At 45.1% G+C, this 144,179-nt stretch overlaps 2 protein-coding genes across 3 annotated transcripts; one reads left to right on the top strand and one right to left on the bottom strand.

The window, feature by feature from the left end:
* The first annotated feature begins 9,657 nt into the window (after positions 1-9,657).
* On the top strand, positions 9,658-35,242 carry CGA (glycoprotein hormones, alpha polypeptide). 2 transcript variants are annotated; one of them, XM_075923156.2, is made up of 4 exons: positions 9,658-9,835; positions 27,024-27,130; positions 30,376-30,560; positions 32,901-35,242. In XM_075923156.2, exons 1-4 carry the CDS (start codon positions 9,825-9,827, stop codon positions 32,976-32,978), a joined length of 381 nt encoding a protein of 126 aa, XP_075779271.1. In that variant the 5' UTR covers positions 9,658-9,824; the 3' UTR covers positions 32,979-35,242. The 2 variants fall into 2 exon arrangements, with proteins under 2 accessions (XP_075779271.1, XP_089633038.1); XM_089776912.1 differs by lacking the exon at positions 9,658-9,835 and adding an exon at positions 13,178-13,302.
* Positions 35,243-75,387: 40,145 nt separating this feature from the next.
* On the bottom strand, positions 75,388-131,238 carry HTR1E (5-hydroxytryptamine receptor 1E). Its single transcript, XM_006133328.5, has 2 exons — positions 130,810-131,238; positions 75,388-76,866 (listed from the first exon to the last, which is right to left on the bottom strand). The coding sequence occupies exon 2, from the start codon at positions 76,664-76,666 to the stop codon at positions 75,572-75,574; it is 1,095 nt and encodes a 364-aa protein (XP_006133390.2). The 5' UTR covers positions 76,667-76,866; positions 130,810-131,238; the 3' UTR covers positions 75,388-75,571.
* Positions 131,239-144,179: the final 12,941 nt, after the last annotated feature.

Raw genomic sequence — 144,179 nt, 5'->3', positions numbered from 1 at the left:
CTGGTCTCTCTTTCCCTCCCTGTTTCTTTGCAGGACCTGATAGAACTACAGCAAGCTACTCCCCCTGCGGAGAAGAACCTTTGGGAGAAAGCAGGCTGCTCCTTATCCCCAGCTGGGATAATGGGTGCACCTGATGGCTGCCCAGTCGCCCCAAAAATCTCTCACACGGCAGCTTGCTCAGGTGTCTCATCAAATGACACACATGAGCAAAAGGGGGGTGGCCTCACAAATCCCAAAACAATGGTACGCCCCAGGCGTGCACCTAGAAGCTGTCAAGAATATCTAATTCATGTGTGATTTGTAAGCAGTTTAATGTTGCAGGAGGCCCACAGGCTAGCAGCCACACAGAAAGAAGATATCTAGACATAAAATGACGGTTAGGAGAGCTTGCACCTGCAGGTAAAGGAAGCCCTCCCAGCACCTACTGATGTGCCGTGCCACAACATCCAACCAGGCGACTACGTGTTCGTGAAGGAACATAGCAGAAAGAATTCCCTGACAGCCCGGTGGAAAGGACCATTCCAAGTGCTGTTCATCACCCACACAGCAGTAAAGGTGAAGGAGCGCCGCTCGTGGATCCACGCAAGTCATGTATGCCGAACTGCAGATCCAACAGAGCTGATTGACCCCGTCACTCAGGACCCCTTCCTGGAGGAATCACCTGAGGACGAGGTTCAGCGGACCGAGGCGGCAGACTCTCAAACCAGACTGTTACCAAACCAGCCTCCACCAGGAGCTTCGAGGTACAACCTGAGAGGTAGGACTGTGCCAGCAAAGACCTACAGGTGAGCCTGGCGCCCCATAGCAAGGGGAATCCATTCCAGTACTGAGTGAACTAAGAGACTACGAAATCTCGAAGAGTGCCTGCAGAGGCAAGCCAAACAATACTAACTGATTAAGTTTAGTTAAAAGACTGCTTTGCTAGTTGCTAGATAATTACTATATTATTATTATCCTTTCTACTTTAGAGACTTAAGATACTATAAGATGGGGATTGTTTTCCTTCTTTTAGTAGTCAGAATAGCCTTAGTATATAACTTTCCTCACCCTTATTGGGAAGCCCTGCAAAAGGTTGTGTCCCTCACCAATACCAGTGACTGTTGGATATGTGAACAGCTTATAAAAGGCTCTGAAGGCCTTTTACCATTACAGTTTATCCCAACTCCTGCCTCCCTGTGGACCAGACCCCTAAAATTCAGATCTACTGGTAGTCAGTACTCTACAGGAGAGCGGGAGTGGGTAGATGCCCAGAATGATAACACTGTGCCAGAAGTACATAGTCATGGGGGGGAACCGGCAGATTTGGCATAAAAAGCTGATTGCCTCAGGGATTCCCCTTACTCAAGCATTACATCCATCAGGGAATGCTTCCCTTATGTTTCCCTTATGTTTTAAAAGCAATATTGGCACTGGTAAAGATCTGGGGGTGAATGGGCAGTGGATCATTTACCCAACTGATAAAGAAAACCTCCTTCTAAGATAAGAATTCATCCCAGCAAAAGAAGAATACCTAAGAATGTCTAGAATAACTTTGAGTAATACTCCAATAGGAGTATTAAAGGGGGGAATTGTGGGGAAAATCCAATAACTCCAATTGTGTCTAAAGGGGGGACTGTGCAGAAATCAAAACTCTCTAAAGAAAACTGTTGTAAGGGTTAAAAGTTTTCCAGGCCTCTCTCCCTGTAACAGAGAGAATCAAATTAACTCTAATCAAAGACCCTTACAATGCCTATCTCAAATTCATGGATACTCCTAGTCTGTCACAATTTGTCATGTAAACCCTTATCTTTGTCACAGTTTGCCTTGTAGACTCCTCCACTCAAGTTCTCATGTGGCTTTGTGTACTGTAAAAACTTACTTCTAGCACTCCTGGGGTGAACAGAAGTCTCAGAGTACTTCTGCTGAGACTTTGATATGTTAAAGAAGAACAATCCACAACTGAACTGTCTAAGCATTCTGTATAAAGGATACCTGAATCTGTCTGTCAGGGCTGCTGCTTCACTCTTGGAAGTGACAGCCTGCATGCATGCATCATAAAGTTTTCTCTTCTAAGTTTCTTTCCTGCCTCACTGATTTGACCTCCGGCCTCGAACCCTTCTGGGGGCTCTGTACCCCAGAGGAGCGAGATTTCCCCCTCAATGACACCCACATGTTGTTGCCTTCCTGGCCTGAGATGACACTGGCGACAGGTCCACTGGGGCAGCTCAGGGGTCCTGGCTCATCTGGGCGGTGATGATGGCCTCCTCTGGCTCCTGGCTCTCCTCTTCTTCCTCCTCGATACCCTGGTCAGGGCCCTCTGCCCCAGGGCTGACGACCACCTGGGGGGCATGAACCATCCCTCCCCCTAGGATGTGGTCCAGGGCGTTGAAATAGGGGCAGGTGTGTGGGTCTGCCTCTGGTTGGGAGCTGCCCTCTGTGGCTCTGGCATATGCTTGCCGAAGCTCCTTTATTTTCATCCGCAACTGCTCCTGGGTGCGGATGTGGCCTTTGCTGGCCATGATGGCAGCTATCCTACCATAGACGGCCGTGATGATCTCTGCCCTGGACCAGGAAGGCGCACGCCTTTTCCTGCTGCTGGCAGGCTCCTGAGAGCTGGCGGACTGGTCCTGGGGAGCGGTGGAGGGCTGGCTGCTGGTGGCTTGCTGGCTCATGTTTTGGGGCCACTGGGTCAGGGCAATGACTGCTGGCTCTGGGCTGGCAGGCTTGGAGCTGGCACAGGCACTATGGCCAGACTCTACCCCTTTAAGGGCTCTGGGGAGGGTGGGAGGGAGAGGAATTTTCCTGGTTGTGCCTAGAGTGGCCACCAGGACACCCTGGAAAGGGCTGGAGGCCCCCTATTTTGATATAAGTGTCTACAGAGCACTTATTTCGAAATAGCAATTTCGAAATTGGTGCTATTCCAGTGGAATTTCGAAATAAGCCCTCTGCTTTATTTAATTTCGATTTTATTTAGAAATAGCGGTTTGGCTGTGTAGTCACTAGGAAAGTTATTTCGAAATAATGGTTGTTATTTCGAAATAACTTTGCTGTGTAGACATACCCAAAACGAATTGCAAATTAAGGACCCAATTCTCCAATATAGCTCAGCTGTGTTGCTGTTCTCTGAAAGATGATTTGTCTTTTTTTCTTCCATGCACCTGTGGGATGATCAGGAAGAATCTGGACCTATATTAGTTAACAAAACAGTAACATATATAACAGACTCAAATTACGATTGTCTATTGCAGAAAGATTTAGTGAAGAATAGGATTCTATCTTTCTCACCATTATGCTTAAAGGCTTAAATGGTCAGGCAGCCTATAAACTGTTGGGCTGTCTCACAAGCCCAGGAAAGTGCAAATGCCAAGCCTGAATCTATTTCAGGCCTCTGAATCATGGCACAATTTATTATTCAAACATACAAAAACTTGTGAGTTAACAGAAAACAAAGTGATTCCCAGAGCAAAGCAGGCTGAAATCCCCAGAGATATTTTCCTTTCATTCTTATAGTTCTGGAAATAAGATAAGTTCTTTCAATCTTTTCACCTCTGAGTCATGTGACTCTTAGCCCTTTCTTGGTGGTTTCACCCATTGCACAGCAATGTCTATAAACAGGTAATCTAGATGGGAAATTAGGTGCAATAGCAATTTTTTTCCTGTTAAGGGTCTTAGCTCTAGTTTCCCAATAAAATAAAATAAATCTATCTCAGGCATTTATAGTCTGCTTAAATTTTTCACATAGTTTACTTTGTATATATTCTTAAGAAAAGCTGCATAATGTTGGTGGCAGAGACTGGTAGCTGTCTTGCATCCCAGAGGTGACTGTATTTTAGTGATGTGTGAAATCAATCCTGTAACTACAGCTTTTGTAACACTTTGTGATCTTTCCTGATGAAATGTGATTGTGTATGTATAACATTTTTATATCAGAAACATTCTTTTTGGAGATGGATAACTTTGGCATACCATACTGTCCAATCAGGAATTAATCATCACAAACTAGTTCACTTTTTTAGTGATTCCTCACTAATCAGAAATGGAATACTTTGAACATCTAGGGTGTGTCTAAACTACATGCCTCCGTCGACGGAGGCATGTAGATTAGACAGATTGGCAGAGGGAAATGAAACCCAGTATGCCTCGTGAAACCAGGTTTACCTGTGCCGATCAAGAAAGGCTTCTTTGTTGGCGCAGCGCGTCCAGACTGCCCCGATCTGCCGACAAACAGCTGATCGGCAGAGCGGGGCAGCCATTTAAATTTAAATGAAGCCGCGATTATTTTAATCGCGGCTTCATTTCCCTCTGCCGATCTGTCTAATCTACATGCCTCCGTCGACGGAGGCATGTAGTTTAGACACACCCCTATAGTACTTCTCATCCATGGATATCAACATAAAGTACTTTGCAATTATTAATAACAATAATTAAATTAAGCCTCAACATACCCTTGTGTGGTAGTAGGGAATATAAAATGATCACTGACATTCATTGATCAGAAAAGATGATTATTATCATAGTGGCTGACCTTCTGCATAACAGAGGCTATAAAACCTCCCCCAGTAATTTCTGCTTTGAGACTGTAGCTTCTGTTTGAGCTACAGCCTATCATTTAAAAAGAGAGCCAGACCTCACCCACATCTGGGAGGGTATGTCTACACTTGCACCCTCTTTCAATAGAGGGATGCAAATGTAGACATACAAAATTGTAAATGAAGCTGGGATTTAAATAGCCCGCGCTTAATTTGCATGTTCACGTTATGGCACTATTTTGAAATAGCAGATGCTGTTAAGATGTGGTTATTTCGAGAGAAAACCCTTCTCTCGAAATAACTGGTAAACCTCATTGTATGAGGAATAAGGGTTATTTTGAGAGAAGGATTTTCTCTTGAAATAACCGCATCTTAACAGCGTCTGTTATTTCAAAATATAGCTATTTCGAAATAGTGCCATAATGCAACTATGCAAATGAAGCATGGAATATTTAAATCCCAGCTTCATTTACAATTTTGAATGTCTGCATTTGTATCCCTCTATTGAAAGAGGGTGCAAGTGTAGACATACCCAGAGAGAACAGGGCAACTGCTGAAGGGTACGTCTAAACTACATGTCTCTGTCGGCATAGGCATGTAGATTTGGTTTTTTGGCAAAGGCAAATGAAGCCGCAATTTAAATGATTGCGGCTTCATTTACATTTACATGGCTGCCGCGCTGAGCCGACAAACAGCTGATCAGCTGTTTGTCGGCTCGCGCGCTAGTCTGGACGTTCCCCCTATCGACATCAAAGCCCTTTGTCGGCAGCCCCGGTAAACCTCATTCCACGAGGAATAATGGGGCTGCCGATAAAGGGCTTTGATGTTGGCAGGGGAACGTCCAGACTAGCGCGCGAGCCGACAAACAGCTGATCAGCTGTTTGTCGGCTCAGCGCGGCAGCCATGTAAATGTACATGAAGCCGCGATCATTTAAATCGCCGCTTCATTTGCCTTTGCCTATGTGTCTAATCTACATGCCTCTGCCGACAGAGGCATGTAGTCTAGACACAGCCTAAGAGTGCACAATGATGGGCTGTCAGAGGGAATAACATGGAAAAGAATGTTGTGTTAGATTGTAAACTCTTTGGGGGGCAGGGACTCTTTAATTATTCTGTGCTTACACAGAAACTAGTGCAGACAGGTCCTGGCCAATGACTGGGGCTGTTAAGTGCTACTGTGATACAATTAACGTTTCAGTTGAATGTCCAGAGGGAGATCTGACACAGATGCTTTTCCAGATGATGGTGGGAAGGGTAAGTCCAGTCGTAACAACAACATTTTATTAAAATAACAAATATGCTATTTTCATCAGTATACATTTTGTGATTCCTAGTGACTGTCTTGTGTGCTCCTCTACTATCGTTAACAGAGGTTGCTTATGTCACAGTTTAGGTGCTTTAGTACATTTTCCATTTTCATCTGCTAAAACTAGAAATTCAGTTATATGAAATCTAAAAATGATTCACAGCAGAAAGCTCTGCTAAAACAAGAACGGATAAATATATAAAAACTGCATTTTAAAGTTATTGACATTTTAGACAGGAAACAGTTTGTTTAATTGTATCAACAGTTCTGTCTTTCTCTGAGTATGTAATAGAGTTGCTAATAACGTTATCTACAAAAACTGGACATCTTTGCATTATTGATCAGATTTCTGTTTTAATTGAACTGGAAGTAGAAATGAATATAAATACCTTGTGTTGTACAGTGTGCATGATTATTTATCAGATGTAAAGTAAAAAATTAAAGAAAGATGTTCACACTTGATGCATGTCTTTTCTATTAGACTGTTTTGTTTTACAAATATTACAACATGGTTTCAGTGGGCATAGGATGGGCCTAAGGAGATTGTCTCAGCGAAATATTAAGCAGTTGAATTAGACTGCTGAGGGATTTGGGCTTATTTAGTCTGCAGAAGAGAAGAGCGAGGGGGATTTGATAGCCGACTTCAACTTCCTGAAGAGAGGTTCCAAAGAGGATGGAGAAAGGCTGTTCTCAGTAGTGACAGATGGCAGAACAAGGAGCAATGGTCTCAAGTTACAGTGGGGGAGGTCTAGATTGAATATTAAGAAAAACTATTTCACTAAGAGGGTGGTGAAGCACTGGAATGGTTTACCTAGGGAGGTGGTGGAATCTCCATCCACAGAGGTCTTGAAGTCTTGGCTTGACAAAGCCCTGTCTGGGATAATTTAGTTGGGGTTGGTCCTGCTTTGGGCAGGGGGCTGGACTCGATGACCTCCTGAGGTCTCTTCCATGAATAAAGCTGGGAAATACCATATGCTTTTTTTGTAAAATATTTAATCCAAATATGGATTATTTATCCATTTTATAATGCTCCCTATTGCTGTTTTCCATTTTTTCATGTACTGTTGTTTTGCATGTGCTCATTGAATCACTGTTGACCTCTTTGTGAAGCAAATAAAAAGTGATACATTTTTATGCTGGGTCTTCCTTCGTTTAACAGCTGAAAACAACTGCAATAGTGAAGATAAAACCTGAAAAAAAGTGGAGAGGGCTCAGAAAATAATCCCTGTTTTTGAACCATTTTATAATATATCTTTGTTTTCTACATTAGATGTCTGCTTCCTCCTTGTGAATTCACTGAAGGACATTTCTTTCCTCTCTCCCAAAGAAGCCCATCTGATTTTACATCTACAACACAGAAGAATTCTCAGCTCCTTTCCTCTCTATGACTCACATCTTTCTCCCTTTGTTCCTGGGACTCTCCAGTAGGGTTGCCAGGTGTCCGGTTTTGAATTGGACAGTCCGGTATTTGAGGGTTCTGTCCAGGGAAAAAATTAAGAAAATACCAGACACTTAAAATGTCCGGTATTTTCTAATTAGGTAAGTTTTATTATTATTAGGAGTATCTACCAGCGAGGCAGTACGCAACTACACAAGGGGAGTCCGGGGCCGGGTGCAGAAGCAAGGGAATCCCTGGGGCCGGACTCGCTCATGATTCGCTGAGACCGTGAACAGGACAGGTAGCGCCCCGGGATCTGCTTGCACCCAGATCAGTCCTGCTCCCCGTTGGCTCATTCTCTCCTCCTGCTCCCCCTCCTGGCCAGCCCCGCTCCCCCCAGCCCCTTCCTGGCCAGCCCTGCTTCCCATCAGCCAGTCCCCCCTCCCCGATCTCCCCCGGCCAGCCCCGCTGTCCTCGACCAGCCCTGCTTCCTGCTGGCCGGTCTCCCACCCATCTCCCCCAGCCAGCCCTGCTGCCCCTGAACCTCCCCCAGCTTTGCTTCCTGCGAGCCTATTCCCCTCTCCCCCCCCCCCCCACACACATCCTCCCGGCCATTCCTGCTCCTCTCCTGGCCGGTGTGTTCCCCCCACCTGACCCCCAATCTAAGATCAAGTGTGTCCAGTATTTTTTTTGAAGCCACCTGGTAACCCTATTCTCCAGTATACCATGGGCTAACCTCAGCCCATTTTACAGGACCTTTTACTGATACTGGGCTTCATCACTTCTGATAGTCTGGCTACATCAGTCCACTGCATTTGGGAGGTTCTATGGTCATAACACTGAGGAATGCATTGTGCCCCACATAAGAAACAAATGGGGTGAGAATCAAAATCCTGCTACCAGAGTTATTGAATCCTGCAGCAGAATCTGCAAAGTGGTGGGACGTATGTGAGGTTATAGGAGAAGCAAAACATGTAAGAAGCAGCCAAAAGGTATATTGTGAGATCACAAGGAAGGAAAGAGAGGCTGGTTTTAAGGTTGTGAAAGAATAGCACAACTTTTCTCACTATACAAACACGAAAGGTTTAATTTTAGCTGAATTTGGAAAAAGTTAAAAATGGAGGTGATTTTTATTCTACAAGAATCACTTAAATCCATTCTAAAGTCAAATATTTCAAGAACTGCATCAGTGAAGAATACTTGTCCTTATCATTTCCTTGGTCTTTGCTCTGTAGGAGAATGATGGTGGTCAGACAGTTATAGTCCAGCAGGGTTTTAAAAGGTTGTTTTGTTTTATTTTGTTTTTTTAAACAGAAGAATTTAATTGTCTGGAGAATGGAGATTTAGGGCCCTTGTAAGTTGCATACCTTGCTTATAATATCTGAGAGGTGTCCTAGATTTCTGCTGAGCAACAAAGAAGAAAGATGCCTCCATCCAGCTGCGAGGTGAGGGAAGGGAAAGGATCAGGCAGCAGTCCCTCTCCACAAGCAGTAATACACAGTCGGGAGACAGATACACGCTCTGGTTCACATCCACAAGAAAACTTAGACACTTAAGTCCTCATTTTAGACTCCTCTTTAATCCAGAAAACTCCCATTTGGCTGCTGCCAACACAGTAAGCACCTGTGTTCACATGGTACCTAAATTTCTGCTGTAAAAATTTTCTAGATGCCTAAGTTTCTGCATCTGGGCATGTATACAAGTATCTGCACATTATCTTATACCTAAGTCCCAACATGATCTACAAACAGGGGTGTGAGTGGGGGGCGGGAGGGGTCAGAGATAGCAGCTGGCAGGTGTAGGGAGGAAGAATAGTACCTCTTTCCTAAACAAAGCCAAATAGAAGGTGATACAAGGGAGAAGCCCCTTCAAAAGAACAAGAAGCCATGGTATGTCCTAGAAGGTATGTCCTAGGAGGGAAAGAAAACAGTAAGCTTCACCACATTGGAAAATGACTGCTCACATGCTGATCCTCTCTAGCCTCCTGCAGACACAGACCCTTTGACAGCCTGATTCTGCAGTGTAGCAGGGAATAAATTGCAAGGCTCTGACCAATCAGTGCTATGCAAAATAATGTCAAAGAGCACAAACATATACAATATACCTTAAACCCATTCAAAATATTGTACTGTTATTAAATTCCTCTATAAAATGGTGTGGAAGGAGAAAGCCTCTGGTGAATGTCTCGCTAGGTAAGATCCCCACTGGGGAAAGGCTTCTGGGGAATGCCTTTGTAGCAAAAAGCAGAAATGCTCCTGGAGGAAATACTTCAAAGGGCTATTTTTTTTTCCCTTATCCACACACACACACACAGGCTTTTATCTCTCCCTGAGCTCCTAGAGAAAGGCTTTTATAACTGCAAGCAGAGTTCAAACAGCCCACAGGTGAACAAAGCCTCTGCTATTAGTCTCTCAATTAGGCCCAACAATAGCCCTTATAAAATTGGAGTCAGCTGTTCTCTGCTTTGTAGGTGGCTACTCATAGCAGGGAAGAATTGTGTCTGGCTGATCTCTCTCCTCCTTGATCCTGACCAGTTCCTGGCTGGCTGAGAGTGGGTGGAGGTGCTATGGTCCTTCACCCCTTCCTCCCTGTCCTCTAGAAACTCATCTGTTGTCATAAAGGAACAGAGCTTATGCCTGCAAGGTAAAGTTTAAATATTTTGTCACTCCAGTGATCTGTATATGAACTATGTATCAGGAAAATGGAACAATTGGAGTGGACTCTAGTGAGAATTCAAACAGGCACAGAGCAGGGAAGAAATATCTGGGCCAAGGCTGGAAGTGTAATATCTACAACAGGGGTGGGCAGTAATGTTTGATGGGGAGGATCACTTCAAGATTTTGGTAGGTGGTCAAAGGCGGCACTTTTCTATGGAGGAGGTACATGGTCTGGGATGGAGCTTGGATGCAGAAGGGAGGTTGGGGTAAGGGACTAGGGTGCAGGAGAGGGTGCTGGATTTGAGAGGGAGTTTGGATGAAGGAGGGGGTTGTGACCTGGGGCAGAGGATTTGGGTGCAGGGTCCAGGATGGGAAATGGCTGCAGGAGAGGATTCTGGCCTGGGGGAGGGGTGTAGGATGGTGTGCAGGGTCTAGGATGCACTTGTGACCTGGGGAAGAGGGGGCACAGAGGGTGTGAGTGGTAACCTGGGGTAGGCAGTTGCAGTGTGGGAAGGGGTGGAATGGCAGAGTCAGGCTCTGCCCAGGAGGCACTTACCTAGGTGACACCCGGTCAGCTGTGCTGCAGGACCAGAGGCAGGTTTCATGCCTGCCAGAAGCCCCAGGTTGCTCAAAATGGCTGGCTGTTTCATGGAGGTCTCTGCTCTGGGCATTGCAGGAGAGGGGGCTTTGCATGCTGTCCATGTCCCCGGCACAATTTCTCAGCTCCTATTTGTAAGTTTCCCCTCCCCCACACTGAAGTGGTATGGGGATGCTCCCTGCCTGAGGGAAGGCCTGTGGGCCAGATCCAGCTGCTTGGTGAGCTGGATTTAACCTGCTGGCTGCCTCTTGCCCTCTGATCTACACTGTCAGTTGTAACTTAATGAGAGACCAAATCTAATTAATTAAGACTGTAGAATCATAGGAATTTAAAGGTCCCACAATTGCGGGCAGCTGCAAAACAATCAGCTGGGGGAGGCTAGCCCCTAGCCAGCTCCACCCTGCTACTCTTTCCCCCCTCTGCCCCGCCCCAGCTCTAAGTGGGCGACATGTGGCTCTTCCTTCCGGCGCCCCTAGCTCTTGGTAGGTGGACCAGTTGTGCATGGAGTGGCCACTGAGAGCAGGGTACTGGGATGGTGTGTGCCCCTCCACCTAGCGCAGGGTGGGTAGGCAGTATGTGCCTTCCTTGGCCTTGAGCAAAGGGCAGCTGGCCCCACAGCCTCTCCTAACAGAGGGCAGGCAGCCCCAGCACCTCCAGGCCCCCCTCTCTCCAAGTGCTCGGTGGCACAGCCCCAGTGCCTGGGGACCCCAAGTGTAGGATGGCTCTAGCTACTCCAAGTCCTGACTGCTATAGCTCCTGCCCCAGCCCCAGCAGACTTCCCTAGGGAGGAGTAGCCTTCTTGGGCTGAGACCAAGGGGAAAGGGCAAGCAGGAGATGACTCGGGGAGGAGCATGGACAGGCCATGCTGTGGCACAGCCTTCCCCAGACTATATGACGTGTCACCCTTGCCAGCAATTCTTTCCCTTTCTTCCCCTCAGAATATGGCTCCTTTCTGCTCATAAATGGCAAAAATCCCCAAAGCATATTTGATAGTAAAATAGGGTACAAATGCTCACATATCTTTCTATCTAGATACTTATATGACCTCTATCATAGTACTACCTGTCTGCAACAAAAACTTAGTAGAGAACCTATGTCTGCAATTAGTGAGAATCTTATTACATAATTACAATTTGCACTGTGTAATAAATTAAACAAAAGAGTCACATTTTCAAAAGGATGAGTCAAATTCTGCTCTCACTTTCAATGATGTAAGAGAGCAGATTTGGTCAAGCATGTTTCAGTTGGAGATCTGGGTTTGCTGAACAAAAAATCCTTATTAAAAGTAAGAGCTTTTTTGCCTTTTTTTATACCAGTGTAATTCTGTTGACTTCAAAAGAATTATTGCTAATTCATTCTAGTGAAAGGAGAATCAAGCCCAAGGCATCTTTGTTTCTTTGTGGAGTGGCAGTAGATTTTACAGTGAATTCGTCAATTAAAAAAAAACATATCCAGTCTTATTTACCAGATGATACACCAAAGTATACAGTGTACATGAAGGTCAAAAAATGAATACATCAGACAATGTGTTCTCCTGACTATGGAAATAGTTGTCTGTCTGTTGAAAAGCTTTACTCAGACTCAAGGGAGATGCCCAATAGAGCTTCTGGTTGATTACTATGCAGTCACGGTATCAAGTCATCACAGAGAATAGGCTGAGTCACACATATGCTATAACCTTTCCAGTTGTCATTACTTTTGCTTTAAATTACACACTATTATATTTCTATCTTTTATGGGAATTTTAAAACTGTTTTCTTACCATAGGTTTCAAATGTCAAATTAGTAGGGTTTTTTGTTATTATAAAGAGATATGGAAAGAGGGGCAGGGAATGAATATAATGGAAACAGACATATGCAATTCAAGAGATTTAAAATTTTAAGAATCAAATTTTAGAGGTAGGGTACAATTTTCAAAAGTGCCTAAGTGATTTAGGATCCTAAGTCTCATTTTTTTTAAGAGTCTCAGGCACTGAGATCTAGATTTGTAAAGGTATTTAGTCTGTAAAAATGCATTCATCCATGCATTCATTCTATGATCTTCAACCTGTCACAAATACTTTCCAACTCCCTGATTCGGTCCAACAACCAGTGTTTCTATGATCTAAGTTATAGTTGTTAAGTGATTTTAGGATGACAACGGTTTGCTCCTGCTAACAGAGTTTTTTTGCCCCGTTTTTTCTGCACAATCTGTTTTAATTTTTTCTCCAGCTCCTGACTCTTTTGGAAAAGTACTAATTACTTCCTCAAAATCTAAATATCAGGCAACAATTCCTTATGCTCGGCATTTAATTCAGAGCCTTACTATTTTATTTTGTATAGGTGGTCTTGTGTGGGTTTTTTTTTACATTTTACTATTTTCTAGTAAAATAAGATCACAAATATGGAAATATTTTATGCTCTTTTAAAATAATTCCTTGAAAAGTTCATAAAGCTGTAGGAAATCTCAGCTAATCTTCTGTTTTTTAAAGAGAACTGAAAACTGCAGCAAATTGCAAAAGGTAGGATATAAAAATCCCCAAGAAAAAACATGGTGAACTGAGCATTGGGCCTGCAAGCTGACCTTCCTTACATTGTGTAATGAAAAAAAAAGTCATCTGTGAGAGTGGGTTTGAGATAAGATCACAATGATGTAATGGTAATTACATCAAGTAACGTTCAGTCATTAGGCAGAATGCACAGTTGATCCTATGGCTTATATGTAGGCGGGAGACTACTATAAAAGAAAGGTTAAATTTGTCTTATCACAGTGATAGAAAGGTACATATAAGCTTCAGCGACACCACACATAAACTAAAACCATCTTTCAGATTCTGCATCAACTACTCAGTCTGCACTGGACACACTGAAATAAGGTAATATTTTTTCCATTACTATGAACAAGGAAAAGTTGTTATATTTTTCTAGACATTCGCTTTTAACTCACAGTTCTCATAGGTGACAATTAACCTGAAAACATTGGGTCAGGTCCTTTAGTGTTGCACCAATACAAATGAGAAGAGAACTTGGTCCCAGGACTTTATTCAGCTCTTGCATCTGAACTCCTGTACGTTATCAGGAAAAGAAATGGTGAGCTATTGTTTTGGGAGAATTGAAAGGTAAAATAATTAGTTTTGGGAGAGGAGATGGTGGGTGTTTAAACTAGCAGCTTACAGTGCTACTGAATTCAGCCAATGTAAACTGATGGTTGCATTTTTTTTCTTTTCTTGTCTGCCATTTTAAGCATCATTGATGGGGGAGAGAAAAGGGTGTGGGTTGAAGGAGCATAATGCCACAGCAATTGCCCCTAACTGCACACGGGGTAACAGACTGGGGTGTCTACATCCCAGCTCAATGGGAGAACCACTGCTGGAGTCCCAGGCTGGGAGGAGAGACCCCAGCACCTCCCATAGCCCCCTGTCCCATGTAGGGCAGCAGGTGGGAGGGGGCTGCTGCACTAGAGGCCTGGGATTCGCTGGCTGGTAATGGCTACTAACTTCCTTTAATGCTCTGTTAAGTGGTTTTGGATCAATGAATGATAGACTCATTCCATTCCAGTGAGTAGAAGGCTAGGCAGCCAGCCCTAAGGAAAGGAGTGGCCGGACATCCCAAGCCTGGTGCCAGGGCAGGGAGTAACCCAGAGAACACAGAGGGAGGTACCGTTCACCCCTTGGGGCTCCCAGCAGCCCTGCTCCCTTGGAAAGCCCCAGTATCTGGGTTACGCCCCCTCTTCCTATTACTGCCTCATTTGGGACTCCCATCCCAGTCTGCAGTGCCAGGTCTCCATCTGGGGCTCCCCCATTGGGCTGGGAGGCAGGCACCACAGCCTGTTACTCCTATACAGGGGTTGGCTCCCCTACCACAAGGCTGCCAACTCTGCTGTCTGGGGCATGGATGGGAGGGGAGGCAGAGGCTGCTGGATCTTTGCTCAGAACCAACAATACACACAGTACAAATGTTTATAGAGCTGTGGCTGCCACTGCTGTAGTATCTCCTCTTGCTGTTGATCACAGTACTCTGTGCCCACCTTTGCACACTGTATGCTACAATGTTTTCAACTGAGCATTTACGCCTGACCAGCTGATATACTCCGTGGATCATTTCAAGCATGTTTCCCACATGTGACACGTCTCCTGATGTCAGCTCTTAAATCTGATGGGATTAGTGCTTGGTTCCCTTTAAGCAAAATCCCCTCTTGTGTACACAGCTTGTCCCTGTGGCACTTGTTTCTTTCAATCTGGCCAATCTTGGAATCATAGAATCATAGAGTTGGAAGAGACCTCAGAAGGCCATCAGGTCCAGCCCCCTGCCCAAGACAGGACCAATCCCAACTAAATCAACCCAGCCAGGGCTTTGCCAAGCCGAGACTTAAACACCTCTAGGGATGGAGACTCCACTACTTCCCTAGGTAACCCATTCCAGTGCTTCATCATCCTCCTAGTGAAATAGATTTTCCTAATATCCAACCTGGACCTCTCCCACCACAACTTGAGACCATTGCTCCTTGTTCTGCCATCTGTCACTACTGAGAATAGCCTCTCCCCATCCTCTTTGGAACCTCCCTTCAGGAAGTTGAAGGCGTCTATCAAATCCCCCCTCATTCTTCTCTTCTGCAGACTAAATAGACCCAACTCCCTCAGCCTCTCCTCATAGGCCATATGCTCCAAACCCCTAATCATTTTGGTTGCTCTTCAAATGCATCCACATCCTTCCTGTAATTGGGGGCCCAGAACTGAACACAATACTCCAGATGTGGCCTCACCAGAGCCGAGTAAAGAGGAATAATCACATCTCTGGATCTGCTGGCAATGCTCCTCTTAATGCAACCTAATATGCCATTAGCCTTCTTGGCTACAAGGGCACACTGTTGACTCATGTCCAGCTTCTCATCCACTGTAACCACCAGGTCCTTTTTTACAGAACTGCTACTTAGACAGTTGGTCCCCAACCTGTAACAATGCTTGGGATTCTTCCATCCCAAGTGCAACACTCTACACTTGTCCTTGTGGCCCAATCCTCATCAGATTTCTTGTGGCCCAATCCTCCAATTTGATAGTTTTATTGCTGGTATTATCCTATCTGGTGCTTTGTTGGGCTGCCTGGAGTTTTCCATCAGAGAAGTGCTGGTATTGTAGCTAGACAATTTCCTATTCCACAAAACCATCTGTATTGTACTTTTGAAGGTATGGTCTGCTCAATGTGTCTGCCACCCATTGGAACTTCCCTGGACAATACCTTATTCTCGCCTCATAACAGTGGAGTCTCAATAGCATGTGTTGTAGTCGCTTGGGTACACTCAGCAATGGCTTCTTTATGATGCTGTCTAATGGCTTGTAATTAGACGGCATGTCCAGCTGGTGCCCAAAAGGAAACTGATAGAATCATTCCATTCCAAGAGAGCACAGCCATTAGCTTCTTTGCTGTCTGAGCATATCCCATTTCTGGGTCTGACAGGGCTCCGGTAGCAAATTCTATGCAAAGCGAGGAGCCCATCAGTGCTGTTCCTACATCTCCATCTGAGGTCTCACATGGTAATGCTACCTGTTCTACAGGCTTGTAGTACTTAGGGCCAGTGCCTTGATTATGATTTTTAGTACTCTTCCAAATGCCTGTTCTTGGGTCTCTGACTCATCCCGTGCTCTGTAATTGTGTGTTAACTGGGACAAAGGATCGCAGGGTGCATAGAATCTAGAAAGACAGTCGGCTATCCCTGTAAATCAGTGGATTTCCTTCCCATCTTTTGGTATGGGTATTTGTTTAGTATCTCTCACTTCCCATGTACCACAGAAATCAGCATATATCTGATGTAGTAGACTCCAGTTCTCCTTAGCTTCAGCTTGTCTGCATTCAGCTTAATTTCCTGCTACTGGCACCTGAACAGGAGTAGTTGCAGTTCAGTATCATGGTCCTGGAGTGGTTCTTCCCTGACCTCTCTGAATGTCTTGTGCTGCCTTGACACCTGTGAAATCCTCTGGTCTCTGGTTCAGTTTACACCTCTGAGTTGGGTGGACACCAACAGGCATTTGTAGCCAGTGGTACCTAACAAAAGGTGTGGCCCAGGTTGAAAGGTGGCTCATGTAGTTCAGTATGCCAGAGCCTATTCTTTGCACTAGTAAAACTGAGTAGTACTTCTTCATTGGCTGGTGATGGGTACTGATTTCCTCTGGGTCAATGCAGATCCTCAGTGTACCTGAACGGTCTATCACTATTGCTAAGCTGCTGACCCGTCCTGAACTTGTTTCAACAGGTGTAACTGGTTCCTGGCAGACTTGCCATTTTATTCTTCAATGAGCCCATCAAGGCTAATACAGGATCCATCAAAGCCAATATAAATCTACCTTTTATTAGTCTCATGGCCTGTATTGACAAGTCTATGTCTAATGTCAGCTTACCCTCTAGGTGTCCATCTCTAGGGGTGTGTCTAGACTACATGCCTCCTTCGACGGAGGCATGTAGATTAGCCAGATCGGAAGAGGGAAATGAAGCCGCGATTAAAATAATCGCGGCTTCATTTAAATTTAAATGGCTGCCCCGATCTGCCGATCAGCTGTTTGTCGGCAGATCGGGGGAGTCTGGACGCGATGCCCCGACAAAGAAGCCTTTCTTCATCGACACAGGTAAGCCTCGTGAAACCAGGTTTACCTGTGTCGATGAAGAAAGGCTTCTTTGTCGGGGCATCGCGTCCAGACTCCCCCAATCTGCCGACAAACAGCTGATCGGCAGATCGGGGCAGCCATTTAAATTTAAATGAAGCCGCGATTATTTTAATCGCGGCTTCATTTCCCTCTTCCGATCTGGCTAATCTACATGCCTCCGTCGAAGGAGGCATGTAGTCTAGACACACCCTAGGTGACCATGTAAAAGAATCAGTGAGAGACAAAAAGGTATTTTTTAAGAAGTGGAAGTCCAATCCTAGTGAGATAAATAGAAAGGAACATAAACACTGTCAAATCAAGTGTAAAAATGTAATAAGAAAAGCAAAGCAAGATTTTGAGGAACAGCTAGCCAAAAACTCAAAAAGAAATAACAAAATGTTTTTTAAGTACATTAGAAGCAAGAAGCCTGCTAAAAAAACCTGTGGGTCCCCTAGACGATGGAGCTATAAAAGGAGCAATCAAGGACGATAAAGCCATTGTGGAGAAACTAAATTATTTCTTTGCTTCAGTCTTCACGGCTGAGGACGTTAGGGAGATTCCCAAATCTGCACCGTCCTTTGTAGGTGATGAATCTGAGAAACTGTCCCAGATTGAAGTGTCATTAGAGGAGGTTTTGGAACAAATAGAAAAACTTAATGTTAACAAATCTCCGGGACCGGATGGCATTCATCCAAGGGTTCTAAAAGAACTCAAATGGGAAATTGCTGAACTATTATCCGTGGTTTGTAACCTATCCTTTAAATCGGCTTCCATACCTAATGACTGGAAGGTAGCCAACGTGACACCAATATTTAAAAAGGGCTCTAGAGGCGATCCTGGCAATTACAGACCAGTAAGCCTAACTTCAGTACTGGGCAAATTAGTCGAAACAATAGTAAAGAATAAAATTGTGAGGCATGTAGAAGAACATAATTTGTTGGACAAAAGTCAGCATGGTTTCTGTAAAGGAAAATCATGTTTTACTAATCTATTAGAGTTCTTTGAAGGGGTTAACAAACATGCGGACAAGGGGGATCCAGTAGATATAGTATACTTGGATTTTCAGAAAGCCTTTGACAAGGTCCCTCACCAAGGGCTCTTGTGTAAATTACATGGCCATGGGATAAGAGGGAAGGTCCTTTCTTGGATTGAGAACTGGTTAAAAGACAGGAAACAAAAGGTAGGAATAAATGGTAAATGTTCAGAATGGAGAGGGGTAACTAGTGGTGTCCCCCAAGGGTCAGTCCTGGGACCAATCCTTTTCAACTTATTCATAAATGATCTGGAGAAAGGGGTAAGCAGTGAGGTGGTAAAGTTTGCGGATGATACCAAACTGTTTAGGATAGTCAAGACAGAAGCAGACTGTGAGGGACTCCAAAAAGATCTCCCCAAACTGAGTGATTGGGCAACAAAATGGCAAATGAAATTTAATGTAGATAAGTGTAAAGTAATGCACATTGGGAAAAATAACCCCAACTATACATACAGTATGATGGGGGCTAATTTGGCTATGACAAATCAGGAAAGAGATCTTGGAGTTATCGTGGATAGTTCTCTGAAAACTTCCACAGAGTGTGCAGCGGTGGTCAAAAAGGCAAATAGGATGCTAGGAATTATTAAGAAAGGGATAGAAAATAAGACACAGAATATCTTACTGCCCCTATATAAAACTATGGTACGCCCACATCTTGAATACTGTATACAGATGTGGTCTTTTCACCTCAAAAAAGATATTTTGGCATTGGAAAGGGTTCAGAAAAGGGCAACTAAAATGATTAGGGGTTTGGAACGGTTCCCATATGAAGAGAGGTTAAAGTGACTGGGACTTTTCAGTTTAGAAAAGAGGTGACTAAGGGGGGGGATATGATAAAGGTATATAAAATCATGAGTTGTGTGGAGAGGGCCAATAAAGAAAAGTTATTTATTAGTTCCCATAATAGAAGAACTAAAGGACACCAAATGAAATTAATGGGTAGCAGGTTTAAAACTAATACAAGAAAGTTCTTCTTCACACTGCATGTAGTCAACCTGTGGAACTCCTTGCCAGAGGAGGCTGTGAATGCTAGGACTATAAGGGTACGTCTAAACTACATGCCTCCGTCGACGGAGGCATGTAGATTTGTGTATTTGAAAAAAGGAAATGAAGCCGCGATTAAAATAATCGCGGCTTCATTTAAATTTACATGGATGCTGCGCTGAGCCAACAAACAGCTGATCAGCTGTTTGTCGGCTCCGGGCACTAGTCTGGATGCTCCCCTGTCGAAATGAAAGCCTTTTATCGACATCCCCTGTAAACCTCATCCTACGAGGCATAAGGGGGATGTCGACAAAAGGCTTTCAGGTCGGCTCGCGCGCTACTCTGGACGTTCCCCCTGTCGACATCAAAGCCCTTTGTCGGCAGCTCCGGTAAACCTCATTCCACAAGGAATAACAGGGCTGCCGACAAAGGGCTTTGATGTCGGCAGGGGAACGTCCAGACTAGCACGCGAGCCGACAAACAGCTGATCAGCTGTTTGTCGGCTCAGCACAGCAGCCATGTAAATTTAAATGAAGCCGCGATTATTTTAATCGCGGCTTCATTTCCTTTTTTCAAATACACAAATCTACATGCCTCCGTCGACGGAGGCATGTAGTTTAGACGTACCCGATTATTTAAATCGCGGCTTCATTTCCCTTTGCCTATCTGTCTAATCTACATGCCTCCATTGATGGAGGTATGTAGTCTAGACACACCGTAACAGAGTTTAAAGAGAAGTTAGATAATTTCATGGAGGTTAGGTCCATAAAAGGCTAATAGCCAGGGGATAGAAATGGTGTCCCTGGCCTCTGTTTGTCAGAGGCTGAAGAAGGATGGCAGGAGACAAATCGCTTGATCATTGTCTTCGGTCCACCCTCTCTGGGGCACCTGGTGCTCGCCACTGTCGGCAGACAGGATACTGGGCTAGATGGACCTTTGGTCTGACCCAGTACTGCTGTTCTTATGTTTTTAACTCCTTGAAGTATGTTCTTATGCTCTGTTAGAATGTTAGATGGGTGACTGGTCTCCTTCCTCTGTCATGATGAGGATATTCTGGTGTTGAACTGTGATCAGATTCACAGTTTGCACCGTCCTGCTGCCCAGCCACGGATGCTACTCCTGAATGTCAATTACTATAAACTGCTAACGATAATGTCTCTTGTTTCATGGGCTTTTCTTATTGACAGCCTGCATTTGCTTCTGGCCTCAGAATGCTTTTATTGTAGGCCGACAGTTGCCACCATGTTTCACGTACCACATGCTGGTTAATAACATGAGAGGATTCCACATTTCTGGGTTTGTATTAAGAATACTATTTACAGAAATGCTGCATCTGTGTCTAGCATTCTAGCCCTGTGCACAGACTGGAGGCAACAGCCCCCAGAAACCAAACTTTCCCTTCCTGCGACCTGTATTTCTTCCAAATTCCAGGCCAGTTTCTACATCTCTCACCTCTGGTACACCACTTTTTCCAGAGCTTCCAAGAGGTCTTCAAGAAGCAGCCTTACAGTTGCTTTGGCCATACCTGGGCTCGGAAGAATCCTTACCCAGGCAGATACGGAACATAAAGCCATTTTACGATACTCTGACCCAGGGGAGCTGACAGCCTTGCCAGGCCCCCAGGCAAGGGGTGGGTCTGGCTCTGCACCTCCCAGAAGGGTCAGGGTCTCGGGCAGAAGGAGTGGGTCTGGGAGCAGCCAGCCTTCAGTGCCACCTGGACTGCAGCATGCATCCCTCCCCCTCAGTGCAGCCTGGAGCATGAGGCTTGGGCTGTAGTGGTGAGTTAAAGGGCCAGAATCACCAGGCCCCAAACAGGCCCATACACAGTAATTTCTGGGAGGAGTGTGTGTGCTTGTTTTTTGGTAAATGTGGACTGCAATATTTTTAAATATAAAGCAGTTCAAAACAGTCATGCAATGAGTGTGCATAAGAGAGGTTAATGAAAAATTTGAATGGAAACAGTGATTGGTAAAATGATTTTGTTATAATACAACTAAAAATGTATATAGTAATAAAGGTTTTATACAAATTACCTTCTGGGGTCTTACTGTGATATTGTAAGTGAAAAACAATATTCCAAAATATTCCAGTCTTCATCTTCAGACTTTTTCAGTTAAGACTCTATATAGGCTAGTAGTAGTGAAATAGATTTTAGGTAACAGCAAACTTTTCTTCATGACACTAAGTTCACAGCAGTGTCTAAGACAGAGCTACTCAACACGCAGCCCGTGGTGCGGTTTGGGTTTTCGAAGGGCTCAACATGCGGCCTGCGGGTGGGATCCTTTGAACATGGCCTCCACTGGGAACATGCTCCACCAGGGCGAGGCGTCTCTCAGGTGGGGTGAGCATTGAAAGACACAAGCGAAAGGGCTGGCTGGAACAGACGGGTACAGGGTGTTGGTGTTTCTAGCCCCCAGAGAGGAGGTGCCGGGAACACCGGGGCATTGTGGGAAGTGCTGGCTGTGTGGCTTTGTGGGCAGAGCCTGAGAGGTGCTTACTAGCTCACACCAACCACGTTTGGGTCCAATGCCACGGCTTAAGGCTTAATCTTCGTATTCATGCCTGTCAGTGTGAAAGAAACTATTTGCATATATTTGCATGTATATGCAACCACACTTAAGTTGCAGCCCTCAGCATGTGCTGTGAGTATCATTGAGGCCCCTGGAGCTTCCATAGTGGAGTAGCCCTGGTCTAAGACATGTTCATCGTTAGTTTCCGTCTTTAAGAAGAGTTTGAAGCTCCAGTCTTCTAGGGAACTTTCGAGCAAAGATATCCACCACTTCATCCAAGTCCACTTTGGCTGCATAGTGGATGTGCATGAGTGCAAGATTTGACCATCACTTTTGTGTCATGCAGGCACACATGTAAGTGTGCAGTCTCTGAAGAGCACTTACGCTGTGTTCGCATTCACAACTCGTGATAAGAATAGTACAGCATATCTTCAAGAGTGTAAATATGACATCACATTTCTTGATGGCTTTTGCAGCTGTATCTGGTGTTTCACTTTCTGGCTTGCTGCTATATTTGACTTTCTACGGAAATATTTCTTCATGAATTAGGACTGGTGCTGGAAGGTCATCTCTGGAAGCCTCTATTTCTTCATCAATGGTTTGCAAGTTATTTCCACATAACAGAAATGGTATTAAACCTAAAAGATGGCTTCAGACACAGACTTGATAATATGTCTGTTTTGAGTTATGTTTTTTTGTTTTATATGATCGTAATGGTTATGGATGCTTTATTCTGGCTTCATTATAGACTGTTTTTGGTGTTCTACAGCACTCATAGAACTGTTGTGGTATTTTGTTTGATGATGATTGTTAGGGGCCTCAGAAGGGGGGGCCTGCCTCCCCCAACGCTAGCCTCACCAGCTGCCCTTGGGAGGCATTTTTGAGTAGCTGAGAATGAATTAACAACTTGGATTATCTCTTCTTTCGTCATTGTGGCATTCAAAATAGTACCGATATCATCAACAAAAAGTCTGTCTTCATCACTCTTTCCATCTCTAGTAGATGGCTTTCTTCATCTGCATGACATTCACTGACTTCAAATCCTGATTCTACATGCCCCGATTGCTGACAGACTATAGCTGATTCTCGAGTTTCATCTGTATTCCTATCTGTCTCAGCAACAGCCTTCCTAGGCTTTACAGGAGCATCTATCTTCATGCAAGGTTTGGCTGCGGCCTTTTGTTTTCTTTCCTGCTGCTCTTTTTTCCCCATAGCGATATTTAAATCTGTTTTGAGTATGATGGAAACCACATCAAGCCGGGATAGGAGGGTGCCGGGACAGGAGGGAACTGCACTAACTACAGTTACAGGCAGAGCAAGAAACAGGAAATCACCAGCCATCCCACCCCACCCCCTTCCCCTAAAGCGTGAGCCAGGCTGGGCTTTGGCACGGGGAGGGGAGTTTCCAAAGCATTGCTAAAGGGCAGTGGCCTCCCCACCTAGCTCGGCAGCCCCAGCCCCACTCTCTGCCCAGCCTCTTCCCCAGTTTACAGCGGGGATCTTACCAAAGAGTAGGACAGGGGGAGCCCCTGTGCCTAGAGCTCTGGTCCGGTGGTGGTGGCTGCGCACTGTAGCCTGCAGCTTCCTTCACCTCAGCTGCACGTAGTGGCCTATGCGTTGTGCTGTTCGCACATGGCCCGGCAGCACCCCACCTAGGGGACCTCCAAGGGACTGGACCCTCCCTCACTGGCTGGCGTAGGGGAGGGGCTGACACCAGACTCTCCTGTCATGCCTGCTGGGGGGACCATGGAAAGGTGCATTTGCACCCCCCTTACATACAGGCCTGCCCACCTCCCCACCCCTGTTGGCGAGTCTGCTCTGACCCTTTTAAACAGAGCTAGAGCAGCATGACGATCTCATCCTACCACTTTTCTGATGCTGATCTCATAAAACTGGCTTTTATGTGTTTTTCTGCATGATTTTGATAACTGTTTCTGATATACTTTAATTTCTCATTTGTTTTTATGTCTTTGACCATTTTCTCTTCAAAGTTCACTTCACTCTGCTAATTTGTGTGTTGCACATTGTCTGTTTAATTTTTGTTCCTTTCTGGAGCCTTTATTAGATTAATTACCTGCCATCTACCCCTATTCTTTCCCCCTCCCCTTCTGCTATTAGGGTTGTGCGTGCCTTCTGTGAGTATCATGGGATGCTTATGTTACCTGCATGAGAAGTCCAAGGGTTTTAACATCTTCATTTTTGGCTGTAGTGTTATTTTGATTGCCTCTATATTTTTAGAAGACTCCTTTAGTTAAAATTGAGTGTCCCAGTGCTAGTTTTTGGTGTGATCCCTTTCTCAAGGACCATTATCATTTTGTTGATAAAGTTTAAGTACAAAAAGTTAATTGATTTAGAATATGTTTTTTTTTCACTGCCTATGCACAGTAAAGTTTTCTCTTTGAAAATGAATGTATGTACAGTATTTAGCTCATTGGACTCTGCTCCTGCAGCTGGGTTTTTTAGCTCAGACTTCTGTGCCAGAGCTTAGCCTAAAAACATCAGTGGGGCTCTGTGCAGCTGCAAGGGTCTGTTCTAGAGGATCCAGTTGCAGGATCAGACCTTAGTGTGAATACACAACAGTGGAATAATTTGGATGCAAGAGTCACCAAGAACCCCCTGATAGGGGTGTCTACACTAACAATAAGGAATCCATTGTTATAAGCTATTGGGTGTGTCAAGTGTAAAAAGACTTGAAATAAAATCCTTAAACTGAGACATGGTCGGCCCCTGTAAGACCAAAAGAGCACTCCCTTTATCTGATCAGATTGCTTTAGATGTAGAATCTAATACTTAGCTTTCCTTTATAGAATACTTTTCTCCATGGATTCCATTATCTCAGCACAGGATATAAATAACTTCAATTCACTTTGAAAGAAAGGGTCAAGATCTGTCCATTCTAGGACAGTTATTTTAAAATGGGTAATTACCACTGTAGCTTGTTTTCTGAAATAGAGTGGAACAAAAGGAAAGGTAGCAGGGCTGAATGGGCACATTTTGGTTGACTGTGCAGCAAGGAAGTTTGGGCCCTGAGATGAAAGTGTGCAGACATCATACCAAAGACACTAGCTATGCTCAGAGATGGCCAACTGATTTACAATAGCTGAAATGTTCCCTGTTGTAGATTCTATATGTATTGTGCAGACAAACACAAGACTTTAACACTTACCTTGAATCCACCTCACATTTGAAGAAGTGTGTGAGACCCCTTCAGGTCAGATGGCCCTCACTCTGAGACTGGGCTCTGCAAGAGAAAGTCACTTTGAATTTTGTGGAAGGAAAAGGACCATGGTCCAGCTAGTTCATCATTATTTCCAGCCGTGACCCAGGGCAGATGCTTCAGAAGAAAAAACAAGAATTCCCAAAGTACTTGCCAAAGAGTTTCCTGCTCAATGAAAGCTTTAAATAACCTAAACAAACCACAGGCTAGATAAGCAAAGCATTTGGGATGAGATTCTGTGCTATGCACATGAGAGAGCTCACAGTCTAGGATACTGTGCAATTGATTTCAGCCTATCTCAGGGAAGCCACATTTGGAGCACCCTCTTGTGGCTTTCTACACTGGTGGAGAAAACTGATATAAGATACACAATTCCGGCTACAGCAATTGCGGAGATGGAGTCAACATACCTTACATTGATTTTCTGAGGCAGCCCTACAGCAGGAAGTCAACAGGAGAAATGTGCCCATAACTTCCTCGCGACTGTGAAGAGTACCACGATCATCAGGGGTGCTGTCAGCATTCAATTTAGCAAGTCTTTATTAGACCTGCTAAATCAAATGCCAGAAGATTGACCACCACAGCATCAATCTTCACAGCAGTGAGGACAAGCCCTCAGTATCTGTCCATCAGAGTCCCCAGAAATAGTCCAAGCAGCCTTTCTGAGTATAAGTAGCCCTTGGGAAGCACCAGACAAACCCTCTGCACATAAAGCATAACTCAAGACCTATTACCAGTACTTTTTTTGTGATGGTACTGCCTGGAGTGGCGGACTGTCACCTATTTTTCCAGCCCACAGAAAGGGAATGGGATTTCCCCTGCGTGTACCGGCACCTGTTTTCCTGGGGTGGCTTGGCTCCTGATGGAAGCCTGCTTGGGACGTGCAGTGTTTATTTTTTCCGGCTCCCATCACAGTTTTTTTTTTTTTTTGCTCAACAAGTTTGCCCCAGAGTACCGGCACCTTTTTTCTTATCAAAAAAGAACTGCCTATAACCATAGTCCAGACAATCCATCAAGTAGATGTGGAGGCCCAGCATCACTCGCCACACCTCACCTCCAGCTGTCAGCCACCTTTGGCCCTCCAGCTTTAACTCTCCAGCTTTGAGAGCAAGGAGGCATCTCCCTCTGCTCCTGTCTGCCTTCAGCCCTTTCCAGGCTTTTCCATGGCTCTCTGGGTCCAGCAAGTCAGCAGGATAGCCCCTCCCCTGGCTTCCTAGCCCTCTTCTGCCTTCTGGCACTGACTTTGGCTCAGGCTAGTTCCTCCACTGGCTTCCAGGGACGGCCTGCAGAGAGCTTTCTGCTCTCAGCAGCTTCCCCGGAGATCTCTTTCAGCTTCCTGACTGACTTTCCGCAGGGCTCCCCTGAATCTTTTTTTAACCCTCCAGTGCTGCCTCACCCTCTTAGGTGGCCAAACTGACAACATCTAGCCTAAAGGAGCCAAACCTGCTTCATGAGCAGCCACCCTGTGTCAATGGCTTTAAACTACCTTTTCATCCTTCCAAAGCTGGGCAGCTCTGGCAGCTGGAAAAGCCATTGGTATAACATGGATAGCCCTGGGGACTGTCTGATTAATGGCAGCACCTCTCTGCTGCACTCCCTGGAATCTCTGTGGACTGCACCGTTCCATGATCCCTGGCCTGATACCCTTCTGCTCTCAGCCTTGCCCCCTGGGGGCCACTTCTGCCTGGGCATGTGGTGCTCAGGATGCAGCGGCCTTCTGTGGGTGCCTGCATCAGGGGAAATCACTCCCAAATAGACATGCGGTTTTGAGGGTCCCTTATATTGCTCTGCCCCCCAAAGGCTCAGAGTATGGCTGGGGACCAAACCCTTAGCCTGACATTTAATGTGCTAATTATGCAATTATTTTAATTGAAAATCATCTCAAGATTCCTTCTCCTGGTCAGACAACAGGTGTTTGCTTCTGTGTGTTCCCCAAATCTGTTGCTTGTTTCTGAAACTGCTATAAAGATTTACCAATTATAGCTTTTATAGTGTATGTTTATGCTGACACCCAGAAAATGTATTAAAGATACAAAGAGAGAAACGATTATTTCGAAGATGATGATGATGATATAAGGTTGTAAAATGAACACCAGTACCATACATCTGCAGTTTCTAATCATAATTCTAAACACTCTCTGTATCTGATGGTGTATCTGAAGGTGACAGGAATGCAAGAGTGTCAGATGAAGCCTTTGTTTTTGTCTGTTCTTTGCAGAAGAATCATGGATTACTATGGGAAGTACGCAGCAGTCACTGTAGTCATGTTGTCCGTATTTCTGCATATTCTTCATTCTTTTCCAGATGGCGAGTTCCTCATGCAGGGTGAGTTTCCTTTAACATTCAGAAATAACAATACAAACTTAAGATGTGTATCAATAAAAACAATTCAATTTCCACTTGCTGGATACTGTGGTCATAAATCTTATCTAGCAGGTACATTTCTTGGCATGCTAGACTATACTATGAACATGAAATGAAAATATAATGCTTTAGTGATATGTAACATATTCATTAAGTGCCACTAGGTACATTTCATCTAACTCTAAGACATCTCTTATTACATTGTTTAGCTCAGAGTTTGACAAATGGAAAATTCCCTTTGTTCAGTTGCAACTTGGGCCTAGTCTGGACTGAAAAGTTACATTGGCATAGCCACAAGGGTCAAGGATGTGGAAAAAATCCCCACTCCTAACCAAGGAAGCTGTATCAACATAACCCTCAGTTTAGACACAGCTATATTGATGGGAGAGGGCATCCATCAGCATAGCTAACTTTGTTCACTCAAGTGTGTGCCTAAATTCCTATGGAGTTATGATAGCACATACAATCTCTGTCATACATACATACCCTCCATCACGTTTTTCATTTTGAGAAGCCAACCAGTCTGTCCATCCTACACGTAAGATTTTTGCCCGTTTCATCTACAGTCTACTGACTAACCCTTCTCTACTAGGGCAATTTCTATCATTCCAAACTTCTAAGAAGCTTCAAGCGGTTATTATTAAAAACACCCCATATGCCAGCCTCCCATAACCAGGGCTCGACAAATCACTGAATCTACTCACCCATGGTGAGTAGATTTCAGCCGGTCGCCCCGTTTTCCTTTTTCTTCCCCAGACATGGGATTTTTCCCAAACGTGGGATTTTTTTCCCAAATGACATTGCCCTCAGGCACTGGTGGATAATATTAATTCCTGAACTAGAGCAAGTTGAAAATCTATTTGGGACCCTTCAGGGCTACAAATGGCAGCTTTATAACACGAGAAATGGAAGAGCTACGGCCTTTCATGATAACACACAGCATATGTGTCTACCCCTAGTAGATCTTGGAATAGTGGATTTTAAAGTCATTAGATTTTATAGAAAAACTATCTTAGTTTCAGAGGTATTTTAAATTTCTCATTTTTTCCCTCCCCCCCTGGAGTCCTGTGCAATTGATCTCATGCTAACACACCAGGGGTGACATCCTTACCTCTGCTCTGGCCCTTATGCTGTGTAAAATGGCAGATACCTTGTAAAAAGGCTCTAGGAGCCTCTAGAAGAGTCCTGGCATAGGCATTGAAGAAGACAGCAATAAGGCTGTCTCCCAGGGCTCGCTCCCAAACCCTGGTGTAAAGGCCATGTTTCGGGGGAGGGCTGTCATCTACATTGCCCACTAAGCCCAGATCTGCAGTACCAGGGCTTATGGACTCGGTGTTTCCAAGCTCATGCTTGAGTGCCCACACTGCATTGTAGACCTGCATTTACTGTTGCTGTACTTGAGTCTCACAACTGTGCTAACATATCCAAACTGCACTGGACAGCCCTTCTGACTCAGGTCTGTGGCTTGAGGTGCATCAACACTGCAGAATAATAGGGATTTAATCTGAGTCCCAGTCCTCCTTCCCTCAACCTTCCTCTAGCAGGGTCCCTGGATTTGGGTCCTGAGTGCTTGCTGACCTGAGTCAGACTGATTTGTGTGTGAATGAAGAGGGATGTTGGCTCAATCCTGAGTCAGAGCCCAGGCTCAGTGTGCAGGGTGGACATAACCAATGTCGGAGGGATGTGTCAAGGGCCAGGCCACAGCATGCAGCTCAGTGCTGTGGAGATCCCAGGCAGTGCTGCAGTTCATGAGGAGACAGCTGGAACTGAAATGGACTCACCTGGGCTACTCCCTGAGTAGTGAGCTCTGTACTGCTGTTTTTTGATACGTGTGCAGCATGGAATCTGGCCTCTGGCCTTTATGTGGGAGGATTATAAAAATAAGACCCAATAAAAAATGTAAAACTCTCTTCAACATTTGTAAAATATTTGTTTCTGTACAATATGGGGCACATGTATGCCCTGATTCATCAAGGTCTAAATTCAGAACAACACTTATATATAAGATCAATTTTAAGCACATTCAAGACCCATTAACCTCAGTGTGGGATGACCATATTACTCATGACTGGCAAGGAGGATTATGCCAAATGAGACCCCATTTCAGCAGCAAACTTTTGGCACATAATTGAGTTAATCCCTGCTCAAGAAAGCACTTTACCATATGCTTGAATTTAAACACATACTCCTGTTAATAAAGATTATGGGTGCCTGAATTTTTGGGTGCCCAACCCAATATGTTTAAAGGGGCTTGACTTTTAAAAAGTGAGGAGCATCTGCCCTCTGAAAATCAGGTTCTTTTAAGGTAGGGCTACTTAACATGCGGCCCACAGGCCACACACGGCCCGTGGACCGTTGTTTTGCAGCCCATGGGTGAGCACTAAAACAAAAAAGTAGTCAATATAACGGTCTTCTGTTGATAGGCATTTTAGTAGTTAAATTCCTGGATTGTCATTGCTCATTAAAAGTGCTGCCATATGGGTGCAAATCAGGTAAATATTGCATTTTATTAATATCAGCAGAACTGACTTAAATGGAGCCTGTGTGTTGTGTAGCCTTGCCTTAATCTTTGTATTCATGCGCGTCAGTGTGAAAGAAGCTATTTGCATATATTTGCATATATATTTGCATGTGTGTGCAACCACACTTAAGTTGCGGCCCTCGGCATGTGCTGTGGCCCTTGAGGCTTCCAAAGTTGAGTAGCCCTGCTTTACGGAGTCCCTTTTGAAAATTTTGGCTACAGTGATGCAATTTAAAAACTATTCTTCATCGCCTTAGACAATTTAATTGCTTAACACAGGGAATGTCTAAAGAATATTGCAGATACTGTGATAATACTCCTTACTTATCTAAAGCCACTACCAAGCATTTAGAAAGGACAACTGAATATACTTACTTACCTACAACCCGCCCGCAAAGAAAAATAACTAGAAACATGGAAAGGAAACAATAAATGTTTAAGGCTGGAAAGATGCCATGAAGATAGCCTTGCAAGTGGTGAGTATTCCAGAGCTCCAAACCCCCAACAGAGAAAATCCATTTTTCTGTTAAATGATAACTGGCGATGACCAGCGATGTCACCCAAGTTGTACTTTTTTTTGTATCTGTTAGTGCAAATGAGAATCTAACTTCAAATTGGCTATGCTGAATTGGGAAACATTTCAGTGGATTGTTTACTGTCTCTGTTACTTATGTATTTGTGATAGGTTGTCCAGAATGCAAGCTAGGGGAGAACAGGTTCTTCTCAAAGCCGGGAGCCCCCATTTACCAGTGCACAGGATGTTGTTTCTCCAGGGCGTATCCCACTCCCATGAGATCAAAGAAGACAATGCTGGTTCCAAAAAACATTACATCAGAGGCAACATGCTGTGTAGCAAAAGCCTTTACAAAGGTGAGGACAAAACTGAAACCTGTTTGAACTTGCTTCGTGATACGGCATAAATCAATGAACAGAATAGAACATGTTCCTGCCCAAGGGCATTTAGCCACCATTTTGAGTGGGAAAAAAAATCCTAGATGCTTACATTCTGAGCAACTGATTTCTATTCTTTTAAAGAAATTAATATGTTTAATATGAGATAAACATTGAGGGCTGGTGTGAATAAATCAGTGGAGCTCCAGTGATTTATATAGTACTGCAATGATTTCTATAGTAGTCTTCCCCCATGGTGTTATTTTTTTTGGTAATTCCCCTTGACATTCAGTCTCTCCCTAAATATCACAGAACTGGTGTTTGATTCTGTTTGGTGTCATTTCCTTGCCTATTCTCTTCATTGGCAGGAATCCTTGTGAGCAGCAAGAGACTGCCCAAGACAATGTTAAGGGAGAAGAAAAACAGTACCAGTTTACCTTCAATGAAGCCCATTTTTCCGAACACCCCTGTGTGACATAGTGGGGGTGCCTTGCTAGGGCTGTGGTGACCTCTGCTGTCTGGTCATTATGCAAAGGGGGCTCCAAACCGGTCTGACCAGCTACCCCCCATTGGGAGAAACAAAGGAAGGTGGAATGCCGCCCCTGGCTGGGGGGCAGGGCTGAAGGAGAGGTAGTTTAGTTTCTGTCTGGGAGCATGGAGGAAGCAGCCTCAGCAACAGGCTGGGGGGTTTGGAAGCCGAGACCCCCTTCCCCATATCAAGGGGGGCTGAGGCATCCTAGGCCTGCTCTGTAACCTGATGACATCTGTGCTGTGCTGTATCCTGGAGAAGCAATAAACCACCTCTATTCTACTGGCTGGCAGAGTCTGTTCGTGCCATTTCGGGGGTGCAGGAGGTGGGGGACCCCCAACGCGCCGTCACACCCTGTTTATTTGTAACCCATTTCCATATCACCCAAGGGTGTGGACATGTGTAAGGCACCAATCCAGTGAGTCCACAATGGCTGGATATTGGCCATGGAGGTGTAGTGCCCCTGGTTGAGATCCACTGCTTTAGCTCACCCAGATCACACAAGCTCCCAATCAGCCAATATACTTTGGCCAACATATTTTTAAATTATTAGTTGTTCTGAATGTCTCCACATTAGGGGGGTGAAGGGGAGGGGCCTTCAGATACTGAAAAGGGGCCTGATTGTTCGGAGAGTGGATGCTTGACAGTTTCTGAAACACGGGCCTGTCTAAGATGTCTCAAGTTAGGCATTCAGAATCACTTTTGAAAACCTTGCCTCCAGGCTTGTTGGCCCTGAGCTTTAGAAAACCAGGGATATACTATGCAGGGTTCAGGTACCATTTCACTACTTATATCCAAGCCCACTAACAGGAATTCCAGTCCCCAGGACAACATGTCACAGGCCCCCTATTCCTCTCCCTTTCACAGAGCCACAAGCCACTCCCCTCTCATCCCGAGTGTTGCCCCTGAATCAGAAGTCCCTCGGTTGGTCGCAGCTCCATCCCCCACCTGCCTGGAGGTGCCTCTCCCACCTTTCTTCCCCTCTCTGCTCCTACACCACTGCCAGCCTGCTCTTCCCTCCGTGGTCCCCTGTCCAGTTGGTTCCTTCCCCTCTCTGCCCCCTGCAGCCTCTCCCAGCCAAGCTCTGCCTCCCCCAGCTCCTTCCCTCTTTGACTCCTAGGCAGCACCAGCCCAGCTGTGTCCCACAGTGGTCCTGTTCTCCCCCGCCTCCACTCACTGCCTTTTCCCAGCCATCCCTGCCTATCTCTGTCCCCACCTTTTGCCTCCTCAGCCAGATTCCTCCATCCCCTTCAGCCTTCGCTCCTTATAGTCCTGTGCCCAGCTCAGCTCCCTCCTTCTCTTCCCAGCCTGGCTCCTCCCCACTAACAGGAATTCCCAGCCCAGCTCTCCCCTGCCTGCTCCCTCACATGGTTACAAAGTAGCAGCGATCGGTGCTGCAGCCAGACCCACTCCTTCCCTTGGCTCTGCCTGCCCAGTGCAGCTGGGGGCTGCTGTCCTGACTCACCCCTGGCCGCCCAGGGCCCCTCCTGCCCCAGCACTGTCCAACAGGGTGCACCACTGGCCTGGCAGAACTGCTCAGCAGGTGGGTGCTGGGACTCAGAAGCATGGCTGTGTCTACCAGCTGCTGCTACTGTGGTGGCACGCAGAGGACCCTGGGCTCCTTTAAATCACTCAGGCCCCTGTGCAATTGCTTCCTTTGCTCCCCCTTGCCTGCAAAGATATTTGTACAGTATCTAGTTGATTAAAAAGGGCCTCAGAGTGCTTTGCATGAATAACTTTTTTTTTTAGCCATGTAGCTAATTGTAATTTTTTGTGTTTCTTTCCAAAAGATTACTCTGAAGGACAACGTGAAGATAGAGAACCACACAGACTGTCACTGCAGTACCTGCTATTATCATAAATCTTAAAACCTGTCCCATCGGTAGTCACCAAGGATGGCAATGAATGAAGTTGTTTGGTTTTCAGCTTTTATTGCACCGCTGTTTAAATTATTAGGTTTTCTGATCAGGGCATTTTAGTTCATGATCTGATGATATGTTCGTCTTATTATCTCCACTTTACTTCATCACGTATTTAACTGAGTTTAATTATTTCCATTAGGAGTGAAATATAGCACTTTGCATGACAAAAAACCAACTTGATCCATTTTTAAGTAAAGTGTGAATTAAATATCAATGTTTTCTTCAGGCAAAAGACAACATAATGGTTTAAAACTAAAAACATTTTTGCAGGGGTTAAAATCTCCAGGACTTTGTGAGGGGCAGATGCGAAGAGGAAGGGAATACACTTTTCTCATTTTGCTTAGCTCTGTATTTTTTTTTAAATGTGCAAAGTGTCTATTCTTCTGTTTTCCCTCCTTTCCCTTTCACAACTTACACTGTGGGCTAGGAAGCTCAAACATATAGGCTATGTCTACACTGCACCTCTCTTGCACAAAAGCCTATGCAAATGAAGTGTGGTTTAGCATATTGCTGCTCTTAATTTGCATAATTAATTAGGGGCCTTTTTGCACAAGAGCCTTTTGCGCAAAAAGGAGCTGTGAAAAAATGAGGAAGAACGGCTCTTGCGGAAGATGGGGTTTTTGTGGGAAAAGGAGCTGTCTACACAGTACCTTTTTGCGCAAAAGGCTCTTGTGCAAAAACGGCCCCTAATTAATTATGCAAATGAAGCACAGCAATATGCTAATCCATGCTTCATTTGCACAGGCTTTTGCGCAAGAGAGGTGCAGTGTAGACGTAGCCATAGGAAGTCACACAGAACCCCTATGTAACAGTCTTTTTCTATCTCATCTTTCCTCCCCCCGTCCCATTTGAACTGGTCCTTCTCAGACATGTTATATTGGATGTAAAATCAGATGCTGCTAAGGTACAATTCACTCAGGATGCATTCATATGTGGAGCAGTACGGAGAACAGGGAGAGGTACAAACAGACTATCCACATAAAGGGAGCCTCAGAATTCTGTGTACCGCTGAAGTGGAGTGTTTATAAGCTCCAGAAGCAATGCATGAACCCTACATGGGCAAGCACATGAGAGGAGTGATGATTGGCTAGGATGGAGCATGGAACTTGTGCCTGTGCAAATCCATTGATCCTAAAATGCTATGTAGGATTAGCTGGATGGGGAGTCACTCCTCCAGCATACAGGCTGGGGTAATGAGTAGGGAGGAATTGCTTTACAGCTCTGTGGCTTGCCTGCAGTTGGCGGGATAAATGAGATCCATCTCTCCCAGTCCTTGCTTATTTCCCACACAAAGCCCAAACACTTTGTGTAAGCACCTCACGCTGGCTCTGAGCCCTTTATGCCATAAATAAGGGCCGAGGTGGGGGGGTCAAGGTGTCTCATTTTTCCAATACAGGAGCCCTCTGGTCAGCAGGGCTGATAGCCTCACTGAGCCCCTGGGCAAAGTGTGTGTGGGGGAGGGTGCCCTGCTCCTCGCCTCCAGAAGGGGCTTGCCTTGGGCAGAAAGGGCAGGGCTAGGAGTAGGCAGCCCTCAGTGCTGCCCGGAGCATGCCATGCGGTACTCCAGAAGCAATTTAAAGGGCAGGGGGCTCAGCGGAAGTGACCAGGAGCTCCAAGTCTTTTTGTATCACTGGGCCCTGGGGCACTTACCCACTTTGCCCTCTGCTCCCATTGGTGGGCGTGCCGCTGGTGCAGACACAGCAGAAGACACGCGTAAGGCGCCTTCTGAGAACTCCTTCACCAGCTCCGGCATAAGATGGGCTGGTGAGGATGAGAGGGCCATGTTGGGAGAATAACTGCAATGGAGATTGTGGCCAGTGCTTCACTTCACCCTGCAGCCCCAAGAGACTGTTGTAATACAAAAGCCCCCCAGAACCATCTGAATTATGCCAGGGACTCTGGAACAGCTCAGGATTTGGCAGGCAGCTCAAGTCTCACACCTGAGTTGTGTGAGACTCGGGTATGTGAATCCTGTCTCACACACACATGAAATCTCAGAGTGGACCCTGGGACTGGGAGCAGGAACCCAGCTGCTAGGGTTGCAGTGCCATTTCAATTTGGCCTGGCTGCCCTTCTGTCATGTCAGCTCTGCTTACTTCCTCGCCATTGGTGGGAGCGTGCCATGGCTCTGCCCGCTGCTGGGAGAGGTGGTGAGGTAGGCCTGGTCAGAACCTGATTGGCATTCAGCTCCCAAGCAATCAAGCTAAGAGGTATTGTAGAACTTTCAAGAAACAATGTGAATAAACTTTCTTATTTAAATATAATATTAAATATGAACAATATCTAAAAACAATAAAACATTTAACAATACACAATGCGGTCTTTACCCCCATGTCATGACATATTTTATATCAGCCTTTTAGATCTGGAGAGGTTTTTTTTAATAATAGATAAATAAATAATAGCACTTACTCATTGATTTAGAACACGTGTTCAGTCATTAAATAATTAAATTTAGCAATCTAATTCTCTGGTTTGAAATGTTCAGATTCCTTGATACCACAGACTCACATTCTAGAAGGGAGAATAAGTGGAAGTCCAGCTAGTTGATTGTATGTGAGTTTTTTGGCAGAGACATTTAAAATTAGAGGTTCTGGCTACTTTGTGTAGACACTAATGCTTTTGTTCTAGAGTCTCCAGATTTCCCTTTCATCTACCATTGGTGCTTGGGGCACTAGAGTTGGTAGGCCATTTTGAGTCTTTTTTTATAGGTGTTTTGAAGTGTTATAAAATATATCCCATGGCATTTCCTGAAACCCCAGTGAGGAGCACAATCAATCATTAGGCTCATTGCTCAGGACATTGTAGAAGTACATGTGGATGCTGTTGTGCTAACATAAATGGAATATATAGGCTAAACATATTAACATAACCCAGCCATTGTACAACATTAAACCATTTTAAGCAAGGTCCAGAGAACTCAACCTGCTTAGCAACATAGCAAACACACATTCAAAATCCTTTTAACATTTTGTTAATGATGCAGAAAAGAAAGAAAATAGTTAAAACATTTGAATGTAAAAAATTACATAAGATCTTCCCTTGTTGCCTTTCCCTTTCATTGTAGAGAGTGTTAGAAGGACCCCAGCCTCTCTTTGCCAGTCTGTTAGATGGCATCAAAGCTAATATCTGTCCTTTTTGGAGAAAAGAGACGCCACTAGCTGAGATAGGCTGGAGATCTCATGGCTGCTGTTAAAGTCCAGTCTTAGAAGAAAAAGCCCCCTGGTTTGACTTAGGCCATCTCTTAGCCCATGTTTACACAACAGGTAAGATCGAAGCAGCCACAGTCAGTCTTCTGGGGTTTGAAATACACTAATTTCAGGTGCTGGATTTCACAGAATTGAAATGGAGAGCATGTCAGGAGCTACCCTCTGAAGTTTCGCCTGCTTGCTTAGCTTTTATCTTCTTACACTGTTGTTCTGCCAGCCTCATTTTCTTGCTTGTGTCTACCTAGTTCTGTGCTGTCCACAAGAAAGGACTGGCTGAAAGGCAAATAGTAACTTTTATTTACCTTTTCTAAATAAATTTTAGAATTCTAGCGAGAAGTTTTCATAATTATCATTTAATAACCACAAAAATATTGAGAAACAGCAGTACATGAGAATGAAACCAATGCTTTAAACTTGGCCTTCCTGGAATAACATGGCCCTTCGTGTAGCTCTGGAATTACCATTTTAATTCTCTCTCACCATCCAAACTTCCATTCCTTCAGGGCTTTAGAAGCGAGTGTTCTCACAAAGCCTGAGGGTTAAAGATTAATCACAACTTCATGCATTATGAGGTTGCAGATGTTGTACAAACATTATCCTAGCTATCACAGTTTTTGAGACTATGGTTACTAAAATCAGATAAGAATCGAAGAGAAAGTAAAACAATACAAAATCAGAATAATTATGACTTCAAATCTGATATCTCATGAACCATGAGAAACAATTGCTATCTGCTACTGGAAGGTTAATGGATTTAACCCTATTAGAGGATAAGCAGTTTCCAACCCATTTGGGATATGAATAAGGTCACACACTGGGAAACACTCATGATTTATATATAAGGATAATCTCTGCTGGATTGTTAGTGGAAATAAGTTTCAGAGAGGTACTTAGTCTGTTTCAGCAAAAACAAGGAGGAGTCCTGTGAATACAAATGGACACAAATCAGATATCAAGAATGGTAACATACAAAAACCAGTGGGAGAGCAGTTTAACTTCCCGGGACACACAGTAACAGACTTGAAAGTTGCCATACATGAGCAAAAAGCTTAAAAAAAACCCCCAAACTGGAAAGTGAAACTGCCGAGCTGGAATTCATATGAAAACTTGACAGAATGGGTCTGACTAGGGACTGGGAATGGCTAACTCATTACAAAAAGTAACTTTCCCTTTAAGATATCCTCATCTTCTTATCAGCATTGTAAGTGGGCCACATCTACCCTGATAGAATTAGCTTCATTAGCACAATGTAACATTCCCATCTCTTGAATGTGTTCATAAATCTCTGCTGACTCCACTTCCTGCATCTGATGAAGTGAGCTGTAGCCCATGAAAGCGTATTTCCTAATAAATGTGTTAGTCTTTAAGGTGTCATAGGACTGCTCATTGTTTTAAGTAGAAATAGAAAATAAAGGAGGGAAATGTAGAAACATAACACTGAAAAGGGCCTCTGGGCCACCAAGTCCAAGACCCTTCTCTTTCAGGCAATCCAATCCTAGAAATTCATTGATAAATTGATCAAGCTCCTTCTTAAAACTAGTTAGATTGGTTCACTACTTCTGTTGGAAGGCTGGTCCAGAACTTCATTTCTAGAAGCCATAATTTCCTTACATATAAGATGGCTCAGCTGGAGACTAAATCAGTGATGTATTATCCAAAGATAACAGAGAACTTCACCAAATCAGGACAAAGACTAATCTCTTGTTTGCACAAATAGCCCAGGAAGATTTTCTCTACCTGTGGAGCAGGATATATGAATATGGAGGGTAAAACTGGGTCATCGTGAGCACGGCTTATAACTAGAGATAAAGTAGCCAGGCCAATACTCAGAAATGCTGAAGACCAAGCATGGTCACATCCTGCAGAGATAAATAATGTTATTTTAGATTATTAGTGACCTATATAAATCCAAAAGATCACAGTCCTAAAATCAATAACCCATTATCAATTATCAGCATCTATCCCCAGTGCATAAATAAAGGGGTGCCAATCTCATGATTTTTTATGAGCTTGACTCACAGTTTTTGAACATGTGGGTCTGGCAATATTTCCTTATCTTGCTATCCAATTTCCCAGTTAAATGATGACATTAAAATAGTGACAAGTCTCAGAGGCGTAGCTGTGTTAGTCTGTATCTGCAAAAACAATGAGGAGTCCTATGGCACATTAAAGACTAACAAATGTATTTGGGCATCAGCTTCTCAAGGTAAAAACCCATTGATAAAGTGGGTTTTTACCCATGATATCCTTCCTCCTTCCCATTGTTTTAAAATAATGGTAAGGAGGAAGGATATACTGGTTCCAGGAATTATTATTCCTATTATTCATTATTATTCACTATGACCAGTCATGGCTTTTCTACAGCTGTGGCTTTAAGAAAACCATCCTGCATTGCTCTGGGAAACAAGGTAACCATATGCAACAGCCTCACTCAATGATAAAAGTACCTTTGATTGTGTCACCAAAAGTTTCCTTGTGGAAATATTGCTTCACTCATGGTTTGGATATAATTTCAGGCAATGAATAAGCACATTGCATTATGAGGCAAAAGTGACAGTTAAACCATTTCATTAGGGTCTGTAGAATTTCCTCTTTTTTTGAGGTGCTCTCTATAGTTGTTCCTGATTGCTATTCTGATCTGCAGTTTCCCGAGTCCCTCAGACATTTTTCTATAAAACACTCGGTTAATAGATGACTTCTGGGTGGGAACGAGAGAAGTAAATGTCTCTGTGTATACATGATACCGTATCTTATGTATTAAGCCCAACAGAATTGCTTCAGCTAGTGCTTTTAGGACATGTGTTTTGGTCAGAGGGTAAGTTACTGAGTGAAACAACAAAAGAGAAGTTGAACACACTCCAGAAATGGACTTAGGTAAATGTAACTATATGGCAATTGGGTTCAGTCCAAAGAAATATCAAACAATCCCCTCAAATGAAAAATGTTTCCCTCCATTAATGTAGTTTTTAAAAGCATATGCATCCTGTAGGCTGAATACTGTGCTTGTTCCAGGGCAGAGCTGTCCCAACACCTTCGAACAAAAAATCTGCACTTGACTACCATCTGCCTGAGTCAGGATGTCAGGTGAAAGACTGTATATAGTCTAAGGATCTGAGCCCTTAGACAGGTTGGTGCTTTGCTTTGCCTAGGGGATCAGGGCCTCCAAGGCTGCTAACTCCCTTTTAGGTCAATCTTTGCAGAGATGCAGCAGCAAGGAGGTGTGACGTCCCTCTGGGCATGAATGGGAGGGATGGCCAAGACCTCCCGCATACCTTTCAAATAAGGGGCAACAATAGGACTCTTTTGATCTTCTCAAATCTGTTTAAGTTATCAGATGAAGGGACTTGAGGTCTCGACATGCCAACCAGCTGCTCTACTAGAACCCAATCCAGCAGCACAAAGCTGCCCTAAAGCTGGTGAAGCCAGTCCCTAAAGCAGTGTTTCTCAAACTGGGGGTCATGAGCAACTTAGAGGGGGGTCGCAAGACAGTCCGTTTTTTTGGGACAGTCCAGTAAAAAAAATTGAGAAAGGCCGGACATGTGCCATGTCCAGTATTTTCTAGTTTTCCGGCTGGGCGCCAGATGGAAGCCTGGCAGGGGCAGGGGGAGTGGCTGGGAGGCAGGGTGTGATCAGTGCTGAGAGCCTCTGGTTTCATGTGACACCTTGGGGAGGAGGGGAAGCCCTGTACATGCTCTTGAGCGCTGTTCCAGTGCGTGATGGAGCCGCAGCTGAACTCACTCGCGCTTCGCCGGGACTGTGCGTGGGACGGGCAGTGCCCTGGGAGCTACACATGCCCGGGTCAGTCCCGTTCCCTGCCAGCTGATTCATGCTCCCCCCAACCCCGTCCGGTTCTCCCCCACTTCTCCTCTCAATGTCCCCTGGCCAGCCCCGCTGCACCCAACCCCCCCACCCGCCAGCCCTGCTTCCTGCCGGCCAGTTCCCCCGCCAGATCTCCCCTGGCCATCCCCGCTGCCCCTGACTCCCTCGCTTACTGCCAGCTGGTTCCCCTGCCCGATCTCCCCCGGCCAGCCCCGCTGCCCCCGACTCTCCTCCCCCCGCCAGTCCTGCTTACCGCCGGCCGGTTCCCCCACCTGATCTCCCCCAGCCAGCCCTGCTGCCCCCAATTCCCCCTTTACTCATGGCGCAGTGAGGGTGGGAGGGGGGTCACACAAATTCAGTTAGAATTTTAGGGGGTCGCGGTATTACAAAGTTTGAGAACCCCTGCCCTAAAGGTTCTTTCTGCCTAGAGGAACTCTTAGATGGTTAGAGCTGTGATAGTGCCCCTACAACTACCCTGACCACATGAAGCATTGGTGGCCTGAAGAAGTGGTCATGGACTAGTCAAACATATGTGCTTTAGCTGAAAACTTCTTTTCTTGGAGTAGTGAGGTCACAAAATGATGGCATTGGGTCTCTGTTCTATGCAGTTTTGAAGGTTGACCAAGCCTGTCAATCATTGGCAGGGGAGCTTCTTCTGCAGCCTAGAAATCTCTAACCATGTGGCTGTATGTTGGGGCGAGCCTCCTCCTCCAGTAGACAGAGATTGTGATGGTAGCCCTGCATAGCAGCACAGGTGTAGGGGAATCCTGGCCCTTCCACTTCGTCAGGTTCCAACCCAGGACCCTGCTGGGCATTGTAAAGCAGGAGTCCATTACCTGAGGCATAATTCCTTCTCTGCTTTCGCCTCCCTCCAGAGATGTGGAGGGCTGGTTACAACAGCATAAGCCACTCAGGCTGTGTGAGGTAAGCTAGATGGTAAGTAGGTCAGAAGACCTATCCCCCTTCTCTCCTTGCTCATTTGCTCCAGAGAGGCAGTAAGTGAATGAGGCAGCATTTTTTATACTGAGTATAAGGGCTAATAGCTTTCACAGGATTTTTCACATGTGCTTAGTCCAAGTTACAAGACCACATACACAGCCCCAGATAAGGCCAGGAAAGAGAATGTAGAGAGAGTTATTAATTTCCCCCCATTTAATTTTTCATTTCATTTGAATTAGAATAATTGTAATTGTACATTCATTTGTCATTTTGCTTATTTTTATGCTAACCCTTTCATAGCTTCTTTATCATGCAAATACCCTCCCATGGGAGGCTTCCAGTAATAACAACAGTAACACAGCAATTCTTCAAAGCCACCAAACAAATGAAAGCCCCAAATATTAAACTTTCGTCTTGAAAAGACATAAAGGCAGAGCAGTTTCCTGGAAGTCTGAGGAAGGAGTTACAGATGACAGGGGTTCAGAGTCAAAAGGCTGGACCCAGCAGACTCAACCGGCTGGAATTTAACATGTAAAAGAACTGGAGAATGGTCTGACTATTAGTGACATTTGTAGCTGTGCAGGCAAAGATAATGATAAGAGTAAATATATATCATGCATCAGGGAGTAAGTGGCTTTGGGGGCATTAGAAATGATTTTTTTCCATCTTCTGCTGCTCAGCATGAATGGCTGTGCATGATATTTTTTTTCCTCACATTTCCTTGAAACATCAGGTAGTAGTCACCACTCTCTTTAGACACTAGACTAGATGGCTCTAGGGCCGAATCCAGTGTGACAATTCCTATTTTTCTGTCATTACTGAATTTTCCCGAACATAAAGGAAAAGCTAGTTTCTGCTTGAAGAGCTTGTCAGCTAAAAAACCAGACAAACGGAAGGGGAAAGAGGTACAACCAAGAAGTAAAGTAGTCAGGGTAGCAAACTGGGCTTGTGGGGTAATGTAATGCTTTATTAAAACATCTTTTAAAAATATATCAATTTCCCTCCAACTTTGCGATAATCAGCTTGTTGGTTTCTTCTAAGGGAGAGGCGACACAGTCGGCGGGGCCGCTCTTAGGGTTTCCAGGTGTCTGGTTTTGAACCGGACAGTCCAGTATTTGAGCTTTCTGTTCAGGAAACAAATTGAGAAAATATAAATGTCCGGTATTTTCTAAATAAGAGGTAAGGTAGATTGTCATGTAATGTCAAGTGTATCCGGTATGTTTGTTGAAACCATCTGTCAACTCTCGCTGCTCGCAGGCCCCCTGGCTCCATATCAGGGCTTGTAGAGGGTCTAAGGCTTCTCACAAAGGACAGAGCTCCCTGGAAGACTCTTATTATGAGCTGGCTCCACCTTCTATTTTGAGCAGGGCCTCAGAGGAAGAGGAGAAGCATGGGGCTGGGCCATGGGGTGAGGGCTCCTGCACGTGTCCCACTTTCGCTATTTGAAAAGGCGGTCACCCACTACCAATGTCCTCTTACACTGTCCCTCCACCGGGAGCATGCCCTGCTTATGTGAAGGATGAGGCCTCTCTGGCTCAGTGCTGTTCCATGCCTTGCTGGGCATTACAGGCAGTCCCCGGGTTACGTACAAGATAGGGACTGTAGGTTTGTTCTTAAGTTGAATCTGTATGTAAGTCGGAACTGGCGTCCAGATTCAGCCACTGCTGAAACTGACCGCCAGTTCTGACTTACATACAGATTCAACTTAAGAACCCCAAGCGTCCCCAAGTCAGCTGCTGCTGAAACTGATCAGCGGCTGATTCCAGGAAGCCTGGGGCAGAGCAACTCTGCCTCGGGCTTCCTGTAGTCAGCGCTGGTCAGTTTCAGCAGCGGCTGACTTGGGGACGCCTGGGGCAGAGCAGCTGGGGTGCTGCTGGGTTGCTCCAGTAGCACCGCTCCTCGCTCCTTGGCGCTACTGGACCAACCCAGCAGCACCCCAGCTGCTCTGCCCCAGGCGTCCTGATTCAGCCGCTGCTGAAACTGACCAGCAGCGGCTGAATCAGGACCTGGGGCGGAGCAGCTGGGGTGCTGCCGGGTTGGTCCAGTAGTGCCCAGAGCGGCGCTGCAGGACCAATCGGCAGCGCCCCAGCTGCTCTGCCCCAGGGTCCACAACAAAAGCCTGGTCTGCTGGGGGGGGGGCACACTAGCTGCCCCCCCCCCAGCAGACCAGGGACACGGGGAGCAGAGCCGCAGCGGCAGTGGGGTGCCGCGCCTTTGAGGCTTTGCTCTGGCAAAGCCTCAGAGGCGCGGGACCCCCCCGCGGCTGCGGCTTCAGTCCCGGTGCCTGTGGTCTGCTGGGGACCGTCTCCAGCAGACCAGGGGCACCGGGACTGAAGCTGCAGCAGCGGCGGGTTCCCGCGCCTCTGAGGCTTTGCCAGAGCAAAGCCTCAAAGGCGCGGCACCCCACTGCCGCTGCGGCTCTGCTCCCCGTGTCCCTGGTCTGCTGGGGGGGGGGCAGCTAGTGTGCCCCCCCCCAGCAGACCAGGCTTTTGTTGTGGACCCTGGGGCAGAGCAGCTGGGGCGCTGCCGATTGGTCCTGCAGCGCCGCTCTGGGCACTACTGGACCAACCCGGCAGCACCCCAGCTGCTCTGCCCCAGGTCCTGATTCAGCCGCTGCTGGTCAGTTTCAGCAGCGGCTGAATCAGGACGCCTGGGGCAGAGCAGCTGGGGTGCTGCTGGGTTTGTCCAGTAGCGCCAAGGAGCGAGGAGGCTCTGGCAAAGCCTCAGAAGTGCAGGAACCCGCCGCTGCTGCAGCTTCAGTCCCGGTGCCCCTGGTCTGCTGGAGACGGTCTCCAGCAGACCAGGGGCACCGGGAGCAGCTTACGAACGGGGCTTTCTCGCCCTGGAGCTCGCAGGCAGCAATCCGCCACCTGACCTCCAGGGCGAGAAAGCCCCGTTCGTAAGTGCGGATCCGACATAAGTCGGATCTGCGTAAGTCGGGGACTGCCTGTAGTTAGTATGGGGTCTGTCAAGCTGCACCACAGCCATGTAATATGGCCTGAGCCACCTAAATAGGCCCTCACGACCCTTCATTATCTGACCAGGGGAGGATTCTGCACGGGCAGGTACTGTGGAAGACAGCCCAAAAGGCAGGTGCTGAGGACCTTCTCTCAAGCCCTGGTGTAAGAAGTATGTGAGGGAGGGGGCTGGAGCTGGAGACAGGTGGGCTATATCAGGGCCGAGGCATTAACATGAGGGGTAAGGAAATGCCAGGCAGTGCCACAGCTCACAGGGCAGTCTGGAAAGGCTGCTGTAATTTAAGCAAGCATTCACAGCTAGGTTATATGGGGACATTTCCAGGATCAAGGGGCTGCAAAAGTGCCTGACAGCTACAGGAGTGGGGCTGGACTTGGGTCAGGGATGGCAGGGGGTGCATGGAGAGGGTGCATGGGCATCTCTTGAGGAAGGGGCATGAGCATTGCTTGGGGAGGGAGTAGAGGCATCGCTTGGGGAGCAGAGGGAGGGGGAATGGGCATAGCAGGGAGGGCAGGAGGATGGGAGGCAGGAGCAGCGACAGCAGCTGGGTGTTCTATCATTTCCCTCACAATGGCACACATGCTATCACACTGCTGCATGAGCTGGGCCCAGACACGGTTCTGCCACTCTGCGTTCTCCCGGATCTTCTGCACCAGGGTTTGCTGCATGTCGCGCAGGATGCTGACATGCTGCTCCCTGTGAGTGCCAGGAGTGTTTCAGGGGGCTTGAGTGAGCAGGCCTGTGGCAGGGAGAGCTCTTTTGGAAAAAGGCTTCTTCCTCATAGAAAGAGGTTTACCAGTGTTGGGAAAACCCCTCTGTTCTTTTGATTTTCTTTCAAAAGAACGCGATTGCAGTGTGGACGTAATTCAACTCTGTAGCGTAGACATACCCAGAGACAACAGGTTACAAAGGTAGAACTCTCCCAGTTCAAACATTGCCCTCTGGAACTGTGCAAGGAATTTAAGCTTCCACTGCAGCTTTATCCTAAATGCTGCCACTTGCTAATCATACCCCAGGTGACAGGAGATAGCAGAATATTGATCCCTGCAAGTCTCTCGTGCTATCTGTTTTTATCCAACTGCAGATTCAGTTAAGTCTGATAAGAAAGCTTTCTTCCCCAAAGAATGTCTTCAGTCATCCACGTTTGTTTTCTTCGGTGTGTGACAATGTGAATATGATGTAGAAAATGTGTGAAGCTTTACTGAGAATCAAAAAAAAGCACATGATGGTTTAAATGCTTGTTTTCTTTTTCTGTAGAAGGTGCATTTTCCATTGCGTCTATACAGCATTTATGGACTTTGAGTGCCACCTAGTGACAGTGCAGACCAGTTGTATTCCAGATTATTCCATATCCAGTATTAAACACATGGTTTTCAATCTTTTTTTCATTTGCAGACCCCTAAAAAAATTTCAGATAGTGGTGCAGACACCTTTGGGTTTCTTAGACATAGTCTGTGGATCCTCAGGGAGCCATAAGCCACAGATTGAAAACCTCTGCACTAATGGAAAAATGGATGGAAATGTTATAGTTTAAAGTATTTATAAATTGGCAATATTATAGCAATATGAAATATTTATAACAAACCTTAAATCTTGCAAACTTTGCATGGTTTGGAGTTTCATTGTGAGATCAGCCTATTTGAGGTTTCATAGTTTCACAGACATTGCATAGACATCCTGGGTTGACCATGATACTGTAGTAACTGACCTTGGTATGTCTTGTAAACATGCATACCATTTGTGCTTGTGTGTTAGGATTAGCGGCCATTTCAGTCAGTTCTAATATCTATGGTGAGGTTGGCAGTACAGCAGGGAGACATTTTTTTGATCAAAATATTTTTGGTAAAACTTCAGATTCAGCAGCATGAAAACATTTCATGAATTTGTGCCAGTTTCACTGAACTGTTTATTTTAAAAAATGACAGAAAATGTCTGAAAAAAAATCAGAGCATTTTATTTCAACATTCTTAAAATGAAACATTTTGGCTTTTTGGTTTCAAGGGACATTTTATCTAAAACCTTCCTTCAATTTTATTTGAAAAATTTCAAAAGCATTTTAAAATGCTCAAAATAAAAATGAAATGTTTTATTTTAGAGTCAACAAAATGTTTAGTTTGAACTGAAACAGTTTTTTCAACTTTAAAATTTGCTGCAGGTTTTGAAAAGTTGAGATTTTGGTTTGTCCAGAACTAAACTTGCCTTTGGCTTTTTGACATTGCCAGTGAACAGAAAAATCTGCTATTTACCTAGCTGGAGCTGTCAGGCTTCTCAAAATGCCATCCACATGTACTTCTATATCATCCTGAGCTTTTGGAGAGTCTGGATGAGCTATACGACTCCTAAAGACAGTAGCAACCAGTATATATTTTTCAGTGCATGGCCCATGTTTGGAAGTTAAGGGAATGTCCACACAACCAGTGACAGTGAGTCTCTGATTCCATATTGACAGACTTGACCTATAGCAAGGCTTGTGCCAAACCCAGACATTGTGTAGACATTGTGACTTCAAGTTCCAACCTGAGTGGCAATGTCTCCACAACTACTTTTAGTGTGGTAGTGTGAGTCCAGCCAGCCTGAGTCCGCTGGTCCAGACTTGGGGGGGGGGGTGTCTGCTGTGGACTGTGCTGTGCAAATGTACCCTAAAGTCCCCATAGTGATTTTTTAAAAAGTAAGTAAATTAACCTAAACGTTGTGTCGTCCAAATGAAAAGAGGGTAAACTACCCATAATTACCCCTGCCTGCACTACAGCTTGAACCTCTCTGGTCCAGCACTCTCTCGTCCAACAACATCCGTGGTCTGGCATGATTTTAGTTAGCTGGATGTCCACTTATCATGGGTGCGGCCAAGCTTCTTATGGTTCCATAAAGTTTGTTCACAGCCATCAGTCCTGGCTCTGTGTTCTGTGCTGTTAGTTAGCTCTAATTTACCCTTAAATGTCTTCCAAGTGCCCAGTAAGCAGAGGAAGTGCTGGTAATGCTGCTAGATAGTATTGACCTACTATGACTTGGTAAATTCTCTGCTTTGGCACCGGTCAGGTTCCGAGGGTGACTGACCAGAGAGGTTCCATCTGTACTGTAAAAGGCATCTTGTCTAGGTATTCACTGCTTATTAAGAGTAGGAGCAGCTTGTGCGCTTTCATGTACTTGAATTTAATTTAACAAGACACATAAGAACAGATCAATGGTCCACCTAGCCCAGTATTCTGCCTTCTGACAGTGCTGGGTGCCAGATGCTTCAGGGACAGGGAACAGAACAGAACAATTTATTCAGTGATCCATCCCTGGTCATCCAGTCCCAGTTTCTGACCTTACCTGCCTCCTGATGTCTGACTCCCTGTCTGCTCTCTGGTCTTTCTGAGACTCTGACCTCCTGGCATCTGAGCTGGTCTGACACCCAACTTCTGCTCTGCCCACTAAGTCAGATTACCCCGCTCCTGGTGGTGACAGTAATAGCAGCATTATACACCTTGAGATTACCAGTGCAAATTTGTTCATGTATGTTGTCTTTGGACATAGATCACAGGAATATCACTCGCTAGGGTGACTTCCCTCATTCCTTTGCTTTCACAGTGGCCTTTTTCCTTACAGTTCCCGCATATGTGTCAACTGATTAGGCATGACACCTATTATGTGTTATCTCTTGTCACATTGTGGAGAAACACCTGTTTGGTTTTTTGGGTTTTTTTTTTGAAGGACTGTTGTGATGAATTAACTTGGATTTTGGCTGCTATTTCATGCAGGGAAGATGGTTGAGGAGCTTCACCGCCCGGGCCAGAGCTCCCTGACTACCTCTGGGGTTGGGGCTGGAGTTCCCCAGTTTCTGGAGCCAGAAAATGGCCTGAGTTCCACAGCTGGGGACAAGGCCAGAGCTCCCTGGCTGCTGCTGGAATTGGAGCTCCCTGGCCAGGGCCGGAGGTCCACAGCCATAGCCAGGCTAGAGCTCCCTGACCACTGGGGCCAGGGAGCTCTGCTGGGGCCAGAACTCCCTGCCATGCCACCAGGGCCGGCCTTAGGCCGATTCGACCGATTCAGTTGAATCGGGCTCCGCACCTAAGGGGGCTCCATGCCCCTGAACCCGGAAGTGCCGGCGAGTTACAGAGCCGGGGACCCTGCTCCACCAATATGTGGAGCTGGGTCTCTCCCACAGCTCTGCCTGGAGCGGGCCCTGGACTCCCCCTGCCAGCCCCCGCACACGTCCTCCCACCCTGCCCCCAGAGCATCCCCCTTGGCCCCAGACTGTCCCGGCCATGCGCAGCTCCTTCTCGCCGCCTGTTGCTGCCCATGTGCGGCATTGCACGTAGGCAGGGAGGACGCCCAGGCATGACGTGATGTCACGGCCTGGGATTTTAAAACTCCTGGGAGGCACATTGTGGGGCCTCGCTGGCTCCGGGTTCGGCCTCCGGGGCCTGAGCGCAGACTCCGGCCCCGCAATGTGGAAGGCAGAAGGTAGGGAATGGGCTTGTGTGGTGGCGGCAGGGTGGGGGGAAGGGAAGGGAAGTGGCTTGGGTTTGGGCAGAGGTGGGGGGAGAAGAGGAGGTGGTGGCAGGGGGACTTGGGTGGTGGCGGAGGGGGAGGGACTTGGGCAGAAGGGGAGGGGGAGGGGCAGGGGAAGAGACTTGGGAGGAGGAAGAGTGGCGAAGGGGGAGGGGTGGAAGAAGAAAGGGTTTGGGTGGGGGGAGGGGAAGGCACCAAGAGACAGGAGTGCAGGAGAGACAAATGCCAGGGGGCCAAGTGCAGACAATGAGAGAAAGGGCAGGAGGGGAGGTGTCAGTGGGAGGGGGGACAGGGTGATGCTGGGAGAGGAGAGGAGAGGGGAAGGGCATTGGGGGCTAGAGGGGGAGGTGCTGGGAGAAGGCTTGAAAGAAGGGGTGGCCATGAGAAAGGTGGGGATGGAGCAAGTCATGTGCAAGGGCACAGAGGGGCAGGAGGGGAATGGGGCAGAGAGTGGTGAGGGGGTGGGCATCAGGGATAAAGATGGCAAAGGGAATGGGGCAGTAAGGGAAGGGAGAGGCACCAGGAGGGTGCAGGGCTAAGGGAAGGTGCAGGTGCCAGGGGATTCTGGGGGTGAAGCAGAAGGGCAGACACCTGCAGGGGAGAGACCAGCACCAGAGGAGAGAGGCAGGGCAGGTGTGTAGAGGGAGGTGTTAGAAGAGGGGTAGCTCACATGATCAGAGTGGGGCTACTGGAGGAGTGGGCACAGGGGAGAGAGAAGGGCTGGTGGAGGGGGGCAGGTCGCAGGAGGGCTGAGGGCAGTGAGAAGGGCAGGAGTCAGGACAGCAGAGGAGGGTGAGGAGTTGGGGGGCAGCAGGCACCAGGGGAGATGATGGAGCAAGGAGAGGAGACATGGCAGCAGAGAGAAAAGGTAAAGGTTTATAAAATATTTATTAATAACTTGGGACCTCATCATTGTAGTTGCCCTCCCCTCTCCCACCCTCTCTCTTCCCCTCTCCCACCTCCTTTTCCCAGTCTCCCCCAGTTTTGTTCAATGAAGAGAGATTCTATTTTTGAACACAATTGTCCTTTATTTTGTACATCAGGAAGGGGGGCTAGGGAAGGGTAAGTGGAAGGAGGTGAGGGAGGAATGGGGTACGAGCTCCTGATGGGGAGGACTGGGGTGGCTCTGCAGGCTTCTGGGGGTGGAACCTCTCCTGCAGCCCCCCAATTGCCCCCTCTCCTCTGGTGGGCCACTGAAAGAAGACTGGACCTGTGGATGCCTTGGGGGTCTGCATCAAGGGCCTGCTTTGGGAAGCCCCCTCTTTGGAGGTGAATGTGGCAGCATTGAGACACCACGTAGAAGCAGGAGCCACAGACACTAACTGCAGATTCATGGGATGGCTCTCACACATCTTGCACATGCATAAGATGATAGATCTGCAGGAGGGGGGGCAGTGGCATAGTGAGGGGGCCAGAGGGGTCAATTGCCCCGGGAGAAAAATAATATAAAATTTAGTTAAAAATAGATGTCACATGTTTTTAAAAGGAATACCATATCTCCTGCCTTTTGTCTTGAACAGATGTTTATCCTGGCTAGAAAATTATCCCAGAATTTGGCATTTTGTCAGCCTCTGATTGGAATTTCTTACATATCAAGGGTCAGTACTGAGGTTCCACAGAAAAGCTGGGTGGGAAACTTGTGCGCCCTGTGATCACATTATAGCTACATCAGCATTTTTAAAATTAAGAAATATTTCCCACTTTCTTGCTGGAGAGGGCATCACAACTCCAGTCTGAATTTTATGCACATGACTTTCACAACCAGTGCAACATGTTAATGAACTAATGTACTGCAAATTAAATAAATTGTAAATTATGCTAGTGAGGTCTTCAGTTGTGTTCACTCTTCTGTTGTGACACCATAAATGAAGGTTGGCCTGTGATTTTTGGGTCTCTTTCAATTTCAGAAATAGATTATATCATTACTCCTGCCATTTGTTTCACAGAGATTGTTTTCAAGTAACTGTTAAGATGTGACAAATTAATGTCAGTTATTTAGCACTGGGTTAATTAGGAAGGATACCATGGGGAAGTTCTAGCTGATTTAATTATTGTTTTAGCAGTTAATTAGGCACAATATAAAATTAAATCCCAAAAGTGTAAGGGGTGAAGGGTATGCTGCTAGTATGTAGAGAAAAAGATTTATTTTTGTTTTCTTTCTCTAAGTACAGGCCCAAAGCATTTAACTGTGGAGCTTTGAAAACCAGATAATTCAAGGCAGCCTTTAATTCCCGCTAGTTGCTATTCCCATAGCACTTGACCTCCATTTGTGGATGGTGGAGGATGAATGTAGTTGCTGTTAATACTATTTTATGTACAGAGTAGTGATGGACATACTTCATAGTGTAGGGTGACAAGAAATGAACACAGTACCCTAGTTCCAAAAGGATATAAAAGGCATTAAAAGGAAGGTGATGAAAATTATCAAACGAATGAAAGAACCACCATATGAGGTTAGACTGAAAAGATTAGCAATGTTTATTTGAGAGAGAAGAGGGAATGACAGATAACATATGATTTATGGAAGGTCATGCATTCTTGTTTACTGGGTCTCATAATACAAGACCTATGCTCATTATAGGACATTCAATAAAATGGAAAAGCAACAAATTTAATACTGATAAAAGGAAATACTTACACAGCATTTAATTAATCTGTGGTACTCATCTCCACAAGATATTATCAAGGTCAGAGCTTCAGAAAGGAGATTTAAAGAAACAATATGGATAATAAACATCTCCACAGTTATGTAACAGAATTAAATGATACGAGGCATATAAACTCTCTTGAATTAGCACGTGGACTAACCCTGAGACTAGGAAGAAAGAGCAGGTTATTCCACAGTAGCCTATTTTTGTTACTTGCATTGTACTCTGTAGCATCTTGTCCTGGCCTCCGTCAGGAACAAGCTACCAGATTAGATGGACTGCTGGTCTGATCCACAGTAGCAACTCCTTCATTCCTGTGGAATTTGGGAATTGGCTAGCTAGATGCTGTACCGTGCTTAAGGAGAAGGTGTTGGTGTCAAATAGAGCTGGATGGAAAATTAAAATCAGTTCTTGTGAAAATGTCATGTATTAGAACAAAATTTCATCCTGAATCAAGACAAAAAGGCCAGGTAATGATTTCTAGAAAAATTCAGTTTTGGGAGAACTGAAATAGGATTTGCTGGCTGCCCACCTTCAGCAAAAAGTGAAACTGACAAGACCCTTTCAGGCAGGCTACTGGAAGCCAAATGCCCTGGCTTTCCACCTACCTGCATCTCTTCTAGCCTGGTAGCCAAGCAGACAGAAAACCAGAATGCTGAGCATCCCTGCCTAACCTTCTTTGGCTGTCGGGCTGGAGAGTGATGAGTCTCTGGGCAGGCAGCAGTCATTTCAGTATACTCCAGGAGAGGACTTCCAGGGAGATAAGCCATCACAGTTTTTGCTGCCCTCATCCCAAGGTCCATCAGAACTTTGGTGTCAATCTCAGTGCAACTAGGTGCACGCTCTCCCAGATGCCGTCTGATGTGTACAAGTGCAACAGGAAAGCTATGCGAGGGTTAGAGGTCTATGAACACCAAAGAGGTTGATTTGTACTGTGTGGAGGTAACATCCAATCTGGAAACAGGAAGTGGGCTAATGGAAAAACAAACAAACAAAAAAAAGGCCCTGGGAAAATTTTGGGGAAGGCACTTGGGACACTATCAACATTCAAGTGGACTCTAGCTACAACCACACCACACATAGTTGTTTATGTGTCATTCACACTTGTTTTTCAGCCCGTGTCCCCTGACAGGCAATGTAGCTTGAGTTTAAAGTGCCACCACACTCAAACTAGAGATTTTTGTGTGTGGGTGGTTGGACTAGAGGTAACACTGGAGTTAGAACTCAAGTTAATTTTGCTGTGAAGACAAACCCTAAGAGAGCATATTGTATATAGCAGCTTGATTTAGTCTCTGTAAGAATATTAGGATTTCAGATACAATATAATGAACGGATGTCTCAGTTCCAATTCACTAGTCTCAGTTTTGGAAATGTGAGTTGCATTGAGTGTGGCTGATAAATATTAGCACAGAAAAAGCAGATGTTCTTAGAGAAGGCCAGATTTCAGAGGCTTTCAATGTGCACTTAGATTGACAGATTGAACATTCACTTGGGAGCTTTTCTCTACAAAGAGATTCATAAAAGCAGTGTGTATGATCACCACATGTGGAGTTTTTGATATTCACTATGCCAGTTCATTATAGAGCTCTGTAATGTAAAGAAATCTTAACTGTCCCTGGAGAATAATGTGTCTATATTAGTCTTTCTTCCAACTGAAGTACTGTAATTAATTCAGAATTTGGATAAAGCACACACATATAAACATGGCATTTGAAATAAACAGAATAGTCAAGATAATCCATAAAAATCTCAATGTCTTTTTAATTCCTACCCCAAAGAATTAATGTGCTAGGAACTGGGTGGTAGACAGTCTTGCCAAATGGGCAGACGATGAGAGGGGACAAGGTGTGGGCTGTCTTGCCATCAGTAAAATTGTCTCTAGCCTGGAGTTGATCAGAGCCCACTGAGAAGGAGGTGGCTAGAGGATTCCCACCTCTGTTGGAACTTGGAAATTCAGGGAAACCCTTTTGGTCTCAGTTCACTTCTGAGTGGTCAATTGGAAGGTAGCACTGAGATGGGAAAATAAATGGTGCCCAAGTTGGCTTCCAATTACCATACCTGGGTTCATTGTTTTCCTGGAGCTTTTCTGATCAGGAAGGAGATGAATGTGTATCCCAGCGCCAATGTTCCCTCTAATCTTTTCCAGCTATGTGAGGAGGACAGTGTAATAAGAGCACATGGCACTCATTAAAAAATCCCCTACACTTCTGATGGTTGTTGTTTGTGCTTTGGACACAGGGAGAGCTCCTAATTTTCCCCAGGGTACTCAACCCCCACTCCACCCACATTCTGATCCCAACTGCTCCTTGACCCAAGCTACTCTGCTCCACCCCCACTCCTGCCCCCAGTCCATCCCTTCCCCAAAGGTCCCACTCTGAGTCACACGCATCCGCAATGCTAGATTTTTGGTCTGGAGTTGGTTAACTTTTTTTTGGGAGAGGGGTGCTAGTGTAATGGTGCCAGGTAGTGGCAGGCCCATGTCCTCCTTTCTGTTACTGTAAGGAGAGAGTCCAAACAGTCTAAGCAGCTTGTTAGGAACTGGGACGTAGATAGTCTTGCCTATTGGCCACAGCAGAAGTAGGTGTCCAGTAGATGGGGTGGTTGTCCAGCTCATAAACAGTCAGTTGCCAAATACCAGAGGCAGAGGTAGAGCCAGGATTTATAACCAGGAATAAAGCTGAAGATCAGAGCCAGGGTTGGATGCCAAGAATCGGGCTAGAGTCAGAGTCAGGAATGGTACTCGATGGTCAGGAGTGAGCAGAGGTGGCACTAGAGGAGGGAAAAATAAGAGAGGGGGCTACAGCCACCCCAAAATTTGCCTTAGCCTCACCATACCCCCCACCACAGCCACCCTGTAGCAGCTGCTGCTCTCTGGCTGCTCAACTCTGAAGGCAGAGCAGAGGGAGTGGTGGCTGCTGACTGGGTGCCCAGCTCTGAAGGCAGCACCTTTGCCACCAGCAGTGAAGGAGTAAGCCTAGTTGGGGAATGAGTGGGCCAGAAAGTGGCACCAGGCCCATGTCCCCACCTGAGAGGGTGTGCTGCCAGGGCCGGGGGAGGATTCAGGGATCTCCACAGAGATCTAGACAGACGTGCTCTGGCCTGAGCTCCTGAGCCTGCCTCCCACAGTCACTGCTTCCCAAGAGCTCTGCTATTCCAGTCCCCATTCCCTGGCAGCTGTTACTGCTGTGACCAGTAGAAGGGCAGTGGGGACTTGAGGAGCAGCTGGAGACATGGGCACCAGCAGGAGAAAGAGATGGGACCTGCCAGCGCAGCAGCCACTCTACACAGTTGGAGTACAAGTATTATATTTGTATTTTAGGTTTAATAATGTAGTAATATAGGACTTAATTTCATCCTGGACAGACCCTTTAGTTAAATATACATTTCTTTTAAAGTTTAGTAAGTAAAGAGACAGGATTTTGGTATTGTGTCTATGTTAATTAGATTAGAAATACTGAAGGCCCAAGCCTTCAATGTGAATTGTTTTGATTACAAGATTTAGTAAGGCAATTTACAATGCTTTCGCTTTTGTTCAATATAAAACTCTGCTGTTTGTATCTCTGTGAAAGTCTGCGTGAATGAGATAAGGTGTGAAGGTCGTCGTTAGAGCCAGATGGTCAAGAGAGAAGGGGGAAAATGCGGGGTGAAGACAGACTGTGAAAAACAAATTTATCGGCGGCAGAAAAATCATCAGCGCGCATCATGATTAAGGAAGGGGCAAGATTGATGGCTCTAAAGGTGAAGGCATTCCTAAAAACAACGGATTAACAATCCAGGACAGGATGACCTCTCGGAGATGTTTGGAATGTCAACATAAAAACAAACAAACAAACACTAACTGGTCACAGACTGACACAGCAAAATCCGTAGACTTCAACAGGGAAAGAGGATTATAAAAGCAGGGTGCTTTGCTATGGAACTTTGGGTTCTTCTTGCCACCAACTCCAGGAGAGCAACAGATCGAGATCAACAAAACCCAGCTCCTCCTCTGTGATTGATCTGGCTGGCCACTAGATTGATCCAGACTCTGGACTGGTAACTATAACATCATCTGGCGGGACTGTGTGTATGGTGTTTGTGCATGTGAGTGACTGAAAAGCATATGCTACTGTTGTATTCTCAATAAATGCAGCGTACTGCCTTTTCCCTATAAAAGATCTCGTGTGCTTTGTTTAAGCATAACAACACTTCCCAGCTCCAGTTTCTATCTTCCAACATGACAGCAGGAGGGAGAGGAGGAGGTGAAGGTGGAACTTACCTGAGGAGAGAGAAAGGCAGTGGAGTGGGTGGGGCCTCATCACATCCCATCCAATTTTCTATCTAGTCTACCTCTGCACCTCCCACCAAGAAGAGGTTTATGTTCCCTAGGAGTGAGGCATCAGGACAGGGACCAGAAGTCAACCAAGGATCAGACACAGAGCAGGAACAAAGAGTTAGGGCAGAGGCGATACAGGATCCCATCAGGAGCAGATCAGGAGTCAGGGACAGAGTTGGATTTAGAAGGCAGGAGGCAGGCAAGATCAGGGTCAGTCAGTGCTGCAAGAAGAGCAGGCCTGCACAGTTGTTTAGACAGCCAGCCAGGTCACTTCCTGGCTTAAGCAGAGGGAATGAGCCAATAAGGCTACCACAAGCCTTCGGTGCTCTGCTAGGACCTCCTGTGAGACCTGACCTTTCAGGATTGGTGAGATGCTTCTTTGCCCTTTTCCTTTGGTAGCAATACGAGTGTGTCAGCAACCTAGGATGCCCATGGCCACAGTGCTAAACCTGCACCTTTAGATCTTTACATAATGTACTTATGTGTATCCCCATAATACCAACTAGCAAGGGGGTTACGAGATTATCCTGATTCCGGCATATAGAAGATGGCTCACTAGGGAATGTCATGTAAGGTCTTCAGTGAAAGCTGGGATCACACTGGTAATTGTTATCATTGTGCAATGTATGTACAGATACTGTGTAAGGAGTTATGTATCTACAATGAAAATAGGTTCTTAGGTTCTGTATCATAGCAAAGGGAGAGAAAAAGGTTTCCTGTCAGACAAAAGATATTTATTTGACTTTTCTCTTTGTCAGCATATAAATTAAGCATTGTAAGCTAACATATGGAGGCACATTTACATACAAAGTCAACAGTGAGATATGAAGTCAACAGGAAAAAGCACACAGTGGGGGAAGAGAATTTTATTTGGAGATACACTTGAAAGGATTACTGAACTATATTGGGGAACAAAGACATCCTACATTCTGCACATAGGAAGCAACATTTGGATGAGATTAAAAATTAATTAAACAGAAGGTAAACCTAGTAGGTAAGTTTAGTATCTAGACAGCATTTTATGGATTTGTTTTATATATAAATCTTTTGTCTCCAGTATCCTTAGCCACTGTCTCTTGATTCTTGAATTTTTTTATAATAAACTTATTGTTTATAAATTCACATATATAGAGAATAGTATCTCAGTGTTGTGATATTAAGCAAGGAGCTGATCCTGAGTTGATCCATGGCAGATGCTGTGTACACTGTTCCCCAGAAGACCTGATATTTCCAAGAGCGTTCAGTAGATAAAGAGCTAGCCATGATAAGGGAATGCTTCAAAGGGTCTTGGAACCTGGAGGACTCTACAGTTAACTTGTGAGGCAAAGTAACAGCTGGCATAACTCGGAGGAGATTATTTGGACGGCTAACAGGCTGACAATGTCATAGAGCTGACAGTCAGTAAAGTACAAATAAGTTTCCCTCAGGCAGGAAGTGGGGGTGGTGACAAGGTCACATCTGTGTAGTTGTGGGTACCCTGAGAACCGTCACAAAGGACTACCCTTTCCATGCTGCTATCTGAATTGCAGGTAGCCTTATGGCTCCATACTCTCTTATGTAGTGGCACAAATCAGACCAGAGTCTGGCCCAATGTTTGGACTACATTTTGGACAGTGGTTGCATGTGAATGCAGGGTCTCGTATTTGCACCACATGCTATAGGAGTTTCAATTACCTGTTTACAATGCCTTTCTACCTGCTGTAGACAATGACTTTCTTTTGTACACGGCTATAAAGAACATTGCTTCCCCTCTTTTTAAAGACATTCAATAGCTGCCATTAATAAAAAATACAAGCTATGGTGTCCAAACAGGCAGAAAAAGCAGGTGCACCCACAACTGAACTGGTACAGGCACTGTTGTTTAGTCACAGGTAAGTTCTTTTCTCAAGGTGGTCAAGTCCTTCACTTAACAATAGGTGGCCCATAATCTTAGTTTTATGAGCCACCTAGCATGCAGTGAATGTATTGACCCCAATCATTCTTCCTAGTGGGCTGATACATTCACTGCATGCTAGGTGGGTCTTTCCCTTTCTATAAATGATTATTCTCACCTTTCTTTATTCCCAAAGGGAGTCACTCTGTTTTCCAGCTTACTGGTCAGCACATGAGTATGAAGAAATGAGAGTCAGGGAATATTTGTGTGCGACTGAGGGAAAGGCTGTGGCAAGTGCTAGATGAAATTTTTCTCATACACCACAATATAAGCTCTTTAGTCAGGGAAAGTTTTTCAAACACTTTGTTTTAAAAAACATAACTAGAAAACCGGCTTTTGGGTAGTAATTTGTTGGCATTTGAGCAGTTTGTTTGAAGGGGCTATTTTCTCTTTAAATAACTTTCTGTGACTATAGGGATTTGAAAAGGTACGCAGCTGACAGCCTCAATTCTCTGCTTTAGAGTAATTTGTCTACCATTATTATTATGGTAGAATACACTGCTATGAAAATTACATGATACAGTATGTGATTTGCCCTCCTTCTTTTTCTTTTCCTGCTCCTACAGTATTTTTGGAGTATATCACACAGTCTTCTGCACATTACCCTCTCAGAGGGAAATGCAAACAGGACATATTTATGCACGTACAAAGTCCTTCTGACTTCAATGATTCTCTGTGTTGGAGCAAGAACCCACTCCTATAGAATCCTTTTTCAAGGTCAAGGTTTAGGAAATGCTTTTGATACATCTCCATCCATGACTCCTAACTTCTAGGCAACTCAGGAGATCTGGGTTTGATTCATAGTCCTTCTGTAAATTGCATGTGTGACCTTGAAGAAAGTCACTCTCAAGCTTTCTGTGATTCAGTTATATATATTTAAACAGTTATAAAGCTTTTTTATGAGTGCTTAAGTATGAATATTACTTTATGATCATAGTATAATTGTATTTAGGAGGCAGTATAGTCTCCTGGATTGAATTATAGAGTGAAGAACAAGGAATTTCTGCACCCTAACACTGATTCTGTTACTGCATCTGTGTAATTGTGGATATGTCACTAAAACTCTGTCTTTTATTTTTCCCCCTAAATAAAATGGGGATCACCATATCCATTAACTCACATCCCATGGCAGTACAAGGATTAATTAATTCTTGTGAGTACATTACAATTTAAGTGCTAAATATTATTTTAAAATATTTCAATAGTGCTTTTCAAACATAATCTTCATCACACTCGTGAATCTTATATTAGCCTAATTGCAGGAAAGATGAACTAAAATAAGCCCAGTATTGTTTAACATAAATATTTCAATGATGTTTTAATTATAGTCTCATCATTTATTGTAGTGTGACCGAGCAAAATTATTCTGGAAGAGTCACTGCTTTGTAGACACAAAATAGTCATATTCCTTTTCATAAAAATCATATTTTGTGATGTGTGAACCATAGAAAAGCTTTGTTGTCTTCATATCCAGTTAGTCCTTGATAGGTCTATTGAGGCTTCCAACATAAGTTCCACTTGTTGGAGTGATACCATGTAGTATTGAACTGAACTGGAACTTGACTTGAGACCTCCATGTTATTTCTCGTGAGCCATCAAATGGTAATTGAAATCTGTGGCCTGCACTATACAGACAATAATATATAACATCTTTTAAATGCTAGTTAAACTAAAGCCACAGCAAAGCTAATGCCTTACCTAGGACAGGACTCTGCAAAATGTTGGCCTGGAATCAGAACAAAAACACACCCCTAATCTTCATAGACTTGCATTTTGCTGTTGGCAAACTTTAGCTGTTTTCTTAAGAATCTTATGCTTTCAAGAAGTAATCTGAACATCCATGGCACCCTCAAATCAGCATTTTTGAGACTTTTGTCATTCCCGAGATGACAGGGAAAAGCAAACAAACCACAGCAATGATTGATAACTGTTCTATGTGCTACACACATAAAGACATCATAATCTTTTAAACCTGACACATGTGCTGACAGGTATAGAACCAGTATTTTCAGCTCCAGAATCACAAGTGCCTGTCATATGCACTGAAAGGAATTCTCCATGAGTAGCTGCAATATTAAGACTTGTATCCTCTGTGGGCCAATAACTAGAGAGACAATTTTCCTCACACACCTGAGCAGTGCTGTCATTCCATGCAGCATTAGACAGTGATGAAGATACACAGACTTAGCCAGTAGAAGTACCCATGGATGTATCAGATTGGTTTGGCTCATCTTGAGCCCTGACAGGATTAAAATTTGGTTTTAGCTAACAATTAGCAGATTTTTTCCCTCCTGCAGCTGATACCTGACACTTTTTGTAACACTAACATATTTCTACTCAAAAATAGTTAGAGACCAGGCCTGTCAAGCAGCCTGCTGAGTTTAAAAGAATACCAGACAGGCTCACATACATGTCAATGCAATGGTTTTCGCAGGCTGTGTATTAATTCAGAAGATCCAGATATCCTTCCTCTATGCAGCCCACTATTTGCTCCTTGTTGTGCATAGTGATGGAAACTACAGCAAGCCATACACTTTCTTTTGGCGTGTTAAACTCCCAAAATTTATTTCAAATAGAGTGACAGTTTGAAAGCATTTTAAACAAGCCAGAATGCTTTCTAACTGCAGAGCAAGTGCCTATTCTCAGTGTGCGGAGCCTGGTGAGACAACTTGGACAGCAGAAGCATTTTTATCTTAGCCAGCCAGAACAGAAGCTAGCTGACAAGTTATTTTTTAGTATTGCGGATCAGAAGGTAAACATACTTCATATATTGATTTGGAAGCATAACATTTTCTGGAATACCACTAGAAATGTTAATACATTAGACTATAAGGCAGGCAGACAAATTTTAATTTGTTTGTTAAAGTCAATTGCAAAACGAGTCTGAATTTTAATGATTTTTTGGGCCAAGTTATGCAAAGCAATTGATGTCAATGGGTTTCCACACTGGATGAGGTTGGCCAATTTAGTCTTGATTTAAAGTAAATTATTTTGTACCTTAAATTTGCTAATTATTTAACATGACACATTTTATATTTGTACTTGGCATGTTATGAATCACTCAGGGCATATATTGTTTTAATAATTTTTCAAATGAATTGAAGCATGTAACCATCCAAAACATTTTTTCTTAAAGGCTTATTATAATATTTTGCTAGTGCAAAAAAAGTCACTCTGTGTATAGAGCATTGGACTGAAACTTTTGTTGTTCTTAGTCACTGGCCTGCTGGTGACCCTGTGTAAGTAACTTCATTGTCCCAGGCCTCAGTTTCTCTAGTTGTACAATGGGGGTAATGACAGCAACCTCCTTCATAATCATTTTGTCTGAGCAAAATGAGCAGGTGCATCTCTACTTATTTGCAAGTGAAGAAACCCTTAATGCACACCAATAGATGCATATTTGTAGAGGGCTGCTGGAAGTGTGAATTAGTAGGTGCACTTTAGAGATGCTTTTTCAAAAAGGTAGTTGAAAGAGGTTTCTTTGAGTGATTTTTAATATCTCATAGGGCTAAATTGTTCGTTTTCAATCAGAAAATGGCTTTCAATGTCTAACAAGCACCTTGAGAAACAGACAATAGACCCTGATATTGTTGTCGTGACAAGAATACTTGAAATACAATATTCTCTCCCGCTTTTCAGTGGGAGTGACTGACAAAGAGTCTGGCAACCTGCGAAGATAGCAGCTTATCTCCCACAGCAATTCAAATGCTGTAGCTTTGCCTAGGTGTATTTCCTACAGGAAGCACAGAAGCCATCTAAACAAAATGATGGAGAATGGTGGCCCTTTTTGTTGTTGTTGAGAAGATCCAGAATACTACCTCCTTATGTTGAGAGAAATGACACAAGTCCACACAGTCTTTGATAATAGACAAAATGTGGAGAAGCATAAACTGTCTCTTGGAGGCCGATCCTCCCCAGGGATTCAGCAGAGCCGTTATTGACAGATATTCCGTAAAGGGAGAGAGAATCCTCTCCTATGAGAGACGGTCTCTCCTTGGGGTTATGGCACTGTAGCACATCGGGGTTCATGTTAATTGCTGAGCTCTGCCACACGCTTCATGTGTGAGGATGAGAAAGTCATTTAATATCCGAGGCTCAGTTTCCCACCTGAAAAACGGGTTTAATAATATTTCCTCTCTGTCTTGTCTACTTAAATTTGGGATAGGAGTGTCTCCTGCTTTTTCTTTCTGTGTGTATATATGTATGTACAGTCCCAGAACAATGGGCCCCCAGTTCAGCTGGAGGTGGTAGGCACATCTATATGCTAAGAATAGTCTCTCAAAGGGGTTCAGAGAGTGTACGCTAGGCCTGGGCAAAATATAGCCCGCAAGCTGGACTCGGCCTGCCAAGCCACTGGATTTGGCCTGCAGATGCAGCCCTAGCCCCAGGCAAGCTCCCCGCTTGCCTCACCTTGCCTGCACGCTGCTCAGAAAAGCGGCTGAGTGGCCAATGGGAGCTACTGTTTGAAAAACAGGCAGCACACAAAGCATCATCCCCCAGCTCAGAGTTATTCACACATGCACAGGGGTAAGGCAGGCAGGCTGCCTGAGAACCCTGCTGGGCTGAGAGTCACCCAGGTAAGTCTTCCGGCCACAGCCTGGCTCTGGCATGCCAGCCCCTCCCTTCCCCACCCTCTGCTCCTCCACTCCCGCCTTCCTACCCCACATAACCCAAACCCTCTGCCCCCTCCTGTACCCATATCCCGCCAAGATCCGGCACCCCAATCCTCTGCCCCTCCTGCCTTAGCTCACATTCCAAACTCCTGCAGCACAGTCCCCTGCCCTAGGTCACAACTGCCTTCTTCACCCAAATTCCTTCCCAGACCCCACGCTCCCTCCTGCACCCTAATCCCTTACTCCAAGCTCCCTTCTGTGCCCAACCTCCATCCCAGACCCTACACCTCCATTAATATCATGAAAGAGAGCGGCCCTCGACCACCTTCCAAAATCTTGGAGTGGCGTCCCATCAAAAATTATTGCCCACCCTTGGCCTACGCTGACTGCCAGCCTACATGCCTTCATTTGTGTGTTTTGTTAACTGTCTCCGCTAATATGTGATTGTTGTTCTTGGTCACTATCAAGGTCAATTACCACTAGTGATTCTCAACCAAGGACCTGGGGCGAGGCTGGTGTTAGACATGCTTCAGCCCAGGGCAGAAAGCAAAAGTCCTGCTGCACAGAAATGTAGCCCAGGGCTGCGAGCCCCACCACCTGGGGATTAAGACAAAACCTGAACATGTTAGTTTGCAATGCCCCGTGTGGAGTGGAGCCCTGGGCAATAGCCCTGCTTGGTACCCCTTCCTACCAGCCCCAGCTTTTATATAAAGAAAAAGAGTTGTGGCACTGCTGGGTCATGGGGTTTTTATAGCATGTTTGGGGCACCTCAGAAAGAAAAAAGCTGAAAACTCCTGAATTACATTCTGTTTATTTGTATTTGGTTTTGGAAAAGAGAGTGGGAGGGAAAAACAAGGGAAGATGTAAAGTAGCTACTAGAAACAGGCCATACCGTCCCCTGCCATGTGCCAGATGTACTAAATCTTTTGTAGCGCTGACCTACATCGTGTGATTGGGCCCTGGAAATAAAGACAGGTGTGTCACAGCTTTACTACAGAGCATGGTGACAAGAATTTGGGGCTTACGTTGGGAGTGCACATCCTTGGAGCAAAGCACAGTCCCATGGCAGGTTCTCCATGTCCCACTTCACATGCTGCAGACCAGAAAAAAGTTTGGAGAATGCTACTGCCAAACAGACTCGGTCATATCCATCCTTCCCATGCAGTGGAGGGGCCATGAGGCCAACTCCACTTCAGGGCTGCAGGAACAACGGTCGAGTGTATCTGTTGTTGCTCCCTTACTTGATAGTGAGAATTCCATTCTTCTCCTTCCCCTACATCTACACCAACAACAGAGGCTGGCCTCTGGGCTGAAGTTTTGCCTTCGTGTGTGTGTGTCTTGGCTGCTCTCATGCATCTTGGTAACTGATGTGAAGCCTGTTAAAATCACATGACCAAGCCCCAGCTGTTACACGCTAGGATTAATGGGTCCGATTTACAGTAGATGTTATTGATTCTTTCCTTAACTGTTGTCAGTGCTACCTTGTAATTGACTCAATGTGGAATATTAGCTGGCATTGCCATTGTCTCTTTGAGTTACCATGTAAGGCTTGTGTTTACTCTCAGTAGTTTTAACATACTATTTTGTATTGTCAATTATCCCTCTGGTCTGAACAAACTGGTGATGGGCTTTGTAGTACGGGAATGGCTTGTTTCCAGACAGCATCAATGGGAACAGAGAATGTCACATACTTTCCTTTTAAAAAAAAGTCTAAGTCCCCCATTCTGTTATGTTTTTCTCTGAGGGAGAGGGGAGAGCAGGTTTTATTGTCCTAGTTTAGAGGAGACCGAAGAATGAGCTCCGAATGTGAGTGGTCCATATAGCAGAGGCCTTTTACAATGGGAGTGGGATGGTTTGCTATTGCCCCAATGGCACGTGCGGATTTACATGCCTAATGAATAGGAATTCAGTGAGGGATTCCCCCCCACAGCAGTAGTCAGGAAAGCATTGTGGGAGCTCATGGAGATCCAATACTATCACCAACAGTAGCTCTGCTGCAGCACCCTGGCAGAGACAGTGTTGGACAGGTTGCACCTCCCTAAACCGGGACTGTCTCATCCAGCAACGTCCATGGTCTGGCAGCCAGCCTGTGTGTGCCGGTCCGGCAACGGAATTGTGCTGCAGTAGCCCAAGAGGGGCCGCGTGCCAGCCTGGCAGTGAGGACAGAGCCGTGGCAGCCTAGCTGGCAGCAAGGCCAGGCCACAGAAACCCAGGATGGGAAGCCCGTCTCGGGCTGTGGCAGGTCGGCAGCCCGACTGGGGACGTGTGCCAGCCAGCAGTGGAGCTGATGCTGTGGCAGCAAGGCCAGTGCTGTGTGCTGCTGGGCTGGCAGGGGGCAGGAGTAGCAGCTATGGCAGCAGGTCTAAAGCAACCATGTGGTCAGAGTGGCCAAAGGAGCTAGAGGTGAGGAGGGGCGGCAGGCTCAGGGGGCCGGTGGCAGGGGACTGTTTCTGGTCTGGCAAGTTCTAGTGAGATCCAACCAGTATTAGAATTCTGTGCCTCTAGTCTTCTTCAACCAGGGGCCATTGCTACTGCTTCATCTCTACAGCTGGCAGCTGCCTCTTCTTACTCTCCTGGCTCCTCCACTCTCCCTTTCCTAGTCTGTTGTACTACGGTGCAGGAGCAGAAGGGCCAGAAGACCGGAAACAGCTAGCTGCAGAGCCCCTATGTCAACATCCAGCCCCATTGTCACTTCTCCAGGGTGATGTCCAAGATGGGAACTTCCTGTAGTAAAGGCTAAAGACTCTGAGGATGGTAGCTTACAATAGAAAGCAGAAAGCTGCCCTAAGAGGTAAGGTGCTGACCTGCGTTCAATTTCTTGTTCCATCCCAGACTTCCCATGTGACCTTAGTCACTCTGTGCCTCACTTGGCTGGCATCAAGTGGAAATAATGGTTCTTCCCTACCTCACAGGAATGTTGTACGGGTGAATTCATTGATGATTGTGAGGTGCTCAGATACTACAGTAATGGGAGCTGTAAGGGTGATGGGAAGAGATGCTTTATTGATTGTCAGACCCTGAAGAAAATAAAACAGGAGAATTCAGGTATTTAGGGGCAGGAGGGAAGGCAGAGTTAGGGTATGTCTACACTACAAAGTTAATTCGAACGAACAGCCATTAGTTCGAATTAACTTTCATAGGCGCTACACAGGCAAACCGCTAGTTCGAACTTAATTCGAACTAGCGGTGCGCTTAATTCAAATTTGGTAAACCTCATTCTACAAGGACTAACGCCTAGTTCGAATTAAGTAGTTCGAATTAAGGGCTGTATAGCCACTTAATTCGAACTAGTGGGAGGCTAGCCCTTCCCAGCTTGCCCTGGTGGCCACTCTGGGCACCACCAGGGAAACTCGTCTGCCCCCTTCCCGGCCCCAGAGCCCTTAAAGGGGCATGGTCTGGCTACGGTGCCCGTGCCAGGTGCAAGCCTGCCAGCACCCAGCCAGCAGACCCTGCACCTGGCACGGCACGAGCCAGCCACCTGCTGCCACTCAGCCCTCCACCTCTTCCCGGGACCAGGCTGGTGGCTCCCAGGAGCCTGCCTGGGGCTGCAAGAGGCGGGCGCCCGCCTGGTCTAGTGCGGAGATTGTGGACCTCATCCAGGTTTGGGGGGAGGCCTCCAACGTCCACGACCTCCGCACTAGGCACAGGAAAGCGGCCGTCTAGGGCAGGATAGCTGCCAGCCTGGCCACCAAAGGCCACATGCGAACCCAGGAGCAGGTTTGCATGAAAATCAAGGTGGTCCAGAGAGACTCCCGATCCTGAGCCCTGAGCTTAGAACATAAGAACGGCCGTACTGGGTCAGACCAAAGGTCCATCTAGCCCAGTAGCCTGTCTGCCGACAGCGGCCAACACCAGCTACCCTGGAGGGGATGGACTGAAGACAATGACCAAGCTATTTGTCTCGTACCATCAATCTCCAGCCTTCCACAAACAGAGACCAGGGACACCGTTCCTACCCCCCTAGCTAATAGCACTTCATGGACCCAACCTCCATGACTTTATCTAACTTCTCTTTAAACTCTGTTATAGTTCTAGCCTTCACAGCCTCCTGCGGCAAGGAGTTCCACAGGTTGACTATTTGCTTTGTGAAGAAGAACTTTCTGTTATTAGTTTGAAGCCTTCAACCCATTCATTTCATTTGGTGTCCTCTAGTCCTTATATTATGGGAACTAATGAAGAACTTTTCTTTATGAACTCTCTCCATACCACTCATGCTTTTATAGACCTCTTTCCTACCCCACCTCAGTCTCCTTTTTTTTAAGCCGAAAAGTCCCAGTCTCTTTAGCCTCTCTTCATATGGGACCTGTTCCAAACCCCTGATCATTTTAGTTGCCCTTTTGGAACCCTTTCCAAGGCCAAAACATCTTTTCTGGGGTGAGGAGATCACATCTGTACACAGTACTGAAGATGTGGGCGTACTATAGTTTGATACTTCCCCTCCTCCTTCTTCCCCTGGCTTCCCCTTTCCAGCTCCCTCCTCCCAGGTTTACCTTTCTCCTCTCCCACCCTCTTTCTTCCCCTCTCCCACCTCTTTTTCCTAGTCTCCCCAGAGGTTAATCCCCCCCCCCCCCAGTTTTGTTAAATAAAGAGAGTTTCTATTTTTGAACACGTGTCCTTTATTTTTTACATCAGGAAGGGGGGCTAGGGAGGGGTAAGCGGAAGGAGGTGAGGGGAGGACTGGGGTGGCTCTGCGGGCTCCTCAGGGCGGAAGCTCTCCTTCAGCTCCCCTATTGACCCCCCCCGGATGGCAGCCTGCTGCAAGTGCAGCCGGGCTGATGGCCGAGTGCTGTGATGTGCCGAGTGTGGGCACCCAGGGCACTCCAAGACAGGACTGCTTTGCTGTCCCTCATCGAGGTAGACAAGCAAGCGGGGAACCCTGAGAACTGTCTGTCTGGGGTGGGGGTCGGGTCCTTTTAAGCACAGCCCTCGGCTAGCCTGAGAAAGCAGCTCCACGCTCTGAGTCCTAACCTGATGCCCTGCCGGCACTGCTTCCGGCCAGCCTTAACTTTGGTTCAGGGTCCACTCAATGTGGACATGCTAGTTCGAATTAGAAAAATGCTAATTCGAACTAATTTTTAGTTCTAGATGCGTTAGTTCGAATTAGCTTAGTTCAAATTAACTAATTCGAATTAAGTTAGTTCGAATTAGTGCTGTAGTGTAGACATACCCTTAGTGTTTTTTCAAAAATTAATTACTTTTATTTTTTAACTATGGAATAAAGGAAAACTTGCTATTGCCTTAGATATGTATTGACAGTTGGGGGGCCAGGCCACATAGCATTAACATGCTTGGTTAGTTGTTTACAAGCTGTTTTGAAGAGGAAGAAAGAGGGGAAATAAGCTATTCTTCTGAAGTATAGGACAGAACATAATCTTTTACTGATCCTTAATGAAAATACAGCAGGTTCAAATACACCGTCCCTTACCAGAGGGGAGGACAACTGCTGTGGCATAATCAAAGGATTGTCATCTGTGATTTGTATATAAGGGCTAGATAAAATCATCTATGCTTGGGAACCACTTCTGCAATATTAGGTAAATATCTGCAACCAAATCCATATTTAGATGAAGGCTTCTCTCCCCACCTTCCCCTGACTGCTTCAAATTAAATGGCTAGTCATAAAAAGTAATTCTGACATCTGCAACAAAAGAAAAAAAGAATATGTGCTTATAATGTAAAATAAAAGGGAAGCAATAAGTATTGTATTCCTCGAGTATAGTCGTGGGAATAACAAAATGATGGATAGCATTAAAAATGTATATAAGTAAAAGGAAAGCCTGAACAGAGGTCCGTAAATTTGAATCTAATGGGAAAAAGTCTCAAATAGAGTGTGTTAGGCTGATTTGTTTTATAGCAGAAATGTAAGCCTGTCTGGGCTTATCCATGCACCCCAGCAGCTTGTCAGATTGCTGCAGTTATAAATGAGTGAGATATTATTTCTGGTTGTGTCACAAAAGAGAGGCAGTTGCCTGGAACATTTTATTGCTCTAAGCAGGTTATGGTGGATAATCTGGAAAGGAAACAATAACTTCTTGTTAGACTCATGAAAAGGTCACCTCTGTTTATTGCCAGTAATTTAGACTTGTACCCTGTGATGTCTTGGATGAATTTTTTGTGCTTTTTTGAAAACTGATTGCTGGCAATTGTGCCATTCCAACTTAAACTGTCATCTTAAGTACAAAACAATGGCTTACAAGGCAACTCTCCCCTCCAGCTCCCCAAGGTGGATTTTATTTCTAAATTGAGGAAAGAAATGTAGTTTATAAAGTGCAGTAGGAAGGACACAGTCTTTTTATTTTTACTCATCAAATCCAAAAATGTCTATTTATTGTCATAAAATCCAGTACTTGAGAAGATGCGAGTACCCTAAGAACATGGGACCTCATGCCTAATTAAAGTAACTTCCTGCATGACAAATTACAGGCAGTCCCCGACTTACGCGGATCCAACTTATGTCGGATCCGCACTTACGAACGGGGCTTTCTCGCCCTGGAGGTCGAGGTGGCGGATTGCTACCTGCGAGCTCCGGGGCGAGAAAGCCCCGTTCGTAAGCTGCTCCGGTGCCCCTGGTCTGCTGGAGACCGTCTCCAGCAGACCAGGGGCACCGGGCGGGTTCCCGCGCTTCTGAGGCTCTGCTCCCCGTGTCCCTGGTCTGCTGGGGGGGGGGGGGGCACAGCTAGTGTGCCCCCCCCAGCAGACCAGGCTTTTGTTTTGGACCCTGGGGCAGAGCAGCTGGGGCGCTGCCGATTGGTCCTGCAGCGCCGCTCTGGGCACTACTGGACCAACCTGGCAGCACCCCAGCTGCTCTGCCCCAGGTCCTGATTCAGCCGCTGCTGGTCAGTTTCGGCAGCGGCTGAATCAGGACGCCTGGGACAGAGCAGATGGGGTGCTGCTGGGTTGGTCCAGTAGCACCGAGGAGCGGCGCTACTGGAGCAACCCAGCAGCACCCCAGCTGCTCTGCCCCAGGCGTCCCCAAGTCAGCTTCTGCTGAAACTGACCAGCGCTGACTACAGGAAGCCCGAGGCAGAGTTGCTCTGCCCCGGGCTTCCTGGAATCAGCTGCTGATCAGTTTCAGCAGCAGCTGACTTGGGGACGCCTGGGGTTCTTAAGTTGATTCTGTATGTAAGTCAGAACTGGCGGTTAGTTTCAGCAGCGGCCGAATCTGGACGCCAGTTCCGACTTACATACAGATTCAACTTAAGAACAAACCTACAGTCCCTATCTTGTACGTAACCCGGGGACTGCCTGTACTTGCAAAAGCATGAGGTAGCTGTTCTGTATGTTAACACTCTCTCTCCAGTATGATGCTGGTGAGTGGAGTGGGATGAAACGTGTTATGATTACCCGCTCAATGATAACTGCGGTGTTCTGTGGTCAGGTGTGTTTTGTGGTGGCATGAAACCAACCTGTGCACATGGAAAAAAGCAAAAGATTCCAAACTAGGTTTTAGTTTGAGAGCCTCTCAAAGCATTTTACAAATCACATACTGTACATGGCTATCATTTAACTACTGCTGAAATAATGTAATTTTCCAGAAAATGATTATATGCTGGGACGTGCACAGCAACACCACAGTTCAGTTTGGCTTTGTCTACACTGGTGGCTTCTTGCACAAGAACAGCTGTTCTTGCACAAAAACTTGCCTGCTGTCTACACTGCATGCACATTCTTGCGCTAGCAAATTTACAGTACAGTGTCGGAAAACAGGGCTTATTCCGGAAGAGTTATTCCTCTCCCCATGAGGAATAAGCCCTCTTGCAGAAGAGCTCTTGTGCAAGAGGGCAGTGTAGACAGGCAACATGAATTTCTTGCGGAAGAAAGCCCTATGGCTAAAATGGCCATCAGAGCATTCTTGCACAAGACAGCATCCACACTGCCATAGACGCTCTTGCGCAAAAGCACATCTCTTGCGCAAAAGCACATGTCAGTGTAGACGCGCTCTTGCGGAAGACTTTTTGCGCAAGAACTCTTCCGCAAAACAGTTCTTGCACAAGAAGGTGCCAGTGTAGACGTAGCCTTTGGGTTCAGGATCCTAACCGCCTGAAATGAAGCTGCATGGTATTACCCTGTAGCTACAATAGGAAGAAGATAGGGATTAGTTAACAGTGCAGTCCTGGTCCTTCATAAGTGCTACTGTAATGCAAATAATTAATAATGGTTTATTCCTCTTAAAAGTTAGGAGTGTATGAAAATCAAAGAATCAGAGTAGTGTGAACATTGATTAAGAGGGGAAGATATGAAAGAACTAATTTCTTTAGAGCATAAAAATAAGGGTTCATATTGTCATCCACCACATGTTGTTTTCAATGAGATGGTGGTTGTATTTTTACCCAGATCAATAGTTGTAGAAATATTTAAGAAGTAAATTCCAACCTCCACCAGGCAAGAGCGTCCACAGGTGTAAATCAACTGATTCAAGGCAGCTGTGTCATCTCAAGATCTTGCGCATGAAAAATGTAGGGTGGGAGATGGCATAACTGGGAATCTGTGCTTCTAAGTCTTGATAAGGATCACTGAGGTCTACGGGATTCTTTTTAGTCACTTCAGCGAGCATTGGATTAAATCCACAATGACTAAGTAGTGATCCCTGCTGAATTGTAGAGTTGGGCTAAAACACAGTCTAAATTATGTTAAATCTTACTGACTCATTCCCAAGAGTTTGTTGATGTGTTTGGACACCTCATTCCTAATTCATCTTGAAATGTGTTTTGCAGCATAGTATTAGATTGTGGAGTGGTGGGTGGAAAAGGAATATTTTTAGCACACCAGACAATTGTGTAATATATAAAGAAGTAAAAAAGCACCTGTGGAAAAACAAGTACATGTCAGTGTCACATGGTCATCTTTACCGTAATTTGTAGGCAGCTTAAAGAATAACTTTTCAGATGATGAACTAGCAATTAGCCACCTAAATAATTTTTTTTTTAAAATGAGTGGGCCTCAGGAGTACAGGTGATAGTAATTACAAAGGGAATATTGTTTTCACCTGGATTCTTATGTAATACATGCTTGTAAATTATTGGCTAGTCTAATACAAGATATCACTATATCTACCATGTCCACTAAAGCAATAAAGCAATTTAAGATAATTCTTCCTACCGATCATTTGGATGTGTAAAATGTGAACTAAACCAGTATACCTGACATTGACATTTGAAGTGATTAAACAGACTACACAAAGCAGACAAGCAATCTCTCCGCTTGTACTGAAAGATTGTATTTCCCCTCAACACTGTAGTACTGTTTGCTTTCCGTTAATGGAAACTAAATACAGACAAAATGGAATAGTCTCTAAAAGCAGGAAATAGAATGACTAAAAATACTTGTTCTCTTAACATCTAGTGTCAAAATAAACCCAGTGATTCTGGCTGTAGTTTGCTTCACTCTTTGTTACATGTACAGGAAAAAGGCTACTTCTAGACGGAAAAAATAGAGTTTGACGGCTGAGAGGGAGAGAGGGCTGGGTGCCTCAGGGGATTGGTAATGAGATATTTACAATTAGTCTTCTATATTTCAAGCTTTTTGGGACTGGGATTCTCTTTTTAACTGTCTCTTAAAAATCCAAGGTCATCGACACCTATCTGTCAACTTGAAGATCAGCATGATAACTCTCATGCTCAGTAACCTACTCCAATATACTATTGTGTGATGGAGTGTACCCAGGTGTTTGCTACCCCTGCCAAACGATCTGACACTTAGGTGTACTTCTCCATAAAAAAGATGTCTCACTAGAAGAGAAGAGTCATGAGTTTGGCTCTCCAGAGATTGCCTAGAGAGGCCTTCCATAATGAGCTCTAGGCAGAACAGTGAGAGTTGGTCCTCCCGTGCCTAAAAGGGCTGGGAGCAGACAGACTCCAATCAGAGTCCAGCAGGTCAGTTAAAAAGGGATGACTGCTTCTTTTAGGCCAGGGGCTAGTTTTGTGTGAAGCCAGAACCCTGTCCTAGCCTGGTCTAGACAGGGGCATAAGAAAAAGAGGACTAATGTTTATATTATGGCTACTCTGAGTTCATCAGTAATTTGCTTTTTTCTGAGCAGGCCTGAATGACTGTTATACTGCAGTACTGTTAACAATGGAAAATACTGGGGGTGCTGAGAAGGACTTGGCAGAAAAATCAGACATTTTTTGGCCCATGTTAAATTTAGGTTGGCAGAGAGGCATCCAGCAGGAAATGTGAGAGAGAAACAGGACTTGTTAGAAACAGCTGGGAGTGGAAAGGTAGATTTGTGATTTGGTGCTATAAAGATAGCTGTTGAAGCTATGTCGATAGAGATCACCCAAAGCAAAGTGTAGGCAGCAAGGGCGGAGTTTTGGGAGGGGGGGCAGTACCCGTGCATACCAGGATGAGACTTGCTTTTCTTCCTGTTCCCCAGACTATCAGGGAGCAAGGGGAAAGTAGTTGGACTCCCTGCATGCTTCTCACTCCTGGCTGGTGAAGGGAGGGGGAGGAGGAGTTAATCACGGAATGCAAGTACTTTCCCCTCATTCCCGGATAGTTCACGGAACGGGATGAAAAGCAAGCCACATCCCAGTACGCACGGCTGCTGCCTCACCTGAAACTCTGCCTTGGCAAGCAGCGAAGAGGAAGGGGCCAAGGACAGATCTCTGTGTCATCCCTTCAGAGAGTAGGTCAGACAAATGGGAGAGGATCCAACAAAACAGGTGTGGAAAGAATCACACGAGAGGTAGAAAGAGAACTATCCATGACAGTAGAATGAAAATAAAAGGATGTGGTTTTGAAGGAAGATGGATGTGAAGAGCAGCAAAGAGATCAGTGAGGATGAATGTAGAGTGGGATTTGTCAATGAAGTGACCATTAAACATCTTGATGAGAGCAATTTCAGGCATGTGTCAAGGCTGGACGCCTGACTGGAGAGCCTCCTGGATGGAACTGGAGGGAGGTATCTGACGCAATAGCTGCAGAGATCATGAAGCAAAAACTTTTCAATTGTCCTCCATCCCTCTATAAATCTACCGAGACTGAAACTAGTAAAATGAAGTTGCCAACTAGTGGTGCCATGTTAATGAATGTTTTTACTTGCATCGAGTAGTTTCCAATCAAGTTAGGAGCTCAGTTTAACTGTTGTAAATAAACAGTCCTTTGAATTGTTTTCAGCTTTGTTTTTGTGTGGGAAAATGTACAGGGGATGTCTACATCAATTTGGTGTCTTCATCATTTGTTAGAAAATTTAGTTCTGTGTTTAGCTGATGACTTAATTAGAAAATCTCTAGTCAGCTGGCAATGAATGTTAAACCATTATTTAACAGGAAAATGTGAGTTATATTTCCATCTGTTTTACTGTTAATTATCTCTGAGTATTAAAATTAAATACAATCTTTAAACCTAACACTAATTGGTAATTTGAGTGGTAGTCGCTGAAGGGAAGAGTATGCAATGAAAAGAAATTAATATTGTACAGTGCTTGAATTTTACAGCTTTCCTATCCATTTCAGAAGGCATCTGTATACCTGCCATAGTTGCCTATAAAGTGAAATTAGTACATTTTCTATTCTCTTAGCACTACTTCACTCATTAGACAAGTAGCAGTCCAGGTCACCTTTAAATCAAGAAATTACTGTTGTGTAAGAATCAAGGTCCTTCAAATTCTGGAGGTAGTAGTGGTAGGTTAGCCTCTTATGCTAACAGCCTATGTGATGCTCTGGGTTATTTCCTCCTCAATGAAACCACTTCAGTCTCTTTCCCCTCTCCTTCTTATGGCAGAGAGAGGTGCACATGTGCATGGAATTTAAAACAGGCTATATTTGCCCCCATGTTACAGTGTTGGAAAGGTTTCCTCTAGTAGTAATTTTAACTGGAGAAGAATGACTGTAAGCTGCCCACAATCACAGCCCAGCTGAGGAGGGAGTATGGACACAATGGCCAAGGTATGCCCCTTTGCCAAAGGGGAATCTCTGGAGCCCATTTGTATGGAAAGCTTTGTGAACCCTTCTTTGATGTGTGAGCCCTAGGGATAAACAGTGGACAAAATGGCTTCCTGGGCACAGGAGCATGTGATTAGCAGCCCTGAGAGGAGGGAGTCAAGCCTAGGAATAATAATCTGACTCCATGGTGCCAGGGCCAAGAAGTTTCAAGGTCCCTGCTTTAGCAGCTGCAGGAGAATTTTCAGAGTCAGAAATCATTGCCCCCTCAAGGGGTATGTCTACACCACCCCGCTAGTTCGAACTAGCGGAGTATTGTAGGCATACCGCACTTGCAAATGCAGCCCGGGATTTGAATTTCCCGGGCTTCATTTGCATAAGCGGGGATCCGCCATTTTTAAAACCCCGCTGGTTCGAACTCCGTGCAGCGCGGCTACACGGGGCACGAACTAGGTAGTTCGAACTAGGCTTCCTAGTTCGAACTACCGTTACTCCTCGTGAAACTAGGAAGCCTAGTTCGAACTACCTAGTTCGTGCCCCGTGTAGCCGCGCTGCACGGGGTTCAAACCAGCGGGGTTTTAAAAATGGCGGCTCCCCGCTTATGCAAATGAAGCCCGGGAAATTCAAATCCCGGGCCTCATTTGCAAGTGCGGTATGCCTACATTACCCTCGTAGTTCGAACTAGCGGGGTAGTGTAGACATACCCAAGGGGACTAAGTCCAAATCAGACAAGAAGGGAGTTCCAGCAGAGTAGCAATTGTTCCAAGTTCAAAGCAGTCAGAGATGCCACAATGGCATTAGTGCCCGAAATGTGCTAGCAATAGCCAACAATACTGCGGCAGTGGTTTTTATCTTCTCTGCTTATGGGTGGAGAACTTACTGTCCCTTTGAGCCCTGCATGTAAATGGGAAGCTGAGTTTCCAAGCAGACTAGATGAGCAAACAAGTGATAGAGAGTGTTGTCTGCATCCCAAGTATTTGAGCAGATTATTGGACATTTTGGTCTATTAGCAAGGACCTCTTTGCTTCGGGGAGCAGTACACAGGTTGTAGGAGGGAATCAGGAGGCATATGACCTTACAGCCATGGCTCAGAAGATTGCTATATACATGTCTCCTGTTCCCCACAACATCTAAGGTGATTCAGAAAAGGAAAGAGAGATTTACCAGAGTAGCAGTTGTGTAAGGAAAGCAGAATGCGTTCTGAGCAGGTTTATTTGGAAATAAACCAAGCTAAAAATTGTGGTTATTTTCTTTCTCAATGAATGGTAGTTTTCTCCGTATTACAGATTTACAGTTCAGTTTGTACTCATTAGGTGCTATGATTAGCAGCTGAGTTTATCCTTTACCAGATAAGTACTTATGTGGATATATATATATACTTATATATGATAAGCATCTATGTCATAGTGCAAATTAAATCAACCATTTGTTTTATAAATATGTATTTTTTAAATTGTTTCTTAAATAAAATATTTTAAAATGAATGGTTTTTAGGGTTTTTTTTTTCAAGAATTCTGTGGCTCAGTATAATAAAATTTATTTAAAACTATGTACCGTAATAACACAAGAGGTAGAAAACAGAAAAACAAGTTACAGGCCAAAGAGAAGTCAAGCATAAAGACAAACACAAAAATCCCCTTTACCAAGTAGAATGTTGCTCATTTCACTCATTTTTAAGGCCAGGGAGTCACATCATATGTACCTTTGGGTGCTTTTAAGCATTTTCCCAACACCTAATAAGCTTTTTAAAGGCCAGCTTAAAATCTTCATTAAAACTAGTGTACAGCAGAGGATTGATAAGGGAATTGACATAACCAAGCCATGTAAAAAAGTCAGCAACTTCTGCAGATACGGTGCAAACGCTCAGGCCCACAATAAGCTCCTTAATAAAAAATGGCAACCAAGACAAAATGAAAGCCCCTAATATCAGTCCCAGGATGCGAGCAGCCTTTCGTTCCCGTGTACTGGAAATCTGCTGACGGTCACCGGCCAGCTCCAGATCATTATCAAAAGGAGGAATTCTCACTGATGTATTTATTTTATCAAATTCCGTGGTTGGGTCAGACGTAGAGAAGTCTGACACACAGAATGTCTGCGTGAGCTTACAGCTAGCAAACGAATTTTGGCTGTCCGTGCTCCTGTTGCTAAGGTGGCGGCTTGACCCACGTTTTTGGTATAGACTCTTGGCAGCATGATAAATTCTGTAATAGAGGATCAGGATTAGTGTCAAGGGGATATAAAATGCCCCAAAAGTGGAGTAAATAGTGTAGATCACATGATCATGTTGAATACGACACTCGCTGGGAATACTGATGCTGTGATGATTTCTCCAAAACAAAGGTGGCATTGAAATGAAAATGGATATAGCCCATACAGTGACTATCATAAGCCCAGCCCTTTTTGCTGTTCTTTTCCTGGCATATTCAATAGCATCTGTGATCGCCCAGTATCTATCCAGAGCAATGACGCAAAGATGAAGAATTGAACATGTGCAACAAGTCATGTCAATGCTAAGCCATATCTCACAGATAAAGTATCCCAGAGTCCATGTATCCATCACTATGTATGTAATACTCAAGGGCATGACTAAAATAGCAACCAGCAGGTCTGTCACAGCTAGTGAACATATTAAGTAATTTGCAGGCTGGTGTAGTTTCTTGGTTGTGCCAATTGCTGCAATTACACCAGAGTTCAGCAGCATAGTCAAGGTTGTGATTATGGCCAAGGTTACGGTAATAAGCATCTTTTCAGTGACTGTTTTGGGTTTGACAGCCACGTTGGCTTCCGTTGTGCAGTTTGTGAAATTCATTTCCCCACCCCACTCCAGGATACACAAAGAAAAAGGCTGTCACTTCTAGATGATGTAAAATCCCTCCATTGCTCCCATGTAAAATCCCTCCATTTGAGAAAAGTGTGCAGATGCTTCAGATGTTAACTTCCTTGTGTGCCATTTTCACTAGATCAGTTCATATCATCCAATTTTCCTAAAGCTCAAAGCATCCAGATTTCCTAGAAGATAAAAATTATATTAGTTAATCAGGGTAGGAAAATCAAACTATTTTCTTTTCTTAAATCCTTGTCTTCTAATGTTATTGCCACAAACAAGAATGTTGGTAATTTACTTCTTTTTTTACCCTCTTCTCCCCCCTTCTTCTTCCCTCCCTCCCCACTATTCACTTTTCCTGCTACTGTTTAGTCCCAAAGAACACATTTGGGCTGGGGTAAACTAGTATAATCCCATTGACTTCATTAGATCTGTGCCAATTTATATCCTCTGAGGATCCAGTTCTTTTATTTCTTTGCAAATCAAATTCCAAAACATTATGGGTGAGTCTAGACTGGCAAGATTTTGCGCAAAAGCAGTTGCTTTTGCACAGATACTTGCCAGCTGTCTACACTGGCCGCTTGAATTTGTGCAAGAGCAATGACGTTCTAATGTAAGAATTCAGTGCTTCTTGTGCAAATACTTTGACGCTCCCGCTCAGGGATAAGCCCTCTTGTGCAAGAATACTTGCGCAAGAGGGCCAGTGTAGACGGGCACCTTAATTTTTTGCACAAGAAAGCCCGATGGCTAAAATGGCCATCGGAGCTTTCTTGCGCAAAAGCGTGTCCATACTAGGCACGGATGCTTTTGAGGAAAAGCACTTTTTGCAATCTAGACGCTCTTTTGCGGAAATACTTTTAACGGAAAAACTTTTCTGTTAAAAGTATTTCCACAAAATCATGCCAGTCTAGACGCAGCCTATGAGTAGAGAAAAGCTATCCTATTATTTTAATTGCTGCCTTAATAAACATTACTCCTGCATATCTGTTTAAAACAAAAGCCCTTTTCAGCTAATGTTTACTAGCTTTCATAGATTTCAGTGCATTTTTCATGTTCAAATATCTGTCTTTAATATTGTGGAAACAACACATTTTAAAATACCCAGATTATTTTATAATAAGCAGCCTTCAAACAAATGTTTAAAGTTTCATAACAAATATTCAGCTTCACACAGTACATTAATGTTGCTAAGAGGCTATGCAGTTTTGTGTAATTATTGCTGACATTTGGCATATCCTACTGTGCATACCTTTGGAGGAGAGACACAAAAAAGCATATGCCTTTGCTTGGAGGTTCACATCAAATTGTTTATACTGTCATACAGGCCAGTGAGATGACAAGCATGAAGAAATCTCCAAAGACATTATTTTGAAACAAATTTTGTATTTTTTTATTTTGAAAAAGTTCAGATGAAAATTCCAGATTGTGAACCTACCCCATATTTCTTGTACCTCCAGACTGATTGGTGTCAGTGAGAATTTTGGGCACTCATGATCAGTGTTCCCTCTAAGATTTTCCATTCATGAGCGGGGTGAGTTTTGTCTTGTGTACTAATACTGAGGTCATGCGCACTTGCTCGAATGTGTGCCACCATGGCACCCAAATTATAAACATGAGATAATTAACGAAGTGTATGGATTTATGTGTTTATTTAATATGAAGTCAAATAAAAAGAAAATTAATACTGCAAAGTTTTCAGGATGTTAGATTAGCCATAAGGCTGCTTTAAATCTGCACTTTCCACAGTTGCATAGAAGTCACAGGAGGCCAAGAATAAGCACACTGCAGCATTGCTCATACTGTGGCAGTAATGGCCAGAGCCCTAGGCCCTTTCAAATCACTGAGTCAAAGAGAAACTGCCCTCTCCCCCATCCCCCATTGATGGGCCTGGTAGGGCACTGGCTCCTGGAATCGGCAGCAACACGGTCATGCCACTAAAATTCAGGCAGAGTAGCTGCTGTTCATCAGCTCTTTTGCAAGCGGGGCGGCTGCCCTGGGCCCTGCGCTTCAATAGGCCCCGCGCCAGTGCCGGTGTGAATATGCAATGGACGTCGGTGTGCATCGGCGCGCATGCGCAAAATTGTGCTGCTCTGGGCCCTGTAAAACTCTCATCCGCCCCTGCTCCTGCCCATCACACACTGATCACAGTGGTACTTGCCACTGCAAAACCTTTGCCTTCGGAGGTGAGGGGTAACACCTCTGAAGGATTTAAGCTTTGTGGTTCAGTAGCCAGCGCAAACATAGCCAAGCCTGCTGACAGACAGCTGAGCTGCAGCAGCCTGAAAATTGCAGCTTTTCAGAACTACTACAGTATCCGAGCCAGATAAATCACCAGCTGAGGAGAACTATTATCAGTGTGCATCTACAGTTAATTAATTGGGTCTTCCAAAGGAACAGGCAGACTCAAAATTACACTATTGTGATACAGGATTTCTTTTACTTGCTATATCTATAGAGGAAAGTGGAATATGTCTTCTGGACTGTATTGGGAAGAGTAACCAGAAATGGGTACAATTAATGACACATATAATTTATGGCAAAAGCACAAGAAGATTATGGTAAGCTGGTAAATAATGTTTGTACCAGCACTGGGAGATGAAGAATGCATTTGACAACAGTATTAGTTGCAGTTAGTAGTAAAAATGTCACTGTCAGTAGTTTCACAGAGAGCACCAAGCAAGTAATAATTTCAGATTAATTAATGTTTTGAGAAAGAATACAAAGGAAGAGTTGCACAGCAATCCTCCTACCTGTGCTGTTATTGTTTCCAGTAGAAGCACAACCAGCAGCTTCTTATTTCTGGTTCAAAATCAGACAACCTTTCCACTCACCCCAACACTCTTTTTAAAGCTAAGAGCAATACAGGTACGTATATTTTAGATAGGCTGTGGCTTTGCTTTGTGCAATACTGAAGAGGCTGCGTCTACACTGGCATGATTTTGTACAAATACTTTTAACGGAAGAGTTTTTCCATTAAAAGTATTTGCGTAAGAGAGCGTCTATACTGGCATGTGTCTTTGCGCAAAAGCATCCATGCCAATGTAGACGCTCTCTTGTGCAAGAAAGCTCCCATGGCCATTTTAGCCATCGGGCTTTCTTGTGCGAGAAAATGATATTACCTGTCTACACTGGCCTCTTCACAAGAACACTTGCGCAAGAAAACTTATCCCTGAGCGGGAGTGTCAGAGTATTTGCACAAGAAGCACTGATTTTGTACATTACAATGTCAGTGTTCTTGCGCAAATACTCACGGCCAGTGTAGACAGGAGGCAAGATTTTGCGCAAAAGCAAGTGCTTTTGCGCAAAATCTTGCCAATGTAGACACAGCCAAGAATGTTTAGATTTTCCATATTCCACTGCTTATGATTACTACAGCAAATCTCTTTTTCCTTCCATTTTTAAAGATTCTTTTATGTCAGTACAAGTATGGGAGAACGAAGTCTAATATCAGGTACGTTGCACATACCACCAATAGCTGTAAAACCCCTACATTTTAGTCTGCAAGGGCAGTTCAAAACAGAGTGATCCCATTTCTAATGCATCAGAATATAAATGTACAGAGTATGCTCCAAAGCTAGTGCTGAAGTAAAACAGCTCCCAAAATGTTATTGTGTTCATCTGTTCTTTTTTTAAAGGAAGTGTAAACATTTATTTGCATACCTGTTTTATTACTATTGCTAATTTTCAGCTGTGTGAGAGCAGAATCTGTCCCACTCAAGACAGAAGAAATGCTGATTTTGCTCTTACTATATCTCATTCTGCCTTTTCTCCTCCACACCCCGTGTTTGAACCACACAGTCCTGGTTGGCTGCTGCCTCAGCCTCTGGACAGCAACCCTCCCGCAACCACAAACATCGGCAGCAGCACTCTGCCCACATGGCCCAAACCCCAGTGGCAGTAACCTGCCCGCCATGTCGCCCCAATCTCCAATGGCAGTAACCTGCCCACCACGTGGCCTCAAACCCCAGTGGCAGTAGTGTGCCCACCCGCGGCCCCAACACCTGGTGGCAGTAACCCACCTGCCACGTGGCCTAAACCCTGGCATCAGCAACCAGCCAACCCGCCCATGACCTGAATCCTAGTGGCAGCAACCTGCCCACCTACCTACAACCCAAACCTGGGCAGCAGCTGCCTGCCAGCCCGCGGCCCAAACCCCAGCAGCAGTAACTCGCCATGTGGCCACAAACCCTGGCAGCAGCACCCCGCCTGCCCATGACCCAAATCCTGGCACCAACCACCCACCTGCCATGCAGTCTCAGCCCTGGCAGCCCCCAGAACAGCCAGCCCCCAACACAGCTCCAGCTGCCAGAGCAATGGCCCTGGGCCCATTCCCACCCCTGCCCACCATGCAGCTCTAGCAGCGGGAGCAGCCTAGCCACTCACCTGCAAAATCTAGCAGGAAGGTGAGTGCTGCCGCCCAGCTCTGAAGTAGATGGGCGAATGGAGAATTTTTTATGTGCGGTTGTGCAGGTGCACACTTTAGAGGGAACACTGCTCATGATGTGCAGGACTGAGCTCTAGATTCCCATGAAGTCTTTAAAAAGTAACTTTGCTGCTCCAGTTACTACACTTGACCTTAGCCAGCACAAGGACAAGAGGGGATACAGTGGATACAATGTTCATAGATTTCCACAAAGCCTTTGACAAGATCCATCACCAAAGGTTCTTAAGCAATCTAAGTTGTAAAGGGATAAGAGGGAAGGTCCTCTCATAGACTGATTACTGGTTAAAAGATAGGAAACAAAGGGTAGGAATAAATGGTCTGTTTTCAACATGGACTGGTGTTCTTCAGGGGTCTGTACTGGAACCAGTCCTATTCCGAATATTCATACATGATCCAGAAAAAGGGCTAAACAGTGAAGTGGCAAAAATTGCAGATGATACAAACTACTGAAGATGGTTAAGTCCCAAATAGACTGTGAAGAGCAACAAAAGAATGTCACAAAACCAGGTGACTGGGCAGCAAAATGGCAGATGCAATCCAATGTTGATAAATGTAAAGTAATACACATTAGAAAACAATCCCAACTATACATATACAATGATAGGGTCTAAATTAGGCGTTACCTCTAAAGAAAGAGATTTTGGAGACACTATGAATAGTTCTCTGAAAACATCTACTCAATGTGCATCAGCAATCAAAAAAGTGAACAGAATATTGGAAAACATCATATTGCTTCTATATAAATCCATGCTACACCCACATCTTGAAAACTGCACATATGTGGTCACCCAACTCAAAAAAGATTTGTAAGGGAATTGGAAAGGGTTCAGAAAAGGGCAACAAAAATGACTGGGAGGTTGGGATGGCTGTCCTATGAGGCGAGAGCAATAAGAAGGAACTTTTCAGTTTGGAAAAAAAATGACTAAAGGGGGATATGATAGAGATCTGTAAAATCATGCTAGGTGTGGAGAAAGTAAATAAGGAATTGTTATTACTCCTTATAACACAACTACCAAGGTTCACCAAATGAAATTAATAGGGAGTAGGTTTAAAACAGTCAAAAGGAAGTATTTTTTTTTACGCAACACACAGGCAATTTGTAGAACTCCTTGCCAGAGGATGTTGTGAAGGGCAAGACTATTCCAGAGTTAAAAAAACCTAGGTAAGTTCATGGAGGATAGGTCCTCGATGGCTATGAGGCAGCATGGGCAGGGATGGTGTCTGTAGCCTCTGTTTGAAAGAATCTGGGAATGGGCAACAGGGGATGGATCATTTGATGATTTCCTGTTCTGTTCATTCCCTCTGGGGCACCTGACATAGGCCACTGTTGGCAGACAGGATACTGAGCTAGATGGACCTTTGGTCTGACCCAGTATGACCATTCTTATGTCTTATGTTAATAGACGCCTTTAAAAGCACATTTTTTTCTTGCTTACTATAATTTCCATAAGTAAGCTATCCTAGGGTATGTCTACACTACCCTCCTAATTCAAACTAGGAGGGTAATGTAGGCATACTGCACTTGCAAATGAAGCCTGAGATTTGAATTTCCCGGGCTTTATTTGCATAAGCCGGGCGCCGCCATTTTTAAATCCCGGCTAGTTTGAACCCCGTGCCGCGCGGCTACACGCGGCACGGAGTAGCTAGTTCGGATTAGGCTTCCTAATCCGAACTAGCTGTACTCCTCGTGGAATGAGGAGTTCAGCTAGTTCGGAATAGGAAGCCTAATCCGAACTAGCTACTCCGTGCCGCGTGTAGCCGCGCGGCACGGGGTTCGAACTAGCCGGGATTTAAAAATGGCGGCGCCCGGCTTATGCAAATAAAGCCCGGGAAATTCAAATCCCGGGCTTCATTTGCAAGTGCGGTATGCCTACATTACCCCGCTAGTTCGAACTAGCGGGGTAGTGTAGACATACCCCTAGTTAAACAGGCACATGTGCAAATGCTCTCATTAGAACACAACATACTGCTGCATGCACATCAGCCATTGGGTTGTTTATGTCCTGCTGCTGAACGGGATTGGATTTACCTGCTGGAAACCACTGTAGTAACTAAAAAGACTGAGCAGAACAAATAAACAAACAATCCTTCCCCCCCACAAAACCTCCAAACCAAACCACAACTGCCTCTCTCGGTAAAGCATAAATCTGCGGGTACTTCAGAACAAGCAGGCTGAGATGCCAATTTCTGGCCAACAATATTCTGATTCATTCATGTCAAAATCCATAGCTGTGAAAGATGTTTCCACTACCTGCACTCAATGATTGGAATGAACTTTGAGCACATGAGAGATAACAGAAATAAATATTATTCACAAATAGCTAGATTCAAAGAACAGGATTAAGGTTGAAAAATGAAAGTCACTCATTAGGAAAAGCCAGAATGAAGTTTGCCTATGCAACCTCATTGCCTCTCCCTTTTGTGTATGTATTACGATATGGCCTTGAATGATATGGTGCCACACTATATTATCAATATATTACCATTGCCTCATTCAGAGTATATAAAACGTACCATTCTCACTTAACTAGCCAATTAGCCCGCCAGAAGACGGGATTTTCAGGTCTCTCCTCCACATCGGTCTTCTCTCCTGAGCCTCCGGTCTCTCACTCCGTCTCTCTCTCTCTCTCTTTCCTCCTCCTACTGCTTCCCCTCCCCCTCAGCTCTCCTCCACCTTCTGTGTCTCTCTCCGTCTCTCTCTCTTTCTCTTCTCCTCCTGCTTCGTCTCTCTCACTGTCCTCCACCTCCTCCGTTCTCCTCTCTGTCTCCTCCGCGTCCTCTGTGTCTGCTCCACTTTCCTCCTTTTGAATCCGGCACCCTTTCCTGATGTCAGAAACATACACTCGTCCAGGCCCCACCTCCTGGCTGTTCCCTCTGGGGGGGTGCTGTTGTCTCCCGCCATGGCGCTCGGCTGACTTCTGCGCTGCTCAGCCGGGTCGCCGTGCGGGAGCAAGTGGCGCAAACGGCCTCTCTCTCTTCTCCTCCTACTGCCTCACCCTCTCTCTCTCAGCTCTCATCTGCCTCCTGCCTCTCTCTCCATCTCTCTCTCTTTCTCTTCTCCTCCTTCTGCTGTGTCTCTCTCACTCTCTCGCTGTCCTCTGCCTCCTCCGTTCTCCTTTCTGTCTCCTCTGCGTCCTCCGTGTCTGCTCCGCTTTCCTTCTTTTGAATCCGGCGCCCTTTCCTGACGTCAGAGACGCACACTCATCCAGGCCCCACCCTTCAGCTGTTCCCTCTGGGTGGCGCTGTTGCCTCCCTCCACGGTGCTCAGCTGAATTCTGCACTGCTCAGCGGGGCCGCCGCGCAGGATCAAGCCCCCCGTGCTGCATGGGGAGCGCGGACCCCAAACAGCCGCTTGCGCCGCTTACTCCCGCGCGGCGGCTCAGCTGAACAGCGCAGAAGTCAGCCGAGCACCGTGGCAGGAGGCAACAGCGCAGCCCAGAGGGAACAGCCAGCATTTCAGCGTTATAGAGTCACAGACATTGGGCTACTATTCTCACTTAGGCTATGTCTAGACTATGTCTAGACTGCAGGCTTCTTTCGAAAGAGAAATCCGCTTTTTCGAAAGAGAGCACCCAGCGAGTCTGGATGCTCTCTTTTGAAGACGGCCTCTTTACATTGAAGAACGCCTTCTTTCGAAAGAGGAACTTTCGAAAGAAGGCGTTCTTCCTCGTAAATTGAGGTTTACCGCCATCGAAAGAAAAGCCGCGTTCTTTCGAAATAATTTCGAAAGAACGCGGCTTGAGTCTGGACGCAGGGGAAGTTCTTTCGAAAAAAGGCTACTTTTTTCGAAAGAACCCCTGAGTCTGGACACGGCCTTAATGATAAGCTAGTCAATATTTCATTTTCTCTGCAGTGTTCAATGGGCAGCCCCAGGCCTATTTTACTGCACACTATTAAAACCCTGCTCTGGAGACAGAATTATTAATTTCCTTATGGTGCCCATTACTCTAGTATCCGAGAGCTTCATAAACATGAATTTATCTCCACAATGTGACAGGATTCTATTATCTCTATTATAAGGGGAGCAGAGACAGATCAAGGTCAAAAGTTTCTACTAATTTTGGGTGCCTTATTTGAGATGCCAGAAACCTGATTTTTTTCTCAGAGCACTTAGCATTCTACAGAGCTTCATATATTCAATCACAGTTTCTACTGACATTTGTGGAAGCTGGGAGTGCTCAGCATTTCTGAAAATCAAACCCTACGCTCTCATGAGGACCCAGAAAATGAGGAATACAAAATTAGTAACCACCTGTGAAAAGTGTGGCTTCCGTGACTTGACTTGCAACATATAGGAAATGTGTGCAAGAAGCAGGAATAGAATCAATTTACCAGGCCTGAATGCAACTGCCTTTATTATAAGATTGCCCTTCTGCAATGCCCTGTTTCATTTACTACACATCTTTCCACATCTGCAACAAATGACAAAGGTGTTAAACAACAAGCAGCCTCATTTACTACACAGCTCAGATTCCTCCCCAGAGTAGGCCCATACTATGCACTAAATTAATCAGGGGTCCTATAGAAAAAACAAGTGATCATGTAGTTAAAGACTGTCACAGTGCATTTGTACAGGTGGGCCAAATAAAGGTTGTGCATGTGACGCTACTTCTGGTATTTCTTATCTTGTGAGTGTTTGACTTTGCAACCTGAATAATTTTGTTTTAACATAAGCTTTTTCTTCTGTGTAATTTCCTAAGTTTTATAAGAGCAAACTGATAAAACAGAAAATCCGTCATCTGGTGTCATATTGAAACCTGCATAGGTCATCAACAGGGTGGAAGCTTTTAGAGCCACCACACAGACCTTTGCCACTTGAGCTAATGCAGTGTTTCTTAAACTTTTTGAGACTTTTTGTGCCTACCAGTCTGGGACTGTCCCAGCTCTGAGACTCCCAATTCCAGTAGCCCTTGGTGGAGGAGAGGGGGGCTGTAACTTGCCTCCTCCCTGTATGTGAACGGGAACATTGCTGGCTGTTCCCCTTTGTCAGGGAGCAATGGGAAAGTGCAGTTTACTTCATTCCTCACTCTGGCTGGGGAGCACTGTGAGCATCCATCGACAGGCACTTCTTACTTTGCCCCACGCTGCTGCAGTGAGAGGTTGTCCTCTCTCCCCAGAGCAGCCTGAATACTGAACCCATCACCCAGCCCCATCCCAAAGAAATGATTTAAATAAAGAAAAAAATTAATTGAATTAAGGACCCAAGTAACACCAGGTACATTTTCTGGTTCTCTAAATGGACTAGCCCTAGTGGGGAATGAGACCAGCACTTTACCAGTGGGTTTCACTGATGTTCGCTGACAGCAGAGAAATGGTGAGTCAGAGGGGTTCCATTGCAGGCTTTAGAGTGGAGTATTTTCTAGAGGACTCTAGCAAAGGTGAAGCTCCAACACCTCCCTTCCAAGCTGGCCAGCTATGGTGCTGCAGCAACTTTTGCCTTGGGTTTTCTCCCTGTTGTTTGGCCTACTTTGTCCAGAAGAATATCTTGGCCCTCCAGCCAGATCATTTTGAGGAGTATTTTACCCAAAGTCTCACAGCAACGTAAACACAACCAAGCCTTGTCCTCTTGGGCTTAGCTGGCAGCCACAAAATCCCAGGCATGCCTCAACTGGCCTCCTGGCTAGCCTCATCCAATCTCTGTACACCTGGCTCACTCTTCCAGTCTCCATGCTCCATGTCTCAATCACTTTTACAAACCAATCCTGGTTCTCCCCCTGAGTCACAACACCTTGTCAGATATGTATCTTTTCTCACTCCTGGTGGTTCTTGGCTTGGAGTCAGTCTATGTTTTCTAAAATTCTTTCTTACTTGCTTTGGTGCAGACATCCAGATTCTCCATTGCTCTGCATGTTGGGTTCATTTAAAACAGTGAAGTGCATTACCATTCTAATTAGGTAGCTTTGTATACTCACCTTTGCACTGATGACGTGGCTGCACCAGGAGCAGGAGAATGGAGAATCTATTCCACTATATTGTCTGAAAGTGGTTCATATACTCAAAGCTCCCCAAAGTTGCCATCTTCTCAGATGAGAACATTTTGTCATGGGAGCTCACTAGAGAGACAACTCTCTAGATTCCCTTGGTTTTTTTTTCTTTTAAAATTGTCTCTTGGTTTTGAGTCCACAGTAAACAAATTAATTATATATCTCTGCTCCCTCGGTAGCAATAGATCAATTTGAAGTGTAAGCACTTTCCTTACAACATGACTTGATTTGAGTACTTGAGCCTACTGGCCTTTTTGAGGCTGCAGTTGTGAATGGGAAGAAAATATTGCTGCATGTACTAAAAATGTGGTATCTTGTGGAAAATAATACTTAGCACTTATATAACACAGTATTTTTCAAAGTGCTGTAAAATGTTAATTAAATCTCAATACTGGAACTGGCAAAACTTGGAATTTCCAGTTCATAAAAAATGATACTTTGAAATTCAGTTTCATTCCAAATCAGAACAAAACTATTTAAAAAAAATTCCCATAAACGAGAAATTCAGAGAAATGTTTTGTTTCAGAAAAAACACACTGATCTTAGTTTGCTTTTTATTTGCCAGTCATATTACTTAACGTTAACTAAAGGCAGTTGATGTTTAAAATGTATTCTAGGGTATCAGTACTTCTTTAGACTTCCATAAAGTTGCATGGTGCAGGAGTCATTCTACCAAAGTTGTTTTAATTGACAGCACAATATAGGGTATTTTCCTTCTTATTGAACAAATAGTATTGGAAAAACTTTGTGCAACAGCTAGGATAATGGGAGTAGTCAGGGCTGTAGAGCAAACTAAACCTGTCAACTTGCATCTTAGTCCTACCTTCCTTATAGTGTGAGATTTGGGGACTGCAAAACCATAAAGAACATGAAGTCAAGCTGTGAGAGGGTCTGTTATGGTTTTCATTACTGGAGAGTAAAAGTGCAGGAGAGTAATAAATAGGGGGGCTATTTTTGTACTAGATCAATGAAATGTATTAGAAATTTACAAGAGTCTGTGTTCATGAGATGTCTAGCTCAGTAATGGAGACTCAGGGTTAGGGTTGAAGGCTCAAACCTACTTTTATTCAAGTAAGCAGCAAAACACACTGAGGTTTGCACAAGTCATAGTAAACCTCAGGGCCTAACCCTCAAGTTACATTTTGTAGGGTGCAAACTGGTGAACTGACTGGTGGCCTGTGGGTGAAAGCAGCATGCAGAGCACCTCTGCGTATGAATCAGACCTGCTGCTGGCTACTTCTGGGGCACAGTGCAGTCCAGGAAAGGCAGGAAGCTCGCCTTAGCACCTTAAGCTTAAACCCTGAGCACAAACCCACTGACTTGGTCCTGAGCCTCCCTAAACCCAGAGCCCCTTCCTACACTCCAAACATCTCGATCCCATCCCACCCCAGAGCCTGCACCCCAAGATGGGGCCTACACCTACCCTGAAACCCACCTCAACTCTAGCCCAGAGCCACCTCTTATACCCTGAACTCCTCTGCCCTGCCCCCCAGCCTGAAACCCCCTATTATACTTAAAAAACTCATCCCACCCCACCCCAGAGCCTGCGAACCCAGATCGAGCCCTCTCCTTCCCCCCACATAACAACTCCATCCTGGCCCCACACAATAGCCCTCACTCTAGTCAAAAGATATAATTGTGTTTGGTCATGCGTGTGACGTTGTGGGAGTGCTGTCTACTCTGTAACCTGGGGTTCCCCTGCGCTGTGATGTATGATTCCCACTAACTCACCCACATGTGCAGGGCTCGACAAATAATGCAATCTACTCACCCGTGGCAAGTAGATTGCAACCCGGAAGAGCCAGGTTCGGGCGATCTGCGCATGCACAGATCACCAGACAGTGCGGCTGGCAAGTGGGGCTCGCCATGGCTTGGCGAGCTCTGCACATATGTATTGGCTCAGACACCTAGTCCCAGCCTGAGCAGATAACAAGGCTCTTCCGGGGCGGGGGGGGGGGGGAGGGAAAGGGGGAGAGACAAAGGAAGGGAGGCGGAGACGGCCGGGGGGGCAGGGCCTGGGAGTGAGGAAGTTTTTTGCAGGGAAACCATGAAGAGAAGAGACTAAGGAGAGTGCTGGGAGTTGAGGGGCCTATTCACCCCTGCCCCAAGGGGTCTAGGGCTGCCAGCTCCTGACTCCTTATGTCCATGTCTATGCTGTGCTGTATCCCGGAGAAGCAATAAACCCTCTCTATTCTACTGGCTGGCGAAGTCTCATGTTGCTGCTACGGGGGTGCAGGATCGGGGGGATCCCTGATGCACTGCCACAATGGGCATCAACAATTTTCTTCAACTGGGTCATGAGGGAAAAAGTTTGAAAACCACTGCAATACATTAAATTAATGCAGATTATTGATGTTTTAATTTCAATGACTAATGGAGCACATAGTAGAGCCTAGGTATGTTTTGCAGTATTTACAAAATTTCATTCTTGAGTGGCAATGTGATGCACCAAGTTTGTCAATTTTATTCCACAGACTTAGCATCTTACACTTGTTGCTTCATTTCCGTCCATGGTCCTTCACCGAAGGTCTTATGATAAGTCCTCTTTTTAAAGAGCTATCCTTACCACACTTTAACTTGCTCCTTGAATTTGAATTGCAGTCATTTGCCATACTGTATCTGCCCCCCTCTATTTTAAAACACCATTTTAATTGTTTATATTGATGTTGGTTGGATACAAATCAGTTTACATGGACCTAGGGTACATATATAGCAAACTGTGGCTAAACACATAGACAGCATGGCTCTCAATGGGCACCGAGCCTGGATCGTCAACATTAAAAAATAAAGCTCTACTATGGTGCCAAAGTAGCAGGCCTGTATTTCTGGTGCTGAAGGCTCCAGGTTTAAACCTACTAACAAGCATGTGCATATGTGGCTATGGCTCATTTAAAAAAATAAAGCACCCCAAACAGGGTTTGAACTTCAGTTGACCTCACATGCTTGGGCAAGATTGTCTAGCTAGACTATTTAACACGCTGGCCTAATCCTTGTGAGTACATCTTCCTCTAGTGGTTGATTTCTGTGACTGCACAGCCAAGGAGTTTTCCCTTAGCTGAAGTGGTAGCATTTGGCTATGATTTTGAGAGTGAAAATTCTGGTTTCTGTCCTTGCTGACAAAGGTTTGTTATATGTGCAAACTTTTTAAAACAATACACATCTGCTTTATACACATCAGTGTATTTTTATTAGAAACAAAAGACTTTAAACAGAAATTATGTTAAAACATTGCCTATATAAAATTGTCCCCCTTTTAGTTGAACACATGTGTATTCAAGCTCATATTTGTTTACTTTTCTGACAAATGCCAGGTTTTTAATATGTGTAACTCCTCTTAGTCCTGAAAAACTAACATCCCGAGGAGAAGGTGGGCTGGAATTTTTCCCATTATTAACAAATTTATGAATGTTTGCAATTACAAAATCTTTTTGCAGATGATGCTAAAAAGACAAAGAACTGAAATCCCAAGCACACCCACAGGTCTGGAAATTAGAAATTATCTTTCTAAAAACTGTGGGCTGATCTGCATGCAAACTGTTATTTAAAAATTAATTTACATAAACTGATATAAAAGCCCTACATGGAGACTTTTAATCGATTTATCCAGGCTTCCAGTGATTTAACTGCATTTGCTAAAGAATCACTTTAATCTAAATTGATGTAAACTAAGTTTAAATTAATTCAGGAATATCCACACAGAGTATTGAATTGGCTTAACTAAATTGGTATAAAAACCACACGTAATTAGACTGGTGCAAGACTGTGTGTAAACCAAGCCTGAATAAATCTGATCTGAAGTCATTGAAAGACAATATACAAGTCAATTCACAAGGCATAATATCAGTTTTAGAGAGATATTTTCAGAATGCCATGATAAAAGGTAAACTTCCCAGGTAGGTCTTGGCCCAAACAAATGAGAAAGAACAATTAGTGTAGCAGCACAATTATCATTCACAGATAAGTATTCATTTTTGCACAGCTCTGTTAAGAAAACTTTAATAAATCTCAGGCAAGCCTGTCAGACAGTGATGAGCTGCAGTTTGACACTGAGGCTATGACTGCACAGCAGTGTTATTTTGGAAATAACGTAGTGCGCATCTACACAGCAAGCCCGTTATTTTGAAATAAATTTGAAAAAATTATCAAATAACTGTTGTGTAGACAACATCAAAAGTAGAAATAAGCAATTTTGACTTAAGCTACGCAATTAGTGTAGCTCAAGTTGCGTTACTTATTTCGAGATTAACCCTGCAGTGTGGACATGCCCAGGGCTCGCTGAACCGTGGCGAGCCCCGCTCGATAGCCGTGCTGTCTGGTGATCTGCGCATGTGCAGATCGTTCTGAGCATGCGCAGATTGCCCGAACCCGGCTCTTACGGGTTGCAATCTACTCACCACGGGCGAGCAGATTGCATTATTTGTTCAGCCTTGGACATGCCCAAACTAACAGGAACCACACATTTCATGTTGTATGTACCAGATATACATGGTAAAATATCCTCATTGCCAGTAAAGTGGATGAGTGATTGTCAGATTAAAAGTCGTTTAAAATACTTCTGTACCTCTCTTGATAACACCTTAGGCTGTTGAATTTGAATATTTAAAAGTCTAACTTATTTCACACCATGGAAAATATTTGTTTACTTTTCACTTATTATTTAGTCAATGCTGCTGTAGTGGTTAGGCAGCAAACACCAAAGAGGAATACAGTATTCAAACTAAAAGGAAAAAAAGTTGTTCTATGTCATCTTTGCTTTTGTAACATACAGATGAAGTTTGTGGCATCTACTGGACAGAATTAACAAAGTCAGTTGTGTGATAAGTCCTATACTACTGAAACCTATGAACTTTGCAGATCTTTCAGATCAAGTGATGGAGGCCTATGATTTTTTTGAGCCACAAGATCTTGTTTCTATTCCAGCTTCTTCAAACAAGTCCTGAATGGTCATTGTGTACAGTACTGACAGCTGTCAAATTTTAGGTAGCCATGAATTTTTTACACTGTTAATATTATCTTTTAAAACAAAACCTTAAGTTAAGGTGATTGTTACCCTAACTACACATTTCTCTACAACCCATCTTTGATTATTGAAGTATTATCTTTTTCAAACTTCCCATCTTACAGTTATTTGAGTGTGTGTGTGTTTAACTATACCATATTATTAAGAAGCATTCCTTAAGTTTTAATTTACCTAAAAGTTTAACTTTGGTTTAGCAATATTTTTCTTGAAATTTACAAAGATTGTGCAAGATTGTATGTTTGCAATGCTGAAACATTATTTCTAAAAACAAACAAAAGTAAATATACTTCACAGAAAACTTGTGAATGTAAAAGAACATAAGAACAGCCATACTAGGTCAGACCAAAGGTCCGTCTAGCCCAGGATCCTGCTTTCTGACAGTGGCCAATGTCAGGTGCCCCAGAAGGAGTGAACAGAACAGGTAATCATCAAGTGATCCCTCTCTTGTTATCCATTTCCAGCCTCTGACAAACAGAGCCTAGGGACACCATTCCTACTCATCCTGGCTGGTAAATATTGATGGACCTAACCTCCATGAAGATGTTGATGAGGAACAGAATCTGTGCTTTGAGCAGTGCAGGTGCTCACATGAGAAGAAATACGACATAGTTTTTGTGGAAAACCTGAAATTTCAAAATATACAAGATCTGCAGTTATTTTTGCCATAATTCACAATATCTTAACACCGTATTTTTCACTTTTATTTGACTATATAGAAGAAGAAAAGAAAAGAAAAGAAAAGAAAAGAAAAGAAAAGAAAAGAAAAGAAAAGAAAAGAAAAGAAAAGAAAAGAAAAGAAAAGAAAAGAAAAGAAAAACACTCATCAAGTCAATAAAGTGAGACATAATATACTGAGGATTGGCAGGTCCTCAGGGCTTTTCATAATCTTTCCTCCTCCGGTTCAAAATTCCATTCACCTTATTCATTGAATATTTGACTAAGATCTGCAATCAGATGAAATACTGGTGGGAGGACAGCTCAAATAATGAGAGAGCTGACAACTAAGTTCTGAACTCCTTAGTGTAATTCATAGAGAGAAAGAGAGTGTGTCATCTTTATTACTTACAGAGCTGATCAGGAGACTATATTTGACTGATCTGTCTGGAGCAGAGTGGTTAAGGGACAGTTTTCTAATATGTTTAAATTGCAGAATGAGGATGCAAATATGAAAGGGTTTATTTTCTCTTCAGTGAGCATATGTAATTTACAGTGCTGTCAATGTATGTTTGGCTCATGTACCAAAAAGAGAGAGATGAAATTTCCTTTCCTGTCAATTTCCTTTCCCGGAAATTAGTATCTATTAATTGTCACAAGGAAATGGGGCTAAGACTCTTCACTGCAGTGTCTGGATGTGACGGAATCTGTCAGTCACCCAGACACAGGATAAAGGAGCATATCCATCTATTACCTGCCCCAGAGAGCATTCTCCCAAAGTGAAAGCTATTACAAATGTCTGTGCTTTCAGAAATAACAGAGGACACTCTGTGGCAGCAGCTATTATTTCCCAGAAAAAAGAAACTGCCTAGTCAATATGTTTTTATATTTAGCCGCACATAGTCAGTGTGTTGCTGACTTTCCTTGAGCTTTGTTCTCTGGAAAAGTGCTCTAGTTCATGATGTAAACAGATCCAGGAACTACCCAGGGGATCTCTTTTTAAGGTAAAAAACAAGGGTAACTTTGAGTGAAAAGGGGCTGTTTCCACTCACTAATGGTTCTATTGCTGAACAAAGCTTTGAAAGGTACACACAAACACGTATTTCCATGCTGATATGAAGAATATTTGCTATTTCTGCACAACCTGTTGTCTAAGTAATTTGGAAGAAATAAACTCGTCTAGGGCTCTGTTTCCAATTTTTGGGAGTTTAAGGCCATTTTTTTCTCCTTCATTTGGAGAGGACCATTGTGGAGGAGAGGAAGAGGATGAATCTGCACAACGACTTTAGTACAATCAAACCATTCATGATGGGTGCAATTCAGTTCTGAGGAGCACTCAGATACTACAGTTATGAGAATGATGTAAGAACCTATACAGAATAGAATAGTACAATTTTTAGATTTGTGTTCCTACTTTTGGGAGCCTTTCTGATGGGACAAAGTGATCCAGGTGCTTTCTATTTGCCAAGGCAAAGCACCTACTTGGGTCTCAACCAATATATGTTGGGATGCAGTGGGAGAGACCCTGGGTGGAAGGACAACCATGAATGGCAGAAAAAATATATAAAAGAGCTATTCTTCTCTTCTAAAAACAAATGTGGTTCATCAGCAATCAGCCCATGACTAAGCCACATCAGTGGGGCATTTTTGAAACCCTAGTTTCCCCCTCTAGTTCTTTGAAAGGCACCTCTCAAATTAAACTCTCTGGAAGCCAAATCAGGTCTAACAAGAGTTACTAGGTGGAACAAGTTTTTATCATGAAAAGTGGTCTTCTCTTACACATTATTCCATCCAAATTTTTCAGGGCTCTTTACATAAATTAATTAAACTTCACACGCTTCTGTCACTACCAGATGTACTGATTATGAGTGTGGTTGACTGTTGACTCCCATTGGTAAGCACTGCTGCCAGTACTAATGGTGACTTTTTCAAAAGACCCCTTTATGCCCAATTTTCAAAAAAGATTTAAACACCGACGAGAACAAGTCTCACGGAAAGTCACTGTAGTATAGGCTCCTCAGTCACTCAGGCACCTTTGAAAATTTTACCACAAATGTTTTCAGGATTGAGTCCTTACACTGGAGCTGAGTTGTGTGCTAGGATCATGTCTTTAGCGGGGGGAGCTAGCATGACATCAATTATTTTCAATTTAAGTCACCATGTAGGGTAACCACCTTTGAAAAGGCAAAAGAGGGACAAACGCAGAAGCCCTGCCCCCTCCATGGCCCAGATCCTGCTCCGCCTCTTTCGCCAAGCCCCCCATTCTGTCTCTTCTCCCAAGCTATACCTCCTGGTCAGGCTGGAAGCCAGAACTGTCCAGAGAGCCTAAGTTACTGTGGGGAGCTTCAGACCCTCCGCCAGCCGTGAATGTGATTCTAGGGTGTCCAAAAGCAGCCCCTGCCCCATGTCCCTGCCCCACAGGGCATGCCACCCAAGGCAGGTAGAGAGTCCCTGGCTCTACCGCATGACCTGGGCTTTCTGGGCGACTCTTACCATGGCCCACATCAGGGAGGAGGAGGAGCATGGTTAGGACCTTGTAACAAGGGGGTCGGAGGCTATGGCACTGCAAGGAGTCTGGGATAAATGTTGCTCAGAGTCATTCTGTCTAGTATTGTAACTTGAACTCTGCATTTCTGTCTCATGTGATTCAGGATGGGTGATCACCCTACCACCAATTAGTAAAATACATGTATCATATTCTGCTATTCCAAATCCTCCAGATGCATTTAGCCTTTGTGGGCAAAATAGTGATGACATATAGATTTTTAATGTGGGAGCCTTCTCTTGTGAATGCATTTTCCACTTCTTATCTGCTACTTAGAGACATGTTGAACACATAAATATTTACCTCAGAACCAGTGAATGTCATTTATTCAGCTCTGGGGAAATGGTCCTACTTAGATTTTACATGGAGACTATCATATTGTACAAGCTGTATGTCACAGTGTATGTCTCGTTTTTAAAGCCAGTGTTTGTTTCTTTATAATATCATTACAATTCTGTGTCAGGAGGCTGAAAGACTATTTTAACACATGCTGTATTAGACCTATACATGTTGTTGTTCAATGAACAACTATGGTTCTCTCATTCTTAAAAGCCCAACTGTATAAATTAGACAGGCTAAAGCTTCTCATTATAACTAAATAAATAAGCCTGGAAGGATTAGATTTTTATTGATAAATGGACAAAATGTTGATTTCACCATACACACAAACCAAAGAAAAATTATTTCTCTTATTAATAATTAAAATAATTTAAATTTATTGATTGGCTAAGTAAGAAAAATTGTGTTTGAGAACTATTTAGGGTTTGATCTAAGGATATTTACTTTGTATATTTTGACATATGATGTTAATGTTGACAACTTGTGTTTCAATGGTTCTAAAGCTCTACCTTTTAAAATCTTAAAATCTATTGTCATTAAATAATTATTACCTGACTCTTTCCTGATACTGAAAATTTAAATAGATATAAATAAAAAGTACTTAAAATAAACATGAATTGTATCAATTAAAATGTTAAAAAATCAAATTCTGCTAAGCCTATATAAACAAATGTGCCAATGAAATGATACTAACCCCTCAATGGTTCAGGAGCCAAATTAGCAATACAAAAGAGCCATAGCAGTAGTGTGAATTCATTGTTTCATTAACACAAATAATATATACAGTCATATTTAAATAGTAGAAAACATTTAATGCGAATATATATAATTCATGGAGTAAAATGACTGACCAAGTATTATTGTTTTATCAACTATAAGTGGTTAATATACACAGTAAAAGCATCTTGATTGGTTAGTAACTTAGACTGGTTAAAAATGAAATTACAGTGTTTTAATATGATGTGCTGCAAAGAGTCACAGGGGAGACATTAAAGATCCACTTATGCTTCTGAGCCTCTGTCTGGGAATGGTTCTTAGGATTTATGGAGCCCTATGCAGTATTATTAATAGCATCATAGAATCATAGGTTTGGAAGAGACCTCAGGAGGTCATCAAGTCTAGACCCCTGCCAAAAGCAGGACCAATCCCAACTAAATCAACACAGCCAGAGCTTTGTGTTAAAGTGGTGCCCCAGAACAGAGACTCCTCCCATTGCTGACACACCAGATTCCATATGCAGCAGATGCTGCGGCAACCTGTGCTCACAACCTGGAAGGAAGGGATGAAGCAGCAAAGGGTACTGAGCTGCTCGGCTCACCTCATGGTGGCGGTGAGTCACAGATCCCCATGGACACTACCATGCTCTCTCCCTCACATAAAATGTGCTGTGCTGGCACATTCAGCTCTGTGAATACTTCTGCCTAAGGAGACTGCAGTGTGCACTGTGTGTGTGGAAGACAACCTGATCTTATGTGCTGTCACAAATTTCCAGGTGCCCTATAGAGCCATGTATGCTGTGTATTCCTAAGGACAGCCTGGAGTCTGAGTATCACTGTGCTAGCGTGTGATCCAAAACACTTTGAAATCAATGGAAAGACTCCCACCAACTGCACTGAGTGTTGGATTAAACCTTAGTATATATCTGTCTAAGTTCTGTTGGATAAAATAACACAGCTACCTCATAGAATGGCTTTAGATTATACTGAAAGAGGAAAAGTGACACTTATACAAATAAAAATGCTGATTGTATTATATTGGTAAAAGGTCATATTTTTTTTACCCTGAACAATATCATATCCCAATGAAGCCAATGATGGTGCATGAAGAGTATGGTTCTACTCTCTGTGATAATACACACCAAAAAGGACATACTGGAAACTGAGAGGGGAAATACATCACTAAGGGCACGTCTACGCTGCAACACTATTTCAAAATAACTAGCACTATTCCAAAATAATTTAGTCCGTGTCTACACAGCAGGCAGTTATTTCGAAATACAGGTAGTCCCCGACTTACGCGGATCTGACTTACGGCGGATCCACACTTACGAATGGGGCTTTCTCGCCCCGGAGCTCCCAGGCAGCGGTCCCGCCACCTCAACCTCCAGGGCGAGAAAAGCTGCTCCCGGTATCCCTGGTCTGCTGGGGACCGTCTCCAGCAGACCAGGGGCACCGGGAGCAAAGCCGCAGCAGCGGCAGGTTCCCGCGCTTCTTAGGCTTTGCTCTGGCAAAGCCTCAGAGGCGCGGGACCGCGCCGCGGCTGTGGCTTTGCTCCCAGTGCCCCTGGTCTGCTGGGGACTGTCTCCAGCAGACCAGGGACACCGGGAGCAAAGCCGCAGCGGTGGCGGGGTCCCGCGCCTCTGAGGCTTTGCCAGAGCAAAGCCTCAGAGGCGCGGCACCCTGCTGCCGCTGCGGCTTTGCTCCCCGTGTCCCTGGTCTGCTGGGGGGGGGGGGTGCAGCTAGTGTGCCCCCCCCCAGCAGACCAGGCTTTTGTTGTGGACCCTGGGGCAGAGCAGCTGGGGCGCTGCCGGTTGGTCCCGCAGCGCCGCTCTCGGCACTACTGGACCAACCCGGCAGCACCCCAGCTGCTCTGCCCCAGGCGTCCTGATTCAGCTGCTGCTGGTCATTTTCAGCAGTGGCTGAATCAGGACGCCTGGGACAGAGCAGCTGGGGTGCTGCTGGGTTGGTCCAGTAGCGCCGAGGAGCGGCGCTACTGGAGCAACCCAGCAGCACCCCAGCTGCTCTGCCCCAGGCATCCCCAAGTCAGCCGCTGCTGAAACTGACCAGCGCTGACTACAGGAAGCCCGAGGCAGAGTTGCTCTGCCCCGGGCTTCCTGGAATCAGCCGCTGATCAGTTTCAGCAGCAGCTGACTTGGGGACGCTTGGGGTTCTTAAGCAGCGGCTGAATCTGGACGCCAGTTCCAACTTACATACAGATTCAACTTAAGAACAAACCTACAGTCCCTATCTTGTACGTAACCCGGGGACTGCCTGTAGTGTCAAAATACTGTCAAGCTGGAGGACTTCTTACTCCAAGTCCTGTAACCCTCATTGTACGAGGAATAAGGGAAGTCAGAGGAAGAGTGCTCTGTTTCTAAATAAGTTCTGTGTAGATGCTCCCTATTTCAAAATAAGCTATTTCAAAATAAAATACACAATTGACGTAGCTCAATTTGCGTAGCTTATTTTGAGTTAAGCCCCACATGTTGTCACCTTTATTCAACCTCTTAAAGCCAAAACCAGGTTTCTGCACCCTGAGATTTTTGTGGGTACAAATATTTGATTGGATGATTAAATTGGGGCATCCTTTTGAATATGCATGATAAGGTCATCTGATGCCCTGCTGGACAAATTCCCTGAAGTGGGAAAAATGGGAACTTGAGGTCAGGTACCAATGCCTTCTGTTTCCTTGGTCAGGATGTCAATTTGGCTGGGTCATTACATTTTGGACCATTTTAGATCTCACAAGACATTGACTCATATATTATCACACAGTCTGGTCATTATGTGTATTCTGACCCAACTGAAGATTTCACCACAAACCCTTTCACAACTTCTAAAATCAATAAATGGGATATAGATTAGCCCTTACTTATAAGTAAGTATTAACCTTTACTTATAACACTACTGAAGTTAACTTCATACAGGGCAAAATCCCCTGTTAGCCCTTGCATTACTGCTAAAATATAGTGAAAAGGTAAAGTATATGGAAAGGAATATAGATTACAGGTTCACAGGCTACATTCCATACCTTGGGGAATGCAACACATTTCCCCCTTCATTTGTTATTACCCCTTTGAAAGGACTTATTGTCAGGCTGGTAGAACTGTGTAGAGTTTAATGGAGTTACCTTAGCTCACACTTATGCAGTAATATGGCAAAGACTTTAAAATACTCTCCACAGTGTAGTGCCCAACAACATTCTTAATGAAAACAAAATTGTAAAATAAATGGGAAGGGCAGCTCTGTAAATAAAATTTTTTATAAACGTAAAAATATATACAAGAGGGTAGCTGCTATTTTTGCTGGAGCTTTGCTATTGCTAGCAAAGGCCACCTGATCACATGAACTCTCATCAAAGCATAACTGAAGTTGGCAACACCTAAAGATATTTCGTTTGTAATACAGTGACTATAATTACACTGTAATTATAGTGGGATAATTTAAAATTCATTTTGATGCTAGAGATTACTACTTTTAGTGATAGTCCCCATGTAAATACACTTTTTACGTGTGGCCAATTGTCAATGTAATTAAACTATATTTACACTCTTTGATTCTTTTAAATTTCTACTAAACTCAGATAACTGATACAGGACCAATATGACTGGAGTAAGTTAAGTGTAAATACAATGTAGTAAGTGACCTTTAAAAAAAAACAAAAACAAAAACAAAAAAACCTTCACCTGCGTCTAGACTGCCATAGCGTTCTTTCGAAATTAAATCAAAAGAACGTGGTGGTTTTTTTGACAGCAGTAAACCTACAAGGAAGAATGCCTTTTTTTGAAAGAGCTCTTTCAAAAAAAGGCGTTCTTGAATACAAACAGGGCTTTTTCAAAAGAGTGGCTATGTCTAGACTGCAAGCCTCTTTCAAAAGAAGCTTTTTTGAAATATACTTTTGAAAAAGCCTCTTTCGAAAAAGAGCGTCTAGACTGCAATCAGTACTTTTGAAAAAGCAAGTCGCTTTTTCGAAAGACAGCACCCAGGCATTCTGGATGCTCTCTTTCGAAAAAGCACAGTTTGCATTACAGTTTTTCTGACCATAATCATCAGAGAGATCCATGTAGAATGGATTGCATTTGTGAATTACAGCTTTAAAACACTGCCTGTGAGTTGCATCATGCTGTGAAATTCAAAAACAATACCTCATGCAGCATTGACTTAAAGCAAAACCTTTTTATTTTATTCAAGCTTTATGAGTTTTGTTATCTTTCACACTGAAAATCAGTGACTCAGAAACACATATCTAAATCTACAGAATATCCGCATTATGGAATATAAGGCATCTTGTCCCAGCTCATTTTACAACAGTGATTACATGTAAATTTTTCATTTGCCCATATATATTTTGGTTACACTTACATATATACTGTGTACTTGTTACTGTCTTACCTAGTTTCTCACAAGATGCAGTACTGGGCTACATTATCCTGAACATTACTGCCACCATGGAAAAGTTAACTTCCAGTACACTACAATCAGATTTTCTGGCTACCGTACCACCATAAACTCTCCCACCACCATGAAACAACCATGTGGAAGCAGGACTAACGGAAAGGGGATTTGGGTGGCCATTTCAGGGTTTGTCAGTAGCAGAGCAAGAGTCTGGGTCACTCTGACTCCTGCTAATGCAAGAGCCAGAAGAGACGCTGTGTTCGCCTCTCTGTCTCTCCCATATTGATAAGAGTGGAATGCTTACCTCAGTGAGAGCCTTGAGATAAGACAGTGTCCGATGGGAACTGAGTGGGCAGGGAAGTAATTGTTTAATGTTATATGTAAATAGAAAGGTATATATATATTGGCTTTTAATTGTTTTGTATTTGAAGATCCGCTTATGGATGTCTTCCCTTGCAATATTGCTCGAATAAACTGCCTCTGGCTACTTGTTGCTTAAACACAACGCAGAGTGAAGGTTTATTTTCTTCCACAACCATAAATACAGATATGTTGTTTGAGCTGACTCAAAACCCTGACTAGAATGTTATAGTCCCTGGCTGGGATGATTTAGTTGGGCTTGGTCCTGCTTTGAGCAGGGGGTTGGACTGGATGACCTCCTGAGGTGTCTTTCAACCTAATCTTCTATGATTCTATCATCAGATTCTACATGAGACCTTCTTTACTCCTTTTCCTTTGCCAAAAGTTCCTTGTGCATATTTAAATCAAGTCCAATTAAAACATTGACATGTAAAAATGTTTTTACATTTTTATTATTGTTACTGATAATAATTTATATTGTACATAAGAACAACTATAATGGATTAGACCAAAGGTCTATCTAGCCCAGTATCCAGTCTTCTGACAGTGGCCAATGCCATGTGCCTCAAAGGGAGTGAACAAAACAGGGGGATCACGTGATCCCTCTCCTGTCATCCATTCCCAGTTTCTGACAAACTGAGACTAGGGACACCAATTCTACCCATCCTGGCTAATAGCCATTAATGGACCTATTCTGCAGGAATTTATTTAGTTCTTTTTTTTTAATCTAAGTCTTCACAACGTTCACTAGCAAGGAGTTTCAACTAGCAAGGTTGACTATGCATTGTGTGAAGAAATACTTCCTTTTGTTTGTTTTAAACCTGATACCTTTTAATTTCATTTAGTAACTCCTAGTTCTTGTTTTATGGGAACAATTAAGTAACTTTTCTTTATTTACCTTGTCCATGCTGGTCATGATTTTATAGATCTCTGTCATATCAGCTCTTATTCTCCTCTTTTCTAAGATGAAAAGTCTCGGTTTTATTAATCTCTCCTCATATGACAGCTGTTCCAAACTCCTAATCATTTTTGTTGCCCTTTTCTGAATTTTTTCCAATGGCAAGGTATCTTTTTTGAGAAGAGATGGCCATGTCTGCACGCAGTATTCAAGATGTGGGCATACTCTGGATTTATACAGAGGCAATAAGATATTCTCTGTCTTATTCTCTATCCCTTTTTAAATGACTCCTAACAATCTGTTTGTTTTTTTGACTGCTGCTGCACATTGAGTGGATATTTTCAGAGAACTATCCACAGTGACTCCAAGATATCTCTCTCTTGAGTAGTTGTAACTAATTTAGTCTCCATCATTTTATACTTATAGTTGGGATTATGTTTTCCAATATGCATTACTTTGCATTTATCAACATTAAAATTCATCAGCCATTTTGTTGTCCTGTCAACTGGTTTTGAGAAATCCTTTTGAAGCTCTTCAAAGTCTGCTTTGGACTTAACTATCTTGAGCAGTTTACTATCAGCTACCTCACTGTTTGCTCCATTTTCCAGATCATTTATGAATATGTTGAATAGGATTGGTCCCAGTACAGACTCCTGCTGGAAATCACTTGTTACCTCTCTCCATTCTGAAAACTGACCATTTGTTCCTACCCCTTGTTTCCTTTCTTTTACCCAGTTACCAGTCCACGAGAAGACCTTCCCTCTTATCCCATGACAACTAACTTTACTTAAAAGCCTTTGCTGAAGATCCTCGTCAAACACTTTCTAGAAATCTAAGTACACTATATCCACTGGTGTAGTACAGGTTGGACCTCTCTGGTCCAGCATTATCGAGACCTGACTGGTCCTGAATGAGAGAATTTGTTGGGCCAGGGGAGGTCTCCTGCCCCCAGGCCCTAAGCACATCACCTGTGGCTGACAGGCTGCCCGAGCAGATAACCCTGCCTCCCCTTCCCTCTCGCAACCTAGCTGGGCTGCTTGCCCAGCTACTGCTAGCTCCCTGGCCAGCACAGGCTCCGGCTTCTGCCACAGGGCTCCGGTTCCGCACAGTCGGGGGCAGCCACAGGACTACTCCCCCAGCCCCATACTCCTGGTGGCTGCTGCGGGACTCTGGTGGCCAGGCTGCCGATCCTGATGCCCCCTCAGGCTGGCCCTCCTGTCCTTAGGCTCCTGGGCTGTCTGGTTCAGGAGCATCTGTGGCCCTGCCAGAGCACGGATGTTGCTGGACTAGAGAGTGACGGATTTTGGAGGTACAACCTGTAGCCTAGAGAAGCCCCAGTCAAGACTGTGGTCTTTGTACTAAGTACTGTTTTTAAATAGTCTGGGATACAATGTATGCTCACCTAGATTGTTCACTGAGCACCTAATTTTCAGAATGCAGCCCTGAACAGACTAGTGGGTGAGTGTGCTGCATAAAGCACTTGCAGAGGCAAAGGGCTAGACAGTCAAATTTGTACATGCTCAATCAACAATACAGATGTGAAAAAGACCTTAATTCTATAAACCAAGGCCCTGCATGTCCTTGGAGGAACAGATTTATTTTACTTTGGGACATAAATAATGTAGCAATAAGGTGGTGACACCAAGACAAAGAGATCGTATGAAGTGAAAAACAGATTTGTCAAAAAAAAAAAAAAAAGGATGGTACGGGCATTTCCTGGCAATTAATAATTAGTTGAGAGAGCCAAAGCTCTGTGCCTTTAATCCATATCCATCAGCAAGTGTGGCAGAACTCAATATTTTTTATAATTTTTATAGATCATAGCCATATTTATTTTGAACTATTTTTTCAATTTTTATCAATTTAAGTTTTTACAGCTGCAGTAAATTAAACAATTTTTACTGACAGTAGATGCTGAGATTCAAAAAGTGAAAGCTTTATTATTGCTAAAACACAAATTGTCAACATCATGTGTCAAAACTTACAAAATGAATATCCTGAATTCAACTGTAATTAGTTCTCAAGCAGCATTTTTCTTAGTTTGCCTGTCTGTATATGTTGGTTATTATTGCTGGAAATTAGTTTTTGTTGGGTTTTTTGCATGTGGGGGGAGAAGGGGTTTAAATTGACATTTACTGATGTACACTGATAAAGATTGACTCCTTCCAAGCCTAGCTGTCAGGAAGAGCTTGAGTCATATCTCATTATTACTATTCCATATTGTGAATCTATAAAACATAAAGAAAAATGTATTATGCTTTATGTCATTGGAGCTGACAGCCTCATTGGGCCCCTGGGCAAAGTTAGACCCTGAGCATGTGGTCAAGACACCTGACAAAGAATTCTCTGTGGTAACTCAGAGCTTTCCGCATCTAGTGTCCCATCACTGGTGGTAGGAGATATTTGCTACTAGCAGTCAGAGATCAGCTGCTGGTCATTGCAAGCAATCTCACTATACCAAAATTTATCAATCTCAGTCTTGAAGACAGTTAGGCTGTGTCTAGACTACATGCCTCTGTCGGCAGAGGCATGTAGATTAGGGTTGTAGGCAAAGGTAAATGAAGCCGCTATTTAAATGATCCTCGTGGAATGAGGTTTACCGGGGCTGCCGACAAAGGGCTTTGATGTCGACAGGGGGAACGTCCAGACTAGCGGCGAGCCAACAAACAGCTGATCAGCGCGGCAGCCATGTAAATGTAAATGAAGCCGCGATCATTTAAATCGCGGCTTCATTTACCTTTGCTGAATAAACAAATCTACATGCCTCTGCCGACAGAGGCATGTAGTGTAGACGTACCCTTAGAGTTCTTTGCCTGCATTGCTTCCCTTGGAATGCTGTTCAGGAATGTCACTCCTCTGATGGTTAGAAATGCACCATTATGGATTGGGTTATGTTGGGTAAAGGGGCTGGAGCCAGTCAAAGGGTCCTTAAATCTCCATTTTCCAGCTAAGAGAAAATTCTCCTGGCAGATACACTGTGAAAGATAACCATAAGGCTGTCTTACGAAGAGCTCCTTGCAGGCCCTGGTGTAGGAGGCATGTTGAGGACAGGAGAGCAACATGCAGCACTTTGGATATTCTGAACAATATTCTTGCCAAAGGGCCAATCCAGAAGTGGCTGCTATAGCTTAGACTGGTCTCCAGGGATGTCTAAGTTTCACAAAGGGCCACACAGAACAGACTAGGATCAGAGGAGTGGAAGTTTGATGCTGCTCTTTTAAGAGGCACAGCACTTCTTCCCATCTGTGTATCCACACATACGAAATAATTTAGAACAAAGAGAAAAATAGTTTTTCTATGAATCCAAGACTTCCATAGCAACCTGGGCTATTTCTGAAGTAAATATACAACTGGCTATATTGACTCTGATTTCAAAGTGCATTTAATATTGAAAAACAGATTAACACAAGAATACAGAAAATAAATATTGGAACTGAGAAGAACAAGAATGTCAGAAAAATATTGGGATTATCTTAAGGCTTGGCTGCATGGTGAGGTAATATGCGTGATATTGCACCCCTTTAATTTTCATGCAAATATATTTTTGAATATTAATGTGCCTAACTTGAATATGCATTGTGCAAAATGTGGCATGGAACTTATCATTGAAAAACTTGTAATACCTTGAATGTGTATATTCTACCTGTGTGCATGTGTCATTCTTGTATGTGAAGTTAGACATATGAAGTATAAATCCATTGATATATCTAGATGAGCTAGTGAAGACCATTATCAATACTCAAGGAACTGGTGCTCAAGACAATGATCTGTGAACAGTCTTGTTTTTCCTGTAAGTCTGAACTATGATTGGTCCTACAAAGACATGTGGCCAGATCACCTGATGCTGGAACACATTTTGGCTGTGCTACTTTTCCATGGGGGGGCTACATCTATATTGCAGCCTTCTTCAGCAAAAGCTTATGCAAATGAAGTGCGGAGTAGAATATCGCATAATTAATTAGCAGCTGTTTTTGTGCAAGAGGCTTTTGCGCAAGAGTCATTCTTCCTGAAAAAATGAGGAGGAACGACTCTTGTGCAAGAGGGGTTTTTTTTTGCAGAAAGAAGCTGTGTAGACGGCTCCTTTTTGCGCAAAAGCCCTTTGCACAAAATGGCGGCTCATTAAGTATGTAAATGAGGAACGGCGATATTCACCACTTCACCTCATTTGCATATTATCTTGTGCAAGAAGAGGCAGTCTAGACGTAGCCCCAGTGTAATAGTAGTTCAAACGCTACATTAAAGCACACCAGTAGGGTCTACAGAGACAAATTAACACACAACACCTTCGTGTGTCTTAGAAACCACATCCCTGTGACACGCCCCTATGATTTATTCCTACCCACATCTAATATATATTTGAGAGACTGTCTGTCTGTCCATCTGTTCAAGAAGTCCTTCTAAATGGTAAGAACTAGGACCACTAAACTTGATGTATAGCTTACTCTTATCATAACTTAAAGCCAGGTAAAAATGTGGTTGTGCCGGGAAAACGGGATGTGCCTGGAATGGGACTGCTTCTCAGCAAACCACATGGAAGAGAGACAGAATCACCAAGCAGGTGAAGGGGGCTGACTGGGGGTGCACCCCCCTCCATCTGGGACTGCCCAGCCCCAAGATTCCCCCCCCCCCCCCGTACTCTTTAAGGAGAGAAGTGAGGACTGAAGCTCCCCCTGCCCAGATTTGTACGGGGATACCTCTGACATTGCTGGCTACTCCCCTTTGTCAGGGAGTCATAGAATCATAGAATCATAGAATAATAGGACTGGAAGGGACCTCAAGAGGTCATCGAGTCCAGCCCCCCGCCCTCAAGGCAGGACCAAGCTCCGTCTACACCATCCCTGACAGATGTCTATCTAACCTGTTCTTAAATATCTCCAGAGAGGGAGATTCCACCACCTCCCTTGGCAATTTATTCCAATATTTGACCACCCTGACAGTTAGGAATTTTTTCCTAACGTCCAATCTAAACCTCCCCTGCTGCACTTTAAGCCAATTACTCCTTGTCCTGTCCTCAGAAACCAAGAGGAACAAATTTTCTCCTTCCTCCTTGTGACACCCTTTTAGATATTTGAAAACTGCTATCATGTCCCCCCTTAATCTTCTTTTTTCCAAACTAAACAAGCCCAGTTCATGAAGCCTGGCTTCATAGGTCATGTTCTCTAAACCTTTAATCATTCTTGTCGCTCTTCTCTGTACCCTTTCCAATTTCTCCACATCTTTCTTGAAATGTGGCGCCCAGAACTGGACACAGTACTCCAGCTGAGGCCTAACTAGTGCAGAGTAGAGCGGCAAGTACTCTAGAGTAGAGTCGAGGGAAAGTACTCACTTTGATGCATACCTCATTATGACCGGGGAGTGCAGAAAGCAGATGAACATAACCTGCCCCAGCCAGGGGACATGCACCCTTCCCTGGCAGTACTCGCTGCAGCTGCAGCAACCATGGAAAGGCATTTCTCACCTGGCCCCAAGCTGCTTCAGTGAAACAGGCCTGGGATTCTCTGGGGGCAACCTGTATACTGAACCTCTCATCCCCAGCCTTACCCCACAATGACTTAAATGAAGCATGTACATTTTCATTTTATTTTCCAAAACATAAAAATGACTTAAGTTAAGGACCTGAGCAAGGCTGGTAAATATCCTAGTATATTATATTATTACATGATAAGAGCACAAAATGAGCACCAGGTCACTATTAATTAAGATTTTTAATTTAATAGAAATACATTTATTGTTACTTTCATTCATTTTTCAAACTCTAAAAGAATAATCATACTCTGGAAAATAACTATAAAGATAAGAGCCAGCTCAATCATTTGTTGCAAATGTTGCCTTTTTCCTCTGGATAATTTTCTATTTGACTAATTCTGATAAGGGCAGCATCCCAGGTTCTATATTTGTCTTTCACTTATTTCCATATCAAATGTGCACAGTTTACAGGAAGACATTTTTTTTCTTACTACCTACCCTGTAAAGGTCCTGGGTTCTGAAAATCATACATTAATGTGTCCTCAATGACACCTGTACAGCCTTGTTTTTTGGCAGTGGGTTTACACAGGTGTAACTGATTAGAACTGAGAAACAATTCTGTTGATGCATAAGATGGGCTAGAATCCAGCTTACTCTCTCTTGGCTGTATTGTCTCTACAGTGCAAGAGGAATTAAAAAAATCAACATTTATTTTGCTTTCAAAAGGTCAACACCCCTTTGAATATCATCAGGGTTCTGTCTGGTTGGAATAAAAAGTTGCCTTTTTACACAGTTCTTTTCACAGAAATTTCCTTTTAAAAAGCATGTTGAAACACCTGGTTCAACAACCTTTTGCCATAAGCCTAGAAAATAAAATACTGTGAATCATGCTATATGCAGTGTAATTGCTGCATGCTATAATAACAATGAACATACCAGTAAACAAACAAATAAGTTTGTTGCCAATTTATTGTTGAATGCACTTCCTGCAATAAAATACCTTAGGGTATGTCTACACTACAAAGTTAATTCGAACTAACGTCCGTTAGTTCGAATTAACTTTGATAGGCGCTACACTAGCGCTCCGCTAGTTCGAACTTAATTCGAACTAGCGGAGCGCTTAGTTCTAACTAGGTTCTACAAACCTCATTGTACGAGGACTAAGCCTAGTTCGAACTTACTAGTTCGAATTAAGGGGTATGTAGCCCCTTAATTCGAACTAATGGGAGGCTAGCCCTCCCCAGGTTTCCCTGGTGGCCACTCTGGCCAACACCAGGGAAACTCTATTGCCCCCCTCCTGGCCCCGGGCCCCTTAAAGGGGCACGGGCTGGCTACGGTGCCCGTGCCAGGTGCAAGCCTGCCAGCACCCAGCCAGCAGACCCTGCACCTGGCACGGATCGAGCCACCCACCCGATGCCCCCCAGCCCCCCCCCTCTTCTCGGGACCAGGCTGGCGGCTCCCGGGAGCTTGCCCAGGACTGCAAGAGGTGGGCACCTGCCTGGTCTAGTGCAGACATCGTGGACCTCGTCCACGACCTCTGCACTAGGCACAGGAAAGCTGCCGTCTAGGGCAGGAGAGCTGCCAGCCTGGCCACCCAGGAGCAGGTTTGCATGAAAATCAAGGTGGTCCACTGAGACCCCCAGCCCTGAGCCCTGAGCTTAGAATGGCCGTACTGGGTCAGACCAAAGGTCCATCTAGCCCAGTAGCCTGTCTGCCGACAGCGGCCAACCCTAGGGGCCCTGGAGGGGATGGACCAAAGACAGTGACCAAGCCATTTGTCTCATGCCATCCCTCTCCAGCCTTCCACAAACTTCGGGCAGGGACACCACTCCTACCCCCTGGCTAATACCACTCCATGGACCCAACCTCCATGACTTGATCTCACTTCCCTTTAAACTCTGTTCTAGTTGTAGCCTTCACAGCCTCCTGCAGCAAGGAGTTCCACAGGTTGACTCTTTGCTTTGTGAAGAAGAACTTTCTGTTACTAGTTTGATGCCTGCTACCCATTCCTTTCCTTTAGTGTCCTCTAGTCCTTCTATTATCGGAACTAATGAAGAACTTTTCTGTATACACCCTCTCCACCCCACTCGTGCTTTTATAGACCTCTATCATATCCCCCCTCCATCTCCTCTTTTCTAAGCTGAAAAGTCCCAGTCTCTTTAGCCTCTCTTCATATGGGACCCGTTCCAAACCCCTGGTCATTTTAGTTGCCCTCCCCTCTCCCACCTCCTTTTCCCAGTCTCCCCCAGTTTTGTTCAATAAAGAGAGATTCTATTTTTGAACACAATTGTCCTTTATTTTGTACATCAGGAAGGGGGGCTAGGGAGGGGTAAGTGGAATGAGGTGAGGGAGGAATGGGGTATGAGCCCCCGATGGAGAGGACTGGGGTGGCTCTGCGGGCTTCTGGGGGTGGAACTTCTCCTGCAGCCCCCCAATTGCCCCCTCTCCCTAGATGGCAGCCTGCGGCAAGTGCAGCCGGTCTGATGTCCGAGTGCTGTGATGTGCCCAGTGTGGGTACTCCGGGCAATCCAAGCCAGGACTGCTTTGCAAGCGGGGCACCACTGAGAACTGTCTGTCCGGGGTGGGGGTCGGGTCCCTTTAAGCACAGCCCTCGGCTAGCCTGAGACAGCAGCACCACACTCTAAGTCCTCATCTGATGCCCTGCCAGCACTGCTTCTGGCCATCCTTAAGCCCTGTTCAGGGTCCACTCTGTGTGGACATGCTAGTTCGAATTAGCAAAACGCTAATTCCAACTAGTTTTTTAGTCTGGATGTGTTAGTTCGAATTAGCTTAGTTCGAATTAACTAATGAACTAAGTTAGTTCGAATTAGCACTGTAGTGTAGACATACTCTTAGAGACAAACCCACTTTTACACAATATTACGTTTCAACATACGGAGGCTGAAACTCGGTTTCAATACTAGGGTGAATTGGTAACTTTTGAAAAAGTACAGCCTCAGGAATATATTGCTAAAAAAGGCTTTTGTGAGTAGAAAAGTTGTTCTGGAACATGCAGTGCCTTTGGCGAGGATCCTCCCTCCAATGGTGAATTCAATCCTACAATCTACAGCATTAAATTTGTAAACCCACGGAGATCAGGAAATGCAGAGATAAGATTACCTAAATCTGTGCTCATCTAATCCTTCCCTTTTTGCTGTCCTCCCCTCTCTTGCTGGGTAGTTCTTGCTACAACCCTGAACGGCATTTTATATGCCAGAGAGATAGAGCACCTGTGATATATTTTAGTCACATAACAGTCACATAACATATTAGTCACATAGCAATAGTAGGCTAGGGGACACACACTTGAGGAAATATTGACTGGACTACCATGCGGTAACCATGCTGACGTTTTTGCATTATTTTGTGTGGTACTTACAATAACTGATTAGCTTCCATGGGAAAATGGATATGAAGTTCTGCAATGCCCTCGATGGTGATATATGCACTCCAAGCTCAGGGTGTGAGTCCCAGTTCACATCTCCTCTTCAGAGCCAGCTGTGCTTACAGCATTGCAGTCACTGTCACATGAACTGAGAAAAACAATGAGCTGCCCAGTTATCTCAGATGGATTGCCCTCACCCATCCTTATCTTAGTTTGAAGCAATCTTATGCCTTGTCCACGCTAGGTAGCTTTTTTCAGTTTAACCTAAGTTGTGATTTCCAACTGCTATTGTTGTGCTGTTGTATCTGAGGATGCACACCCCACAGTAGTACTAAAAGGGTTAACTGCAGCTAGCAAGCACCTGTTTGTACTGGAGGTGGGCCAGGCCCAGATGAAGACAATGCCCAGCTCGGGGGCAGGGGGGGGGGGGGAGAAGCATAAAGGGATGAAACTCAGATGAGAAGGGGGCTTTAGGGAGAGAAGGGAGGAAACCTGCAGTTCTGCTTTGAGTGCTACAGAGTAGAGGAAGGGCCCAGAGCATAGGTGGGGAACCTTTTTTAGGTCGGGGGCCACTGACCCACAGAAAAACCAGTTGGGGACTGCAAATGAATGAGAAACAAACAAACAAAACCACCCCTCACCAGTGTGGGCTCCCCAATGCTGAGGGGAACCCTGAGCCTCAGGGGCCAGATCCAGGCAAACTGAGGGCTGCATCTGGCCCCTGGGCCTTTGGTTCCCCACTCCTGGCCTAGAGAGAAGTGGAGGTACAGTAAACCCATGGAGGAGCTGTAGGAAAGGGCCTGAGGAAAGGCCAAGGTAGGAAGAAGTCCAGGCTGGCAGTGAGAAGGCAGAAGGATCTGCTCACCAGAGGGAACCCAAAGGAGAGGAAAGGTGTGGATTCCCCTAATGGCCATTGGGAAAGGGGCGCTGAGCCCCCTGACAATGTGAGGAGAAGAAGTGCTGAATTTGGAGCTGGGCCACCGGGGAGAAAGCCCTGAGAGGTGTTACTCTGTGCATGAGCAGGAGGAAAACCCTCCAGCACTTGGGAAAGGATGAATAGTCTGTGGGGGTGCGACTCTAAATGGGCTGAAGTTATATTTGTTGTGTTTAGTTTACTAGATTGCTTTCACCAGTGGGGGTGGGACTGTGATGGGGCAGAGCGGCCCCACATGCCACTGGGCCAAGTAAATGGCGGCCCAGCAGATGCCTCTGGGCCAAGCGCCGAGGGCACGCGACGTGCCAGAGGGGCATCCCCAGCTGATGACATCACCCCTGCGCCGGCCGGCATCACAACACTGGCACCGGCTGATGAAGTCACCCGGTGGGCCGGCGGGGTGTTCAAAAGCGGCTGGGACGCCGCCGAGAGGGGGGAGAGTCCCGGGTCAGCCACAGGGAAGGCGGGCGTGACAAGCCTGGAGGAGAAGGGCGGCATATTCCGGTAACCGGCTGGGGTGAGCTGTGACCCCGCGCCAGTCAAATTGAGTGGGACTGCAGGCAGGGTAGGAAGTGGCCCAGGGCTGGCCTGAGGATCCCGAGTGCAAGCGAGTTTAGGGGCTTGCACCCCATCCGCTGGCAGGCAGGAGGTCGTTTTTCCCCCTGCCTTAGGGCCCTGGGCTGGGGCTAGGGAGAGTGCCCCACCACTGGTGGGCAAAACGCCGGACAGTGCAGCTGTGCGGCCTGGCGTGGCAGCCATCCAAGTCGAAAGGAGGGAACTGAATTGTAAGGTTGGCCTGTGGGGGCTTGGTAGTAGGGAAGACATGTAATAAACATCGACCACCGACCATGACTTTGGGTGTGGCCTTTGTATGCGTGGTGGAGAATGTGGGTAAGATCCCTGTCCCTGCAGAAGGGCTAGGGGAGCAGGAGAAAAGGGATTAAGAAATTTTAGTGTGATTTTGTTTCGCAAGGTGACCTAGAGATGGAGGTTAACAAACTGCTAGAATGGCTGATGGACAGCCAGAGACAGCAGCAGCAGCAGCAGCAGCAGCAGCAGCAGCAGCAGCAGCAGCAGCAGCAAACTCAACTGTTACGACAATTAGCTGCACAGGAACAACAGAGGCAGCTGGTCCGGGAAATGGGCAAGACCATTCCAGGGCTGGGGGGCCCGCACAGTGAAGGAGAAGGGCCACTTGCCGGAGAAGAAGGACTGAATATGGGGACTCAGCTGCCGATATGGCTATCTAAGGTGGGCCCCCAAGATGACCCAGAAACCTTCCTTGTAACCTTTGAAAGGGTGGTGACCACGACCCGATGGCCGCAGGAGCAGTGAGCCACCCTGCTGGCCCCATACCTGTCCGGACCCACGCAGATGGCCTACCGGGGCATGACGGCGAAGGAGGCCCTATGCTATTTTAAGGTCAAGGAGGAGATACTGGACCAGTTGGGCATCACTCCGGAGTCCTACCGGCAGTGCTTCCGGGAGTCCTGGTACAGCCCAGGCGAGACGCCACGCACTGTCGTCCACTGGGTTAAAGAGGCCGGAAGAAGATGGCTGGAACCAGAGAATAAGATGGCGGGGCAGGTTGCCGACAAGGTGATCCTGAAATAGTACGTACAGATCCTTCCCCCCGAGGGCCAACGATGGGTCCGCTGGCACCTTCCTGACACCCTAGAAGAAACAGTGACCCTGATGGAGCGGTTCACAGCCGCCAAAGGCACGGAAGGGAAGGGAAAGCCACCTGGTCCCGTTGGGGGTCTCAAACATCCACCTCCCCCACGAGCAAGGGAGGGACGGACCCCAACCCCGGGGTCAGAGCCGGAAAGGAGGTTAGCGCCGGTGTGGCAAAACCCCGACCCTGCGACCGGCGGAGTAAAGCCAGCTGGAGAGGAACCAGGAGCCCATCTGAAGGGAGCCCCACCAGCCCGAGGGGCCTGTTACCAGTGCGGGAAGGAGTGGCATTTTCGCCAGGATTGCCCTGTCATGGACTGCACCTATGGACAACCGACCCAGGTGGGTGTTCCGCGGGACAAACCGGCCCAACGGCCAGTCACCCGATGGGTGACCATAAATGGGAAGTCGGCCAAAGCAATAATGGATTCGGGGTGTGGGCAAATGATGGTGAGGATGGACATGGTGGGGGTGCACCTACCGCCAGGGGGCAGGATCTGGATACGTTGCGTACTTAGGGACATAAGCTCCTACCTCACGGTCCAAATCTGAATTAACAATGGGTGGGAGGAGGCAGTTTGCAAGGTCGCGGTGGCCCCCCGACTTACCCACCCTGCATTGCTAGGGACAGATTGGCCTGGGTTCAAGCGCTTAGTACAGTTGTGGGGCCGGGCTGGACAGGAAGGGAGCCAGGGGGGAGAAGGCGATGTCACATCGGTGGCTCAAGGGGATGAGGCCCGCTGCACTACGCCTGGACCAAGGGCCACTGCCGCCGAGCAACTGACCCCGATAGACTTGGCGTTTGATGAGTGGGACTTCTTGACGCAGCAAGGCAGTGACCCTACCCTCCAGAGGGCTTGGGAGCAAGCGTGTGGGCCAGGAGGGGCCCACAGGCAAGAAGCTTCCCAGAGCTGGGCAGGGCCCATCAGCAGGCAGGTGGGAGGTCGTTTTTCCCCCTGCCTTAGGGCCCTGGGCTGGGGCTCAGGAGAGTGGGCAGGCCCGAGCCTCCCTACTCCACCACTGGTGGGCGTAATGCTGGATGGTGCAGCTGGATGGGCGTAACGTGTGGCCTGGCACGGCAGCCATCCATGTTGAAAGGAGGGAACTGTATTGTAAGGTTGGCCCATGGGGGCTTGGTAGTAGGGAAGACGTGTAATAAAAATCGACCACTGACCACGACTTTGGGGGTGGTCTTTGTACAGGGACCAAACATGATATGAGAAGAGGATTGTGTCGGGAGAACAGGCAGACAACTGCAGGGCTGGGTCAGCTATCAGCAGGGTGCGCACACAAGGAATCTGCTACTCTACACCCAGCCAGGAGGAGGTGCGCTAGCAGTGAGTGCATTCTCCTCCTCATGTGTAAAAGTGGTCTTTTCAGTTTAGTTTAGGTCTGATGGGAAGGGGTTTAAGTGAAGCTACAAAAAGCTCTTTTATGCCAGAATAAATGTCTCCTGGGGGTTATGACTACATCAGTGTAACTGGTAAAACTCCAAGTCACTTGCAACCCTGTGCAATTAATCCAAGAATCACTTCCCACATGGAGAAGTACTAAACATCCTACTCATCTGATAATAGATGAAAAATAGGGGCTTAGTGAATCTCTACCCTGTCTGAAGAGTGAATATTCTCATTATTCCTCTGACCTAGCCGTGAGGGGTGGGCTACTGATTTGCTGCCTGTCTGATGGGTGAGCTCTCTTATTGTCAGTGTGGCACACACAGAACAGAGGGTTTGTGGGGGCTAGTGAATCCTTTACAATCTCGGAAATGTCACAGGGAACATTTTGTTTCGAGGAATCACCAGAGACACGCTGGCCTTCTGCCAAGCCAGTGCTGTCTTACGGTTCATGTTGCAGCAGCTTTCCAGAGGCTGTGCTGTACACTGAGGCTATGTCTACACTGCAGGCTTCTTGCGCAAAAAGTGTTTTGCATAAGAGTTTTTGCACAAGAGCGTGTCCACACTGCCATGTGCTTTTGCGCAAGAGATGTGCTTTTGCGCAAGAGTGTCCATGGCAGTGTGGACGCTCTCTTGCACAAGAAAGCTCTGATGGCCATTTTAGCCATAGAGGTTTCTTGTGCAAGAAACCCTTGTTGCTCGTCCACACAACCTTCTTGCGCAAGAGGGTTTATTCCTCATGGGGATAGGAATAACTCTTGCACAAGAAGCCCTCTTTTCTGATGCTTTACTGTAAATTTACTTGCGCAAGAACACGTGTGCAGTGTAGACGCTTTGCAAGTTTTTGCACAGGTACAGTTGTTCTTGTGCAAAAAGCCTGCCGTGTAGACATTGCCTGACAGTTCAGGCTCATGTCTTGTCCTTTGTATGTTCCGCAGGCATAACCAGCAAAGATCTTTCCCAGAACTTGCTGGCCATGAGACTCCTTATTCCCCTCCTTCACCTTATTGTAGGAACTGCTTCACTTTTTCCTGAATTTAGTGAAGAGTGGTTTAACCCTTTCCTGGAGAGGCACAAGCTGTACAGAGAGGTGAAGCTTCACCACCAGCTGATAACTGATACAGGGAGCAGTCACTTTTCATAGACCAATGAGCCACATTTTAAAGTGCATTTGAAACCCCTGATGTGAGAACCTTCGGCCACCACATCAAGTTCAATACAATAAGTCATATGAGCAGTTTCATATGCTATATTAATAAGCCCTTTAAATCAATGGTTCTTAACCAGTAGTAGAGTGTTTCGGGGGTACATCAGCTCATCTAGGGTATGTCTACACTACAAAGTTAGTTTGAACTAACAGATGTTAGTTCGAACTAACTTTCATAGGCGCTACACTAGCGCTCCGTTAGTTCGAATTTAATTCGAACTAACGGAGCACTTAGTTCGAACTAGGTAATCCTCATTCCACGAGGATTAATCCTAGTTCGAACTAGCTAGTTCAAATTAAGGGGTGTGTAGCCCCTTAATTCGAACTAGTGGGAGGCTAGCCCTCCCCAGGTTTCCCTGGTGGCCACTCTGGCCAACACCAGGGAAACTCTACTGCCCCCCTCCCGGCGCCGGACCCCTTAAAGGGACATGGGCTGGCTACGGTGCCCGTGCCAGGTGCAAGCCTGCCAGCACCCAGCCAGCAGACCCTGCACCTGGCACGGATCGAGCCACCCACCCGATGCCCCCCAGCCCTTCCCCTCTTCCTGGGACCAGGCTGGCGGCTCCCGGGAACTTGCCCGGGACCGCAAGAGGCGGGCACCCGCCTGAGCTAGTGCGGACATTGTGGACCTCTTCCACGATCTCCGCACTAGGCACAGGAAAGTGGCCGGCTTGGGCAGGAGAGCTGCCAGCCTGGCCACCCAGGAGCAGGTGTGCAAGAGAATCAAGGGGATCCACTGAGACCCCCGACCCTGAGCCCTGAGCTTACAATGGCCGTCCTGGGTCAGACCAAAGGTCCATCTAGCCCAGTAGCCTGTCTGCCGACAGCAGCCAACCCTAGGAACCCTGGAGGGGATGGACCGAAGATAGTGACCAAGCCATTTGTCTCGTGCCATCCCTCTCCAGCCTTCCACAAACCTTGGGCAGGGACACCACTCCTACCCCCTGGCTAATACCACTCCATGGACCCAACCTCCATGACTTGATCTCACTTCCCTTTAAACTCTGTTCCAGTTGTAGCCTTCACAGCCTCCTGCACCAAGGAGTTCCACAGGTTGACTCTTTGCTTTGTGAAGAACAACTTTTTGTTACTAGTTTGAAGCCTGCTACCCATTCCTTTCCTTTGGTGTCCTCTAGTCCTTCTTTATGGGAACTAATGAAGAACTTTTCTGTATGCACCCTCTCACCCAACTCCTGCTTTTAGAGACCTTTATCCTGTCCCCCCTCTGTCTCCTCTTTTCTAAGCTGAAAAGTCCCAGTCTCTTTAGCCTCTCTTCATATGGGACCTGTTCCCAACCCCTGATCATTGTAGTTGCCCTCCCCTCTCCCAGCCTCTCTCTTCCCCTCTCCCACCTCCTTTTCCCAGTCTCCCCCAGTTTTGTTCAATAAAGACAGATTCCATTTTGGAAGACACGGTATCTTTATTTTGTACATCAAGAAGAGGGCCTAGGGAAGGGTAAATGGAAGGAGGTGAGGGAGGAATGGGGCACGAGCCCCTGATGGGGAGGACTGGGCTGGCTCTGCGGGCTTCTGGGGGTGGAAGCTCTCCTGCAGCCCCCCAATTGCCCCCTCTCCCCAGATGGCAGCCTGCGGCAAGTGCAGCCGGGCTGATGGCCGAGTGCTGTGATGTGCCCAGTGTGGGTAGTCTGGGCAATCCAAGCCAGGACTGCTTTGCAAGCGGGGCACCCCTGAGAACTGTCTGTCCGGGGTGGGGGTGGGGACCCTTTAAGCACATCCCTCGGCTAGCCTGAGACAGCATCTCCACGCTCTAAGTCCTCCTCTGATGCCCTGCCGGCACTGCTTCCGGCCATCCTTAACCCCGCTTCAGGGTCCACTTAATGTGGACGCGCTAGTTCGAATTAGCAAAACGCTAATTCGAAGTAGTTTTTAGTTCTAGATGCGTTAGTTCGAATTAGCTTAGTTCGAATTAACTAATTCGAACTAAGTTAGTTCGAATTAACGTTGTAGTGTAGACATACCCCTAGATTCTTGCTTAGTTTTACCACAGGTTATATAGAAAACACTAATAAAGTCAGTGCACACTAAAATATGGTACTAACAATGACTGGTTTATACTGCTGTATACACAAATACACTGAGCTGCAAGTGCAATATTTATATTCCAATTGATTTGTTATAATTATATGATAAATATGACAAAGTTATACTCCATTAATCTGAAGAAGTGGGTTGTGCCCAACAAAGCTCATGATACCATCTACATGTTTTGTTAGTCTTTAAGGTTCTGCTAGACTATTAGTTGTTTAAGTTGTTCCAGTTACAGACTAACTTGGCTACCCCCTGAAGCTAATGACAAACTTAGTAATTTTTCTGTAATAGTGCACTATGACATCTTAGTATTTTTATGTCTGATTTTGTAAGCAAGTAGTTTTTAAGTGAGGTGAAACTTGGGGTACTCCAGACAAATCAGAGTGCTGTAATAGGTACAGTAGTCTGCAAAGGTTGAGAGTCCCTGATTTAGACTGGAAAATATGTGATTATATTTATTGCAAAATGTGACAGGACACACAGAAAATCATTCCCCGTCTGATATGGCCCTTTTGTATTTCTACAGCCATGGATCTGGCCGAGGGAGAAATCCCCTTGCTTTAACCTTTTCACACAGCATCTTATGTTATCTAACAAAGCCACTGGCATGGGAATATATCAGGAATAGAGATTGGGTGAGGAGAGATCTCTTGGTGGGAGAAGGGGGGAAGACAATGTGTAATGTTGCAGTTAGTATTGGTGGTGCTTCTGCCCATAAGCAGCTGGGGACAGTTTGCTATAAAATACCCTGGGTGCCAAACTCTGCAGCAGCCCAAATCAGAAGGGTGCAAAACTACCTTTGCATTCTGTGCTGCAAAATATCGAGGGGACTAGTGAAACACAAGATAGATATGGAGGAAGCAGCTGATGTATTTTCTTATTCTTGAGGAACCTGTTTAGAATAATTTGTTTAACTTTTTGCTAGCAGTACTTTGTCAGCAAAGTCCATGAACATGTTTACAAATTGCCAGGTTAAAACTGTATTCCGGTATTTGTGGACACTACCCAACAATTCCTCCTGTGAAGTAGTTTAATACCTTCATGCAGGTGATACACCCATGTTCTAAAGCACTTCAGTGAGCTTTCAGTCTGGTGATATATTGAGCCAGAACTGCTTCTTGAGAATTAGGAATGCTTCAGCAATTATTGACACAGAGTAATGCTATCCTCACTATGGTGGAATCTTTACCTATTTAATTTTTCCTTCGGTAATAAAGGCAGTGACCAAAGTGTATCTAGGCCAAAAGGCTGATCATCTGTAACTGAAAATCTAGACACCTCAGGAGACCTGTTGTGATGTTTTGTGTGCTTTCATTACATTAACAATATTTATTGAAAGCATGAACAGTTGTACCAACCCTAATACTCCCCTGGGATCCTGACTTTCTATGAGTACTCATTTTGGAAGAATCTGCAAGACTGGTAGTTGTTTTTATACCATCTTATAAACAGGACTGGTTTCCTTGCTGATCTCATTCTTGTAGAAGTCAGTTTTCCTGATTCCTGCATGATCACATGCAAAATTCTGATGACTTTCCTATTCTGTGTTATCAAATTGTTTTCAAAAAAGTTTAGTAAATTCATAGAAATACCTTCAAAGTTTAGAAGGGCTCCTTGATTTTCTGTGATGGGGTACATGTGCATTTCATGGGATGTTCCAGCTCTGGTTTCATCTGAAACCTTTTTTTGTTTCTGTGTACTTGGACTTTGATGTCATCAAGGACTGTATCATTTTGAAAGGTTTCCTTTTTGTGATTCATTCAAATGCCTGTTGGATTTTCTTGCCTGTTTTCTTTTCTTTTGAGTAGACAATACTTCTCCTCAATCAAAGCAAAAGTGATCAATCCATTTGCACTTGGGAAACGGGTGCAGGGACCAAACATAAAAGAGATCAAATTTTGCCATTACATTGCTCAGATTCTCATTTTATTATGTCTTGCTATAGCTTTGTCCATTCTGATGTTGTATTATGTTAAAAGATGTTGTTCCAATCTTTATATTAAACCTCCATTGAAGATGGTCTGAAATAACTGGTGTCTACCGCCTCAATTGTAACTGTAGGAAAAAAATGGAACAAAGGTCCACAGAGAAACTGATGAAAAACACATTCGATACTGCTCCATGCAGTGCCAGTGCCAGTCCAGCTCTGTTCCAGGAATGGGCAGCTCAGAACATTAATCGGTCACTTTACTGAACTGGGTCTTTATTATCTGACTAAGGATTTGCTATAACTTTCCATAAATTGGAGGCCTGTTAATGTGACCTTTGAATGAGATGTTCGACTATAAAACACATAAAGAGGAGGTTTCAGTAGTGTGGATTATCATTACAAAATCTCAGAGTCCTCCTGCTACTCAGTCCATGGCAGACAAAATAACATGATTGCTCTGTTTTCACCCCACAATTTATGACAACCCGCAAGTTACTCCAAAATTTTAGTTGTAGGTAAGTCTGTTCAATTCTCTTGTCAGTGGTAAGGAGCAGGGAACTATGATGCCTTTAATTTACACACACTAATTCTTTACCATAACATTTACATTTATGAGAGCAAAGGAATAAGAAAATGGAACAACATAAAACTACTCTTCAAAATGTAAATGGAAGAATATTAGATCTCAATAGTCAACCATGGATGATGAACTTCATTTGTGGCCACCCAAGTTCATTTTTAGTTGGCGACCAATGAGGTCTTATGGATTAAGTAGACTTGTTGTTTGTTCACAACTGTATCATTGGATTTATGGGGTAATATGGGCCAAGTCACTTAATACAATATTTTAAACTCAAGACCTAAAGCTAGGTGCCTGAATTCATATTAAGGCATCTCAGTACAAGTGGCATGATTTTCAGAGGTGCTGAGCAATTCACCTTGTCACCCCAATATATTCTCTTGGACTCTGACCCAAAGCCTAATGGAAAGACTCTCCTTGACTTCACTGAGTTTTGGGTCAACCTTTGCTGTACTGTGGCCCCAGTTCGACAAGCATCTATGCAAGTACTCAACTTTAAGGGTGTGTCTAAACAACATGGCTCCATCAATGGAGCCATGTAGATTAGGCTGATCGGCAAAGGGAAATGAAGCCGTGATTTAAATAATCGCGGCTTAATTTAAATTTACATGGCTGCCGCACTGAGCCAACAAACAGATGATCAGCTGTTTGCCGGCTCAGCGAGCTAGTCTGGACGCTCCCGCGCCGACCTGAAAGCCCTTTATCAACCTCCCCGTTATGCCTCGTAGGATGAGGTTTACCGGGGAGGTCGATAAAGGGCTTTCATGTCGGCAGGGGAGCATCCAGACTAGCGCGCTGAGCCGACAAACAGCTGATCAGCTGTTTGTCGGTTCAGCGTGGCAGCCATGTAAATTTAAATGAAGCTGCGATTATTTAAATCGCGGCTTCATTTCCCTTTGCCGAACAAACAAATCTACATGGTTCAGTCGACGGAGCCATGTAGTTTAGACGTACCCTAAGTGTGCAAGCGGTTCCAGGTGAAATCAATAGAGCTAGTCAGATGCTTAAACTTAAGCATGTGTTAAATGCCCTGCTGAAGCTGTACCTATGGCTAGGGATGGTTATTCTGAGGAGAAAGAGTCTAAGACCACTAGATCAGGCCCCGTAGTGCTAGGTGCTGTACAATGGCAAAGAAATAACACAGTCCCTTCCCCAAACACCTTACAATTTCATTTGTATGTCCTCTGGGATACGAGCGATAGATCCCAGGTGATCAGATGTCCTGAAACTATTTTTCAGGACAGATTTTGAATTTCATGTTTGTACATTCCATGAACAGTGTGAAACAGCTTTTGTGGAAGAAGCTGACATTTTCCATTGCTCACCATCACACCAAATGATCTGTGTGACAGAATAAAGGAGACACGGATTACTCTAGAACAGTGTTTCCCAATTTTATTTGGCCACGGAACCCTTTTAAACTCGGAAGAATTTTGAGGAACTCCTACAGTCCAGAGGGAAATTTGTAAAGCAAAGAAAAAAAAAACCCCCAAAACCCACCACTGGGGAGTGGACCGGGGAGACCTGGGGGCCAAAATGCAGATATGCATGTCCTGAGCAGGCTTTGGAAATGCAGAGTGGCAGCGGGGGAGGGGAGGTGTCTGAAAGTCGATGGTAAACCTGAGAAGGAGCCGGCATCTTTGCATGCCGGCTCCTCTCTGTCTCTTTAAGGGGGTGGGGGGGAGGAGAGTGATTGAGTTCTTGTGGAACCCTTACTTTCACTTCACGGAATCCTGGGGTTTCGCAGAGCACCATTTGGGAAACACTGCTCTAGAATGCTTTTAAGTAAAATAGCAGAGTGTTTCAGCCTTTCTGAAAGGTGACCTGAAAATGTTTCAATAACCTCCTTCCCCAAGCTCCCCTACCAAGCTCAGAACTACATTCTGAGCACTTCAACTAATCAGATTAGAAGGGGCATTCAGCATGTAATTGATTTTAAACACACTTTTCTATGTCTTGCTGTGCCATCCAAGCTCATTGTGTAGCAGCAGTTCACACTCTGAATGACTCCCAATATGCAAGTTTTGTTACATCAGATGTATGTCTCCTGAAGGATTACAGTGCCAGCCTACGGGGCCTTCGACCATCTAGACTTTCTGCAAAAAGACAGGATGTTGTAACCTTTGAAAATATAAATGACACAATCCCAAGGACTTTACCAAGTGGCACATTTTTTTTCAATTCCATCGACCATGGAACCCCACAGGCTTGGTTCTGCATCACACAGCAGGGCATCACTTGGCTTTGTGAGCCTGCAATCAAGACACTTAAAAGAAGCACCCGGGTGGAGTGAATTTTAAGGTGATACACACGATTCTCATTGGATGGGTATTCAAAAGCACTTAACTCTGCTCCCATTGAAATCAATGGTTAATTTCAATGGGAACCATGTAATTTAGGCCCCATATATTCATCTGAATAAGGGGTTGTAGTGTAGTGCTTAGTACTTTGGAGATACCAGAGAAGAACAGGCCCCAAAGATCTGCTTGCTCAGTTGGCTGAGGCAGAAAGGACCAGATTTACAAAGATATTTAGCTACCTAGAGCTGCAGATAGGTGCCTTAGTGGTTTTCAAAATCACGTAGGTAAGATACCTAACTCTTATTGATTCCCATGGGAGTTAGATGCCTAACTCATTTAGGCACATTTGAAAATCCCCTTAGGCAAGGGCAGAGTTTCAAGAGGCTAGGGGGGCAACAGCTTTGTATTCCAGGATGCAGCTTGTTTTTCATCCTGTTCCCCGGACTATCAGGAAGTGAGGGGAAAGTACTTGCATTCCGTGCATGCCTCTCACACCTGAACTCATGCTGGGTGTGAGAGGCATGCACAGGATGCAAGTATTTTCCCCTCACTCCCTGATAGTCCAGGGAACAGGATGAAAAGCAAGCCACGTCCCAGAGGCAGACCCAGTGTTCATTCTTTACTGAAACTGAATTCAATTGCCTGCAGCTGTGCTTGCTCCTTAAGAGCCAACATCACAGATTACCCAGCACACTTGGACATGCTCTTCTGACCGCAGGACTTTAACATACATTATGCTACTTTTCAGCTCTATTGCTTTTATCCCAGACTCCCACCAAAAGAGAACGAGTTGGCTTTAGATTGTTCAAGTGCTGAAGTCTGTACATTCAGGAACTGACAGCCTGAAATGTTAGCAATCTCCACACAGCAAGACAATGCTTTTGAAGAGGCCTTTGCTTGTCAGATTAGTATTGAGAAAGGATGACATTACTGGACCTTATTAAAAGATGTAATATTACCAAAGGAGGATAATTGGTAGTAATTCTGGTACCAAACGGAACACCTGAAAACTGCTCATTAGTCTGTCTGTCTGTTTTCATTTTGTCACCACTTCTGCACCTAAACATTTCCCTTGATTTCTCATGTGTCTGTGGGTCAGCATTTGTTTGTCTCCTGGGGGGAATTAGGAGAAACAGCAGCAACATTTCTAGAGCAAAAGCTAGGATAAAAAGAGGGGTGAACTTCACAAGTCAGGGGAATATGTCACAATACGCTAGATAGTCTGTCATGCTGGGTTTTGAGCAGAGAATGTGGCCACAGGAGAGTGATTTAATTCAGTTAATTCTTTATAGGGTTGTTAACACTCAGCCTGTTCACAGGGAGTGCTTCCCACTGTTTCTGTGAGGAAAGTTGTAGTTGAATGCCACGAATGTATCAACAAGCCAATTATTGACAAGTAGTGGCGCACGTCTTACTTTAACTGAAGCGTTGTAGCTGATGTTGTGGATTATTGCCACATTTATCCACAGCATGAACAACCTGAGCACAAGGAAGCTGCTTCCAGTACTGCTCAGTGACACTGTGGGGTGTGTGTATTTGAGTAGTGTGTAATGGTGGCTTTGTGTCCCGTGCCCCAGTGAACAGGGGAAAGTGACTACAGGGCTGTCTTTGGAAGAGCGGCGACTGCAGCTGATGATTGTGCTCCCCACTGCTCCTCTGGAGGCTCCTATATGTTTGTGATCTCCTCCAGACACCAGTTCCTAAGGGAGAGCTGTTAACCAACAGTCCTAGAGTAGTTCAGTCTGTTTGTACCTGAGCCCCATGTAAAGTTATGTGAAAGCTGCACATTAGTCAGGAGAGATGATGTCTTTAGACATGTGAAGATGAAGGAATTATTGGGAAGTCCAGATACATAGTTCAATAAATATGCATCTCATGAACAGTCCCATTGGGTATGTCTACGTTGCGGAGCTATTTTGGGATACTTCTGGTATCCCAAAATAGCTATTTCGCATCTTTGAAACAAGCCCGTTATTTTGAAATATAACGGGCTTGCTATTCTGATGTCCCTGTAAACTTCATTCCATGAGCATTACGGGACATTTTGGAATAGTTGTTTATTTTGAAATTTGGAGCTGTGGTAGACCGCGCCAAATTACAAAATAAATTATTTTGAAATTAACTTGAAATAAGCGACTTAATTTGTCTAGCTCAAATTGCAGTTTATTTCAAGCTACAGGTGCAGTGTAGAAGCACCCAGAGGCTATGTCTACACTCGTGGCTTCTTGCGCAAGAAATATGCAAATGAGGCTAAGCGTGGAATATCGCCGAGCCTCCTTTGCATACCTAATGAACCGCCATTTTTGCAGAAGAGGCTCTTGCGCCAGAAGGAGCTGTCTACACTGCCCCTTCTTGTGCAAGAAAAAACCTCTTGCACAATGCTGTTACGCCGATTATTTTCAGGAATAATGGCATTGAGCAAGAGGTTTTTTCTTGCACAAGAAGGGGCAGTGTAGACAGCTCCTTCTGGCGCAAGAGCCTCTTCTGAAAATATGGCAGCTCATTAGGTATGCAAATGAGGCTCGGCGATATTCCACGCTTAGCTTCATTTGCATATTTCTCACACAAGAAGCCGCGAGTGTAGACATAGTCTTAGAGTATGTTCTTGAGCATTTCTTTGTGCGGGTACAACTCATCCTTCATCACACCACCGGCTACAAGATAAAAAGCTGATAAACACTTTTCAAAGAGTGAGCACTTTGGAGAAATTTGTTAAAATTCCTGTTTAAATTCTGCAAAGTGAATATCACTAAGGAGAGAGAAGGGGCACAGAGAAATGTTTTTAAGGCCTACTCCCCTAAATATATTGGGAGTTTTGTCAGCTTTTCTGAAATGGTATGGAAATGCCATGGAAGCAGCACTTTTGAGCCATTCTGATCTTCGCATGGAGAGATTATAGAATCATAGAATCTTAGCGCTGGAAGAGACCTCAGGAGATCATTGAAAAGAAGAACCAATCCTAAAAGCAAGACCAATCCTAACTAAATCATCCCGGACAGGGCTTTGTCAAGCCAGGACTTAAAAACCTCTAGGGATGGTGATTCCACCAACCTATTCCAGTGCTTCACCATCCTCATAGAGAAATAGTTTTTTTCCTAATATCCAACCTAGAGCACCCTCATTGCAACTTGAGACCATTGCTCCTGGTCATCTGTCACCATGAGAACAGCCTCCCTCCACCACTTTGGAACCCTCCTTCAGGTAGTTAAAGGCTGCTATCAAATCCCCCCTAACTCCTCTGTAGACTAAATAAATCCAAATTCCTTAGCCTCTCATCGTACGTCGTATGCTCCAGCCCCCTAATCCAGCTATGGCCAGCCAGAGGCTTGTGACCCACATGCAGCTCTTCCTTCCCCCCCGGGTGCAGCTCTTGAAGCCTCCTCCTTCCCCCTATGGCTCAAAAGCTGCCCCCGTGTCCCGAAAAATGGCCCTCTCCTCCTGGCTCCCTGTGCTGATCTAGGCAGGGGAGCCATCTGGCGCAGCCATGAAAGCTACAGAAATAAAAATGGCGGCAGGCGGCAGACACCTGCTGTGGCCAAAAAGCCTAAAAACATGTTTAAATGTGGTTTCTTAAAGGGGCAGAAACTTTTTAATTTTTTTATTTTTATTTTTATTTTTTTTGCTCGACAACTTTGCTGTGGCTCTTTGCACTGGATCCACTGCTATCGTGGCTCTTTACCCAGAATGAGTTGGCCACTCCTGCCCTAATCATTTTGGTTGTCCTCCTCTGACCCTCTCCAGTGTGTCCAAATTCTTTCTGTAGTTGGGCCCCCAGAATTGGACTCAATATTCCAGTTGTGGCCTCACCAGTGCCAAATAAAGAGGAATACTCACTTCCCTAGATTTGCTAGCAGTGCTCCTACTAATGCACATCAATATACCATTAGTCTTCTTGGCTACAAAGGCATACTGTAGACTAAAATCCAGCTTCTCATCCACTGAAATACCCAGGTCCTCTTCTGCAGAACTGCTGCTTAGCCAGTTGGTTCCCAGCCTATGCTGTGCTTGTAATTCTTCCACCCCAAATGCAGAGCTCTGTACTTGTCCTTGTTGAACCTCATCCAATTTATTTTGGCCCAATCCTCCAATTTGTCTAAGTCACTCTGCCCCTATCCTCCAGCATATTTACCTTTCCCCCTACTTAGTGTCATCTGCGAACTTGCTGAGGGTGCAATCCATCCCCTCATCCAGGTCATTAATAAAGATGTTGAACAAAACCAGCCCCAGAACTGAACTTTGGGGTATTCCTCTTGACACTGACGGCCAACCAGACATCGAGCTGTTGATTACTATGCCTTGAGCCAGACCATTTAGCCAGCTTTCTATTCATCTTACTGTCCAATTATCCAATCCATACTTGTTTAACTTGCTGGCAAGAATACTTTGGGAGACCATATCTAAAGCTTTGCTGAAGTCAAGGTATATCACTTCCACTGCCTTCTCCATGTCCACAGAGCCAGTTACCTTGTCACAGAAGGCAATCAGGTTGGTCAGACCTGACTTGCCCTTGGTGAATATATGTTGGCTATTCCTGATCACTTTTCTCTCTTTCAAGGGCTTCAAAACGGATTCCTTAAGGATCCCTTCCATGATTTTTCTGGGGACTGAGGTGAGGCTGACTGGTCTGTAGTTCCTCAGCTTGTCCTTCTTCCCTTTTTAAAAGATGGGCACTAAATTTGGCTTTTTCAAATCATCTGGGACCTTCCCTGATCACCACGAGTTTTCAAAGATAGTGACCAATGGCTCTGTAATCATATCAGCTAGCTCCCTCAGCACCTTTGGATGCATTAAATCCCTGGATTCGTCCTCTATGTGTACCCAGTCTTATCTCTGCAAAAGAGGCTGCTAAGGCCCTATCCACTCCTCTTTTTACTCTTTACACTGTTGATAGCTTACTGTAAGGTCCAACCTACATTTAAAAAAGAAAAAGAAAAAAGGATGGAGTCAGGTCAAAGGGGACATGAACATTGTTCCACTTCCAGCTTTGTGACAGATATTCTTTCAGGTGGAAGGCTATACAGGTTGAACCTGTCTAATTTGGCATCCCAGGGACCTGACCGTTTTTGAACCAGAGAGTTTGCCGAACCATGGGAGATCAATATTGTCTAGCAGCATTATCAACACTTTCACTGCTTACTGAGGTCTTAGAAGACATTTAGGGGTAAATTCTACCTAAATAACAGCATAAAACACTGAAAGCCAGGACTGGTGCCTGAAAATAAAGTGTATGGGGCCATGGGAAACGTGACCACACCCATGATAAGTGGATATGCGGCTAACTAAATTCATGCCAGACCACAGATACTGCTTGACTAAAGAGTGCTGGACTAGAGAGGTTCATCCTGTATTAACATTTCCATTGAGTTCTGCTCTGGTCCCTAAGCTGCCAGAACTAAGGAGGAGTTCTTAGCAGCATGGCTCAATGGAACTACGCTGCTGGGGGAAAGAGGAGGCTGCCAGCATACAGGGCCTCGAAGCCTTAGCCTCCCACAGATCCTGAGGGAATCTGGTAGCAGCTATTTAGGGTCCAATCCGACATTCCTTGCACTTTCCAAATTTCCTCTAAAATTCAAAGAATTAGATTTTTTTGTTTCAGTTTGTAGTACTTCTGATTTTTAATATCTTGGCTGCTTCCCTAAATGGAGCAACTGGGAAAAGTGGGGTAAGACTTGAAAATGAGTGCAAACATATTCTGAACCCCAGATATCTGGCCTTCTACTGTCCCACCCTCTTAAAGCAAGAAAAAATGAAGTCAGTTTAATAATGTTCCCATTTTAAATTTAGAGGAGCTCTTAGCTTTCTTTTTCAAATCCAAGTTAGAAAAAAAATGTTTCCATTTTGCACCTGTCAGCTTTCATAGTGTCCCTTTAAAATTAGCTGTTAGGTAGGTAGATTGTTGGCATCAATGTATGTCTGGCAATAATTTATTTGTATGGCTGTTGCAAAGATTAATTTTACCATCTAAGGGACTTATTGGGATAGATCATGCAGGAAAAACTGCAAGAGACTATTGTTTTTTCTTGTTGACATCAAGAAACCATGTAGTAGTGGAGATGGAGAAAAGGTTTTCTTTCCCAGGGAGTGGTCAGGAGCATAGTCCTCCAGACAAAACGTAGACACTCTTCTATTTGGAATGGGCACAAAACCAGATAACACACAATTCATATGCACATAAGGTGGCAAGGCACACAAAAAGTACTGCTTACGGAATTTTGCTCCATGCTGTATGAATGGCTTTATTATTCACAGCAAGGGGTTAGGGAAAATACACCAAAAGAAGATAATAATGACATAAGTCCTTTGAAACCACTGTCAAATTCTCTCTGTGTAGCCATTTAGCTGCTGCAAAATACTTCTTTACTGGCAAAATATTGGAGACCACCAACTAGGAGTCCACTGTTAGCAGGCTGTATTTCAATTTCCTGTGAACAGTTTTTATTCCATTTTAAATGGTTTTATTCTAAAGCGGTGGCTTGCCTAGTCATATACCTAGATGAAGGGATTAATCGATTTTTAAAAAAGAAATGGCAGTTTTTCTTTAATTCCACATCCCTATCAGCATCGGGACCTAGACGACAAAAGTGAAATAGCTGAATAATGCGCACCAGTGATAATTCTGATGCCATTGCTTGAAGCACTTTATGAGCCATATCATCCCCTTGAAGGGCTATGAAGACGAAGAAAGACCCGCAAAAATGGACCAAAAAGCACGTGCTTAAGCCCCATTGACTTCAACAGATCTGCTCACATGCCTGAAGTTGAACGTACACATAAGATAGTGCTTTGCCGAGCCAGGACCTGAATTCTGACTCCATGCAGTCAGAAGCACTTCATAGACAAACTAAAGAGCAGGCACGCACGGGCCAGTCTTCCCAGCCTGGCTGCACGGACAGCGGTTGTAAGAAATGGCAAGAAGCAGCAAACCGTCAACATAGACGCTGTGGATTTTCCCCGCAGTTCTTAGGACCCACGAGGGCGTGAAGCCCTGCGCATACACTATGCGATACACACAAGAGTGCAGGTGTCACGCAGACGTTCCTTGTTGTGAATACAGACCAATAGCTTCCCCAGGAATTGAAATGGGGGGGGTGTTCGAATTTCCAAGGGGGGCGTCAAGGCCGATGAGGGGTGACACCGTGAGGGTGAAGGTGGGCTGTATGGCACCATAGTTCACAAAACTGGGGGAGGGGGAATTCGGGGGGTATACACCGCATGGGGGTGTAGGGAAATCCCTGATACAGACACAGCTCACTATTTCCCCAGCCTTCCCTTGTGAGAATTCTCTCAGACCCACGCCCGGTGGCAGGGGCGCTGTTCAGCGACAGGCCCCTGAGGCAGCTGACCCGCCACCCTTCCCACATGTGCCCTGGCGCGCTACTGCACGGTGAGAGCGGCGGGGCAGCCCACTGCTGCGTGGCTGGGGGGACCTCAGCGGGCCCCCTGCGCTCTGAGTTATCCGACTCTTTCTGGTTCCCCGGCGTTACGAACCCAGCATCATTTCACCGCCGCCTCCCCGGGCCAGGTGTTTTAGAGGGGCAAAGAGACAAGCCCTTTCCGCTCCCGGGGCGCCCCTCCCGGCCAGTGAGCGGCGTCCCCACTCCCAGGAGCATTTTTTTCCGTCTCGTATAGTCATCCCGCTACTCCGCAAATCAACGCACGAGGCGAGGCACCGAGGGAACTTCACAGCAAGTGACATAAGTGACACGGGTTATGCCCCAGGCTCCCCAGCACCTGCCCTGCCCCGCCTGACTGTACGGAACTGCAGCAAGGGGTTAAGCCACGAGCCGAGGGGCTGTTTTACAGTCGCCTGCGCGCTGGCAAACACGCTCCTGTGCCGCGTGTCACTCACCTTCGGAAATCCCCGGCTCCTCCAGGCCCCCGCTTGGCTCGAGCCGCGCTGCTTTCATTCATCCCAACACCATGCTCGGCGCTGCTGGCCGGGGACCCGGCCTCTCCCTCTCCTCCTGCGCCCCCGTCGGATCGTGGCTGATCTCAGCTCAAGTCTCCCAAAACCAGAGCCCGCCAAGCAGAACCTCCAAGGGTCTCCTCATGCTGCGGCAGGTCCAGCCCAGCCGCTGAGTTAGGGGTGGAAGCCGGGTCCGTTCACTTGGGAGGTAGCAATGGTGCCAGGACACACGGCGCGCGCGGATCCCAGCGAGGGTGTGGAAAGCAGCCCGGAGGAGGGGCGCAGAAATGGGTGGGCGCAAGGCGGCAAAGGCGCAGGAGGAGGCAAGAGGGAGCGCAGGGATGCGCGCGCGGGAGGGCGAGGAGACAGCGGGCTGGGGAGAGCGGCGGCTCTGACTTCTCTGCCAGGGTACCAGCTGCAGCCAGTCCCGCCGCGGCCACTAGGGGGCAGCGCGTCCCATGCAATAGGGGGCTGGGTGGGAGGGGCGCGGCAGGGCTAGACCCGCCTTAATCGCTGGAGCCACCCGGGAATGCGAAACTCCCGCTTGTTCAACCTGGGAGCTGCTGCGCAGCGCGGGAGCTCTTGGGGGAAGGGGACAAAGGGGGAAAGGTAAAAGCCCCTGCCCAACCCCTAACTGCCACTGTTTAAGCCAATAGCATGCCCAGCTGCTCCAGTCCCCCCACGGGAAGCCCTGGATCTGTCAGCTGGACCGTGGCCACTCTGGGGCGGCCCCTTCCCCAAAGCCACTGCTTAAACGCAGACCAGTGTCCCTGCCAGCCCCTCTCCTTCCAGCTACGGGGTCTGGACACAAATGCCACAGAGCTGCAAAGTCCCAGTGTAGCCCACACATCGCCTGGGGGTGGTTCACTGTCTATGTAGTGGTACTGAGACCACTTGCAGAGAGAAAGGAGGGTGCTGCAGCCGCAGCTGAGAGCCAGCTGGCTTTTAGCTCAAGCTCTAGAGTTTTGGTTCCACCAGAGCCATGACTGGGTCCTGCTAGCTTGTGACCTCTAGCCCCTCAATTCGCTTGCCTAAGGAACGGCCTTGTCTCTAGCCCAGGGGTGGCCTAACAGGAGCCTGAAAAGAAGCCAGAATTTACCAATGCACATGGCCAAAGGGACACAGTAATATGGTGGCAGCTTCCCATCAGCTCCACCCCCACAGCACTTCTCACCTGTGGGCAGCCCTGCACAGAAGCACCTCTCCTTCCCTTTCCCACCCAATGCCTGTTTTGAGGCTTACAGGAGGCTAGGGGAGAAGGGAGGAGAAAGGGCATGGCAGACTGGGGAAAAGGGTTGGGGCCCTGGAAAAAGGAGTGGAGTGGGGGCAAGACCTGGGGCAGAGTGGGGATTGAGCAGAGAGCACCCCCTGGCACATTAGAAAGTTAGTACCAGTGGTTCCAGTCCTGGCATTGGTGCCTATGGAAGGAACCATATATTAACTTCTGAAAAGCCGCATATGGCTCTGGAGCCACAGGGTGGCTACCCCTACTCTAGCCATTCCTACTGTATCTTAAACATTTGGACCCTCTCTGCACAGAAGTCCCACAACTGCTCAGATTCTGCCAAATTTTGGTCACAAACCAGAAATTTGTCAATTGAGCCATCAAAATGAGAACAAGTGTTGCCTTTAATGCCGAACAACACAAACAGAAAACTGGGCCCGCCCCTCACATCCTGGGAACTCTGATCTGGCAATTGTCTTCTGCTGAGTTGAGCTAATTTGTGGCTGCATACTTTCCACTTTTACCATCTAAAATTGGTATCTATGCACCTACTCCTAATACTCCAAATAGGGCAGGTCTAGATACAAAATGATATCATTGGCAAAGACATCTACATCTTGGGCTACATCTACAGTTCAGTTGGGCTACATCTACACTGCACTGTAGTTTGAAATAAAATACTCAATTTAAGCTACACAAATTGTGTATCTTATTTCAATCTTATTTTGAAATAGCTTATTTCATAATTTGGGCTGTCTACACAGCACCAAATTTTGAAATAACCCACTATTCTGAAATATCCCTTACTCCTCATGGAATGAGGTTTATCATACATCAGAATAGCGAGCCCAAAATAACAGGCTTGCTATTAAGATGCAAGATAGCTATTTCGGGATACTCTGGTATCCCAAAATAGTGTTGCAGTGTAGATGTAGTCTTAGAGAGTTGGCAGAGTAAAAGGAAATGATCAGAGTCTGGGTACGTCTAAACTACATGGCTCCGTCGACGGAGCCATATAGATTAGTGTACTCGATAAAGGGAAATGAAGCGGCGATTTAAATAATCGCTGCTTCATTTACATCAAAATGGCTGCCACGCTGTGCCGATCAGCTGTTTGGCAGCACAGCGCGGTAGTCTGGACTCTCCGCGGTTGACAAGGGAAACCCTTGTTGACCGCTCCGGTAAATCTCATTCCACGAGGCATAACGGGGTGGTCGACAAGGGCTTCCCTTGTCAACTGCGGAGTGTCCAGACTACCGCCTTGTGCCACTAAACAGCTGATCGGCACAGCGCAGCAGCCATTTTGATGTAAATGAAGCGGCAATTATTTAAATCGCTGCTTCATTTTCCTATGTCTAGAAACCTCAACTTCATGGCTCTGTCGACAGAGCCATGTAGTCTAGACATAACCTCAGAGTCTAAATTGTGATCAGAAGGAGTGAAGTCAGTGGAAGTTGATTTGTACTTGAGAATATGATTCAATACTTTTTAAAATTTGTTCTACTAGCACAGACGAGGGTCAGGGTGTAATCCAAACTAAAGCACCCGAAAACCGTTAGAATGAACCCTTCCTTCACCACCCCTGTTTTAAAAGATAGGAAAGATCAAAAGATAGATAGGATAGATCAAATTAATAAGGACATTAGGTAGCATAGCTGTACCTGTAATAGCTACAAAAATAATATGTGTGATAAGAAAATAATTGTTATTCATCATTGATAAAAATAAAAACTGTACCTAGAACAAAATGTCCCTTTACTTTCTAATTGAATCAATGAATAATGCTTGTTTTGTTTGACTCAGCATACTTTTGTTCCTGTTCAGTTTTCTAAATAATTATTTTGGGTCTCTTCATTTATTTTCTATCTGTGTGTTTGTAGTTTGATCAATTTCCTATTACTTTATGTGTCTAGACATTTAGGTTTACTCTTCTGACCCAGTGATTTTTTTATAATTACAGGACCTGTTTCAAGTTGATGTATCTGAATTTGGGATGTAAATTATCATGAGTTGATGGATATAAAGGAGTAAATTGTTGAAGGGTTTTATAACAACACTATAGGACTATGTGCGGCTCCTACTGAAGTTAAGGTGAGCAATATTTATGTAGCTATAGGCAGAATTTATCTTTTGATAAACAACTCTGGGTTCTACTTGTTCTATTTCACAAGCATATTGTCTGAAATATAAACATATCTCGGTGGTATACTGCCAAATGAAGTCTGGAGGAAAGCTGAAACAGTACTAGAGATGTTCTGCTCTTTATATGCATAATAATGTTTGGAAATGTCATGCTTATTTCAAACAGAAGTTATGGTACCAGAGCATTCTCTTTACTGTCAGGCCAGTATTCATGGAAGGGGTGGGAGAAGTTAGTACCTCAGGGTATGTCTAAGCTAATTCGAACTAGTGCATCTAGACCTAAAAAGTAGTTCGAATTAGCATTTTGCTAATTCGAACTAGCATGTCCACATTGAGTGGACCCTGAACCGGGGTTAAGGATGGCTGGAAGCAGTGCCGGCAGGGCATCAGATGAGGACTTAGAGCATGGAGCTGCTGTCTCAGGCTAGCCGAGGGCTGTGCTTAAAGGGACCCGACCCCCACCCCGGACAGACAGTTCTCAGGGGTTCCCTGCTCGCTTGTCTAACTCGATGAGGGACAGCAAAGCAGTCCTGGCTTGGAGTGCCCTGAGTACCCACACTCGGCATATCACAGCACTCGGCCATCAGCCCGGCTGCACTTGCCGCAGGCTGCCATCCGGGTAGGGGCATTTATCGGGGGGCTGCAGGAGAGCTTCCACCCAGAGGAGTCCGCAGAGCTACCCCAGTCCTCCCCATCGGGGGCTCGTACCCCATTCCTCCCTCACCTCCTTGCACTTACCCCTCCCTAGCCCCCCTTCCTGATGTACAAAATAAAGGACATGTGTGTTCAAAAATAGAAACTCTCTTTATTGAACAAAACTCGGGGAGACTGGGAAAAGGAGGTGGGAGAAGGGAGGGCAACTAAAATGATCAGGGGCTTGGAACAGGTCCCATATGAAGAGAGGCTAAAGTGACTGGGACTTCTCAGCTTAGAAAAGAGGAGACTGAGGGGGGATATAATAGAGGTCTATAAAAGCACGAGTGGTGTGGAGAGGGTGCATAAAGAAAAGTTCTTCATTAGTTCCCATAATAGAAGGACTAGAGGACACCAAATGAAATGAATGGGTAGCAGGTTTCAGACTAATAACAGAAAGTTCTTCTTCACAAAGCAAATAGTCAACCTGTGGAACTCCTTGCTGCAGGAGGCTGTGAAGGCTAGAACTAGAACAGAGTTTAAAGAGAAGTGAGATAAAGTCATGGAGGTTGGGTCCATGGAGTGGTATTAGCCAGGGGGTAGAAATGGTGTCCCTGGCCTCTGTTTGTGGCAGGCTGGAGATGGATGGCAGGAGACAAATGGCTTGGACATTGTCTTCGGTCCATCCCCTCCAGGGTACCTAGTGTTGGCCGCTGTCGGCAGACAGGCTACTGGGCTAGATGGACCTTTGGTCTGACCCAGTGTGGCCATTCTAAGCTCAGGACTCAGGGTCGGGGGTCTCACTGGACCACCTTGATTTTCATGCACACCTGCTCCTGGGTGGCCAGGCTGGCAGCTATCCTGCCCTAGACAGCCAATTTCCTGTGCCTAGTGCGGAGGTCGTGGATGAGGTCTATGATGTCTGCACTAGACCAGGCGGGCGCCCGCCTCTTGCGGACCTGGGCAGGCTCCCGGGAGCTGCCAGCCTGGTCCCGGGAAGAGGCAGAGGGCTGGGTGGCAGCGGGTGGCTGGCTCGAGCCGTGCCAGGTGCAGGATCTGCTGGCTGGGTGCTGGCAGGCTTGCACCTGGCACGGGCACCGTAGTCAGCCCGTGCCCTTTTAAAGGCTCCGGGGCCGGGAGGGGGGCAGAAGAGTTTCCCTGGTGGTGCCCAGAGTGGCCACCAGGGAAAGCTGGGGAGGGCTAGCCTCCCATTAGTCCGAATTAAGTGGCTACACAGCCCTTAATTCGAACTACTTAATTTGAACTAGGCGTTAGTCCTCGTAGAATGAGGTTTACCTAGTTCGAATTAAGCGCTCCGCTAGTTCGAATTAAGTTCGAACTAGCGGTTTGCTAGTGTAGCGCCTATCAAAGTTAATTCGAACTAACGTCTGTTAGTTCGAATTAACTTTGTATTGTAGACATACCCTCAGTTACTCTAGTTAAATAAACCATGTCTTTGTTTTAAGACAGCTGCTTTGGGTCACTGTAATGCAGGGGTCACAGACTGCCATTCAGTCCTGCAGGGTGAGAAAGGTTGATACACAAGGTATTTCAGGCTGTGGGAGAATTGTGGGATTCCACCGTGAGAGGTGAAGATGTGAGACCTGAGGGAGTGTGCACCAGAGTCTATGGATGGGGTCAGAGGCAGTGCTAGCCAATTGCTGGCACTAAATCTTTCTGCCCCCAAAGTGAATGGGGACCCCCTTGAGCTGCTCAGGGCCTTTTGCAATAGTCAGCCTGTGATTAGTTCTGGCTCTGTCAGAGGTGCAGCTGGCCCTGCAACCATGGCTCCCCTACTGTCTGAGAACTGGTTCCTTTCTTTCACAGAGCACCTCTTTAACTAAACAATTCCCAAATAAGCAAGCATCCAACTAGATGACTTTTCTTCCTGTGACACCAAGTGGGAGCAGAGAAGCAAATCGCACCGCGCAATTTGTTTTCATTAAACTGGAAAATATTCTTTCACATTCTTTATATCCTTAGCCTCATAGCTTGTGAGATTAACGTTCAGTACTTTTCATAGCACTTTCTATCTTGTCTAGTTAGATTGTAAACTTTTGGGAATTAGGAATGTTTCTTTCACAGTGCATAGTATATTGGGGACCCAATCTCAGTTGGGAGCCCTTAGGTACTATCTAAAAACATATAAGAATCTATTTAAAAGATAATACTTATTTAGAGACTCATTGGGATGTGACACAGCATATCATATAACTTCATAATACCATCTCTCTCTTTACCATCATACCAAGTAGTGATTCATACATCCTACCATCCCTCCTAAGTCATATCTCAAATATGGTTAGAATAAATGATTTCCACTCAATTCAGTCTAACTGCTTTATAGGATGATGCGTGGATTCATTCATCATTTACTTATGTAGAGCCTTCAATACAAACATCTCAAAGTGGTGGGCATTAAAAATATTATTGTAATAGAATTTAGAACCTCCCTGGTTTAGCAAAAGCAATGTTAAGCAAATAAAGTATTCAAGGAAGGATTTCTACCCAGACAATGGAATTTCAGTGAAAGGAACAAATATCAAGTCACTCGGAGCTATATGGGTAAGAGTGTCTCATAGCGACTGTCAAGGAAAGCATTATAAACCAATGAAGTCTTATAATTATCCTTTTTTAATCTGTAAAGATTACGTGAATTTCAGTTGTTATGAAAAGTGTTGGAAAGACAGCTATAGATGTTCATTTTTATCCCTATGTACAGAAGAAGCATGCTCCAGTGGTTAGGCTGTTGGGATAGGACATGACACAGCTGAGTTTGTGTCTCTTGATCTGACATTGGATACATTGCTCAGTCTCTGTGCCTCAGTTCTAGTTGGGTACAATGAGGGTAATAGCACTTCCCTGCTTCAAATGGTTGTTGAAAGTATGAAGCATTATTGTGAGGGTGTCAGATACTAGACTAGAGTAATGAGGACCATACATTAAATGGGTGGTGTTGGCAAAGCCCTGGTAATGTATCCTAACCCTAATCTGGTTTAGTTTCAGTGCTCACTTGGGGCATGTCTACGCAGGGAGTTATTTCGAAATAACTCCTCTTATTTTGAAATAACAAGGCGAGCATCCACACTACCAAGCCTAGTATTTCAAAATAATGGGCTTGTTATTTCAAAATAATAGCTCCTGCTTGTAAAGAATAATAAGCTTATTTCAAAACATTTATTTTGGGAGTTATTATTTCAAAATAACTTGGTAGTGTAGACATAGCTTTAGTTTTTGTCAAGATGAAGCGGAGTCACCTTTTAGATGCACAGGATTCTCATTCTGAAGGGAAATCTCTTTGTCAGGTAAGATTGGTTGGATTCAGGCTTCATTCAGTGATTGCTTGGAGGTCTTCCATGTCAGACATGAAGGATATGGAAGATGTGATGTCTTCTTTACTTGGGTTTATGCTAATCTTGCCCACATAGTTGCAGAGCTTTGGGATACAACATATGAATTAGAATGTCATTCTCAGCTGGTAAAATCTATCAAGGAGACTATATGATTGTACACACAAACTTTTTCTCTCTTTTTTGTATTGTTCTTTTCTAGTCCAGTCCCTTCTTCTGTGTTAATGGTTGCTGCTTCTTCTCCAACAAGTGTTTGTGCCTAAACCCCAACTATGTGGGACCACTTCCAGACAAAAGGCTTGTCCGTTCTCCATACTCATTTAGTCCGTTGGCGCCATAAACAAGGATATCAAAGTATTGTTATATCCTATATTAAATTATACTCTAAATAGCATTGAGACAAACAGTTTATTTCAGTGGCTATTGCATTGTGGGCAATACCAAAACCAAATAAAATAGTAGTATAAATGTAAACTTTAAATGAAAGCCCGAATATCCTTTACCCAAGTACCAATCTCCTGACTCATTCAGTCTTATTTTCATTGGCCTTTATTAATGTTATAATATATGTTCACAGATTAACATACTATAGCCTCCTTATAACTGACTGCTGTAGTCATTAGTTATTAAAGGTTATTAAAATCCAGTGGAACTTTACTGTATATCAAACAAGTCAGTAACTTAGCAACCAAACCAAACCCCTTTACAATTTCCCAGTGAACAATAGTAATGTTGAGCTAGTAAGCTAAACCCAAATTCTGAAAGATGGCACTTGCTGAAGAAGGGATAAAGAAATGATGGTATAAAATATCTATAGTTTTCAATGTGATACGCATGTACACATAATTTTTACATACAGCATGTGTGAATACGGTAACTGTACTACGTGACCCCCAAATGCTTACTCTCTTACCAAGAATCTTTTTTCTTCAGCAGTTGGAAATTAACTCAAATGTCCACTTCAGAGAATCTTGAACCTACCCCAGAAACACCTGGTGTCCACAGTCAAACACAGAATACTGAACTAGACGGACCTCAGATGTTACTCCGTTTGGCAGTCCTTCTGTTCCTGTGTTGTCACATCTTTTTAAACAGAACCATCCCAGGATTCAGTTGAGTTTTCTGCATTAGGGGAAGTTTTCTGTTATCTCATGTAAAAGAATGATATAGAAATAGTGAACCCTCAGCATTCAATAATTTACTGTCCACCACTCACTGCTCCACAAACCAATTTACAAACTAGCATCCTTCTTTGTATTTGGAGCTGTAGACTTGGATCATGCTTACTACAGTTAAACCAAAATATATGTAAGATTACAATATAATATCCAGTATATACCATTAGAGGAAGTATTAGTGACTATCTTTGGTGATGGTTGTACTAGCAACTACACATGTCTTTATATACAAGGTGGTGCTGTAACCTCTCAGTTGTTCACGTATAACTCCCAGAAAGCCATGTCTGTGCTGGGAAATTTAATGGAGGCAGAATAAAGTGGTCAATGAGCAGATGACTGCCCAGTGCCAGGAACACACCAAGGACTTGAAGATCCTGTAAAGGGGGAGGGGGAAGGGTAGGGCTGCTGGCCGGCTCTCAGTTCCCAGCCTGTGAGGACTGGGAGCTTGCAGCCCTTCCCCCCACCCCGCCATTTCTGGCCCTGCCTGTAGCTGTGTGGGCCCAGCATGGGGTCAGAAGTAGCTGGACTAGAGCAGCACAGTGCAGGTTCCCCCCCTCCCCTCACCCCTGTTTAATCAGTTAACTGGTTAAATTTAACAGTTAACTAATTAAATGGAATTTTACATCCGTAATATATTATATTATTATTTTATATAGATTATATTAGGGATGTAAAATTCCATTTAATTAATTAACTGGTTAAATGTAACCAGTTAACTGATTAAACGGGTGTGCTGCTCCAGCCCAGCAGCTTCTCTCTCACACACACACACACACACACACACACACACACACACACACACACACACACACACTTACCTGGAGTTGCTTGGGTCCTTCAGGGCAAGAGGCTGACAGTGGAGTGTGTGCATGCAGGAGTTAGGGTAGGTCCTTGGAAATATGCATCTGAGGTGGTGGGGAGCAAAAGGTTGGACGTGGTGGATGCTAAACTGTGGTTTGGGGGCTGAGGAAGGGCTCAGGGTAGGGGAGGTCCCAGTGGGCATGGACCTTTTCTCTCCATACAGCCCTTCCTAAGTACCAGGGGCTTTTTTTCACTCCCCCCAGGTGCTGTGGAGTTGGGGCAAGGGTTTTTTTTTGGGGGGGGGGCTGATTACCAGTGTGATGGCAGGTAAGATGGCAGCCTATCTATCTATATGTTAGTATACATTAAGCACCAATAATATTAAGCACAAATATTGCATCAATGATCTGGTCTATATCATAATCCTGTTCACTTATGATAAGTATCCCATAACTCTTTGCATTTGCTGAAGTATTTGGCATATGTGGATAGGAAACAGGTCAAATTCAAAATACATTCATAATATATCATAGTACAAGTTAGGACCAGTACCTGGAATAACAATAATCAAAACAAAGATAAGGAAGGAACAGAACAACATGTTAGAGAACTGGAAAAACTGATGGGTTGGGTTTTAGATCTCTAAGAAGATGCATAACTTGTAAAATAATATTAATAACACCCTTTGAAATGTGTAACTTGAGGAGCATTTACCTTTGGGTAAATGTAATATTGCTGCCTGGGACAGCTCCCTGGAGACTGGTATTGTTATAGAACCTTTTCCCTAGACCATTTTCATAAACCTGACTGATGCTGATTATTTGATTTCTTGAGTATATTCATAATGAACCAAAGTATGGTCATAGAATCATAGGACTGGAAGGGACCTCGAGAGGTCATCGAGTCCATCCCCCCGCCCTCAAGGCAGGACCAGCAACTGACTATACAGTTTATTCACTGTAATTACTCAGAATGTCATACATTATAGCTACATTTTTAGGATATGCTAAAATAAACAAAGAACCAGTCCTAATCTTTGTATGGCACTAGTGTAAATTGCGAGGGGTTTCAACTATGAACTTCTGCTGTCTGATGACAATTAGGCTATGTCTACACTACAGGCTTTTTGCGTAAGAAGCTTTTTCTAGAAGATCTTTTCCACGAAAATTTTTTGTGCAAAAGTGTGTCCACATCTCAAAAGTGCATTGCAAAATTGATGTGCTTTTGCACAAGAGAGCGTCCACACTATTGGATGCGCTCTTGCATATAAAGCCCCCTGGAACCAGATCTAGCCGGGCTTTAGGTCATCAGTTGCTCTTGAGTGCTGTTGCTGGAGCCCTCCAAAGGCACGCACTTAAAGGAACCCCCTCAGACAGCCGCTTCTCTGTTTCTGCTGCCAGCTTGCTAGCCTCTTTGGGAAAGCAAAGCTTCAGCAGTGCCTGCTGTGTGTGCCCTGTGCTTTTCTGGGGATGCCACAGCTTTTTCCTCCTCTCCCTTGTGTGATTTGGAGCCGGAGCTGCCCCTGGACATGAGAAGGACCCCCATGGCCATGCTGCACTCCCTGCAGTGCCTGCTTCAAGCAGCATTCCTGTTCTAGCTGGAGGTGGACCCCAAAATCCTCTTCATCAGCCTCTGTCTAGCTGCGGGTGCTCCACTCTGGCTGCCACACCCCACCATACAGGAAAGATTCTGGAGGCTGGAGACCAGCGTGGACTGGTGGGACTGGGTGGTTTTGGAGAGGTGGGATGACCAGCAATGGGTCTAGAATTTCTGGATGTACAAGGCCACCTTCCAGAAGCTCTGTGCCTGGTTCACAGCCGCCCTCCAATGATGTGACACACACCTGCGGCCTGCCATCCCACTCCAGAAGTGGGTCACAATCACACTATGGAAGCCGGTTACCCCAGACATCTACCGCTTGGTGGCTAACCAGTTTGGGGTGGGGAAGTCCACTGTCGGGGCCATTCTGATCCAGGTAAGGAGATCACAGGCTGTCCAGGGGGGAGGGTGTTGCATAAGGGAGACCCTCAGGACAGGGGAGCTGGGGACTGTATGGGGTGGACTGGGGGTGGGGCAAAAGCCCTGGCCCTAGGGGCTTGTGCCTTCTCGGCTCTGCTGCGCGGGGGGGGGGGGGGGAACAGACTCACAGGGGAGGCTCTTGGGAGTGCAGAGGTCCGGGGGAGGGAGAGAGAGTGGGCACATCCCACTGGGATCACACAACCCCTCTCCCATTCTCTGTGTGGTTTTTTTGTCTCCTTCTGCAGGTTGTCCGGGTTATCAACTCCCTGATGCTGCGCAGTCATCTATGTGGAGGACCTGGACCGTGGGTGGCTTTGCTGTCCTGGAGTTCCCCAACTGCGGGGGAGCCATCAACAGCACGAACATCCCCATCCAGGCCCTGGACTATCAAGTGGCCCAGTTTGTGAACCGGAAGGGCTACTTCTCGGTAGTCCTGCAGGCCCCGGTGGACCACCATGGCCACTTCACAAACATTTACGTGAGGTGGTCGGGCAGTGCACACAATGCCCGCATTTTCAGGAACTGCAGCCTGTGTGCCTAGCTGGAGGTGGGCACCTTTTTCCCCCGCCGGGAGTTTCCTGTGGGTGAGCACACGATGTCAGTGTGCATAGTGGGGGATGCTGCATACCCACTAATGCCCTGGCTGGATGTGCCCCTACACCAGCCAGCTCAATGAAGCCAAGAACATTTTCAATTCATGCCTCAACAGAGCCTGCATGCAGGTAGTGTGCATTCGGGCGCCTCAAAGGACGCTTCCGCTGCCTCCTCACCCACCTGGATGTTGGGGAGCAGAATATCCCCGAGGTGGTGTTGGCCTGCTGTGTGCTCCACAATCTAGTGGAGTGCAAGCGGGAGGCCTTCCTCCCGGGGTGGGTGGCAGAGGACACTCATGTGGTCCATGGCTTTGAGCAGCCCCAGGCAGCTGCTACCTGCCAGGCCCTTGTAATGTAGGCATAGCCTTAGATGCTGGAAAGAAAATTCATTAAAAAAAAAAACCACAAAAATGAGCAATGTGCAAACTACACACTTGCTAAAAATTCTTTCAAAATTTATATTGATTTTACTCAATTACAGTGTATATTAGGAGCAGGTTCTAATACATCAGACAAAACATGTGCCAGTATGCAGAGTCAGACTATTTCACAAGGGAAAATAGATTTGTATTAAAATATGTACATTGCAATCTATTCCAAAAGATTAAAATGACAGATAGCTTTTAAGTTTCTATAAGTATTTTTAATAGTTCAGTGATGTCCTGAGAACGTAGCAGAAATTCTCTAAAGTGACTTTCACACACCTAGATCAAAGATGAATACATAAAGAATGATAGATTAAAACTTTATAATTCTAAATATCTAAGTGTATTTGTAAAGTAAGTTTAGAAAACTGAAAATATTGAAGAAGCAGATGCTTCCTCTAATTGAATTTGAAGCTTGAAAGCAACAGAAAAGACACAGTTGGGAATAGTAAAAAAGCAAGATCAGTTTCACAGAGAGTTCAATGAAATAGATATTCCTGTGCATAACTTTATGCACATGTGTAAGTGTATGTAGGAGTAGGGCCATAGTTTAACTACTCTGGGATGAAAAGCACTACATAGCTATAGTTTTGAAATAACTCCCACAAAACCTTCACTCATTTTGGTGACTTCCCACTATAATTTTGTCAGTCATAGTACTTGTATAGCCATGAGATACATGTAGAATTTACAGACTCCACTACATGATGTTCTGCTAATGTGGGTTCAGCATAAAGCAGATGTCTTTCAAATAACATTTTTGGCCAAATGATAATGAATGAATGGGAATGACTGTTGCTTTTTTGAAAGTTTTATTTTTTAACAGATCTATTTATAACATAATTTTGAGCAAACTTGTTTTACAACTTAAGTAGAGATAAACTCAGTGTATACAAAAATATACAACTATAAATTGTCATAAGAAAATTCCTAAAGCTTTATTGACA

This window comes from Pelodiscus sinensis, chromosome 3 (assembly GCF_052426305.1).
Source record: "Pelodiscus sinensis isolate ZL-2025 chromosome 3, ASM5242630v1, whole genome shotgun sequence".
NCBI classification, from domain to species: Eukaryota; Metazoa; Chordata; order Testudines; family Trionychidae; genus Pelodiscus; species Pelodiscus sinensis.
This window is presented reverse-complemented; position numbering and strand designations above follow the sequence as displayed.

Coding starts and splice junctions, on each gene's coding strand:
- HTR1E (XM_006133328.5), bottom strand. CDS start 76,666: ATGAATTTCACAAACTGCACAACGGAAGCCAACGTGGCTGTCAAACCC.
- CGA (XM_075923156.2), top strand. Junction 27,131..30,375: donor TGGCGAGTTCCTCATGCAGG/GTGAGTTTCCTT, acceptor TATTTGTGATAG/GTTGTCCAGAATGCAAGCTA. Junction 30,561..32,900: donor TAGCAAAAGCCTTTACAAAG/GTGAGGACAAAA, acceptor TCTTTCCAAAAG/ATTACTCTGAAGGACAACGT.